The sequence below is a fragment of the Mustelus asterias genome, chromosome 9 (genome assembly GCF_964213995.1).
Source record: "Mustelus asterias chromosome 9, sMusAst1.hap1.1, whole genome shotgun sequence".
In the NCBI taxonomy this organism is placed as follows: Eukaryota; Metazoa; Chordata; class Chondrichthyes; order Carcharhiniformes; family Triakidae; genus Mustelus; species Mustelus asterias.
In genome coordinates, this window is record NC_135809.1 from 85,714,958 (window position 1) to 85,859,136 (window position 144,179).

Sequence of the window (144,179 nt, forward strand, 5' to 3'; positions counted from 1 at the left end):
GGAAACCGGAGCATCTGGAGGAAACCCACGCAGACACGGGGAGAACATGCAAACTCCACACAGACAATGACCTGAGGCTGGAACCGAACCTGGGTCCCCGGCGCAGTGAGGCAGCAATGCTAACCACTTTGCCACCGTGCCGTCTGTGTTATTACTTTCCATAACTTTTTTTGTTCCTGCACCATTTATGGCACCATTATAATTTTTTGCACTCTGACCTTTGTTCTGATCTTATCTTTCGGATAGCATTGTTCCACCAGCCACCCACTCCCTACACTTTACTGGTTGAAGGTCCTTTCGCTAGCACTACTAGTTCTTCCCACTTGGAACTTCAGATCCCAGCTATACAGTTCCTTCCTGTGTCACTTGTACCTCCTTGGACTTCTTTCTTCAAGTTGCCTTGTTTAGTTTTCTGACCATTATTCCTGCAGCCTTACGAGATTGAAAACATAATTAAAAGTAGTCAGTGCACATTTCAAAAGGCTAAGTCATGCTTAGCAAACAATTCTTTGAAGAGGTAATGGGAAGACTAGGCTGTGGTAATGTAGTAGCTGCCATATACTTTCAAAAGATTTTCAAAAGACCTTCAATAACACAATAGACTTATGACACAGATGTGGAGCATGTCGAATCAGGGCTAATATATGGTAAATTAGCTAAAAAATAGAAAACAGAGTCTGGATAAAAGGTAGTTGCTTAAAGTTGGAGGCAAGTAAAGAGTGGTGTTCCACAAGCATCATTGTCTGGACTGCTGTTATTCAAAATTTACATTAATGCTTTGGATTTAGAAACAAGTAACTTGATTTCAAAGTTTGCAGATGATACCAAACTGCTGGTGAGGATAATATAATACAATAAGACATTGAGAAAACTTGCATCTGGGAAGTCAAATGAGAAATGAACTATTTTTAGAATCAGAGAGAAAGAGGCCCTTCAGCCCATCATGTCCAAGCTGGTCATCAAGTACCTTTCCTAAACCCATTTTCCAGCAGTTGATCCGTAGCCTTAAATGTTGTGAGGGTTCCTGCCTCTACCACCCTTTCAGGCAGTGCATTCCAAATTCCCAACACCTTCTGGGTGAAAAGCTTTTCCTTGAATCCCCTCTAAATCTCCTTCCCCTTACATTAAATCTATTCCCCCGGTCATGAATCACTCTACTAAGGGGAAATGTTTCTTTCTATCTACCCTATCTATGTCCCTCAAAATTTTGCACACTTCATTCAGCAAAAGACCCAGTACCAATCCCTGCAGTACATCACAGGACACAGACTTCCAATCACAAAAACAATCTTCAACTATCACCCTGTGCCTCCAGCCAATAAGCCAATTTTGGAACCAATTTGCCAAAATGCCCTGGATCTCATGGACTCCTACCTTCTTAATCACTCTCCCTTGTCAAAAACCTTACTGAAATCCATGTATGCGACATCAACTGCATGGCTCTCATCTACACACCTAGTCACCTCCTCGAAAAATCCCATCAAATTTGTTAGACAGGATCTCCCCCTGAAAAAGCCATGCTGAAATATCCTTGATTAATCCTTATCTCTCAAGGTGGAAATGATATCTTTCCTCAGAATTTTTTCCAATCATTTTTCAACACTGATGTTATACTCACTGGCCTGTTATTACCTGCTTTTTACTCCTATTTCCCTTCTTAAATAATGGTACAGTGGAACCCCGATTTAACGCGCCCCGATTTAGCGCGAATTTGGATATAACACGATGGTGTCATTGGACCCTTTTTTTTCCACTAATAATTGGCAAATTTAGCGCGACCTCGATTTAGCGCGACCCCGCTTTTATGGACCCCAACCATCGCGTTATAATGGGGCCGCACTGTACCACATTAGCTGTCCCCCAGTCCACTGGCACCGTTCCTGTGGCCAGAGAAGATTTGAAAATTAGCATCAGGGTCCCTTCAGTCTCCTCCCTTGCCTCATACAGCAGCCTAAGATACATCTAATCTGGGCCTGGGAATTTATCCACTTTTAAGACCACTAAAATCATTAACACCTACTCCCTCCGAATGCTAATCTGTTCAATTATCTCAGTCCTTGTCCCTGTTTTCTATCCCTACATCGTCCTTCTCCTAAGTGAACACAGATGCAAAATACTCACTTAATACCTCGCCTACATCTTTGGACTCCATACACAGATTTTAGGTGATAAACTTTGATAGGAATTATAGAGACATCACCTGCACCCTCGGTGGGGTGGAAGAGCAAATGGATCTAAGTACACAAGCAAAAACAATTCATTAAAAGTCCCTATGTCACCTATCTGTCTCCGTGTTCTTAAGGATGAGTCCAGCCACGTTGCCATGAAATGCTTAAGCTAGTTGGGCTGTGCCATACCACCTGACCATCATGGAGAAGTTTATGCAGAAAGACACCTTTGACCATGAGTCTATCAGGTAGTGGTCCGCCTGTAACTTCCTGGAGGACTTGTGAGATAAGGAGATGGTGGATCCTGTTGTTTAGTTCCCTGAGCAGACTATCAAAGTCATTTGATAGAGTGCTTCATCACCAGAATTTTCAAACAAATTTTTTAAAATACTTTTCCAATTCAATCAAATCAAGTCCAACTCAGAGTCTCAACAAGTTGAGACATTTCCGATCCAGGCTGACAAGACAGGCGAGCGACCAAACCACCCTGTCCTGGGCCTGATCTACATGAGCCAAGCTGATTAGAGAAGGGGGAGGTTCCTCCTCCAAGACTTGAGCTCATTTGCATCTTAGCCAAAAGGCCGAGATGCCGCTTTTAAAAATTGCTTCATATGAAACATATGAAGCTTCAGTGTAACCTAATGACCTCAACCAAGTGCAGCATCCTCTCCATACTACACTTGATCTTAGCCAAAAGGCCGAGAAACGATTTAACTTGGCGGGTGGTGAGAAGTGCCTTCCTGTCAAATCCGTCCAGTGTGCCTGCTGTCCAACTCCCTCCGCACATTTCCCTCAAGGTGGCTGTGGTGGGGAAGAAACTGACAGAAAAAACTAATGGAACAATAGGTGATTTTTCACTTTCATGCTCGAGTGCAGGCTAGGAGCATTCCAGTAAGGACAAAAAGTAAGGATGCCAAAAACAGGGTTCCTGAGAGAGATGGAGGTTATGATAAAACATCAAAAGGATGTATGACGCATTTCAGGCAAATCCATAAGTGGGAACCAGGTCCTATATCACAGTTTGAGAGGGGAGGTGATGAGTAAAGTAAGTCTGACAAACAGAGTATGAGAATAAATTGGTAGTCAGCAGAAAAATGGAAGCCCAAAATCTTCTAGCATGTAAATAGAGAGTTCTATGAGGTGCAGCGGGTCCAGGTGGTGACAAAGTATATATATACCTAAAGCTGCACGACAAGCCTAGAATACAAAATGAGTTCTTTGTATTGGGTTTATTAAGGATGGGGTCTCTGACTAAATATCAGTCAATGCAGAGATAGTGGAGGCAATGGATAGTGTGAAAATTGTCAGGGAGGAGTTACTGGAAATGTTGGCTATGCTTTGGGCGGGTAAATCGGCCATTCTGGATGGTTTGCAAAACAGGTTGCTAAAGGGAGTGGGGATGGAGATAGCAGAAGTGCGTGCCTTTCTTTCAATCTTCCCTGGAAAGGGTGTAAGAACAGTCCCTGCAACGAAAGGCCAGTTAGTTTAACATCAATGGGTAAGATTTTGGAATCTATGATAGGGAGGAAAAATCAACAGACAAGTTTTGAGTGAATTAGGGAGAGCCAGCACAGATTTGTAAAAGGCAGATTGTGCTTGACTAACTGGGAAGGTTGATAATGAGAATGGGGTGGATGTTTTTAATATGGATTTTAAGAAAGCATTCGACAAGGTACCACATAAAAGAGAATAGAGCCAATGTTTGATGAAGAGTCATTTAAAGTCAAAATCTTTTGGCTCTATTCCCTTCACAGATGCTGTCAGACCTGCTCAGATTTTCCAGAATTTTGTGTTTTTGTTTCAGATTCCAGCATCTGCGATACTTTGCCTTTACTGCATAATAGGCTGGTTAACAAAGTCTAAGCTCATGGCTGTAAATTGGGAGAGGGGAGTGTGCAGCAGGACCTGGATGTCCTTGTGCACCAGTCACTGAAGGTAAGCATGCAGGTGGTAAAGAAGGCAAATGGCATGTTGGCCTTCATTGAGAGAGGTTTCGAGTACAGGAGCAGGGATGTGTTGTTGCAACTATACAGGGCCTTGGTGAGGCCACACTTAGAATATTTTATGCATTTTTGGGTCTCTTTTTCTGAGGAAGGATGTTCTTGCTCTCGAGGGAGTGCAGCGAAGGATTACCAGGCTGATTCCGGGGGTGGCGGGACTGATGTATGACGAGAGATTGACTAGGTTAGGATTGTTTTCACTGGAGTTCAGACAAATGAGACTTATAAAATTCTAACAGTTCCAGACAGGATAGATGCAGGGAGGATGTTCCCGATGGTGGAGGAGTCCAGAACCAGGGGTCACAGTCTGAGGATTCAGGGTAGACCATTTAGGATGGAGATGAGGAGACATTTCTTAACCCAAAGAGCGATGAGCCTGTGGAATTCATTATCACAGGAAGTAGTTGATGCCAAAACATTGAATGCATTCAAGAGGCGGCTGGATATAGCACTTGGGCAAATGGGATCAAAGGTTGTGGGGAAAAAGCAGGATTAGGTCATTGAGTTGGATGATCAGCCATGATCTTAATGAATGGTGGAGCAGACTCGAAGGGCCAAATTGCCTCCTCCTGCACCTATCTTCTATGAATAGGAGGGCCAGTGTCCAATTGGATAAAATTGGGTTAACCACAGAAAGCAGTGAGTCATGGTCAATTATTGTATTTTGGACTAGAGGAAGGTGAAGTGGTTTATTATTCACATGTGAACTTATTCACCGTGTCTCTCCACACAGTTTTGGTTCAAATGTGTTGCAGTCACCTTTACTGGGTCTGTTATTAGTGTAAAACAGTAACTTTGCGGGCATCAGAAAACAATGTTACAAACTACTTGAGAGGGCTTTCGAGTCACATTGCCTGTTTGCCTTCTTTTAACATTTTGTCCCAGTAATAGTGATTCACATTTAATGTGATTTCTGACATATTTGCAATTGATTTGCCAAACTAGTACTTCCCCCCCAAATAAGCAGTAGATCAACTGGTGTGGTGGGAAGCTAATCTCCTGCTCAGATGTTGCAATGAACAGCAGGAGTGAATCATTCCCAGCGTTTATCTGAAACCTGCACTGCTGTTGGATGATTAACAGAACCTTTTGTTTTTGGTGATGGGAAACACAAAACTTAAAGGATTTGCCACTGAATGTATGTTCTCTTTCTTTTTTATGCAAGGGGTGTTTAAGATGGGGCATTGAGTAAATTCATTGCAATGTAAAACATTTACATTATCGTATTAAACTTCCATACACGTTCCTGAAGATAAAGGTTTAAAAATTACATATCAGTCTGACCAATACAAATTTGTACTTGCCAGACCAATTATTATTTCCCTACCCCACCCCCACTTAAAATGCACGACAGGACAGTGGGGGAGAGACTTTATTTTTTCAAAAATATACTTTATTCATAAAAATTTGCAGAAGTACCTTACAAAACATTTCAACCTACATTTCAACTTGAAAATGACAAAGTGCCACAAAAATTTGACTTGTCCACTCCTCTGTGCCAGTGTAATTCTTTTGATATTTACAACATACATTCCAATGTCAGGCATGCAGCCTGGAGAGAGGGGGAGGAGGGATAAACATTTCCAATTGAAAATTACAGAGTGCAATAGAACGTAAGTTATTTTAAGGTGATATAAAGTGCCTCAGCACAATTTCAATATGGTATTCATGTTCATTGTAGGGGGAGGGGATGTGGTCCACAGTGTTGAGGGAGGCAGCACATAGATACAGTAAGGGGGGGCACGGTAGCACAGTGGTTAGCACTTCTGCCTCACAGCGCCAGGGACCCAGATTTGATTCCTGGCTTGGGTCACTGTCTGTGTGGAGTCTGTACGTTCTCCCCTCTGGGTGCTCTGGTTTCCTCCCACAGCCCCGAAAGACATGCTGGTTAGGTGCATTGGCCATGATAAATTCTCCCTCAGTGTACCCGAACAGGCGCCGGAGTGTGGCGACTAGGGGATTTTTCACAGTAAGTTCATTGCAGTGTTAATGTAAGCCTATACGTGACACTGACAAATAGACGAAACTAAAATGTAACAATTGGGAGGACACAGTAAGAAGGTTTGCCTGCTGTAACAGCAGTACAGAGCATTGCTGTTTGGAAGACTGTGGCTGGAAGCTTCAATATATATATATACACACACACAGGCTGACTGTCCAATGGTGCGCTGGCGGCCTGACCCTGCAGCTCGCGCAGTCTCGCGCTACTTTCCTGCAGAGCCAACCGGCCGGACTGGGAGGCGCGCGCCCCTCTGGCTTGGGCGCGTGCACTCATACACACACGCGCGCGGGGAGCGGGCGCTCGCTCCCCTCTGGCTTGCGCGCGCGCACTCACATTTACACACACACACGCGCGTGGGGGGGCGGGCGCGCGCTGCCAGCCTGGGTGTGTGGACGTCGGGAGCAGCCATAGCAAATCCTGTGTCTAGATGCTATATGTTTTGCAGAGGGAGTGAGAGAGGGAGCAGGCAGGCTGGCTGAGGTAAGAAACGCCTGGGCGAAATGCAATGGTTAATACGAGCAGAACAATGCAATAAGGGGAGGAAGGCGGAGCTCATTTATAAATATAAATATATATAGAGTGTATATGGCTTGTTGTTTAGGTTGCCTCTTGCTTGTGCGCTCACCTAGCGGTTTTATGAATCAAGTCGCAATTTGCTTGCAACACTGTTACACACACACAATCCCGAGTGAGGGATTGATACATCAGCAGGCTCACACATATTGAAGTAACCCAGTCCACCTTGTGGGAACCGATGTCTGTATATGTTTTGTAAATGCACTGGTTTGTTCTCCCCCATCGCTATTTTTTTTTCTATTCCCTGTTAACATTTAATGTAACGGCAGCCCAGCAATCCTGAGGCGATTAAAGGTGGATTTTTTTTATTACGGGACAGTGGAAAGCTGCAGTGAGAGAGAGAGACACACAGACTGACTGGTGGAAGCAACCACAAATCTTCCTCATTTTATCCAATAGCAGACGTGTCAGCCTGTTTACTTCACCTTTTATTTATTTTTTTTCTCCACTGTGGTTTCACAGTGCTTCAAGTAATCTCTTGCTAACCGAGTTGGCAATGAATGAGTGAGGACAGTAACAATGGCTGCTGAGGGGAGACAAGACTGAGAAATACTCCTGGTTATGTCCACAGATTGCACCGTACTATGTGAAGGAAAAAGGGTGTCCTGCATTTAGACTTTGATTCCAGTCATTTTGTGAGACAGTATTTGTCTCTTCACCCCCCTCCCCCAAAAAATTAAATCTGATGGGTCAGTTTATTTTTTTATTAAACTGCCTTGTTGACATAGGGTTGGCTGGAGGGGGCAGTGTGAAATCTCGAGAACTCCGGGAATTAGGCTTTGCATTTGGGCATAGTTTGGAATTTCACTCTAAGTCAACAAACGTTTTCCTACCTTCACACTAGCAATAGCCTTCCAAGGATGATGAAATAAAACGGAATGATAAGCATGCAGTTTTTTTTAACTCTTGCGACCCATTAAACTTTGCTCACCTCACTGAACCGTGCAACATAGGTCAATAGTGATAATCTGATGGAGGCTGATAAGTTAGCTTTTATTACATCTTGTGTAATATTTCTCAGCTTTCTATAGTGGAACTTTCACTTTGCGATACTTAAAGGCAAACTGATTTTGTTCACTGGTCCCATTACGAGTGTTTCGGATTTAGTGAAATTTTGAAGGGAACATTGTAAGAAAGGTTTATATCTACGAACCTTGCTCAGGTATGTTCGAATTATTGAAATTTCTGTGCTAATATTTCATACGTTATTTACAGATGGCTTACTCACATGTCGTGGTGTTTGTAGCCACCATATTCTGTGGTGTTTTTTTTAAAGAGCAAAGTAATGATCCAACATCATTTTGGAGTGGTTGATTTGTGTTTTTCTTACTGAGATTGCTTCTTGAGGGACCATGAGTGTGGGACTTCACTCACACGAGTGAGAGGAGTGGTTAGGTGATGTCAACCTTGTGCTTTAATTGTCTGCAGTCTGTCGGAGAAGGAGGAAACCGAGGAATGCAAGGAGAATAGTTTTGAGATCGTGGAGAAAGGTAAATCAGGGTATGGTGGCATTGGCCTGGTCTTGACCATGGATGCTGTTTCTCACAGCCAAAGATGTTAGATTCTGCTTTCAGTACAGTGTTTATGTAACCTGTTTTAGAATTGGATTCTGTGACTTGGGTTATCCTTGTGAAAACATGAAAATCAATTGCCTTGGTTCTGAACTTGTTGAGAATGTAGGCAAAAAAAGGGCAAATCTAGTGCTTGAAACACAGAAAGAAACAAGAGAAAAGTTCACAAGAATGCTGATCATATTTTAGTAAAAGCAAAAGTGATTGTGATAGAGCTTGGGAGGGAAGAGCCAAAATATTTGAGATTTGTCTATTAGTAAATAGATCTTCCTTTTGTATTTTCTGTTATAGGTGAGCTTTTTGAACACCTCTATGTAAAGCCCCACCATACTAAATATATCTTGCATCCCTTTAACTGACGAACTGGAAGGATGTGATAGTAACAATTCTGCAGTTAAATGGTCGCAGTGTGCATAATTTTAAACAAACATCATCTTTCATCCAACTAATTGGAGATATGGGTTGGCAACAGCAGATATCAGGAATCTTTCCTCGGGATGTACTTGGTTGTCTCTTTTTTTTGAGCTGCTTAAGATTTTAAAAATTCTTTCCTGGGATGTGTGCGTTGTTGGCAAGGCAGTGTTTTCTTGCCCAATCATAATTGTCCTTGAGAAAGTGGTGGTGAGCTGCTTTCTTAAACTGCTGCAGTTCATCTGTTCCAGGTACACCCTTTATTTCTAACAGAACTGAGTTCCAGGATTTTGACTCGGCGACAATGAAGGAATGTTGTGAAGATAAACTTTCAAATCAGATGGTAGAGGTCAAGGGCAGTCATTCTCGCCTCACTTCTGGAGCTCGGCTCTTTTGTCCATGTTTGAACCAAGGCTGAAATGAGGTCAGGAGTTGTGTGGCCCTGGTGGATCCCAAACTGAGTGTCAGTGAGCAGGTTATTGTTAAGCAGATGCCACTTGATCGTGCTGTTGATAACATCTTCCAGCATTTACTGATAACCAAGAGTAGACTGATGTGGCAATAGTAATTGACCACGTTTGATCTGTCCTGCTTTTTATGTACAGGACATACATGGGCAATTTTCTACATTGTCGGGTAGATTCCAGTATTGTAATTTGGCTAGGGGGTGGCAAGTTCTGGAAGTCTTCAGTCTGTCAAGGCCCATAGCCTTTGCAATATCCAGTGCCGTCAGCTATTTCTTGTTATCATGTGGAGTGAATCAAATTGGTTGAAGACTGAGATCTATGATGCTGGGTACGTCTGGAGAAGGCCAAGATAGATCATCCTCTTGGAACTTCTAGCTGAAGATTGTTATGAATGCTTCAGCCTCGTCTTCTGATGTGTGGGGCACCCCATCATTGTGGATGGGGATATTTGTGGAGCCTCTTTCTCCAGCGAGTTATTTAATCCACCACCACCATTCATAGCTAGATGCGGCAGGACTGCAGAATTTAGATCTAATCTGTTGGTTGTGGGCTTGCTTAGCTCTGTCTTATCACTTGCTGCTTATGCTGTTTGGCATGCAAGTAGTCCTGTGTTGCAACTTTGCCAAGTTGACACAGCATTTTCGGTATACCTAGTCCCACTCTTGGCATGCCCTCCTGCACTGAAGGGCTGTAATCTTACTCTGGTTCAAAATCCAGTTTAAAACATCAGGGTAAAGCTCACTCAGTTTATAACAGTCATTGAGTATAGATTGGATTAACCGCAACGTTGTATTTATGGTAGTTACCGTTTATCATTTTACCTCCAGCCTTCCTCTCGCCTACCACTGCGCCTTCAACAAAATGCCACCCGGTTCCTGAAATCACTGTTGCTGTGGTGATGTTCAACATATGCTACATGCCTTCCAGTGCTCCATCTCATCCAAGAGATTAATTTTGATGTATGACCATATGGTATTATTGGTTGACTATGTTATCCTAGAGGCCTACATAGGCAGTCTGGATTTGTACCCACTGCTCTGCACTCTGCATACCCACCCCAGAGTTTACTGCATAGTGATCAGGAACTAATTTAGCTCAGGCTGATTGAGATGCCTCAGGTGCTGCTTTGTCTGACATTGACATAAAGCAAGAATCAAACTAGGTTTCGTCATCAACAGGCAATAGACTATACAGGCTTATTATTTCTCCAATAATAGTGTATACTATTAAAATGCTTGCATAATTATATTTCATTGTGTGTGCCTTTTAGATTTCAGCAGATTCCATGGCAACTGTCAATGTCTACTGCTCGCTGTTATTGATGTGCAATGACCTCCATTTTGACAAGATTAGCAAATGTGACAATCAGTGCAAACTTATCACTTGATAGATTACTGGGAAGTAATGCCTTTAGCACACATCATTTTGAATAAGAATGCAGGGAGATGAAGTCTGAAAAACACAGGTTAAACTGCATTATTAACCATGCAAGTGTGTTGCTGTCACCCCATTATAATCGAATTTACATCTTGATTTAGGCAGAATCTTCATATTGCAGGGCAAATTGATTTATCACAGCATTGTTGACATTTGTAAAATTTCCTGCTATAAAAATGTAACTCCTCAGATCTGATGCAGCAAACATTACAGAAAATTGTCAAGTTGCTGCTGTGTACCACAAGTTCGATTCTGTATCCATGCCCTGAGTGGGTGCCGTGAAAGCTGGCATATGGGAGTGACAGCAGTTTGTTCACACTCTTCAGGACAGAATGTGAGGGGGAGGTCAAATTAGATCTCACTCCACAATGCAACTCCCAAGTGTCAAGATCAGAGATACAAAGTTTAGTTCTGTTTCACAGGTTCAAGGTGCTAGTATAGAGAAACTTTCTCAAGTGCCATGTCAATGAGATTTCTTCAATGCACAGTGGAAGAATTTATATACCTCAGGATGTCCCATAGCACCTCACAATCAATGAAGTACAACAAAGGATTGAAACAATTTCACTGGTCATTAGAGACCCTTCATTCCTCCAGCTCCTACCCATTTTAAAGCACTTTGGTAAAGAGAGATGAGAGGATATAAAGACCAGCCAATTGTGATGGTCATAAGGAACTGATCTGAATAAACATTTGCATTGTTCTTGTTAGCAATTTAATATTTTTAGTTCAATTTAACATGTACTCTTAACTGTACAACAGTTACAGTTTGTATGCTACGCCTTCCTGCAGAACAGTGAGGGTCTCTGATGGTGAAAGAGATCATTTATCCTTGATGGCCAGTTTGATAATTTCTTACCCCTTTGTTGCTATTTTTGACAGTCTTAGATTTATTCTCTGTTGAAAGTAAACAGCCATCTTAACTGAACCTGTAAGGTTATTTCTTGAATATTTGAGGAGTTTGCAAGAGATGCTACCTTCCCTTTAGAAACTGCAGCAAGTGGCTGCCTAAAACACGCTTTAAGATTCTAGAATGCAAATGAAGTGTCCAATGCCTGTTTAGGTTCCCTTGTTGGAATTAGTTGGCGATGTGCGGAGTAGGACCTGCTCTGCTAGAGATTTTTCTGAGAGCCTTACCACTTCAGAAATTGTGTAGACATAGGACGAACAGAAGTACTCCTAGAACTTCAGAACAGTTGCAATAAACTCACTAGTTTCTGGCGTCACTCCACCCTTGGCTCCCCAGGACTTGCCTTTGGGCTGCTACAGCTGAGACAAGTGGCCTGACATTTTACAAAAAGAGGCAAGCTACCTGCAGAAATGTGACAGGCACCAGCCCTGGAGCTCACATGCAGTGTAGCTGATTGCGGAGCTAAGCTCTCTGTATCCAGCAATGTCACTTAACTCCAACCTCAGAAGGGAACGGCGATTCCAGTGGTGATGCAACGCAAGCTGCATGGGGTGAAATGAATCGTCCCACCGGTGTTCACTCGTTCAGCTTTCTTTTAGTCCATTGCATATACAGTACTAAGGTATCGAGGTATTGGTCTGGATTCAAATTCAGCAGGTTAGATGGTTATATTTATGTATATAATGTGTAGATGTGCATGCATATATTTATAATGAAATTGATCATGTGTTGAATTGTCCTTTTAACTAGTTGTGAGAACAAAATAAATTAAATATATTTTATCACTGGGGTTGGGGGCGAAAGTAACAATTTTAATCCTCAGTGACTTTATGCTGTTTTGCTGGTTGATGTGGTTTGTTAGGAGTGCGAGGTATGCGTGATTGTGATAGGGTGTTATACATTTATGCAATGAGAATGAAATAAATCTTGAGGGCTGGGGATGAGTGGAATAAAGGTTGACAGCATCCAGTAGGGAGCTGAGAGTGCAGCAGAGAATTCATTAAGGGAAGATTGCTGACCATCGTACGAGAAAGGATTCAGGGTAAGAATGGCTGCGCAGGGGCTAGTGTGGATGACAGGTGAAGATTCTGCTATTCTTGGCTTTTGAGGAGAAGAAATGTTAACAATGCTTGAAAATGCCATTGACTGGGTGGCAGGGAGGTAGCTGGTTTTGTTGTTTGTGTAATGTGATATTGTATACACTGAATCATATATTAATTAGTTAACGGTAGTCCAACCTGATTAACTGACCTTTTGATTGGGACAGTCACACTGCATTAACTAGATTCAGTTGTATTTAAGATGAAAATGACAGTGCTCCTTTTTGAGTTGAAAAATGGTGGGATTGTGATTCACTGAAATTCTACTTGTTTAATTATGTACAAAAGCTGTCTTTATCTATTACAAGTCATCTGGAAAACAATCCTCCCAAACACGACTAGAAAAAAAGCCCAAATCAAATTGGGAAAAGAAAATAACACAATTGGGGCAGTGTTCGGTTTGTGATATGATGTGGTTTCAGTGAGATTCTACATAGAATAGCAACTTGCTGTTTATTCAATCTGGAGCTGGCTTTCCTTTTCATTGTGCAAAAAGTCATTTTTTAAAAAGAGATCTTAATTTAGAATGACTATCCAAGCACATATCCAGATCACTGCTTCGTAAAGCAATTCCTTTTCTTAAAATAACTGGAATTCATCAGCGTGCTCATTTCCAAAGCTGCAGAACTTTCAATACGTGGAGATTTATAATTTTCAGATGGAACATTTGTCGCACTTGAAACTAAAACCAAGACTATCACTGAGGCAGTGTTCATCCAATGTACCTTCCATTATTCTCTGTTTCTTGAAGGTATAACTTTCTGCTGGACTGTGCTTCCACAGGGCTTTGTAGATTCCAAATACCCTCACTCAGACTTGTCCATATGTGGCGGTGAGTAGTGGAATTGTGATCTACTACAATGGTGGTTGTGGGGACAGATTAAACATTGGCCTGAATGTGTTGATTTTCTTGTACTTTGTTTTTTAACTCAATTTTAGAAATTCTTTTAAGATGACTTGCGCTAAATAAAAACATCATTCGTGTGTGTGTGTATATATATAAAAATATAAATAAATTAATCATTATCCTAGTGAATCACAATCCCATTACTGATCTTCCAAAAAGAATGAAGGAAAGAACAGCACAGGAATAGGCCCTTCGGCCCTTCAAGCCTGTGCTGATCATGCTGCCCTAACTAAACTTAAAAAGAAACCTTCTGGAAGCCAGGTAAATAAGAAACGTTGAAGGAATAAATAAGAAACATTGTCATTTTCATTTTAAATTAGATGCAGTGCTAAAATCACTGAAACGAGCGTAACTGTTCCAATTGAAGGTTCATTTAATTAGGTATTTAATGGCCTAAATGTTAAGCTTGGGTCATATGGTGTTGCCGAGCATCATTGCTGTTTCTGCTCCTCCTCAACTAATCTTGTGCTTATCTGAGACCTTGGCATGCATATTTGTCCAGCAAGAGTCATCGATATCAATCTTTATCGATTAATTTACGGGATGTGGGTATTGCTGGCTAGGCCAGCATTCATTGCCCATCCCTAGTTGCCCTTCAGAAGGTGGTGGTGATAACTCCTGGCCTCAACACCTGCTATTCCGCCTGTTTAGGACTTTGACGTTTACAGTGGCACCACTAACTTCCTCCAAAGCTAAAATGTGCTGACTTGCATAGACAGGGAAGTGGAGGCTAAACCTTCCTGGCGTGGGCTAGGTACAAAAAGGCAATGAAATGATGATGGGAACTTAAGCTTACAGAGTTGTAAAAGCAGTGAGTCCATTCTTACAGAAATTTGTTCCATAAATATTTATGCACCTCGACAATCATGTTTCTCCATTTTATAGTTGCACGCCACAAAAACAATAATGAAGAACGATTACTGAATTAATTTCAGTGCTCGGGTATTCTCCCATTCCCATTACAGCATTAACAAGCTTCATATTTCACTGAACTCAACATGCTTTGTGTTGCTTAAAAATTGTAGAGCATCACGTAATTCACATTAATCTTTGAACAGCCTGTATTGCTGAATCATCAATTTTGGTGCAGAACTGTTTCTGCAGTCCTTGGAGGGATACGGATTTAGGTCTGTACTGCCTACTTACATTCTCACAGTTGAAAGTTCACCTCCCTACTCAAGTCTAGCCCACATATAATATACATAACAAATATTATCATGCTAAGTTGCTTATTTTAAGTATAAGAAATGAAGTGACTTACTTTCAGTGGGATTTTCACCATTATTGCTGGCATGAGCTGACAAGTGAGTCATGTTTTTGGAAACAATTCACAAGATGAGTTATTTCCCTTTTAAGAGATCTCCGATGCCCTGACATACAGACATGAAGGGTCTCCAATGTGACCTGATCTCTTACTCTATATAAGCCTTGGAGTATTTGATTAATTTTTTTTCAGATGAGGGAAAGAGACGATGAGACAGTGTTTGGAAGTGGGGCGGAGTCGGTGTCTTCATCAAGTATACCTTCAGCCTGGAGCTGTGACAGGAGGGGGCAGGGAAAGTTGGGAAATCACCGTGCTCTTTTATTGTATGTTACTGTGACCCCCCTCTCACAAAGTGGGCTGACCCTGAATGCAGAATGAAGGAATGTTTTCTCAAAAGGAAGTTTTGCTCTTGCCTCCTGTGATGGAGAAAGCCAGGAGGTGAGGATTTTTTTGAGCTCTTCCTTACTTGACTACTGACTGATCATTCAACATCAAGAGAAAGAATTAAAGGTTGGCATTCTTTTGGGAACTTTGGCTATAACTGTAATGGGCGCTGGAACAGGATACTTGAGTGACCTGTCAAGCGCCGAGGGCACTGATTATTGCATAAGGCTTTCACCAGCAGAAGATCTTTTGGAGCACATCTATGATATTCTTGGGATGAATCTGCAGAAAGATTGTGACATGACACTTCCAAAATGTAGACCTCTCAAAATAAATCTACATCTGTCCAGTGCGGAATGATAACCCCACCACCCCCAGGAACAGAATTTCACAGACTGATGATCTTCTGAGAGTGATTTCTCCTCATCAGGCTGAATGGCCTCCTTCTGTGCACTGTAGGAATTCTATGATTTTATCTCTGTCTTAAAAGAGAGATCTCTTATTTTTCAACTGTGTCCCCTAGTTCTAATCTTCCCCACAATAGTAAACATCTTCCAGGGTATCCTCCCTATCAAGTTCCTTCAGGATCTTGTATGTTTCAATAAGATTACCTCTCATTCTTCTAAACTCTGTTCCCCACAGCCCTTTTCCTGTTTGGAGCCTGTTTCTCCACTCTCTTTTCTCAACTTAACTGGGACCTGTTTCTGTCTCCTGTCTCTGTCCACTACCTGGGACTTCCTTTGGGACCTCTCCTTGTCGTCCTCCCCTTTTTGGGACCTCTCCCTGACCCCTCTCCTTGTCCCTTGACTAGAACACTAGTCTTTCATGGTTCTCTGATCCAGCTTTTTGCACTTTTTTTTCTCTTTCTTCCTGTGCAGGCACCATGGGCCTGTCCTGGGCCTGAAGAAATCAAAGATGCAGTTCTGGTGAATTGTGCATGTACAGCCTGCCCCCAGACTGCATTGCGGGAAGTCAGGGGTTAGTTGATACTTTGAGTTCCTGAACTCCATGCTCATCATTGAGGTCAGTTTAGGTTTCATAATGCCTCGCAGTGATTGGTAGCAGTCTCTCTGACTCTGGAAGATGTGATGTGGAGATGCCGGCGTTGGACTGGGGTAAACACAGTAAGAGTTTTAACAACACCAGGTTAAAGTCCAACAGTTTTATTTGGCAGCAAATGCCATTAGCTTTCAGAGCGCTGCTCCTTCATCAGATGGACTCCATCTGACGAAGGAGCAGCGCTCTGGAAGATGTCACAGGTGAACCTGATCCTGCCCCCACTTGGACTTGAGCAGAACCCCTGTGTAGTGAATAACAGCTGGAACTCTGGCTGCTTTATCCTGCACAAACTGGGTGGCCAACTATCGTGTCCTAGCTAAGGTCAGATAATGTGGTAAGCCTGCTGTTGGTTAAATGGGACATTGTTGCAATGGTCACAAATTTTATGACTTCAACACCTCTGTGTTTATGTCTGTATAATATATTTGTTTAGATGGATGAGGTCCCATTTTAAAACATGAAATTGAAGGATACAAACCTATAACCTGGCTTTCTTCAAAAGCACTACAACTATAAAGTGCTGATGTTCTGTCACATGCCTTTATTTCTAAAAGTTTGAGAATCAAATGTTAGTTCCATGATCACAGTTTAACATGGAATTTAATACAATAGGCTGTGGATTAAGGGAATACTTTTACGGTTTTTTAATCTACAATAATCAGGTATTATTGTACCTACATAGGCATCCCATTAGTACTGTAAATGAGTTGATGCTAGTACTTTTGGAGGTCTCTAAGGAAAAGATTTCAGGAGATGTGCTTCTTAAGAAGCCTCCTGAGACAAAAGGCGAACATAAACGGTGGCTTATTATAGCAATGGGTGCTGACACTTCTGATTTTCACATTGCAGGTCTATGTAGAACCTCTCCCCGCCAACAACAGAGAACTTAATGGCCAGAAACTTAAAAGTTGATAGTGGAACCTTTCCATGGTCATGTGCATTGTATTTGTTTCCAGTATTACGTTGTGGGGTGCCAGCTAACTGATACCAGTCATAAACAGGGTATAATTTATCCCACTAGCTACTTCGTCACTTTGCAGAATGTTTTAGTTGATAGTTTGTAATGCAAGTATGACAGAAGGTGCTTCCTTTTCTCTTCTACCTGTTTGGTTTAACACAGTTTTACTACATTTTTGTAAAGTGACTCTGAAGGACAAAAGATTTATATTCAGAAAATACCATAATTATACAACCTGAATGTCAGTCCCCTGTGTCTCATTGTCTTTGCTTCAAATATAGGAATTTAGTTGCCATCCAAAAGAGTAATGTATTACTCTTATGAGTTAGGATCATCACCACAAATCCAGTATTTGGATGGCAGAGTGTAGAGTTTTGTCTGACTGGGGAATGATGCAGACCTATATAAAGACACATTTGCTGAATCTGTACCACTTTTAGCAGGTATTGTTCTCAAACTCAAGGCAGCAGTATAAACTATATTATCACTTTGCAGTTTGTTTCTGGTATACGTTCATAGTGCAAGTACTTACTTGTTGAAAAGCTGCTTGTTCAATAAAAGTATAATCTGTAAGGCTGATTTTACAACAATATTTAAAATGATTGCAAGAAGACTTTGGCTGTGTGCAAGCTCCAAATACTGTTATGACCCGACCCTGTGGCCCTCAGATACTTTCGTTGTAACTTGTTGTTTCCAATGGACTGGTATTTGGAAAGAAAGCTGTGCCATAGGATATCTTTTTTTTAGGATATAATTGACTCTTTAAATCCTTAACAGGCAATCATACCAATATAGTTTTGTTAGATTGCAGTTGGAACACGACAGATTGTGTTCTGGAACCTTATTTTTTCCACAATTATAATTTCCAACCCATTATCTTTCAGCTAAAGTATCAGTGTGTGTCTTTTGATTATATGCTTGAGTGAACACAATGGAAACTGGTACAGCGTAGCCCTTCAGAATGTGATCTCGTTTCGGAACAGCCGTTTCCAATATTAGCAACAGACTGCTCATTAATTAGCAAAATACAAGGCTGACCAAATGTAGAGAGCAATAGGTTCAATTACAGTTTAATGATTTCAAGCTATGATGCTCACTAACATTTGATGAGCATCATGACACAAACCAGTGTCTTGCTCAAGGGCTGTTTTCAGGCATGCTACAACATGTTGTACTGTACCTCAGTGTGATGGAACATGGGTTGCACCTGCTATTCCCTGTACAGTCAACTTCTTCACTTTTCTTGTTTGGCAGGTGAAGGATGGGCACTTTCCTACAGCAGTGACTCCTCAAATACTGAAGCAGCCCATGTCCAAATGTAGCAAGATCTGAACAAAATCCAGCCTTGGGCTGACAAGTGGCAAGTAACATTCATGCCACGCAAGTGCCAGACAATGGCCACCTCCAACTAGGAAGAATCTAATCTTCACCCCTTGACATTCAATGGCATTACTATTATCAATCCCCCACTATCAACATCGCAGGAGGTTACCATTGACTAGAAACTGAATTGGACAAGCCGTATAAATACTGTGCCTACAAGAGCAGGTCAGAGGTTAGGGATCCTGCAGTGAATAACATACATCTTAACTTTCGTAAGCCTGTCCACTACCTATAAGGCTCAAGTCAGGAGTGTGATGGAATGTGCTCCATTTGCCTGGATGAGTGCAGCTCCCACAACACTCAAGAAAAAGCAGCCCACTTGATTGGCACCCCTTCCAGAAACACTCACTCTGTCTACCACCAACAAATGTGGCAGCAGTGTGTATCATCTACAAGATGCACTCAGGAACCCACCAACACCCCTTAGGCAGCACCTTCCAAACCCACAACCACTAATATTTAGAAGGACAAGAGCAGCTGGCACATGGGAACACCACCAACTGAAAGTTCCCCGCCAAAGCACAAATCATCTTGACTTGGAACTTTCTTACTGTTCCTTCAGTTCGCTGGGTCAAAATCCCAGAAATGCCTCTCGAACAGCACTGTGGGCTCAAGTGGCTCAAGAAGACCTCAGCATCACCTTAACGGCAATTAGGGATGGGCAGTAAATGTTGGCCTAGCCAGTGATGTCCATTTCCTATAAATGAATTTATGTAAACAACATTGGACAAGTGAATATTCAGTTAAATACATTCCTACTTTTGACTACCTTATAGTCACTGAATTACAAACTGACTTAGTTATTCTAATCGGGCCATTTCATTTGTGATAAGGAGCCCCTGGTCACACTGCTTCCTAATAGCTTTGGCACTTCTTACTGGAGAGCAAGGATAAGAAGCGGCACAATGGCATAGTGGTTCGCACTGCTGCCTCACAACGCCAGGGACCCAAGTTCAATTCCGGCCTTGGGTCACTGTCTGTGGAGTTTGCACATTCTCCCCATGTCTGTGTGGTTTCCTCCGGGTGCTCCGGTTCCCTCCCACAGTCCAAGGATGTGCAGATTAGATTGATTTGCCATGCTAAATTGACCCTGGTGTCAGGGGGATTAGCAGGGTAAGTATGTGGGGTAACGGGAATAGGGCCTGGGTGGGATTGTGGTTGGTGCAAACTCGATGGGCTGATCGAGGGATTCTATGAGAGGTAACAACACTGAAGTCACACTTGGTCAACTTCGCTCAACTGCGAAGCTTGTGATTGGTTTCTTATATTATGGATTATTGCTGGAAAAAATGCATTTTGTCAAAGCTTTTCAGCAATACTGAATTTTTGTACCACCAAATGTCTATACAATGGAGTAGTGATTCTGGGAGGGCAAATTGTTCCCAGACTGAACTATGAGTGAAAGTAATTAATTGTATGGAGCAAATCCAAGACCCCAATGCAAAGAAGTTACTGAATTATTTGTGTCTTCAGATTCCATAGTTTACAAAATAATTCTGATTGGGAGACTGACTCCTGAACAGGAGGAAACCCTTTACACAATCAGGGTTTGTGAGACCTATTATCCACAATTTAAGATCAGCACCACAAATGTAATACAACTGCAATCAAACAGAACAAGCTTTTTATACTTCAATTTTTCATTTTTAATGTTGGGAAAGAGCAGGCTCTTCCTCGATTCCTCACCAATGTTAACATTAAATCCAGGTTTTGATGACAGAGTGAAGTTTGCCTCATGTTGCAGACCCCAACTGTGAAACTCACAGCTGCTGTCTCTGCACCATCTTTAGCAGGTACTCTTCTCAAACCTAAAACTGCAGTATAACCATGCCATGTGTTGCATTTACCTTTGGTTCTAGGTAACCTGGATCTGCTAATTAATCTCTTTGCTTAGGGAGACCTTCCTGCATTCAATGGCTTCAGTTGCACCCAAAAATGGCCTGTGAGTCTTACATTTATGCGCAGTTGTCTCAAACCCTACTTTGTCTCTTCATATAGTACTGGGACCTTGGGATTTAATCAGATATTTGTCTTTCATGGGTGCTTTTCTTTTAGCCTGAAATGTTAACTCTGTCTCTTTTTCCCTCCATAGATGCTGCCTAACCTGCTGAGTATTTCCAGCATTTTCTGTGTTGATTTCAGATTTTCAGCATCTGCAATGTTTTGCTTTTAAGTTAACCCAAGGTGTGGTGAAGTTTAGCGTGAAAGCACTGAGTATTCCTCCTGGTATAAGGAGCAACTGGAGCAGTGGTTATGAGAGTCATGCGATTGAGGAATCCTGAACAAGCCACACACTTCCCTTTCATTCAATTGTCGTGTTTGACTTAACTCCTCTGCATTTCGTTCTGCACTCTCCCTCTGCAGATTCCTATCTTTTCTTAAGCCTGCAGCATTTTACTGGCTTCCTCCCATTTCATTTCTAATCCAGGTTTAAAACTTCTGTTTCTGTGACACAAACCCTTTTCCCCCTCCCATTCACCTCGTAGAATGACAGGTTCAATGCAGTGGTGAAAGGCAATTTTCTGATTACCCAGATACACTATTGAACCGCTAATTGTTTCACCACTGAGGAAAACAACTTCATATTGCCCACCTTTTGTCTGATTGGCACTGCACTGAGAAACTGACCTATTTTCAAAATGAGCTTTAGCTTAGCTGCATTTTACAATTACTCCAATCGAAATCCTCTGAAAAATTCTTGGACAGAATATCAGGGAGTCTAAAATGTGGCCCTCGAGGATTTCTTTAAATACTTAAGAGTGAACATTTCCTTTGAAATAAGTTTCAAAGTACTTACACAGTTGCATCCAAATGTGAAAAGACTCTAGAAGGTTCATTGCTCTCTTTGCTGAATAAAGTCTGATTTTCATTAGAAATGGGCACAACCTCAAAATTATCAACTATTCTATTTACTCTTTGGTGAAGAGATTAGGTCATATTTTTCTCCGTAAACAAATGCATCTATATATCCAAGTTCAATGCTTTACTCACACTCTCGGCCTGCTTATTTAAAAGAGAAAAATTGAACTAGAAATTGTGTTGAAGAGCTTTGTCACAACTGCAGTCATTCTGATGATGTATAAGTTTGTTGTTGGAGTTATGTTCTGACTGCCCAACTGTAGCAGTTGCCAGATCACCATCTGGGGGGAAAAAAAGTACCTTTTAGACCAACTTTACATTTGTGGTTGCAATCAATTATTCTTGTGATACCTCTTTCCTCAGCATGTCTTTCCCCTTTCTGTTTGTTTCAGATTATTTCTCTTTTTCTCTCTGTGCTAAAGATATTCTGAATTAGTGACGGACAAATTACTAGTTCTTTCCTGCTAACATTAAATATTGAATACCTTGGCTGCAAGGTCTACCCTGGCCTCTCCATGGTATATCTGCTTCTCATGTACTGTAGTTTGGTCTAATTAGTATTCTGTTTTTAAAAAACATCCCACAATCTGGGAGGTGAGTCACATAAACAATTTTGTAAGCTTTTAAAACTTAGGAATGTGCAATATCTCAACTGAATACTTCGTGGAGTGGTGGGGTTGGGAATTTGCCACAAGTGTTTCTCATCTTGCTGCCTTCACCTCAGTTGGTTGGCAGTCGGCATTGCAGAATTATATCCCGCTGGGTCTGAGACAAAAGTACATTTTGGATCTGCAATCTGGTGCATTTTTCAATGTCACTTTTGTGTTTAATTACACTCCCCCCCCCCCCCCCCCCCCCCCCACCCACCCACAATTTTGTGCCTCCCTTTCTCCCCCCCTCCCCCACACAATTTTGTGCCTCTCTTTCTCCCCTCTCACCACCACCACTGCCTGAGAAAGGTGACTCTTGTTGGATAAGGTGCCAGAGACATTGACAGTCCAAATGGTCACCTTACATCAGTGGTTCCCAAAGGGTGTGCGGCGAGAGAGGATGGCAAGTGTGGCGGGAAGATTCAAGGACAATCAAAGAAACATTTAAACATGGTTTAAACAAGCATTGTTTTATACTTTCTGGATGTCCCATGATCATATTATAAAGTAGTAGCGTTCTATGTTATGAATCAAGCACTGCTAGGAGTTGTTTTTTTTTGTATTTCTTAATTTCTTATCAATAAAAAATTCGGTGTGGCGTGAGCAAATTTTTATTCCGAAAGTGTGGCCCAGTGAGAAAAGTTTGGGAACCACTGCCTTACATGTACAAGTTTGCCAATTTTCATTTACAAATTCCTCTGTGGACTTGCTACATGTACTTCTGCAATCTCTTCCAAGCTTGTAACCTGTCCTCTTGACTGTGATCTGTTGCATATGGCACTCCTCCCCTCCCCACACTCCACCTCCTTCATTCCTGTATTGTTGATGAAATATTCATTCACCATACTCTTGTACTTTTGGATGTCTTTCTACACCCTTCAAGTTCATGCAACCTGTCCTCATAATTTAAGCTTTCAATTTCCAGTATAATTCTGGTGATTCTGCACTGCACCCCTTTCAAAGTCAGTAAATCTTTCCTAAGGTTCAATACTCAAAACTATAGTAACTTTAGATGGGATATGACCTAGGCTTCATACAGCTGAAGCAACACTTTCTTCCCTTTTTAGTCCAGTCCCCTTATGATGAAGGATAATAGTCCAAGAACTATTTTTGATTACATATTGTACCTGTGATTATTTTACATGGACATTGAAATCTCTTTGCTTCACAGTCCCTGATCTATTACCACTTAAGTTTTTGTAATTCTTATATCCATGATGGATGATTTCATGCTTCCTCACATTGACCCTTATTTGTCTATGTCCCTTTGCACTTTCCTGCTCTTACCTACACAACTTTCGATGTGTTCTAACTTGTTGTCAACTACAAACTTAGATATTGTTACGGACAGGAAGGGGGTTAATTTAATCATCGAATCCCTTTCGTGCAGGAGGAAGCCATTTGGCACATCAAGCCTGCACATACAGCAATCCCTCTCAGGCCGTGTCCCCGTAACCCCATTTATTTACCCTGCCAAACCCCTGACACTAAAGGGAAATTTAGCATGGCCAATCAACCTAACCCGCACATCTTTGCACTGTGGGAGGAAACCGGAGCACCTAGAGGAAACCCACGGAGACCCAGGGAGAATGTGCAAATCCACACACACAGTCACCTGAGGCTGGACTTGAGCCCAGGTCCCTGGTGCTGTGAAGCAATAGTGCTAACCGTTGTGCCACTGTATTGCAGCATTAAACAGCATATATTCCTCTTCTCACCATCTGACTGTAAACATTAATTTATTTCCCTGCTTATAAGCGGTAGCATATTGTCCAACCCTTAGGTTTTGGTGTGATCCAATTTTCTATTAATAACCCCACAGCAAACTCGAGACAGGGTGATCTCAAAGAGTTAGTTTATTTTCACGCATTCAAAATGTGAAAGGAGTGTTGCAATGTCACCTCCACACTTAGACAGTAAAGAGAAGGATAGAGAAAAGAAAGATTTACAGTACAGAGACCACAGAAAATAAATTTTCGTTTATATGAGTTTCAGAGTCCTGAATCCAAATCCAATGAGGTATTCCTTCAGGGAGTCGCCAGGCTGAAAGCCAATATTGTAGAATTCACTTTTCCAGTGACGTTGATTTCACATGATGAGATGGGTACACAGAGCTGAATCGATCTTGTATGCAATGGTTCAGAATTTCCAGCAGAAGCAGTTTGGATTGGGCCAGGCGTTCAATCTGGCAGAGCTCCTTTTCTGTGAGGCTGCACGTCAGATGGAAAGTGACAGAGTTTTTCAGTTCAGTAAGGCAATATTACTTGTTCTGCAAGTCAGAGGACAATGTCACATGACTACCACCTCTCCATCTCTTGATCAATTGGGCCAGTGGTCTGACGAATGGCAGATGGAGTTTAATTTAGACAAATGCGAGGTGATGTAGATTGAACCAGGGCAGGACTTACTCAGTTAATGGTAGGGCACTGGGGAGAGTTACAGAACAAAGAGATCTCGGAGTACATGTTCATAGCTCCTTGAAAGTGGAATCACAGGTGGACAGATTGATGAAGAAGGCATTTGGCATGCTTGGTTTCATTGGTCAGAACATTGAATACAGGAGTTGGGACGTCTTGTTGAAGTTGTACAAGACATTGGTAAGGCCACACTTGGAATACTGTGTGCAGTTCTGGTCACCCTTTTATAGAAAGGATATTATTAAACTAGAAAGAGTGCAGAAAAGACTTACTAGGATGCTACCGGGACTTGATGGTTTGAGTTGTAAGGAGAGGCTGGATAGACTGGGACTTTTTTCTCTGGAGCGTAGGAGGCTGAGAAGTGATCTTATCGAGGTCTATAAAATAATGAGGGGTACAGACCAGCTAGATAGTCAATATCTTTTTGCAAAGGTAGGGGAATCTAAAGTTAGAGGGCATAGGTTTAAGGTGAGAGGGGAGAGATACAAAAGTGTCCAGAGGGGCAATTATTTCACACCAGAGGGTGGTGAGTATCTGGAACAAGCTGCCAGAGGTAGTAGTAGAGGTGGGTACAATTTTGGCTTTTAAAAAGCATTTAGTAATTACATGGATAAAATGGGTATAGAGGGATATGGGCCAAATGCGGGCAATTAGGATTAACTTAGGGGTTTAAAAAAAAAGGGTGGCATGGACAGGTTGGGTCGAAGGGCCTGTTTCCATGCTGTAAACCCCTGTGACTCTATGACCACTTTTGACAAAGGTGAGTATTCTTCTTCGAGATTCCAATGAGATCTAGCCATTAAGAGGGAGGCCAGGACTAGGGAGAGAGAGAAGCCGAGGAGAGAAGGGCTGGTGGAGAGACCGGGACTGCGGAGGGGTGGAGAGGCCTGGCTTGGACACCATTGCTGCCACCTCTCCTCCCCTTAATCTCCATACCCCCTAGCATTTAGCTCTGTTTCAGATTTGAAGAGAGGCTGGTCAGTTGGTGTTATTTTCCTTGGAGCAGAATAGGCTGAGGGGAGAACTGATTGATATGTACAAAATTATGAGGGACATGGATAGGGTAGATAGGAAGAAACTTTTCCCCTTAGTAGAAGGGTCAGTAACCAGATTTGTATATTTAAGGTACGGGGCGGGAGATTTAGAGGGTATTTGAGGAAAAACATTTTCACCCAGATGGAATTTGGAACTCTCAACATTTGGAAAGCATTTAGATGAGCACATGAAATGCCATAACATACAAGGCTATGGACCAAATGCTGGAAAATTGGACTAGAATGGAAAGGTGCTTGATGACCAGCACTGATATGATGGGCCACAGGGTCTCTTTCTGCACTCTGATTCTAAGAATTGAAAGGAAGATTGCGAGGTCTTTGTCTTGGCAGGCGATCCATCTCTATCTGGCCAGCCTGGGTTATTAAATGCAGATGGCCTTTGTATAGCTCTCTTTGAAGTTGGGCTGTACAGTTCAGAGGGGGTTGTTAGTGGCTCCTCGAGAGATAATGAATTGTGGGTTTTCCTAAAACTATGAAGTAGCTTCTTTTGTTCCTGGGTCACAGACAGACACAATTTTAACCATTTTGTGCAGTCTTAAAAATTTTAGAAATGGCTATGAACAGATCTATGTATACTTCAGAAAAATCTAGAGTGAGGTCTTGGTCCCTTACAATATACAATTCTTGGTAGCTTTATATCATCATTATTAATGACTTGGATGAAGCAGAGGCCTAAATGATGTTCCTTATTGCCAAAGTGCATTCCTTTTATTGCTACTATCTCTATCCTACCTTCCAACGCATTATCAACCTGCGTCATGAGGTACCTTCCAATTGTGTATGTTTTTTTTTAAACGTAGGATATACAGCACTGACACAAGCTATTTGGTCCAACTAGTCTGTTCTGGTGTTCATATTACACAAAAATCTTTTATTCTATCTACCTTATCTCAGCCTTTCAGCATATCTTGCCATTCCCTTTCTTCTCCTATGTTCCCATTCCAATGGTATTTTGTTCTCTTTCTTACTGTAACAAAGTTGTTCATTTCACAAGTCTTCCATTTCTTGTCTGAGCTGCATCTGTCCTTAATGATTTCACATTCCCACTTACCACTCTCAATATACCTATAAGAAACATTTTCTGGTAGGTTTGATATTCCTTTGAAGTTTTTTTAAATATTCCCTTTTGCACCTCTTATCACATACTTTGTACCTCTGCCTTATATAACTTCTGATCTGCTGCAATTTAGCTTTTCCTTGTATTGTGGTTGCAAACTGCATAAGTGAAGTTTTTGCCTTTTTGGGGAATAAACTGGCTTTGCATTGCATTAAAAACTTATTTGAATCTTCTGATTGTGTGCAGTTAATATTCTAGTTTACAATGGTGGATGTGTTTATCATCCCTTGGAAGATGCGTTACTTTGGTTTGTGACTTTTGTTTCTGCCTCTCAAACTTAGTATCAAATCCAGTCACGTTATGATTGCTATTTGCAAGATGGTCCTTTCCTGTTGGATTATTAATTCATTCTGGTTTGTTGCTGAGCACTAAAGCCAGATTACCTTATCCTTTGGTTCTTAAACCATTAAGGATACACCTTAGAAATTAAAGTGCCTTTACTATTTGAACTGTTCTACTTTGCACAGTTGTGAGAAATGCTTTCAGTTATAATCACTGTTTGTTTCTGCTGCATGCTTCTCTGATGCCCATATTTGTACAATGCCTGCTGCCCACTCCCCCTCCCCCATCCACTAAATCACTGCAATCGGATCTGTAGAGAATTCCCACTGGAGTATTACATCCTTGCCTGCTCCTTAGTTGCACATGTAGTGTTTTCTCTGATTTAATCACTTACCAAAATCTGTAAGTTTAGTGCTGTAATATATCTGCTATTAAAATTTCTTCTCAACTTCTCTGTGCATTCTGAAGGTCCTGTAGCATGGAATATTTGGCTCCCAGTTATACCCAGCTGATAGCTAGATTTCTATAAAATGACAATGCATCATGGTAATTTGGGGAACAAATTAATGGGGTTGCATGTTTGGACTGGTCCTCCCTTTTTTGTGCCCATGTCACTGGAAACTGCTGGCATCTTGTTTTCCATCTGAAGGACTATCACCTGTGTTACAATTCCTTTGGTGTTGTTCTCTCTTCAGTAGCTAATTTAATAAATCTATCAGTTTTTAGGTAGAAGGTTAGTAATCTACTTGACTTGAAGAGATAGCTGATTGCAGCCAAACCTGATCATGTCTTCACTTCTTACTCAAATGCATGTGCTTTAGTAACAGGAATAGACCATTCAACCCTTTGAGACAACTATTAAATGAGATCATGCTGATCTGTACCTCACATCAACTTGCCTGATTTTTCTTCTTCTGTTCTCATACCTTGTGCTACCTGATCAAGTCTTCGCTTGTTATCCACATGTGCTTTAGGAACAGGAACGGACCATTCAACCCCTTGAGATCAATGAGATCATGCTGATCTGTACCTCAAATTGACCTGTCTGAACTTTCTTAATATGGTCTCATACCCTGTGCTAATGACAACCTATTGGTTTTAGTGTTGAAAATTTCAATTAACTCAGTCATTTAAATGACATCTCTGACTGCAGTTGATTATTGGAACCACATTATGTGCAGTTTGTGCTTTGGGTCAGTGTACCTTTAAATAATCTGAACAAAACTTCTTTGCAAACGCCAAAAATTAGGAATTTAAATCCCTCATGTTGGGCTGAAATGGACCTAAATTCTCGAGATAAGATGAGCTTTCTAATTGATGTGTACCCACCTTGTGCCCTCCAAGCCCTGACATTCCAGCTCTCGAAGCCAAGTCAACTGTATCTAATTTATGGTATATTTCTTAGTTGCTGGTTTGCATTCTTGGAGATTTCGAAAGGGTTGTTTTTAATCCTGACCTGAACACTTGAGATTTGTTAATCGACACAGTGTAGGACACTTAACAGTGTAGCCACTGATGGAGCTGCATCTCCTGATTTTAATGTTTTTTTAAATGCTTTAGTTGCAAATGTGTGTAAATGAAAAACATGAACAATTTTCAATTTGTGAGTAATCCCATAGAAAATAGTGTAAAATGTGGAATGTTTCATTTGATCAATTTATCTTAAATTGACTTTACAGTCACCAGCAAGAAATAACAGGACATGAATGGAGGATGCCAAACACTTTCTAGTGTTCCACTGCCTGATGATTTAACGCAGGCGGCTATCTCAATTAGTAAGGGGTAATGCTTTTGCAAAAATGATGGACAGACAGAAATATCAACACACACACAAGACGCTAATTGTCACTCGTTGGCTCATTACCCGTTCAAATCACAACATACAGTTCATAGAAGAAATCATAAAAGCCCTACAGTACAGAAAGAGGCCATTCGGCCCATTGAGTCTGTACCGACCACAATTCCACCCAGGCCCTACCCCCATATCCCTACATATTTTACCCACTAATCCCTCTAACCTACGCATCTCAGGACACTAAGGGGCAATTTTAGCATGGCCAGTCAGCCTAACACGCACATCTTTGGACTGTGGGAGGAAACCGGAGCACCCGGAGGAAACCCACACAGACACGAGGAGAATGTGCAAACTCCACATAGACAGTGACCTAAGCCGGGAATCGAACCCAGGTCCCTGGAGCTGTGAAGCAACAGTGCTAACCACTGTGCTACCGTGCCGCCCTTATCAGTTCTTATCAGATTTGAAGTCCATCAAAAGATAACTTGTAAATATTAACAATCTCATTTCTATTTTCAGTGTTTAATTTTGTTATTTAATGTTCTGTACAGCTCAAGAAAAGATCAGAAATGTTGAGTGTACTATGCTGATAACATTAGCAAAACTAGCTTTGTGAAAGGGCAGTGTGAGGAAGCAGGCTGAAGTGTCTCAGGTCGTCTTTTTACCTGACTGATGTGACTGCACCATATTATCCTTAATAACTTCAGACTAGCTTCACCTGGTAATATCAGCATTTAACTGAAATTATATTGCTGCAATCCATCTGCAGCTTTCTTTAAAAAAGGTGGCGATTGTCATCATTTTTAAATGGCTCCCTCTATTCATTATTGCATTTGTGTGCATTACATGCTCATTTTAAACAGGAACTGTGAAAGGTCAGTTCACAGGAAGCAAATGCGTCTTGGAATTTGTCTTCCTAAAACCAATTGGAATTATTCTTCCTGCTACCAACATGGAACAGGAGCAGGCCATTCAGCCCCTCAAGCTGCTCCACCATTCAATAAGATCATGGCTGATCTTATGTAACCTTAAATCTGCATCCCGCCTATTCCAATAACCTATCACCCCCTTGCTTACCAAGAATCTATCTGCCTCTGCCTTAAAAGTATTCAACAATTCTGCTTCCATCACCTTTTCAGGAAAAGAGTCCCAAAGACTCTTAACCTTCTGAGAGAAGGAAAATAGCCTCTTCGCTGAAAATAGACAACCCCTTATTTCTAAAGTGACCCTGAATTCTAGATTCTCCCACAGGAGGAAACACCCCCTCCATCTTAACCCTGTCAAAACTCTTCGAGATCTTTTATGCTTCGTTCAACTCGCCTCTTACACTTCTAACCTCCAGTGGATATGAACCTAGTCTACCTAACCTTTTCTCTGAAAACACCTGCCTATTCCAAGTAATAGCCTGGCAAATCTTCACTGAACTGCTTTCAATGTAATTATTACTCTTGCTATTGTCCTTTACAACCTTCAGAAGCAAACCCACCCCCCCAAAATCATCTGGTCAACAATGCCTTCATTCTTCTTCCCTCCCCATATTGCTTCATAAGTATGACTAGTTAATCATGTCAGTGGAATCCTAATATCCAGATTCTACACTCGGTGTGGAGCCACAAAATCACTGTTGGTTGATGCTGTAAGTTATATACATCTATATATTTTTATGCTTTGCATAAATCCATCCTTGGCTGTTGGTCTTTTTATTTGGACCCCTCCCTGACAGAAATGGCTCCTGCTGTCTGCTCAGGACTGCAGCTTGATGATGGCTTGTTCCACATTGTCATGTCTCACCATCCCGCTGCTTCATTTTTAATTATGATTTCAGGGATTTAAAAAAAAAGTGAAGTCCCCTCTGATCAAAAAACTCATAGCCAACAAGACTTCAAGATTAAGAAATGACATCTGTTGTACACAGAGCTCAAAATATAAATACATCATCAGCATTTATATTGCTGGTGAGAAGTTGTGAAGAGTTCCGGTACCTCTCCATACTTCCCTAGGCCTGTCTGTACAACGCTAGAAAGAGCTTTAGCAGTGGAAACTGACTGATATTGGCAATATATGATGTTGGACAGACTCAACCTGATTCTGATTGTTGTGAAAACTGTCCAACTCAGAGTACAATTGAAGGTCCGACTCCAGAGAAACTGCAAGATTAGCTGAAAGTGAAAATGTTATGCTGGCACAGTTAATCAAACCTTTTCTGAAGTTTGGACTGAAAGTACCTTGTTAGGGAAGAGCAGAGGAAGATGCTCTTTGATGTGGCTGAGCTGGGAATTCTGCATTGACTCTGAGAGCTCGATTGTTAACTCTCCTGCAGGAATATGACCAGGCCATTAACTTTGGGTATCAGGAAAACACCACCTGATCCCAACTCCAGAAAGGGAATCCTATGAGAGAAGGGGTGAGGAAGGCCAAGGGGGTCCATGAGAGCACTCTTGCTGCTCTTGGCTAAGAGACAACGGTGCTTTTGGCTGCTGTTCCTGACAGCATTTGCCTAGCTGGAGGCCTTCAAGCTATCTGCACTTGGGCCTAAGATTAAAATGGCAGATTAAGCTTTGCTGATGTTATCTACATATTTAAAGAGGAGCCCTCTGGCTTGGAACAGTTGTCCATGCCTCTTAATTTAAAGATTATTATTGTCACAAGTAGGCTTATATTAACACTGCAATGAAGTTACTGTGAAAATCCCCTAGTCGCCACACTCCAACGCCTGTCGGTTAACTAAGGGAGAATTTAGCATGGCCAATGCACCTAACCAGCACGTCGTTTGGACTTCCGGAGCACCCGGAGGAAACGCACGCAGACATGGGGAGAACGTGTAGACTCTGCATAGGCAGTGACCCAAGCTGGGAGTCAAACCTCCCTGGTGCTGTGAGGCAGCTGTGCTAACCACTGTGCCGCTGTGCTGCCCACTGTGCCAGCCCTAAGTTGTGGTTAGTCTAGTTGGTGTGAGAAAGGAATGAATAAGCCTTCTCCTTTGTTCCAATTGCCTCTATGTCTGGACAAACCAGCTACGGAAAGTTAAAATCAAACCCTAAATAAATTTAACAGTAATGTTTTGTGCCGTTTTATTTCTTAGAGCTCTCTTGGTTCTTCTTACATCCTTCTAACCATTTTAGAGTACAGAGAGCTCTTAAGTGTACGTGCCTGGAAACACATCTAACGGGTAATATTCTGTAATGCAGAGATGTGTTCTGTCTCTTCCCCACCCCCACCTATCCTTTTAATTGCTAATCCATTAACTTTGTGTTTACTGTTAGTGTAACTAGTTTGCATTATGTCTTCAAGGAACCACTAGCTCTCTTATAATAAAAAGTCGTTGTGTCCTCATGTAAAATCTGCAAGTGGGCAGTTTGCCTTTAATAATGAAAAGCTAAAGTTGAGTATGTTAGTGCTAAATGTTGTGGTTTTCTTTGATTGCACAATAAAAGATATAGTTCAAATAAGGAGCAGCAGGGAAAATATTTGGGTGTGTAAGATGAACAAATATTGAAAGTGTTACATCTCAAGGTAATAATTGCAAAGGCAAATATTACAGTGTAGTTTGTGGAACTGAAACCATGTGAGAAGGCATTGATTGTTTGGATATCCTACCTATAAAAGAAAGAAGCACCAGAAAGGAGGAACAAGAAATCGTCCTTGGTGATGACAGGTCTTAAACCAAAGAGACAGAAGAAGGTAAATCTAAGCTCCTTCAAAGAGTCTCAATAAATCAATACTATGTGTGATCTAGTACTGAGCCCCAACTCAGTACTAGGCCGGTGAGCTTGACGTCCGTGGTAGGGAAGTTGTTGGAGAGGATTCTTAGAGACAGGATGTATGTGCATTTAGAACGAAACAATCTCGTTAGTGACAGACAGCATGGTTTTGTAAGAGGGAGGTCGTGCCTTACAAATTTGGTGGAGTTTTTTGAGGAAGTGACAAAAACGGTTGATGAAGGAAGGGCCGTGGATGTCGTCTATATGGATTTCAGTAAGGCATTTGACAAAGTCCTACATGGCAGGTTGGTTAAGAAGGTTAAGGCTCATGGGATACAAGGAGAAGTGGCTAGATGGGTGGAGAACTGGCTTGGCCATAGGAGACAGAGGGTAGTGGTCGAAGGGTCTTTTTCCGGCTGGAGGTCTGTGAACAGTGGTGTTCCGCAGGGCTCTGTACTGGGACCTCTGCTATTTGTGATATATATAAATGATTTGGAAGAAGGTGTAACTGGTGTAATCAGCAAGTTTGCGGATGACACGAAGATGGCTGGAATTGCGGATAGCGAAGAGCATTGTCGGGCAATACAGCAGGATATAGATAGGCTGGAAAATTGGGCGGAGAGGTGGCAGATGGAGTTTAATCCGGATAAATGCGAAGTGATGCATTTTGGAAGAAATAATGTAGGGAGGAGTTATACAATAAATGGCAGAGTCATCAGGAGTATAGAAACACAGAGGGACCGAGGTGTGCAAGTCCACAAATCCTTGAAGGTGGCAACACAGGTGGAGAAGGTGGTGAAGAAGGCATATGGTATGCTTGCCTTTATAGGACGGGGTATAGAGTATAAAAGCAGGAGTCTGATGATGCAGCTGTATAGAACGCTGGTTAGGCCACATTTGGAGTACTGCGTCCAGTTCTGGTCGCCGCACTACCAGAAGGACGTGGAGGCATTGGAGAGAGTGCAGAGAAGGTTTACCAGGATGTTGCCTGGTATGGAGGGTCTTAGCTATGAGGAGAGATTGGGTAGACTGGGGTTGTTCTCCTTGGAAAGACGGAGAATGAGGGAAGATCTAATAGAGGTATACAAGATTATGAAGGGTATAGATAGGGTGAACAGTGGGAAGCTTTTTCCCAGGTCGGAGGTGACGATCACGAGGGGTCACGGGCTCAAGCTGAGAGGGGCGAAGTATAACTCAGACATCAGAGGGACGTTTTTTACACAGAGGGTGGTGGGGGCCTGGAATGCGCTGCCAAGTAGGGTGGTGGAGTTAGGCACGCTGACATCATTTAAGATTTACCTGGATAGTCACATGAGCAGTCTGGGAATGGAGGGATACAAACGATTGGTCTAGTTGGACCAAGGAGCGGCACAGGCTTGGAGGGCCGAAGGGCCTGTTTCCTGTGCTGTACTGTTCTTTGTTCTTTGTTCTTTGGTTTCAGCTTTGTGCTCGAGTTAGTTGAATTGAGCTGAAACTGAGGTGCTTCAGTTAATCTGGGCATGTCTGCCACTTCTGATCCTAAATCTGTCATTCCCCATGGCAGATAGCCTGCAGACAGTTACAGCGTCACCCACCTGCATGAAACGCTGTAGGATAGAGTATACAGGAAGAAATAAATGGGGTGTCTAAGAAAGGTACTGCAATAATCAGGGTGGCTTTAATCTACATGTAGATTGGGCGAATCAGATTGGCAAAGGTAGCCTGGAAAAATTTCTTAGTGTGGAGACGCCAGCGTTGGACTGGGGTAAACACAGTAAGAAGTCTAACAACACCAGGTTAAAGTCCAACAGGTTTATTTGTTAGCAAAAGCCACTAGCTTTCGGAACAGGCTGTTCGTTCGGCAGGTGGGTGGGAGTTCTGATTACAAACAGGGCACAAAGACACAAACTCCATTTACATGAATAATGATTGGAATGCGAGTCTTTACAGCTAATCAAGTCTTAAAGGTACAGACAATGTGAGTGGAGGGAGCATTAAGCACAGGTTAAAGAGATGTGTATTGTCTCCAGACAGGACAGCTAGTGAGATTTTGCACATCCAGGCAAGTTGTGGGGGTTACAGATAGTGTGACATGAACCCAATATCCCGGGTGAGGCCGTCCTCATGTGTGTGGAACTTGGCTATCAGTCTCTGCTCAGCGACTCTGCGCTGTCGTGTGTCGTGAAGGCTGCCTTGGAGAACGCTGACCCGGAGATCAGAGGCTGAATGCCCGTGACCGCTGAAGTGCTCCCCAACAGGAAGAGAACAGTCTTGCCTGGTGATTGTCGAGCGGTGTTCATTCATCCGTTGTCGTAGCAACAGGACATCCTTTCCTGCAGCGTAACACGTCTACCTGTTACGCTGCAGGAAAGGATGTCCCGAGGCATGGTACATTGGGGAAACCATGCAGACGCTACGACAATGGATGAATGAACACCACTCGACAATCACCAGGCAAGACTGTTCTCTTCCTGTTGGGGAGCACTTCAGCGGTCATGGGCATTCAGCCTCTGATCTCCGGGTAAGCGTTCTCCAAGGCGGCCTTCACGACACATGACAGCGCAGAGTCACTGAGCAGAGACTGATAGCCAGGTTCCGCACACATGAGGACGACCTCACCCGGGATATTGGGTTCATGTCACACTATCTGTAACCCCCACAACTTGCCTGGATGTGCAAAATCTCACTAGCTGTCCTGTCTGGAGACAATACACATCTCTTTAACCTGTGCTTAATGCTCCCTCCACTCACATTGTCTGTACCTTTAGGACTTGATTAGCTGTAAAGACTCACATTCCAATCATTATTCATGTAAATGGAGTTTGTGTCTTTGTGCCCTGTTTGTGATCAGAACTCCCACCCACCTGACGAAGGAACAGCCTGTTCCGAAAGCTAGTGGCTTTTGCTACCAAATATACCTGTTGGACTTTAACCTGGTGTTGTGAGACTTCTTACAAAGTTTCTTAGAACAGTGCATTCTAGCACCAGCCTGGTACTGTGCAATAATGCTACATGCACACCAACAGGAAACTTGAGAAACTCGGCACACTAACTGTCCTGGAGACAATACACATCTCTTTAACCCATGCTTAACACTCTCTCCACTCACATTGTCTGTACCTTTGAGACTTGATTACCTGTAAAGACTCGCCTTCCAACCATAATTTTGTAAATTGAGTTTGTGTCTTTATATGCCCTGTTTGTGAACAGAACTCCCACTCATCTGACGAAGGAGCAGCGCTCCGAAAGCTAGTGGCTTTTGCTACCAAATAAACCTGTTGGACTTTAACTTGGTGTTGTGAGACTTCTTACTGTGTTTACCCCAGTCCAACGCTGGCATCTCCACATCACTGTGCAATAAGACAGGATTAATAAATAATCTCATGTTAACGGAGCCTCGAGGCAACAGCGATCATAGCATGATGAAATTTCACATTCAGTTTAAAGGTGAGAAGCATTGGTCTAAGGCAATTGTTTTAAATATAAATCAAGATTATTATAAGGTATGAAGGGAGAGTTGGCCAAAGTGAACTGGGAAACTAGCTTAACAGGTGAAATGCAGTAACAGACATTTAAGAAGATATTTAATAACTCAAAGCAAAGATTTATCCCAGTGACAAAGAAAGACATTTTGAGATGGGTGCATCATCCTTGACTAAATAAGGAAGATGTAGATAGTATCAAATTGAAAGAAACGCTGTACAATTTTGAGGTTTAATAGCAGGTCAGAAGGTTGGACAGATTTTAAGAACTATCAAATAATGGCTTAAAAAGTAATAAAGAGGGAGAAATTGGCATCTGAGAGAAAGCTAGCTAGAAAGATAAGAACAGATAATTTCTAGAAGTATTTCAAAAGGAAATAAGTAACTAAAAACGAATGTTAATCCTGGAGAGAGAGAGAGAGTCTGGGGAATTAATAATGGAAACCTTCGCTTGGCAGTTGGAGTTGGGGATAACTTGCTTCCACACTAAAAATGAGTTTTCAACAAATTGAGGCTCCAATGTGTGACCTACAGTCTCTGTCCTAGGTGGAGCAGACAGTGGTTGGAGGAGCAGGCGAATGGGGTGCCTGGGTTGGCATGTGCTTCTTTTGCCATCATTGCTTGGCTTTAGCTTGCTCCCAGCGGTGTGTTCAGCTCCTTCTCGGATGCTTTTCCTCCACTTCGGGCAATCTTGGCCCAAGGATTCCCAGGGGATGCTGCACCTTTTCAAAGAGGCTTTAAAGTGACCTTGAAGACTTTCCTTTGCCCTCCTGGGCTCACTTGCTGTGTTGAAGTTACAAGTAGAGCACTTGTTTGGAAGTCTTGTGTCAAGCATGTGGACGATGTGGCCTGCCCAGCAGAGCTGATTGAGTGTTGGTTTGAGCAAGAACACTGACATTGGTGCACCAGTCCTGCCAATGGATTTGTAGGATCTTGTGAAGGCAGTGCTGGTGGTCCTTCTCCAGAGTTTGAGGTGCCTGCTGTATACAGTCCACATCTCTGAACCATAAAGGAAGGCAGGTATTGCTACTGCTCTGTAGACCATGAACTTGGTGTTGGGTCCGGGTCTTCAAACACTCCTCAGGTGACTGAAGGCTGTGCTGGCACACTGAAGGAGGTGTTGAACCCCATTGTAGGTGTCTGCCCCTATTGATATTAGGCTCAAGGGATGGAAATGGGCCCACATTGTCCGAGGTCTCGTTGTGGATTTTGACAACTGGGGGACAGTACTTTGTGGTGGGAGCAGGTTGGTAGAAGACTTGTGTCTTAGGGATAATTAGTGTAAGACCTATGCTCTTGTACCCCTCGGTGGAGGTGCTGGTGATGGCTCAGAGTTTGGCCTCAGTGTACGTAGGTTCAAGCATCGTCTGCATATTGTAGTTTACTGACAGCGGTGGGATGACCTTGGATCTGGCCTGCAGGTGGTGGAGGCCGAACAGATCCTGTTGGTTTTGTAGTTTAGTTCAACTTCAGGGGGCTTTCAGAGAGTGAAATGCTCCACGTTGCGGTACTTTGGAGAACAAGGAAATGGTGGAAGTTTTAAACGGGTATTTAGTGTCTGTCTTCACTGGAGAATACTTAGAAAACTTCCAGTAGATACTTGAAAATCAAGAGGTGAAAGGGAGGGAAGTATTTAAAACAATTACCATCACCAGGGAAAAGGTACAGTACTGGGAAAACTATAAGATCTAAAGACTGACAAATCCCCAGGATCTGATGTGTAGAGTGCGTTAGTTATAAACTTCCAAAATTCCTTCGATACAGTATGTGTCCCGAAGGATTTCAAAATAGCAAATATAACATCTTTATTCATGAAGGGAGGGAGACTGAAAACAGGAAACTGTAGGCCATTTAACCTAACATCAGTCAAAGGGAATTTGTGAGAATCCATTGCTAAGGATGTCACAACAGGATACTTAGGAAATGATAATGGGATTAGGCATTTCTTTCGACACCAATCAAGTAAACGAACTCAAATTAACTTAGGGACAAAGTAAAAGGGGCAGCTCCCCAAAAGAAAAGGGGGGTGATTAGGCAGAGTCAACATAATTTTGTGAAAGGGAAATCATGTTCAAATCTTTTAGTAGAGTTTTTTGCGGAAGTAACAAGCAAGGTGGATAAAGGGGAACCTGCAGATGTAGTGTACGCAAATTTCCAAATGATGTTTGATCATGTGCCGCAACAAAGGTGAAAATGAGAGCTCACATTGGAGGGGTAAAATATTAACATAGATAATGGAGTGGTTAGTTTATAGAAAGCAGAGTAGGGATACATGGGTCTTTTTCAGATTGGCAAACTGTAATCAGTGCAATGCTTTGCAGATCGATGCTGGAGCCTCAACTATTTGCAATATATATCAGTGACTAGAAATAGGTGAGGGAGGCGCAGTTTAAAAATAGGAGGTCTCCCTTTTAAGGTGGTGATAAGGAGAAATGTCTTCTGAGGGTTGTTCTTCTGTGGTATTCTCTTCCCCAGAAAAAAATGGAAGCTGAGTCTTTGAATTTAATCAAGACTGAATCAGATAGACACATGTGACTTGTTGGAAGGAAATTGGGAACACCTGCATCCTGGTGCTGCCTGATTGCAGCTGAAGAGCTGGAGCTGTGTGTTGCACTTTCCAAGGCTGTTCTGCTGCTGTTTTCCTAATTCTACTGCTGGAACTACAGGGGGACTGAGCAGGGGGAGAGGGGTCTGGAAATCAGAGGCCTAGGGCCAGGAGGCTCAAAACTATCTGCAGGAGGGAGGAAAGAACGGATCTGAGTCGGGTAGATTTGTGGTAGACAGCAGGATCTAGAGTTATGGGTGAACAGACAATAGTGAAGTTGAGATCACAATTAGATCTGCTTCACCGTATTGAATTGCAGAGCAGGCTCAAAGGGCTAAATGGCCTACTTCTCAGTCCAGTGTTCATAAAAAGGCAAACTTTAAAAAGACTAAGTGTAAGGGGAGACTTTCTCATGTGACATATTGAAAATATGCTGTGAAAAAAGAATCACCCTGGGATTCAATCTTGGCATTCAACTGTTGGCAGCTATGATTTCACTGATCAGTTGTTGCCATAGAGACCATGATGCCCACTGTTCTTTCTAGTTCTCTATACTAATCATGAGGGGAGATTGACTTCCAAGTTCAGTAGTGGTTGACACAGCTCTGTATATTGTTCCTGCTTAGTTACTGGTTTAGGAAATCCAGAGCTTATGGCAGTTGAATTTGAGAAGCAAAATGGCAGCAGTCGTGGAGGATGTTTGGTGTGTCTTGTACTGAGCTTGACTGCAAGGCAGGGAAGGTGGAAAATGGCCAGTGCAAGTCTCCCAACAAGGGGGAAAGAAACTGTGCATGAATAGCACCTTTCATGGCCTCAGGATGTCCCAAGGTGCTTTACAACTAATTGAGTAATTAAAGGTGTTGTAATAAAAGAAATGCAGCAGCCAGTTAGTGCATAGCTGTGTGATAATGATAATACTGAGGTGTTACTATTACACTAAGAAGACTAAGGGCAGAATTTTACGAGAAAAATTCTATTGTCCAGCTAGCGTGAAAATGGGAGAGTTGCAGATCTGTTTTTTGGGTGAGTTTTTACTTCCAATCTTATGCACATGAAAAAATGAGCTAGACTGTTTCTTGCTACTCGAGGCAGCGGGTGGGGCTAAACTCACCAGTCAGCTTTTTCAAGCAGCAGAGGGAGTTATTGCACAGGTGCAGACCTCTGGCTGCACCTATGCAATTGCAGCAGCAGAGGCTTAACAGAGAGAGAGTGAGATCTGTCAGCCCTCTGCTGCTGCAGCCAGTTTCCACTCTGCTACCCACTCATGGCTGAGCACCACACCACTCGGAAAGAGCCCCCCCTGCTGCCCCCTCCACCGCCCAGACTGTTTTCCTTATGACTGCTTTGTTTGCAAATTAAAGTATCTGCCTGTGTGTAGTTTTGATGCACAAATATTTAATATTCAATGCCTTGTGAGCCCTTTTTCTTTTCCTTTCTCAGTGGCTAGGATTTAATGATGAAATACAAAAGCAGGCTCCTTAACAACCATCTACCGATTAGGCTGCTGTTTGTCATAATGTGGTCACGATTTCCATCAGTGAAAGGTGTTTTCATGTCCTTCCTGGTGTTTCTCTTTGGTATCTATGCAGTCATATGAATTGTCAGGTAAATTATAGCAAAAGGGAAGTTTTTTTCTATCATGTTTTCATGTTGAAGGTGCTTTTAATTTCTCAATTTGAGCAGCATTCTCAGTCAACAATTTCTATTCTGTTACTCTGAGGAAAAATTGAAATGGTTGAAATGGCACGGTGGCACAGTGGTTGGTACTGCTGCCTCACAGCGCCAGGGACCTGGGTTCAATTCCAGCCCTGGATCACTGTCTGTGTGGAGGTTGCACATTCTTCCTGTGTCTGCATGGGTTTCCTCTGGGTGTTCTAGTTTCCTCCCACACTCCAAAGATGTGCAGCTTAGAATGATTGGCCATGCTAAATTGTCCCTTAGTTGTCAGCGGACCTCCATGGTTAAAAAAAAGTGGGTTACGGGGATAGGGCCTGGGGTGGGATTGTGGTCGGTGCAGACTCGATTGGTCGAATGGCCTCCTTCTGCATTGTAGGGATTCATGCTGAACACTCTGCAATGGTTGACTTGAAAACATTATTGTTGATCAATTATTCACTCTTTCATTGTGCACTGCAGATTCTTAGAAAAGGCAAACAAGCTTATGCCAGTTGTACTTGCTTTATTACAGTATATCATAGAAATCATAGAAACCCTACAGTGCAGAAAGAGGCCATTCGGCCCATCGAGTCTGCACTGACCACAATCCCACCCAGGCCCTACCCCCACATATCTGGTGCATTTACACCTAGTTACCATCACCAGGATGGAATGATAGCTAACTCACTTCGGTATTATATGCCTTTGTGCCTCCATTTCTGAAAATGCAGAGTGCATCACTCCAGTTGTTGAAGTAATGAATGGATTTTCAGAGAACGATCTCAGAGTATAGAACAGATGGTTTCAATTGGGGGGTGGGGTAGCGACCCGCAAGTGGGTCACGGGATGTTGAACTTGGGTCGCCGAGTAAATTCTCGCTGCCCTATAAAGTGATCCTGTCAAAAAAAACACAGGATCTTCTCTTTATACCGTACGTTTTGTAGAAGCCGGAATGACAATAAGGACCTCTCAGATGATGACATAGCCAGAGGACTTTTGATGTGAAGGAAAAGTTTAGTATTACTTGATACAGTTCAAGTTATGTACACTTCATGAAAGGAAAAAGTAAGAATTAGGAAATCCCATTTCGATAACGACTGTAGCCTCACTACTGTAGCTTGCTTGGTCACTGGGCTCTGCCTGAGTCTCAAGCTATAGCTTCAGAGTTTGACAAGTATTACATGATCCAAATCATTAATTTTTCCCATGTGCATGAAAATATTTTGCTGTTGAATCAATTTCAAAATGCGATGACATCTGAAAAACAGGCAACTATTGAGACACTTTTAAAAAAATTATGGCTTTATGCGAGAACAGATAATTGATGCATTAACCGCAGACTTCAATAGATGCAGCAAAATGTAGTTCTTGATGTGACATATCCCACCTACCAGGGAGGTTTATTGATGGAAATGGTAACGGATAGAGATAATTGGTGATTGCCCTATTAAGTTTCCACTTAAAAGCAGCACATTGATCTGGTGAGCTCTGCATTCCAAAGGTGCATCTAAAATGAGAGATCTGTCACAAATAAATGGCAGTCAATTTTCTGTGGATGGCTGACACACTAAGTGAGTCTACTGTCGATTTCAGACATTTATTTTGAATGTATATGTTGATGAGAGAAGTTTGCAAAGTACTGACACCAATACCCTTTGTGCCGGAATATGGCCCGAATAAATTGAAGAATTGATCTGAAGCTGACCCCCTGATGTTTAATATACTGTATGATAGTATAAAGTGGAAAGATTGTATTTCATTACACATTCCATGTGACGTGGGTCACGAGGGGTGGCCATTTGGTATAAGTGGTCACTGGAAAAAAAAGTTTGAAAAACACATTCAGAATATTCAGAATTGCTTAATATTAGTGAGGAAATAGCTCCTGTGGACTGAATGTTGCACTATTACATATTTTACTGTGAGTAGGATAGCTTGCTGAAAGAATAACAACTACCTACAGCCCCTGAAATAAAAACAAAATATTGTGGGTGCTGGAAATCTGAAATAAAAAAAGGAAGTGCTGGAAAAATGCAGCAGGTCTGGGCTCTGAAGAAGAGTTATATTGGACTCAATATTAACGCTTTAGCTCTCTTCAGATGCTGCCAGATTTGTTGGGTTTTTTTCTCCAGCACTTTGTTTATTATCCCTGGCCGCCTTATCTCAGAAATCTCCTCCACGCCTACAACCCTCCGAGATATCTGGATTCCTGCAATTCTGGCTTCTTGAAGATCCTTGGTTTAAATCGGTGGCCGTTCAACTACTAAGACACTATGCTCTGAAGTTCCTTCCTTAAATTTCACCGCCCCTTCCCCCCCACTTTTCTTTCCTCATTTAAGTCCCTCTCTAAAACCTACTTCATTGTCTTCATATTTCCTTGTGTTATTCAGTGTCAAATATAAGTTGTTTGGACTGGAGATTCTGTGGAATGTCAAAACATTATATTGCATTTTGCAAAACAGTCAATCCCAACCAACTAGTGGATCAAGCTAAACTAATTTTCTCCAGAAATATGATAATTACATAAGAATCAGAGAGAAATCAGCACAAGAAGTAAAATGACAAAGATGGTTTTGTATGGGTTTATTTTTTACAATTCAGTTGCTCGAAAGATCTATTTGCTGAAACAACCTCTGCAGATTTCTCAATACAACTTTGGAATTGATTAATATGATTTCAAACACATTTATAATTGTTATGCCAATTTGCAAACTTTAACTTGTGAATCCAACTGAGTAAGAGTTGATCGGTTTCTGCGCTGTTTGACTTCCTCCAATCAAGTTTCTGCATTTCTCCTAATTCAGAAATGTTCTCTGTGACTGGTGGAGCATTACACATCTTCCCCTCACTACAGTTGTTGATTTAGTTCACCAGAACACCCTCCCCTGCAAAGTCTATTCGGGACTATTTCACGCTTACAATTCCAGTCAAAGTTGAAGGCTTCTCTTCCTTTGCACTGATATCGTCAGGAACTATCCCTGGACCCCTCTTCTTCCTCATTGATGCTTTTCCCTTTGGCAACTTCATCTGCAGATACAGCATCAAATTCTACATTTTCATCACATCTCAATCCCCTTGCTGTCTCTGCTGTCACACTGTTTGGCTGACATTCAGTCTCGGATGAACTGCATTTCCTCCACCATTTGAAAAACTGAAGCTCGTGATTTCAGAAATAGAAACAGAAAATGTTGGAAAATCTCAGCAGGTTATGCAGCATCTGTGGAGGGGGAAACAGAGTTATCGTTTCAAGTCTGTACCGACTCTTAAGAGCTAAAGAGAGGGAGAAATGTGATGGATTGTGTATACTGTTTAAGAGGGGTGGAGCAAAGTAGAAGGTCAGGGATAGGCAGGAGCTGGGAGAGATTGGACTTGAATGTTTTGGGCACAAAACAAAGGAAATGTTAGTGTTAAGTACTGAAGAAAGTGCTCATAGTGGCATTAAGGTAAGATGGAACAAAGGTTAGCACTTAGTGAAAGCAAAGAATAAGTGACAGATGGCAAGAGGGGGTGGATGCGTTGGCACAAAAAAAAGTCTCACGATGAAGGAGCGATTTCACAGTCTGAAATTGTTGAACTCATTGTTGAGTCCAGAAGGCAGTGAAGTGCCTAATCGGAAGATGAGGTGCTGTTACTCCAGTTTGCATTGTGCTTCACTGGAACGTTCCAACTGGCCAAGGATGGATATGTGAGCATGAGAACAAGTTGGTGAGTTGAAATGGCAAGCGACAGGAAGGTCAGGGTCATGCTTGAGGACTGAGCAAAGGTGTTTCATAAAACGGTCACCTAGTCTGTGTTTAGTCTCCCCAGTGTAGAGAAGACTGCACTGGGAGCAGTGATTACAGTCGACCAAATTGACGGAGTTGCAAGTATTTTCAGTCCTCTCTACATACCTATCCCTTCAGCATTGATTGCAATCCTCTTTGAGGCCACACTCTTAGGTTGAATCTGGGAGTAAGCAATTTTGCTTCTCTATTCAGCTCCAAACAATATGGCCCCAAATCTCTGCATCACAAAGGCAGTCAACTTCCACCCTCTGCCAATATCTCAGCACATCTTTCACTGAAATCCTCGTCAGTGAAATTGTTATCGATTTGACTATTCAGCTATGTACCTAGTCTTCTTGCCATTCTAGAAATTTAATTTCTCTTTCTCACTGTACTCTTCTCCAGCACCACCGAAACCCTCCCCAAAAACTCTGGTTTTCTAACTCTGGTCTCTAATGCATCTCCCTTTGTCAGCTACTGTGTACACAAAATTTCATCCCTAAATTTCTTCAGCTCTGCCTCCATTCCTTCAAGAATCTCCTGAAAATTCACTTCTTTGATTAAACATTTCATTCTTTCTCCCAATACCTTCCCTTTTAACGCGGCATTTAAAAATAAGTCTCCTTGAAGAGTATTGAGATACTTTGAGAGAGTCATGAAGAGAAAACTACTTGGTGCTGTTCTCTAACAGAACAGCATGACTCAAAGTGCAACAACTGAAAGAGGAAAAATGGATTGTTGAGGCAGGATCCCTCAGAATGAAGAGTTCTGCAACTCTAATCCCTCTTTTTGATCCAGATGCAGATTGACTTTGTGTGCTATCAATATTTTTATTTTAGAGTTCCATTTTGTTTTTCCTTTTTAGTACATACAACATAGAACATAGAACAGTACAGCACAGAACAGGCCCTTCGGCCCACAATGTTGTGCCAAACTTTATCTGAAACCAAGATCAAGCTATCCCACTCCCTATCATCCTGGTGTGCTCCATGTGCCTATCCAATAACCGCTTAAATATTCCTAAAGTGTCTGACTCCACTATCACTGCAGGCAGTCCATTCCACACCCCAACCACTCTGCGTAAAGAACCTACCTCTGATATCCTTCCTATATCTCCCACCACGAACCCTATAGTTATGCCCCCTTGTAATAGCTCCATCCACCCGAGGAAATAGTCTTTGAACGTTCACTCTATCTATCCCCTTCATCATTTTATAAACCTCTATTAAGTCTCCCCTCAGCCTCCTCCGCTCCAGAGAGAACAGCCCTAGCTCCCTCAACCTTTCCTCATAAGACCTACCCTCCAAACCAGGCAGCATCCTGGTAAATCTCCTCTGCACTCTTTCCAGCGCTTCCACATCCTTCTTATAGTGAGGTGACCAGAACTGCACACAATATTCCAAATGTGGTCTCACCAAGGTCCTGTACAGTTGCAGCATAACCCCACGGCTCTTAAACTCCAACCCCCGGTTAATAAAAGCTAACACACTATAGGCCTTCTTCACAGCTCTATCCACTTGAGTGGCAACCTTTAGAGATCTGTGGATATAGACCTCTTCCTTTAATGTTCTTTTCATGAGAATGATGGCAGCTGAGCTAAACTAGTTGCTCGTCATGCTTTGGCCATTGAATTGAGAGCCAGTTTTTAACAATGTGAAGCAATCAATGTCATCAAGGTTTACAGCAGGGGAAAAAGTCCCAGTCTATTCAGCATCTCCTTATGACTGAACCATCAAGTCGGTAGCATCCTAGTAAATCATTTCTGCACTCTCTAGTTTAATAATATCCTTTTTATAATAGGGTGACCAGAATTGTACACAGTGTTCCAAGTGTGGCCTTACCAATGTCCTGTGCAACTTCAACAAGACATCCCAACTCCTGGATTCAGTGTTCTGAACAATGAAACCAAGCATGCCGAATGCCTCCTTCACCACCCTGTCCACCTGTGATTCCACTTTCAAGGAACTATGGACCTGTATTCATAGATCTCTTTGTTCTCTAACTCTCCCCAACACCCTCCCATTAACTGAGTAGGTTCTGCCCCGATTCAATCTACCAAAATGCAACACCTCAAATTTTCTAAGTTAAACTCCATCTGCCCTTCACCGGCCCACTGCCCCAATTGACCAAGATCCCATTGCCACTATGCCACCAATCTTGGTGACATCTGCAAACTTACTAACCATACCTCCTAAATTCTCATCCAAATCATTAATATAAATAACAGTGGACCCAGCACCGATCCCTGAAGCACACCGCCGGTCACAGGCCTCCAGTTTGAAAAACAACCCTCTTCAATCACCCTCTGTCTTCTGTCGCCAAGCCAATTTTGTATCCAATTAGCTACCTCACCCTGGATCAGGTGAGATTTAACTTTATGCAACAACCTACCATGCGGTACCTTGTCAGAGGCTTTGCTAAAGTCCATGTAGATAACGTTGACTGCCGTACCCTCATCTACCTTCTTGGTTGCCCCTTCAAAAAACTTAATCAAATTTGTGAGACATGATTTTCCACTCCAAAGCCATTCTGACTGTCCCTAATCAGTCTTTGTCTCTCTAAATGCCTGTGGAATGTCTTGAAACAATAACCTGCATTTACACAGAGGCAATAGTTAAAGATGGTTCGGATGAGCATTATAAAAATGCATTTAAATCTGAGCCATATAAAGTGAAGTTAAGACAGGTAATCAACAGATTTGTTAAATAGGAAGGTTTTAAGAAATATATTAAAGGAGAAAATTGGTACAGACATTTAGGAAGGTGTCATTAAGAAAAAGGCTGCTTAGAATTGTTCAGAAGTTGTGACAATTGTTTACAACTAGAATTTATTTTATAGTGTAATATCATTTATTAATCTAAAGATGCATAATTGTATGAGTATAATATTTGCATGAAAAAAAGGCCGATCCCATGGTGAATTTTCAGATAGCACTGGAGGATTACTGTATGAAATAGGAGGAAGCAATGATTGATCTCTGTTTACTATGTTGCTTGCTAGGGTGAATCTATTTTTGAAGTGTTGTCTCTGTTCCTACATTACAACAGTAAATGCACTTCAAAAGTACCTCGTTGGCTGTAAAGCGCTTTGAGATGTCTGGTGGTCCTGAAAGACATTGTATAAATGCAAATCTCCTTTTTAGTTGGAAAGCGGATTTGTTTTAGGCCCCTAAGGAGTTCCTAATCTCGGATGTCAGATGGGGGAGGTGAGTATACTGAATGGAAAACGCACTTATTCAAGGCAAGCTGTTCGCGTCCAGAAAAAGCAATCTGAATGCAGTCCACCTTGGGGGACATTCACATCTGTGAGCAGATGGTTGCACAGCAGAATTGGCAAAGACCTGGTTGTGCGTCACCATGACCCGCACAATGGGTGTGTGATGCAGCAAGCTTAAAAATAACATTTTTCCCACAAAGTGCCCAGTGTGAGATGGTTCTTCACTGTAAAATCATATGTTGAGTCTGTCTTGTCCGTGATAGATTTGACTGCGTGTGTCCAAGATAACAGGGCTCTGTTAATGAAAGTCAGATTCTGGTGTGCATTGCAAGCTATTCAGTTCCTCGCTGCCCTAACTAAATTCTTCATTTTCTCTCCTCACCCAGAATTATAACTACCTCATCATTATAAAGACAACCAACCTATCAGGAAAAAAGCCACTTTCTAAGCCACAATTCAGATTTTTAAACATAAATCTTCAAGTTTCTGTGTTGTTGGCTCTGGCTCACTCCCAATCAATCTTTAGAGATGTCCGTAGATCAACTACAGTAACCTAAACCTGGAGCAGTTCTGTCACATCTTTGGGCTGCTTTCAAAATAGAAACTTCATGATCATTTTTAGAAACTCTTTAAAAACTTCTCCAAATCCAAACTGAAATAAATAACCAAATGTTTATGAACATTGTTCACAAATTCAATAGTAAATGATGTGTAATTTAAAGTGAACGTTTATGCATGTTCAGCCTGCCTTGCATGCCACGTTAATTGAAGATGCATGAGTCATTTAGCTATGGCTGTGCATTATAAATCACAGTCCACCAAGATGTACAATCCTGAAGCACTGTCTAGTTTTATTCTCAGGCAGTTCATCGATCACAAATGAGTGCTGGCCCGTTCTAGCAAAACTTTTATGATGATATATAACTGTAACATGTAATTATTTAATGCTTAAAATGCATAGAATTGAAGACATAAGCTGTTCTGAATCAAAATTCACCTCGTCCTTTATTTGTAATCTCCTTCGGCCCCACACCCCTCTGTAATATCTGTAGTCCTCTAACTCTGGCCCCTTGTGCATCCCTCGATTTCCGTTGCTCCACCATTGGCGATAGTGCCTTCAGCTGTCATGGCTATAAGCTCTGGAATTCCCTTGATAAACCTCTCTACCCCTTGTTCCTCTCTTTCCTCCTCTAACCCTATCACACTTTGACCAAGTATTTAGGCATCTGTCCTAACATCTTATTACATGACTTGTGTCAAATTTTGTTTGATAGCGCTCCTTAGGACATTTTGTGATGTTAAAGGTGCTACATTAATGTAATTTTCCCCCCCAGGGTCCTCTAGCACCTCAGTCAGTGACTATCATTCATGTGTAAGCCTTAATTTGAGTGTTAGCAGCAAATCCCCCGCCCCCTCCAAAACAAGGGCACTGAAACTATGGTGTCTTTCTACCTCTATCCAAACAAAGATCACACCAACTAGATACCTATTCTGGACCCTCCTGTGACAGAAGTACTCACCAGATAAACTCTGAGTCATTGAGGAATGATATTTTTAATATTTCAATCCAACTTTAATTCTGCAATTCGCAGAGGGTTACTTTCCAACAGTTAATAGGTTTGTGTAAATTTATTCATGCAGCCATTAACCCTGTTCAATTGCAAATGTCAAAATATTGTGCAATAGAATTTCACATGAACAGGTCATGGTACTCGAGTATCCTGATGGAGGTGCAGTATGCTGACCCACATCCAACAAAAGACGCAGTGATCCATTTCATTTGGTTATTGTTTCATCAGACGCTTTTTTTTTTGGTTTTGCACTAAACAGAATTCCACTTGTAGTGTAACCGTGGGTCATTCTGGCCATTTGCCAACTGTTAGAAAATCACGCTGAAGTGAATAGCTTGGCTCACACTAGTTATTGCAAACCTAATTAATGGAGATAGCTCGCTTTGCTTAAGTTAGGGTTGTGTATAGACCATCGCATCATGTGCTTAAATGAAATGACTGCTAATCAAACAAACATCCATAGGAAAAAATGGAGATTCTTGCTTTTAAAAATAATCTTCATGGTGAAACCAAATTTGCAACTGGAAGATTGAGTGAAATGGAGTCTATAAAATTACATTTTTGAGCGTTTTCTAAAGGGAGAAACTTTGTGTTCTGAGCAGGCATAATTCATTTTCGTTACCCAATACCAAACCAACTCCAGGTCAGGTGGTCACCAAGAATTTGATACAAATTAAAACTCACTGCACTGTATCCCACCAAAGCTGCCTTAATCTCACCCCGAGAAAAGTACCACCTCCTGCACCAGTATGACTTTTTATTCTCTGCACTAGCCATCTGTATTGCATCTCTGAGTCAGATAACTACAAAAGTGCTGTGTTAGGTTAATTTTCTGGGTCTTTTCACATTAGTCTTTGATTAAAACTACCCCAATTTGAGTCTCATTGGACACTTCACAGTCAGAGAAAAGGATTTTATCACAAAGATGGACACCAGCTTCACCAACTATCTATGAGGGTATTGAACATTTTAAGGAAGATCTGTATTTTTTTAAAGAAATACAAGTAAAGACACTGATCAAAAGAATACCATAAAGTGATCATTTTCTCTAGAAAATTCCAATGTAAAATATATAGATAGACCAGTCCTGAGAACATGGAATGCTGCACCCGAAGAAGTGTCGAGGTCCATTTCAAACCTAAAAGGAAAGTATGGAAAATGCCGAAGGTTGGACTTTATCCTCCTGTGTTTGTGGAGGCTTTCATACATTTAATCAGAAGATCCAAAACTCCTGTTGATTGATATCTCAATGTGTAAAAGTGTTCTGACTTGAAAGCGAAATGGACTGTGGATGCAAGGCAGACCAATTTCACTCTCCCAGCAATACACACAGAAAATGGGTGAAGACCAGCTAGAGCAAAAGAACAAAAGCATGAAGGACCCCTCCCTTTCTATCGTTCTGGAAGCAATTGTGTTTTAGCAGAGACAGGCAAGAGACAAGATAACCTCTTCAGTTAACCTTACAGAGACAACCAGGTCATCCCACCCTCTGGGGCAAGCCAACAGGTATCTCCAAAAACTGCAGAACCAATAAAAGACAGCTCCATGAAAGAATCATTTAACCTAACGGCCTCAATGTACCACCATCTACACCTTACAGACAAGCCAAGGACTAATTTGTATGTTCTTTTAAATTTGATTTGGACTCTTTTTCATTTCTGACCTTTGTGTATGTGTGCATGTGGCGCCTTTATTTTCCTCTGGTTTTAGCAACCAATGATCTTGCTCTTTCTTTGACTCAGGAAAGCTTGTTTAAATTGGCTCCTTATCAAAAGTAAATACATTTGGATTGAGAAAGATATCCAATGAGAATTTTAAACAAAGCTTTGTTGGCGACCAGCCGAGCGAGTTGAATAAAGAGATCCAGCTCATTTCTCCTCACCCAGTCGTAACAATATTTTGTTGGTTTCTCGGATTGGATTCAAACCTAGAGATGAAAGAACCAGTGTATCACGCAGCCCTCAAAACAGGCAGCTGTCTACAGAAACCAAGGCAGCAGAACCTTCTACAGCTTGTCGCGTGATGAGGTTGGATTAACTGTAAAGATAAAAGGACAATGTTGAAATATCAATTTAGAATCATATTGGCAGCCAGCCAGCACCAAGTAGTAGAGCTGCAAAAGCACTGTGTGGCAGAGCACTGGGAACTGGGCTCACACAACCAACCAGAGTTGATCTCCTGAACTGCTGTGCTGCCCCTCGAGAGGGAGAAAGGAAAAAAATTGCACGTGATTTTTGCCAAGCCACTCGTGCTCTTTCCAGAATCTGTGTGATGAAGCACAGACCAGGAGATGCCACTTGTTTGGAGGCTTTATTCCCTCGAGCTGATTTGTTCCCAGACTGCTGATTGTATCATCTGTAACCTGATGATGGGTGCATTAAAAGTCACAGGGATTGATTCTCCAACACTTGCTTTTCTCTCCCTCCTCTGCGGGGCAAGACCTTGAATTCTGCTTGCAGCTTCTATTTTATTCATTCTTGGAATGTGGGCTTCGCTGACTAGGCGAGCATTTATTGCCCATTGCTGAAGGGTGTGTCTACTTGAACTCCTACTTTTGTGTGTGTGGCCAGAATGCTCCCACAGTACTGTTGAGTAGTGTGTTCCAGGATTTTGTAGCAGTTTAAAACAACTCAGTGGCTCATTAGGCCACTTCAGAGGGCACTTAAGAATCGATCACTTCAATATGGCACTGGAGTCACATATATGCCAGATTGAGAGAGCGCAGTAGAACGTTGATTCTCAATTTTTTTGGCTGAAGGATCCTTTTCAGATGGAATAGTAACCATGGCCCTTATCCAACTAATGCTTTATAATGTACAATATGAAAGTGCTCCATGAAAGAATATCAAATAATGCCTCCAAGAAATCAGGTATTTATTTTCATTTCACTTGGTGCTGATCCATGCATGCTCCCCTCCTGTGTAAGACAGTTCCAAGCCTCTCAGCACTGCACATGTGGTGCTGCAGTCTGCCCTATGTACCGCAGAGGTCAGCCGACCCCAGTTTGAGAATCATTGCTCTAAAGGACATTTGTGAACTTTTTTAATGACAAGCTGGCAGATTCATGGCTATATTTAACTCCCAATTTTTTTTGTTTGGAAACCTAATTGGAATTCGGCATTGATCATTTGAGCCCTCATTCTTTGGACTATTAGTTCCAGCTGTGGCAACTAAGCTTGATAAAATGACCACTATCTGGCAAGTTAATCAGTTCATATCCAAATAAATCCAGGTGCAGTTCATTTGCATGGCATATATGTATTTTAAAGCCTACCGTACTAAACCAATTGACATTACCAACAGTGAATAAGGAATTTTATAACAACCCTACTGATGTGCCACCTAGGGAACAGTGCTGATTCATGGTGACTGAATCAATCCATTTCCATTACTGTTATATGTGCGTTTGACAATCTTACTGGTAGTTCTGGAATTTGTCCAATATTCTGTGAAAATTGAATGACTGTTTGCTCATATATACCCTTAGTGAATATTTTGGTGTTTTATTTTTGGTTACCATTTAAAAAAAGAGGAGGATGTACAAGTTATACCAAATTGAAAGTAGATATCTGACATTTCAGCTGCATGGGAAAAGGGATTGCCATATTTACCAGCGCTAGGATGCCTCAGGCACTGAAGTGATAGTCCTGGAGTTTGACATAATTGAAGTGGGGATCCTGCATTGGTATTGAGTACTCTGAATTAGTAAAATTCTTAGATAGAATCCATACAGTACAGAAAGAGGCCATTCGGCCCATCGAGTCTGCACCGACCACAATCCCACCCAGGCCCTACCCCCATATCCCTACATATTTTACCCACTAATCCCTCTAACCTACGCATCTCGGGTAGAGGTTAGGATTTGGCTCACTGGTCAGGGGAGTGCAAAGATCCACCAGCATTTATATACAGAGCATGTCAAATATTTTAAGAAATAGAACAGATTACAACGGACCCGGGTAAGAATGACAGATTTCCTTCCCTATTGACATTAGGGAACCAGATGGGTTTTTACGGCAATTGACAAATGTTTCGTGGTCATCATTAGACTTTTAATTCCAGAATTTTTTTTTATCGGATTCAAACTTCACCATCTGCCATGGTGGGATTTGAACCCAAGTCCTCGGAGCGTTACCCTGGATTTATGGATTACTAGTCTAGTGACAATGCCACTATACCACCGTCTCCTTACAGAAATAACACCGTGAAAGATTGTTTGTGTATATGTGAGAGGAGATATCAGCATTTTATCTATTTAATGTTTAGTAAATATTTAGACTTCCTTATTGCTTTAGTTTATGGATGGTGAGGTTTCTAATTTGGTTCCATTCTATTTACAGGTGACCGAGTTAACTAAATAGCCTGTCTCCACCTGGCTGCACAAATCTCTGAGGTTATATTGTGGATTTAACATCGAACTGAGGAATCTTTTCTTTCCGTAGAAGACTTGTGTTTTGAATTAAATGGCTGATAAACAAATCAGGTAATTGCACTGATATTATTTTCACCATTGAAAGAAATTTTCTCAAATTATTGTCGTGTGTGTAAAATAAATTCTATCTGAAATCCAGAATTAAATAACTTATCTCTCCATCTGTAAGCACTATAGCATGAATGATTGGAAGTTTAAATCCTGCCTGACGAATCTGTTTTAACTCCAGGTAGCACTCCTTTCTTTTCATCTTTCCACTTATCTCTCCTCATCACAGGGGTACACCAGGGTACGGTTTCAGTGACATTGGTTAACCATGCCTATTCCTCTGTGGAGGTCATCACATTTATGTTTTCCTTTCCTCCCTACATCTACATCTTTAACCCAAGAATAATGAACTAGCTGTGGCACCTTGGATTATCTACAGTTTGCTGACATTAATTCAAAATCATTTGATTTGAATTTCTGCTAATTTATCTTAAAGTTATGCAGGAAATAAGCCTGGTCCACTAATAAAATTAATTTATATCACTTCCTTTTTAAGGAAGAAAGGTGACTTCAAAGTAACAGTTGTCTATTATAACTCGGCATGGGTTAAGAAACTAAATCTCAAATGTACCTGATCAACATGACATGCTCATTTCCTTAAAAAATATTGTGAGAGCAGATGTTCAAGCGTTAATTGTTTTACTTGCAAGTGACTTTGATAGGTAGACTCTAATTTACTAGCTTTCTGATACAACTCAGCACTGCATCAAAAGAAAAATGTTACACTGATAATTTTATCTCCAGCAAGATTCACCTGACTACTTTCTGGAGAGGATTTTGCAACGCTTTTTTTATCTACAAAATGTTGTTTGTAGGTTGGAAAAAATACCTATGGTTTCTCTTAACTTTTTCTCCTGCATTGAATTTTTGTATTCTGTATGTCCGTGCTGAGAAATGGAATATTTCACATTTAAAATGACTCTTTTATCAGCAAGACTTATTTCTGGTCACGATTGGACACAGATTTGAGCTCCATCTGGTCTCTTCTCTCCTCCCCTTCAACCCTTACTGGACTTGTGTGACATTACCCTTTCCAGCATAATGATAGGGATATGATGTTGTGGTGATATCAGAAACCCAGCTCAAAAAAGGGCAGGATTGGGTACTAAAATATTCCCGGATATAAGATATTCGTGAAAGATAGAGGAGAAAAAGCAGGGGTGGTGGCTTTAATGATTAAGAAGAATAGTACCAGAATGAGAGAGAACATCTTGGAGGACTCGAGGAAAAAATCTACTTGGTTAGAATTAAACAGCAGAGTGACATTACACTACTAGGTATATTCCATAGGTCACCAATTAGTGGGAAAGATGGAGGAGTAACTTGGCAGGGATATTACAGAGAGGTGCGAAAACTCTGGAGTTGTGACAATGGGGGACTTTAAGTATCCAACTATTAATTGGGATAGGGATAAGCCGTAGGGTAAAGGGCATAGAGAGGGAAAAAATTTAAGTGTGTTTAGGAAAATTATCTTGATCAGTATCTTTCCAGCCCAATGAGGAAAGGGGCATTGTTGATCTGGTTTTGGGAAATGAGGTGGATCAAGTATCAGTAGAGGAATATCAAGGAGCAGTGATCATAGCGTTGCAAAGTTACCTAAAAGGATTCAACTGCATCTTTCAAAAGGGAATTGGGTAAGTACCTGAAGAGAAAATTTGCAGGGATATAGGCAAAGTGTGGAGGAGTGGGAATAACTGCTCTTGCAGCGGGCAGGCATGGACCAAATGGCCTCCTCCTTTGCTTTAACCATTCTATGGCTCTATAAACTGTTATATGCAAACCCAGTTCCCAGAACTCAGAGACTAGTGTTTAACCCCCAGAGCTCCGCTTTGTCCAGTTTCCATTGTGTAACCATCTGCAAAAATATGCTTTTGATAAATTACTCTTCCCACTTTGCTGACAATGAGGTGACCTTTGTGAAAGCATAGCATTAAATCCAGTCTGGTGCTAAATTCAGATACTGGGCTTTGTAGCTGGTTTGGATCAGCTTTGAATTTGTTTCAAATGCGTGATTGCTGAAAGCAAATGGGATTGTGAAACAGAACTCTTCACAAATTCAATGTTAAAGGGCTGAACATCATGATATCTGATTTTTAGTAGACCATGACGTCAGCTAGAATGTACTTTTCTTTGTTGCAAAACCCAGGTGAAAGGTCAAGGCCTGCAGTGCAGGACACTACCAGGGCTGATAAGTTAGATAGAAGATCTCAGTGGGCACGTGGCCAATCTGTGGAGCAGACTCCCTATGGAGACGATGGAAGCGGTTAGTATTGATTAATTCAAATGCGAATTAGATAGATTTCTTTCAGAACATATTATTTTAGGATACAGTGTATGAGTATTTTGAGATGTGATGTGGGTGGGATAAGGTGGCATTTTTCAAAGGAAAATGGTGACTTTGGATCATCTCCACCACTGGAGATTGTCCTTCTCTAACTCCATTATCATGGTATTATTACAAAGTATGTTGATTGTACCATGTTGGTATTATACTCTTTATGAACCTCCTCCTGCACCTCTTCATCTGTGTTAACATATCCTAATGTTTGCCTTGAATGCATCTATGCTGTTTGCCTGAACAACTCTGTTGTAGTGTGTTATACGTTCTAAACTTTCTTGAGGAAAATAAGTTTCTCTTAAATTCCATTTTAGATTTGTCAGTGACTATATCTTATCTATATGGACCCCTTGTTCTGGTCTTGCTCACAAATGGAAAGGACGTCTCTACAATGTGATTACTAGGATAGTAGAAGAAACTAGATGGAGCGAAGTTCCTATATTCTTATGGGGTAAATCAAGAAACAATGAGTAAAGTGGAAAGAATTAGAGTGATGCAGCTTTGAGGTCATGGGAAAGAATAGGTCAGAGTAGGGACAATAGTGATGTTAATTTGGTATCACTACTTAATATAAAGACAAATCCATATGCTTTGGAGCAAATCAGCAGCGATTTGAATCGTGCTTATCTGCTCCTGTTGTAAATTGTGGGTCAAATCAAAAGAAGCCACACAAATGCACCATTAGTCTGTCACTCAATATACCTCACCAAACCAGTTCCTTTAATCTTTATTTTCCCACACACACACACTTTTCTCTAACATGAACTGTTATTCATACTAACTCTTCTTTGAGTTTCAGGTTTTCAGTGAGTTCTGAACTCATTTGGCAACACCACAGTTTGCATCTGTTCTCGCTGTGTGGCCGGATCACTGAGGAGAATAGTAATGAGAGATAATTAAGGCTCTTGGCAGCATGACCATTTTCCTCACTTCACCATTAATCCTGTGCCTGTCCAAACGAGTGTTTCGAATCAGTTGGTCTGCAGCCCAAAAGTGGCCTTGCAGGTCTTCTTGCTCCTCTGGCACTCTCTCTTCCTTTGGGCATCTCATCTTGTTCCACCCCACTCATCTGTCATTTAAAATCCTGTAAAATACTGTCCACCCAAGTATCATAAAAATTAAGTGATTTCAACTTCCACCTCAATTCACCCTGTTCTTTAAATTACAAGGAGAGATTAATTTTGTCCTAAGTTAGTGCTTCTAGTTAATGCACCTTTACATCCATTTTTAACAAGTATGTAACATTTACGATTCACCAGATCTCTGGGACCAGCCCTCTGAGTCTGAGGAAGATTGAAAAACAATAGCTAGTGTCTCTGCAATTTCCATTCTCTCACTTCCCTTTGTATCTTCCCTCCTGCACAAGTAGGATTGTATTCTCTGGAATTTAGACAGTTAAGAGGTGATTTGATTGAAGTTTTCCAGATATTAAGGCGAACAGTTTAAGATAGATGGAGAGAAGCTATTTCTGCTTGTTGGGAAATCTAGGGTTGGGGAGCATAGTTTAAAAATTAGAACCAGACCTTTCAGGAATGAAATTACACAGGAAGGGTGATGGAAGTTTTCAATCTCTTATGCAAATGTCAATTGGTAGCGAGTCAATTGATAAACTTAAATTTGAGATTGATAAATCTTTTTTTAGCTAAAAATATTGAGGCATATGGGATGAAGGTAGGTACATGCTGTTCAGTCGCAAATTAGCCAGAAATGGAACAGGCTGAAGGGGTTAAATGGCCTATTTGAGTTCCTGTGTTCTGTCTCCTCTCAAGATCATTAAGCTTCTATACTCACTTAATCCCTTTCTCTATAACTCCCCAACCCACATTCACAGCTGTGTCTGGAGTGATCTGTTTCAGTGATCTCCCTCTTTTCTAGTTATCGTACCCACTTGTGCAGTAATTATAGGTCATTGTTGGGAGGCACAGCTTTGTTATTGGTTTGTAAAAGCACATAAAAACCTTCCAATATTTGTTGTGCTGTGGGTCTATGCTGAGCTTCCCTTACTAATGTGAAAAACCTTGAAGCTTCACATTGAGACTTTAATGGGAGCGAGCAAGTTCTTTATTCCTTGGCAGAGAAACGTCAATTCTGACCCAGTTGCCTCAAGTCTGCATCCTCTGCAAAGAAATGAAAATGAGTTGATTTTTCCCAATTAATTTATCTGCTTACTGCTATAACCAGTTTCAATCAATCCAGTATAGCCTGAGTTGATAGGACAAGACAGGAGGGATTAGCTAGGGATAATGTCCTATTCAGTTAGTATACAGATTGTCATTTCCCACTTTTATCTTGCTCCATTCTTACTGTTGTATAATTTCCTGAGTTAGATTTGGAGGAATTAAATAAAAGCTCAGCAGTCGCAACATTTGCATCTGTTATGGAGGAAGAGGATTCCATGGTAAAAGACGAGGTAATTCAGACACTTGATGGATTTAAAATTGAAAAGGTAGTGGGATTGGATAGGTTGTCTGTACTTGGAATTGACAAGGCACCAGGATTCGATGAGATGCATCAAAGGATACAGAGGGAAGTGAGAGTGAAAATTGCGGAGCCACTGTCCATAATTTTTCAGTCTTCCTTGGACACAATTGGAAAAATGTGGGTTAATTAAGTAAAGCACACATAGATTCCTTAAGGAAAAAACATGTTTAGCTAACTTGCTGGAGCTTTTTGAAGAGTTAACAGAGCGGGTTGCTGAGGTTCATGTTCTGGTGTATATGGATTTCCAAAAGATGTTTGTTACAGTGCCACATAGTGGACTCGAGGAAAGTTTTAGCTCATGGAATATAAAGGACAGTGACAACATGGATATGGAATTTCCCGAGTGATACGAAACAGGGAGTAGTGCTTAATGGTTGTTTTTCAGTCTGGGGGAAGGTTTGGGGGGCTCCCCAGGGGTCAGTGTCCCTTGCTTTTCACTGCCCGGGCTTTGGGTCTTCTTCAGACCCCAATTGGCATGGTTATACTCTAGAAACTTCAGGCTGGTGGAGCACCCCTTGTAGGACTGTAGATCAGAATGGCTCAAGAAAAGGAGGCCTTGACCGGCTGCTCATATCACAATCCAGGAGGGACCAATTCCTGAAAAAGATAGGGAACACACTGGTTTTTAGAGATTCCTCCAAAGTACAGCCTGTAGGCCAGACGCGGCCTGCAAACCCCTCAATTTGGCCCCCAGCGCAAGTGTTCAAAATCTCAGTCAAAGCGATGAATTTTAAAGGAAGATTATTCTTTGGAGCTGCTGCTCCAATCATGGGCCATTTCCCTCCCACTTTTGTTTCTGATAAGTGAACTACGGACCCTATCAGCAGCAAGTGAGGGAGTGAAAAATGGAGGCCAAGGTCGAGTCGGGGCCCGGCCATGGTCAATGTTTGGGTGTGGGTGGGTGTGAGTGGGGGAGGGGAGGGGGTAAGGGTGACAGTGAGGATGAAGAGGGGGGTGAGTGTGAGCGACGCAATGGGTTGGTGGGCATGAGTGTGAGTCTGTGTTAGCACAGTCTCAGTTTTCTCATTCACTCTCACTACCATACACCAACATACACGCACACCTATTCATACTCACCCACCCACTCACACAACACTGACCCCCTCACGCGCTTCTTATTTTTGTTTCTTGCTCTTTTGTAATGTAATTTATTGCACAGACTTCGCTGTACTTTTGTTCAGCAAATTTTTTCTTTCCTTAAAACCTCAACTTTTTTTGGAAATTCAGTTTATCTTTGTGCCAAACTTTGCTGAAATTTGCTCATCATCCCTTCGAGTGGCAAAATGTGGCCTCCTGAGCGAACAGGTTGGACGAGCTTGTTTTAACATTTCTTTGCTGCAACTGGACCTGTGTATCTGGTTGACTGCCTTGACCCCACCCTCTCCTGCTCTCAGTCTCTCTTTGTAGCATTGGAGTCAGATCTCGAGACTATCAGCTGTTCTCGCCTGATTGGCCATTTGTGAGGCTGCAATAGGTAATATTTGTTCATGGGGGAACATCACCACCAGCATGATCCTGTCCTCATTCAGATTTCACCTCCTTATTCCCAATCACTTGCTCATACAATCACTCACTGACTTAAGCACACATTCACTCACACACATGTACTTAATCATTCACTCTCACTCATTAACTCATGCACGCAATCTCGCTCATTCACTTAAACATATATGTAATTGCTCAGCCATTCAGCCCAGCAAACGTATTGCTGGTGTTTATCTTCCACACAAGCCACCTCTGACATTATTTTATCCAACCCTAATAGCATATCCTTCGGTTCCTTTCTCCTTCTGGAATTATGATCATCATTTGGAATATATTTCCTGAAAGAATCTGCAATTGTAACCTTTGAACGGGAACTAGATAAATACTTGAAGGCAAAAACAAATGGCAGGGATATGAGGCCAGAGCAGGGAAAGCTCTATCAAAGATCTAGCACAGACACCATGGGCAGAATGGCCTCTATCAGTGTTGTAACATTTTACTTTGGTGGAATAGCTGATCCTTCTTTAGCATAATATTTAGCTTATCAATCGGATTTTTAATATTAGTATTAATGTTAATAGTATGAGTCAGTTGGAAGCAGTTCAGAGAAGGTTTGCCAGACTAATACCTGGAATGGATGGGTTGTCTTCTGAGGAAAGGTTAGACAGGCTAGGCTTGTATTCTTTGGAGTATAGAAGAGTAAGAGTTGACTTGATTGAAACATACAAGATCCTGAGGGGTCTTGACAGGATTAATGTGGTGATAATGTTTCCTCCTGTGGGAGACTCTAGATCTAAGGGGCACTGTTTAAAATAAAGGATCACCATATAAAATGGAGATAAGGCAAAATCTTTCTCTGGTTCGGTCTTTGGAACTCTTTCGGATAAGGTAATGGAAGCAGAGTCTTTGAATACTTTGAAGGCAGAGTTGGACAGATTCTTGACAAACAAAGGGGTGGGAGGTATTGGGAGTAGCGGGGTGGATGGTATTGGGAGTAGCGGGATGCACATTTGAAGTTACTATCAGATCAGCCGTGGTCTTATTTAAATGGTGGACCAGGCTTGAGGGGCTGAATGGCCTACTTCTCCTTGCTCTTATGTTCGTAAGTGTTTTGTAAAGTATTTTCAGATACAGTAATATTTTTGTTAAAATTAAATAAATAGAAATGAGGTTTATAAACTAAATATTAATCTGCATTGGTTTATGTTTGGGGGGAAAAAAGGATGGTTTTAATACAAATCTGTTGGCTTTTGTCTATTGATTTATGAATCGGGGCGTTGGCCTGCCTCTTATGGGCTCAAAATTCTTCCCTGTAACCTGTGTGTAAAAGTCTTGAATAACTAGCTGCAGTGAGTCACTCCTTTTAGCAGCAGGGTCTGGCTTCCTTTGGTTAGCTATGATCAGTACCACTATTCCCCCGTGGCCATGATTACTTGAATTATCATTACATTGTAAGAAAGACTATTTTTTTAAACTTTCCTCCCAAAGCTTATAAAACTGGCTTTTCAGCTTTTGTACGAGGATTTAACCACATGCTCACTTCCCTCACAACAACAACAACCACCCCTCCTCCCCCTCCAACCACTGCCACCACCTTCATAGATAAATGGGGTGAATAGTCACCTGACAATTTGCACAGACTCTGTCTGGTTCCCACTGTCTTTTGGATTTGACTGTAATTTGAAGCTTTTCTCCCTTTTCCCCTCCTCCACTCCCCATCCCCACCAAGTTTCTGTCCTGTTGGTTGGAAGAAGTTGACTTGCCTTCCATTACAACACTGACTTCATTTCATAAGTACTTAATTGACTGTGGGAGTCCTGGGGCCATGAAAGACATTAGAGAAACGCAACATTTTTTTCTTTTCTCTGGAATGTGCTGGTGTTTGGTCTTTAACCAAGTGGGTTCTTGTGTGATGATTGACATTAAGTGGAGACGGGCAATTTTTACTGTGGGGTAGCGGACCGAAGAGGGCATGAACGCAAAGCTAAAAACTCTCTCCACGCGATGTTCACACAGTTTCAGATGTAGTTTCTGGTTAAGTAACAAGACTGTCATTAAAAATAGGAGTTGGCCATTTCATCACTTGAGCCTTTCATTGAGATTATGGTTAATCTGCGACCTAACTGGGATTATCATATCAGATCAGTTATGATCTCATTGAATGCCAGAGCAGACTTGGTGGGCCTAATGGTCTGCTTCCGATTCTGCCTCTTATGGTCTTACTCAGTAAACCCACTTTTGCCCCATTTCTCTTAACTTGATTTTGAACACCTCTATTAAATCTGAGGGGGCTGGACAGAGTAGATAGGGTGAAACTGTTCCCACTTGTAAAATGGCCTTGATGCTGGTGCTCTTGGTTCCAGGAAAGGAGAATGCCGTTGGAGTTGCAGTTCCCAACTCCTCCTTCCTTTCCAATGGTTCCTTTCCAACGCTGGTGTTGAAATCTCCAAGGAGGATGACCTTATCTTTCTAGGAATGTTGGTGAGTATGGTGTTTAAGGTGGTGTAGAAGTCGCCTTTGGACTCATTGTTGGCATCAAGGTTTGGGCCGTAGGCACTCACAACCGTTGCCTGCTGGTTCTTGGCAAGTTGTAGATGGAGAATCATGAGGTGCTTGTTGATGCCGACAGGGAGCTCAGAGTTGGTTGACAAGTTTGTTCTTGATCGCAAATCCAATTTCATTCATCCTGGGCTGATCTTCAGGTTTTCCTCTCCAGAAAAAGGTGTAACTACCGCCATCTTCCCTCAGCTGCCCTTTGCTTGCTCTTTGGGCCTCTTACAGGACAGCAACGTCAATGTTTAAGTGCTTGAGTTCACAGGCAACAAGGGCAGTTCCCCATTTCAGTTGATCGTCACGTTATCCATGAGGGTTTGTACATTCCAAGTTCTGAGATTGAGTTTAACTTGGATTTTCTGACTGCAGGTAGGTGAGGCCACTGGATGCAAACTTGCAGCCAGGTTGGAGATGGAACAGACTATTTTTGGGACACCTTTTCTAACTCCCTTTCCCATGCAGGGTGAGCAGAATATATCCTGAAGAGGGCGACTCAGTTATGAAGAAAGCTGCCGAAAATGCTCTCCTGTTCCTATTCCAGAGCGAAACAGCTGAATCAAACTCCACCGCCTACTTCTAGATCTCATGGTCCTGGTCCCGTCGCTGTCACCTCCTACCAATTGCTGTAGGGCTTCATATCATAGAATCATATCTTAGAATCCCTACAGGACAGAAAGAGGCCATTCAGCCCATCGAGTCTGTACCGACCACAATCCCACCCAGGCCCTATTCCCATAGCCCTCATTTACCCTGCTAATGCCCCTGACACTAAGGGGCAATTTAGCATGGCCAATCCACCTAACCTGCACATCTTTGGACTGTGCGAGGAAACCAGAGCACTTGGAGGAAACCCGTACAGACACAAGGAGAATGTGCAAACTCCTCATAGACAGCGACCCGAGGCTGGAATCGAGCCCAGGCCCTGGCGCTGTGAGGCAGCGGTGCCAACCACTGGAAATCTGCGTGGTCTGGCCTACATGTGACTCCAAATTACCCCCCCCCAACAAACACACGCACACACAGAGCAATGTGGTCTGTTCGTGTGGGGGGGCATGTTGGTTTCCTCTAGGTAGACTCCTTGTGCTGGACTTCTTTTAATGTGGGAATGGCATCAGCAGATGCATGGCCCTTGATAGAATGGATGTCCAGTTCCAGTAGCAAGGGAACCTTGACCAATGGGGAACTTGCTCCAGCTGCACCTTCATCCGCCATCGCAGCCCTTGATCTCACACGGGTACCTCCTGTCTGATCTGCCGTTGAAGACTTGTTTTGGATTGCATTTTGAGTGGTCCCTCCCCTCTGACCGTACCATCATGGGTGACCTTGCCAGGAGTTAAGACTCCTCACAGCGTTGCTCTCGAAATCAACGGGAGGCTCTAGCCTCTCCACCATGGCAAGGCAGCAATCCGCGGAAAAGGCTGAGAGAGTACTGCGCTGTCATGGATGCTTTGGAATGAGATGTTAAACAAGGCCCTGGCTGCTGTCTCAGGTGAATATAAAAAAAATCCATGGCACAATTTCAAAGAAGAGCATGGAAACTCTCTCCTGGAAAACATTTATCCCTCAACTAACATTATTGAAACAAGTTATCTGGTCATTATCTCATTGTCTTTCATGGTGGTTTGCTCCACCTAAGTTGTCTGCTGCCTTTCCTACGTTACAGTAGTGACTATGTGCCAAAAGCACTTTATTTGTTCTGAAAGGTGCTGTGTAAATGCAAGTTTGTATTTGCTATGAACAGTAGTCTTTTTTCACTGCTCCTTAGCCAGGAGGTATTGGAGCCAAATTTAGCATCCCTCTAGCTATCTCGGTTGAGACTAGCTGAGTCAGCACAGATCAGGCATGTAAGGCTCACAAGTGCTTTTCTTGCCGACTAAACCTTTAGAAACGAATGTAATTATGAGTTACTGGCTCATTGCCAGATGAAGAAGAAATTCATCTTCTAAGTTGCTCTCTTAAACTGAGGATGGAAGTTAGGGTACACCACTGAGACTATGTTGAGGAGATTTGCTTTGCACCGTAGCATGTCATAACCCAGTGCTTACTGTGCTGCAAGTTGAAATATTTCCTTCTCTTTTTTATTCCTTCCTGCCACCCCCAGCACCTGGTGTCCTTTCACCGAAGGGCACAAAAATAATCAGCAAATTAAATTTGGTTTTAATAACTTGGAAATTGTGAATCATTGACCCATACAACTCTTTTTATATTAAATTCATTTTTTTGTATTGCCTTCTATCGCTGCAAAATGTCTTCTTTCCCCTGAAACATTAGTATCTTCCAAAAGATGGAATTCAACCAAACAGCTGCTGCAAGTACAAGCTAAGACTTTTAGGACACCAGGTGGGCAAGGCATGCATTTCCCACCTCCTCGTGAATGCTCCTGCCCTATAAAGCATACTTAACCCAGTTGTCTTGATTATCCTGTAACCGGGATTGGTTATAGCCACCGTACTGCTTTAAGGCAGCTATGGTAACAGACTGATGGAGGCTGGCTGTGGCTACTGAAGACATGTTAAAAAAAATTTTTAAAGCTTTGTACTTGAGCATGTAAAAATCGACATCCTCCCTATGAGATCGTCCCTGTTACGGTCAGAATGTGACCACAAACTTCACAAAGTGGGTTGGTTGAGAGGGATTCAACACTTACAGATCTTCACTGTAGAGGCCAGATCCTTGAAGACTCCATCCAGCTTTATACGAGCGATTATCGTGAAAATATTCCACTCCTATCCAAATAGTACATTGTCTGCAGTGTATCTACAACCTGGACCCAACCCCCAATAATTCTGATGAAAATCAAGCAAACCACTGCGCTAATTTCACCAAGATACAGCGTGTTCTCCTTTTCTTTGGGAAATGATAAAGAAATTGGAAATATTTCAGGGACAGGAAATATTCTGAATGAAACGTTTTTTTAAAGAAGCAGATTCCTTTGTAAAGAATTTTTTTTCTGAATATTCATAGAATCCTACAGTGCAGAAGGAGGCCATTTGGCCCAACGAGTCTGCACCGACCACAATACCACTCAGGCCCTATCTCCATAACCCCAGTTATTTACCCTCCTAACCCCTTGCCATTAAGGGGCAATTTAACATGGCCAATCAACCTAATCTGTACACCTAGGTATGTGGGAGGAAACCGGAGCACCTGGAGGAAACCTACACAGATACGGGAAGAACGTGCAAACTCCACACACACACACAGTGACCCAAGGCCAGAATTGAACCTGGGTCCCTGGCGCTGTGAGGCAGCAATGCTAGCCACCGTGCCACTGAGCCGGTGGCGCTTTTTCTCTTGCCCTCGGCTGAATTTTTTTTTTTATCACTTATGTTTCATAGTTATTCTTGTGTGAAATGTCAAAGGCTGGGATTTTCCAGTGTCACCGAAAGTCAGTGGAATTTTGGCCGGCTCTTCAAATTTGCGGAAAATCCCAGCCAACGATACAAATTTTCAGACACTGCATTAGGTACTTTTTTTATCCATGAAGATCCAGATGTGAAAGATTATTTATTCTGCAGAAGTGACTATCTGATTACTGGGATAAGGGTTGACTGTTCAACCCCTTGAGCCAGCTTTGTAACTCAGTTAGATTACAGTTGACCTGTACCTTAACTCCATTTACTCACTGTAGGTCCACAGTAATAATTTTGGTATTTTACATGAGAGTATGTAAGTTTAATGTTTGTGCATGATCTTGCACACTCTAAATCACAACAGTAGAAGAGCAAAGGAACTAGCGTGCAGGTCTCTTGGGTTTATGGAAATTGCGTTGTGTTTGAACCCGTGCGTGACTTTCTGGTTTCCTTAGCACCTATTAAATGACTGAAGCAGAAGTTTAACCCCCTGAGTGAATGGTATGAAGCATGTTGTTTTGCTGGAGGCATGATTGATTGATTTGCGTCACTGCATATAGTTCATTCATGTTGTTGTATTCTGCATGCTCCTGCAATTAAGGAAAATTAAGTAACCCTGAAACGGCAGTGAAATGCCAAGCCACAGTTTACACAACGTCACGGAAATTACTTCCAGGTGGAAAACAAGTTGCTGTTGTTTCCTGATCGAAGACCATGTGCAGTGTGTAAAACCAAAGGGAGAAAGCATCTCAATGTTTGAATATAAATGAACCTCACCTGGCTACTGCAGTGCCTAGTGAGTGAATTTGAGGCTGGAATAGATTGATTTTTGACCTCCCAGAATGAAGGGATATGGGAGTGGACGGGAAAGTTGAGTTGAAGCCAAAGGTCAGTCATGTTCATATTAATGACAGAGCTGGTTCAGTGGGCCGTTTTGATTACTCCTGCTCCTTTTATATTCTGATGAATTAAAAGTTCCGCTTTTCTCTCTTGCAGTTTACCTGCCAAGCTGATCAACGGAGGCATTGCAGGCTTAATTGGCGTTACCTGTGTGTTCCCAATAGACTTGGCCAAAACGCGGCTTCAAAACCAGCAAAATGGCCAGCGGATGTACTCCAGCATGTGAGTATAACACAAACATTACCCGCAAACACACCAACTCAGTATGATCTTGGCAGTAAAAATGAGGGTCATATGTGCTTGATGCCCATCTCTACTTCATGCCCATATCATGCACTTGACTTGAAAGAAAATAAACTATTAAATTGTCCGAGTTCGCAATCATTAGTGATCACTGTTCTTTAATGATGAGTTCCTCTGAGTTCCTACTCTTTAGAAATACATTGCTACTTTGTTACCGCCATCACCATTGGGGTCACCATTGACCAGAAAATGAACTGGATTAGCCAAATTAATACTGGTTACAAGAACAGGTCAAAGCCTAGAAGAGCAGACAACAGTTCACCTCCTGACTTCCCAAAGCCTATCCATCATCTACAAGGCACAAATCAGGACTGCAGTGGAATATTCCACTTGCCTGAATGAGTGCAGCTCCAACAACACTGGAGGAGCTCGACACTATCCAGGACAAAGCGGCTTACTTGATTGGCACCACGTCCACAAACATTCACTCCCCCCACCATCGATGCACAACGGCAGCAGTGTGTACCATCTACAAGATGCACTGCAGGAACTCACCAAAGCTTCCTCGACAGAACCTTTCAAACGCATGACCATTACACTCTAGGAGGACAAGGGCTGTGGGAACACTACCATCACCTCTACTTTCCCTTCCAAGTTATTCACCACGTCAATTTAGAAATATGTTGCCATTAGTTCACTATCGCTGGGTCAAAATCCTAGAACTACCCCCCTAACAGTACTGGGGTATACCTACACCACGTGGACTGCGGTAGTACAAGAAGGCAGCTCACCACCACCTTCTCTAGGGCAATTTGGGATAGGCAATAAATGCTGGTCTAGCCAGCAACACCCAAATCACATGAATGAATGAAATAAAACATAACCGGGCGAGAGCCATCCATTCAGTTCTTGCATGTAATAGATTCTACCCAATGTGGTGGAAGCAGGCACATTAACCACATTTAATAGGCATCTGGATGGATACATGAATAGGGAGGGAAATAGAGGGATACAGACAGAGTAAGGGCCAAAGGTTTTTTTTTTAGTGTAGTTAGGGCATCATGATCGACACAGGCTTGTAGGGCCAAAGAGCCTGTTCCTGTGCTGTACTGTTCTTTGTTACTTGTTTTTTTGAGAATAAATGGTAGAATTTAATTTGCAGTTGCCTCCAAGCAGTCATCTGTCCTTATTCGGTAATAATTAAGTTTGCTACCTCTTATGTTGCAGAGGTGGGTGAATTTTATGAAGTTCTTATAATACCTTTTAACACTAGTAGAGATAAGTACCATGTGTTGCATATTGCTTGACCAATCTAATGTCTGGGAGAGCTTTACAATTGGTTATCGACTTGACATTGCAAATTTTGTAGTGCCATCCAAAATTAAAATATCTCCAAAATGTTTGTAGTAACCATTATTAACCTGTCTAGATCACTGTGTTATGATAGCTATAATTAGCCACATCTTGTGTGGATCTAATTTTCCTTGTGTGGCGTTCCTTGTTTCGTCAACAGAATATGAATGTTAGCTCAACCTAACAACTCTACACTTGGAGTGAGTCAAATTTAGGCTAACAGGCCAATTATATCACAAATAGACATTAAAAAAATTATATAGACTTTCTTATTGAGCTTGAGCATTGAGCATTACAGTGTGTAAGAAAATGCAAGTAAGGATGTTGTGATGTTAGCCTTGTGGAATATTGTTTGTTATTCAGGCTGCAAACTTGTTATACCACAGTGAAAGTGCCATTAATCATGATGTTGGTGAATCTTTGTCCTCCAATTGTAGCTGCCCTTTGAATATAAAAGGGCAAGTGGCCCCCACCCTTGGTAATACTGATTAAATCCACTGTTGACTGAAGCTGGATTGAACTTACAGTATCCACTGTTCTTACTTAGCCTACATTCTGAGTGGAAAGATTAAGAAAATGTCCTTTGTTATTTCCCTGCTGTGAAAGGACTGGTGACTGACGCCTTCCTTCACTCCAAGGCGTCAGTCTTCAGGATTACAATCCTGTGTAGGAGCTTTGTTGCAAAGATTGGAACATGAGGAGCAAATAATATTACATTGCTTCTATTTATTTTACCTCCCAAAGATTTTGGGATATCGAGCTTCTGCAGGAATGCAGTTGGAATATCTGTGTATATACTTCATTGGCATTGATAGTACTCGTGATCTAGCACACTGGGTAGCGTCCCTGCCTCTAAGCCGGAAGCTCTGGGTTCAAGTCCCAGTCCAGGAGTTGATGGTCCAGGGAAGTGCGTTCATAATGTGGCCAAACAGGTTGAGTCTCAGCTTGTAAATCTTAATGGCAGATGGTAAGAGTGGGAGAGATTCCTGGTCAGCCATGTGATGGAAAGCAATTGGAGCCTCTACTGTCATTATCCATTGCTACATCATGCATGTAAAAATGCAAGTTGCCATAACAACACACACCTCTTGGGTTTGAGATGTGTTGCCAAGAAAGTCTTGGCAAGTTGCTGCAATTAATTTTGTAGATCGCACACTCTGGCAGCAGGATGTACTATTAGTGGAGGGAGAATGTTTGTGATGATTGATGGGGCACCAATCAGGCAGACTGCTTTGTCTTGAATGGTGTTGAGCTTCTGGAGTGTTCTCCAGGCAAGTGGTGAGTATTGCATCACCGTGCTTACTTGTGTCTTGTAGATGTAGCGGACATGCCTTGGGGAGTTAGGAGAATCATCTACAGCAGATTTCCCAGCCTCTGATCTGCTTTTTTAAACACAGTATTTACATGACTTGTCCAGTTCAATTTCTGGTCAGTGGTGACCCCAGAATACTGACTATTGTGGATTTGACAATGGTAATGTCAAGGGTAGGCGAGGCTATTAGATACTCTCTTGTTGAAGATGGTCATTATCTGGTATTTATGTGGCATGAATGTTACTTACTAATTATTAGCCAAACATGAATACTTGCAGTCCTTTCTGTACAGCTTCATTATTTGAGGAACTATGGATAGAATTGAATGCTGTAAAATCATCAGTAGATGTACTAGCTCCTCACTGATGGTTGGAATGCTCTTGCTGAAGCAGCAAGTGGTTGGGCTGAGGACATTACCCCGAAGAACTTTTGGTGCAGTGCCTGGAGCTGAGATGATTGGTCTCCAACTCCGCTCCCTTGCCAGTCTTTTCTCCTAATTCAGATCCCTGAAATCAGGCTGAATTTTATAGTTCTCAGCAACATCTACAACTGCTAATCACACATATGGTGTTGTCTGACCAAAACGCAGTACAGTTTGTCACAGCTTTCTCAGATTTGTATGCTATTGTTTTGGCATGGCCTTGCTGGTTTGCACTGGTTGGGCATGTTGATCACTCATCCTATTCAGACCCCCATGTGTCTCAATCCCACCGTAGCTATTTAAATGCCATTCACAGAGTCAATCGCTTGCCCATTTCCTCTTCCATTGTTTGACCCGTCACATTTTTGTTCAATCTGGAATTTCTGACTGGCTTCTTTCAATCAACTGCCCTTTGGAGTTTGGTATCATCTGCCAATTTGACCAATTAGTATTGAATTTCAAACTAAGTTATTAATATAAGTTTTATAGACTATAGACAGCAGTTGCCTCAATATTGGAACACCCTATTTCATACTGCCCCTAATTTCAGCCCCCTCAACCCTGGCATTACCCCTCATTACATGTTCTTACCTATGCTTTGCATCCAATTTATTTTCCAAACCCAAGTTTTGCCAGAATCTAAATGCGTATATGTTATGTGGAACTTTTATCAACTGCCTTTTGGTACTTTGATTGCATAATATCTATTTGAGGATTTATCGATCAACTTGGAATGTCACTTCCTTGAAATTCAGGGAGGTTGGTCAAGAATGATCTTTCCGATCATGTTGTCTAGATATTCTTCAATGCTTCAATTAGCTTCAATTCCAGTGGTGAAATTACCCCAATCATTGGATGGCAAATAAAAGGATGAGCAATTTTACCTCAAATTATTTTCCTTGCTATCAAATGCAAACAATTTGATTTCTGTTTATTGTCATTTCCATTGAAACAAAGATTGGGCAGGTTCTACAACTGGCGGACAATTTACCTCACTAGTTTACAACCCAGCAGCAAAGGTGCAAATTGCCACCAATGTTTCCTTTTTAAAAGAAAGGCGGAGATTTTTGTACTCAAGCCCTTCACATCTCTCGCACCACCCTCAACCACCATGTTCCTTCTTTTTCAACTCTGCTTAAAAAAAATCCTTGCAAATTTAGCTGCCGTGGTCAACATTCTTTTTTAAATCATGATGCTCTAATGAGGTAAAACATTATACAGGAGCAGTTAATTACTTGTTCTGTAATCTGCGAATAATTTCCTTCCACGTAGCCTGTGTGTAGATTCTGACAAATAGAATATGAAGGGGAAAAGATTAAATTTGTTTTGTGGCCTGGTTGGGGATTATCTTAATGCCGCTCAAGGCATACTGTCCAAGAATTACCATCTGTCTGGCCTTTAGTTATCTGGAAGTTTCTGTCATGTAAACTAGAAACCAAAAGTCTTGTGTGTTATAAATTGAGGTTTTTTTTAACACATTTTTCTTGGATTTTAATCATCATCAAAGAAAGCGTTAGAATGCGAGCCATAATCCTTTGTCCAATCTGCTCTAATCCTATCCTGGAGCCAGAGTTAGAATCTAAATAGTTGACATTAAATTCTGTGTCAGTTACCTTGATTTAAATTGAATTGAACCCATGTTAAATTTGGTTTGTGGCTCTCCTCCTGCACTTTATCCAGTTGTTGTGATAACTGTTTGCATGTTCCTGGATTTGGAAATGAACCAATGACTAGACAGGAGCAAAAAGATCTGAAGTGCAGGTACACAAATTATTAAAAGTAAATTTGCAAGCTAACAAGGCCATAAAAACAAAACAAAATGCTCAAGCTTATTTCCAGAAGGACTAGTCTCCAGGTTTTTTGAAAAGATTCAGTTACGGACCAATAACATTTTGAGATTCAGATCTTGCACAAACAGAAATAAATTTTACTATACAAGGTCAGAAAGATGAAACAATTTACAATATTTATATACTATCATGCCTGGCTGATATATGTTAATCAACAAGTAAGTTCTGCTCGAACACACCACTCAATCCCATAAATGACAGATACCACCAAGACAGAGTCCAAAGATTACTCAACAACACACCCAGACGACAGTAAACACTGAGAGTCAACCAATCTCACAAAAATTCTTCGCTTTCTCATCAAGATTTTCAGTCATCACTTTTGAAGATTTAATCTGGAAATTCTCTACAAAAATCACTCCTAACTTGATGCCGTCAAGTTAGGAGTGATAACCCTCCTCACAGGTCTTGTCTCTCGAGATTCCGTTCCCTTGGATTTCCAAGTATGCACTCGATCACCAACTCATAAGCACAAGTTTAGCTCTTCACCGACACCAAACAGAACATTATTACTCCAAAAGGGGTACCTTTACCCTGCAACATGGAATCACCAACCTTCTACTGCCTTCTTGGATCTCTTACCAGGGCTTCTCCTGAGCCCTGTGCACTTACTCTGTTACCTGCAGACCTTTTCTTTTTTGGTGATTCTTTCTCTGCCCCTCTCTTTTTAACTGAACTGGGACCGTTTCTGTCCCTGTCCCCTGTCTGGGTGTCTACTTTTAGGAACTCTTCTTGTCCCCTGCTTGTGACGCTTGCTGGCAATGGTGCTCTTCTCCCAGTCACGTGATTCAGATTTTTGTGCTGCTTTCCATTTCTGCGCCAGTGTGTTGGGCCTCTTTTGCCCAAAGAACATGAACTACCTAACTGTGCATGTGCAGCCTGCTTCTGATTTGTGAATGTGCGGAAAGTCTGAGGTTTGCCTGAAGTTGAACTTCTCAACCTCTGCTCTCAGCATTGAGGTAAATGTGACTTTTGTTACAAACCGTATTAAAATGCTGTGAAGTTATGTTGCATTTATATGCAACCTCAGTTAGACCATGAGTAGTAATGTGCACAGTTTTGGTCTTCATAGTATATGAAGAATAGGAGAGGGTGTGATAAAATTTCACAAGGATGATACCAGACCTGTGAAGATATACATTACAGCAGTGACTGCATTTAGGAAAAATTTTATTGGCTGTAAAAGCGCTTTGGGAGGTCCTGAGGTTGTGAAATGTGCTTTAAAAGTGCAAGTTTTTTTTACAGGAAAGCCTAATCAAGCTGCAACTCGTTTCTATTGAAAAGAGAGGGCTGAGTGGTTACCAGATTGAAATCTTGAGGTTTGATAGGATAAATTTGGAGAAGATATTTCTTCTTGTGGTGGGGATTCAAACTAGGGAATAAAAAAAAAATCCACAATAAATCCAGTGGAGAATTTGGGGGAAAAAACATTTACCCAAAGAATAATAGTGATGTGAAACCAGTTGCCACAATGTATAGTTGAGGCAAACAGAATAGCTGCAGTAAAGGGGAAACATCATAAGGCAGAAAGCGAGAAAACACCAAGACACAGACACTGATGGTTCTCTTCAGCAAGAGCAGGTGTCGTTTTTTCAGTACTTAACCTATGAAACTTTTCCAAGTTGTAAGCTACCAGGTTATTGCTGGCAGTAACTGTGTCAGTCACATTGATTCTGCTTGACGTAGATAAATATTGCATTCGGTTCCTGAACTTTGAGAGAGTGGAAACATGTGCAAGTTCCAAAGGTTTTGTTCCTCAATTTAAAGTTAAAGGATCTTTTCAATATGGATGTTATTTGTGACATACTGTGATAAGGAGAAACAGGAGATGGTTGCTGAACTCGTATTGGCACTAGATCCAACACTGATGTTTGAGTTGCATTATCTGCTTTGCCTGCATTTATATTAATTTTCTTTTCTAGTAGATGTTTAGTTTCAAATTTGCATTCTCTTTTATCCCAGTTTTTGATCTCCCCATCGTTCTGTATTGTTCCTCTGTGTAGGTAGCCAGCTCCAAGATCCAAGCCTGTACACCTGCTGCAAGATCTAAGTCAGTACAGTTGTGCTGTGCAGATACAATGATGACTGCATTACATGCACAATTAGTGTTTTAGAGCCAATGTCCACCTGTGCAGTTACTAATAAAAGTCTGTACGTTGAAAGCTTTCTGCGTTTCATTGAGGTGACCCCATGTGATCAATTTTATCAACTCTGCTATCAGCTACACAGCTCCGGCCTCCTCCTACCTTGTGCTTGTGCTGCTTGGCCCATGGATCAAACTATGCATGTTCCCCTGAAGGAAAGGTTAATGATGACAGGAAGAGATGCTGAATGAAAACCATTGACTGATTGGTAATAAACATTGTCAGTTGATCACAAATTGTGAACTGGAGAAATCTTGATCTCATAAGTTGGGAATTGCCTGCCTCAGTATGCACATGGGTTTGATCTTTGAGAGAAGCAGCAACAGATACGTTGTGGGAAGGACACTGAGGAATAAGTTGGGGTATAAGTGTGCTGGGGTGAATGGTAGGGAGAAACAAGGATGCGCCACCTTGAAGAACAGCAGCAGAGATTGGAGAAGGGATTAGGAACACCAGCATAAACTGGGAGAAAGGAAAGGAAAAGAGTCAAGGAGACCCTTCACACTATGTACCTGTAACACAATCCTAAATGGCAAATGAACTGAGTAAAGATCATCCAAGTAGAAAGAAGCCTCACTGTTTGAGCCCCTGAGAGAGGAAATGTTAATTGGCTTTACTAGCGCTTGATTGCTAGCTGTAGTACCAAAATATTATAGAAAATATATAATCCCAATAGGAAGCTGTTCAACTTGCCAGCAGTCACCAACAGTGAACAGGACCGAGCTGCAGTGTTTTAAAAAAACACACAAGTCCTGGCTGACCTGAAAATAATGGTGCCATAGAATGGTAGGCTATGAGTTTATAATTTTGGCTGTGCATGTGCAGCAGAGTTGTCTATCCCAAATTTGAAAATTGTTCCTGAGAAGCTGAAGTAAATCAGAAGAAACACTACCCAGCATTTTTTTAATTGGAAAAGCTGAAGACGAGATAGGTCAATAGGCCGTCCCAGAAAATGACTTGTTGGTGAACTGAGGGGATACATCCTGGCGGGGTTCAGGGGAAGGGAAATAGAGCAATTCCTATGGTCACAAAGAAAAAGATTGATTGCAGTCAATCAGCCACAGTGTGTGTGACAAATAAGGGAAAATAACTTAAAAATAATTGGAAGATGTGGAAGTCATAATGACCTATTGACTACTTAACCAGTCTTGGTATTTGAAGTAAATCACATACTTCGAGCTCTCCTTGTCCAATTATTTAAATTTATTGGCAATTAAGCTTTGCATTGTAACTAGCTTTTATCTGTGCATGACCTGTTGTGAAATTGTTAATGTGAGAATGAAGAACATGTTTTCAATTTCATCACAAAATAACAATTTGAGGAAATCTTCCCATGTCTATCTTTTCCTGTTGTTGATTATGTGAGTAACTGTAGAAGGTGCTGTAGATATTGCTTAAAATGTGTTTTTTTTTATTTTCCCAAATCGAAACTTGCTGAAGAGAGAGTTGTAATTCTCTTTTTAATTTCAGGTCTGACTGCCTTATTAAGACAATCCGATCAGATGGCTATTTTGGGATGTATCGAGGTAGGTGTTTTAAATTTCATGTTGTTCCGTTATTAGTTTGCAGTGCAATTCATATCTAGTGAAACATTTTAACTCCCTATCCCTCAGTGTTTAGCCAAATTAGTAAGGGATTACGTTGTACTTTGAGGTCATACGCTATGGCATTGTGGTTGCTTAGAAAATCCTACAGCCTCACTCAAGCTGTCGATGGGGAATGGAGCAAAATTTGACTCCTGATCAGCTCCTATGCCACAAGTGCCTAGGCACCTTTTTGGTGCTTCATCTGTGTCCGTTATTCATGCACGATCCTTGACACTGAACATTGGCAAGCTGCACAATTCTCCAGGAATCACATGCAACTTCCCTGGTATCTTGAAACCAACTTATTTTAATATAGTATCTCTAAAGTAATAAAATGCCCGAATGTGCTTCACAGGAGTGTTATCCAATGTAATTTCCCAAGTACTGACAGAAGGTCATCAAGCTGAAACATTGGCTCAGATTTTCCTCTCTGGCTCAGGAAACGTGAGTCAAGCCCTTTTTGCAGCTTTTGGAAGGCACACCCAACTCGTGACTGATTTTGTCCAAGATTTTTGTTTTCCCAAGCAAAAGGTGGCATCCAGATATAGTTCCTGAGCCGCAGTGCTCACAGGAGGAGTGTGGATGTGGAAGTGGGTTGGTTAGAGGGCCTACCTCAGTTCCTGAGGGGGGAGCAGCCCAGCTCCTAAAAGTGTTCATGTGTCCCCTAAGCATCATCCCTCACTTGCCCATGCCCCCTCATACTCCTCATGCCCCCGCTATGTATGCTCCATAGCCACTCTTAACAGTATCCACTATGAACAGTCCTCAAGAGCCATGTAAAAGCCATGGGTGCAGACAAAATTAAACTTCTAACAATCTAAGGAGGTGGATGTGGTGCCAATCAAGTGGATTGATTCAACCTGGATTCGGTCAAGGTTTTTGTGTTGTTGGAGCTGTATTCATCCAGGAATATACTCCACGTGTATTCCATCACACTCCTCACTTGTACCTTGCAGAGGTGTACAGGCTTTATGGGGTCAGGGAGTGAGCTATTCTCCACAGAATTCCCAGCCTCTGACCTCTTGTTGTTAAATCCCAAGCTGGGTTTCTGATCCCACAATCTTGAACTCAAATAATGCTTGCTTTCAACTCTGTTACATCACCTTTCGCCGTTCCTACCTCAGTCCATTTACTGCTGAAATGCTCACTCATTGTGAAGGGTGCTGCTGTTGCTAACCTCCCTGACTTCTACCCTCCATAAATTTCAACTCCACAACTCTGCTGCCCATATCCTACTTTGCATCAAGTTCGACTCTCTCATCACCCCTTTCCTTACCAACCTGGATGACCTGCTAATCCCCCTAGTGCCACAAATTAAAAGGTTTAATTCCTGTGCCTAAAACATTTCATGACCTTGTCTGTCTTCTCTGTAGTCTCCTTCAAGCATTACATTCCAGACTTTTGAATGTTTATCAATGGATAAAAAACAGATGCACAAATAGTAATTGAAACTGTTGCTGCATTCATTCTTTTAAGAATTCAAAGAAGAATCTATGTTGAAGTACTTCAAACACACCCTAGTTTCTACAATAGGTGCTTGTATATCATGACATGTATGCTTGAAATTTGCATTATCTAAAGCGACTACCCTGCTAACACAGCAACATGGAGCATAACACAAACTGAACTGATTTATATTGGAAGAATCCCTTGTAATTTCAAGTTCTCAATCCTTGGGAGGACCATGCTGCATAGTGAAAATGTGAAATGGTGACGTTGGAAGTCTCGCATCAATTTCGGGCTAGTGTTTATGATGCCTTCTTTATTCACTCGCTCACTGTGCATACAAGTAAAAAGACATCAAGCATATTGTCACATGATGACTACATTCATGGGTTGCTTGTAATATATATTCTGTTATTGCTTTTGTGGACCTGGTGAACAGCCTGCTATTGGTCCCAGTAGTCAGGAACAAACCACTGCATTATGTTCCAAGTACCAGCCCAACTAGTGAACATATAAGGTGGTAGCAGAGGAGGAGCAGGAGATTGCTAGATGTAACTGCAGCTCAATTCCTTCCACTAATGCACATTTTGGGGGTGTGGGCCCCTCAAGGACTACTTACGAAAGGTTGGGTACTCTTTGAATAAGATTGTCCACAAAACTCAATTGTCGATCTGTAAAATACCCTGCAAGGTATGTCTAGAAGTGGGCAGTACTGCGAGAGGAAGGCTTTACTGGAATGATCTGAACCAACTCTATTGGAATTTGCTAGTGAAATGCTGGCAAGCACAATGGGAGGGTTTCTTTTGAATGTCCACACTGCTGCCTGGTTTCAGTTTTTGTTGTGACTTCCCTGTTCTGGAAGATCAGACCACTGGCACACCGTTCGTGGATCCCTGCCTCAAAGCGCCTCTCTGCTTCCTCTCGTGTCACGAACATGCCGAGTTGTGAACATGCTTAGCATCAGATATATGGCTGAAGTAGGCATAGCTGAGGCTGCAGTCCTTCAAGACCGTACCATACCTGTTCCCCTGTGCCAGGAATAGTATTTGTGCCTCACAGAAAATTCTAAAAAGTAACGCATTTGATATTTATGTCAGCATGCTGAGATGGACTGAATTGTGATTGTATGTTTAGAAACCGAGGTCTGTCTAAAGGGCAGAGGAACATGGTGAGTGAAGATTTGTGGGTTTTAGTGTTCAACATGTTTTCGTAAATGACCTGGAAAGGGAATGTTGGTAGCTTCGTTGCCTATTTTGGTACCATCCATAAGATCTAGGTGTTTAATCCAGTGGAGGATGGAGACTTGGAGTGTCTGGGGGGATGATAGTGTAGTGGTAATGTCACTGGACTAGTAATCCTGAGGTCCAGGCTAATTCTCTAAGGAGGTTCAAATCCTATCACAGCAGCTGGGGGAATTTAAATTACTAAATTAATAACAGTTAATAAAAACCCGGTATTGAATGCTAGTTTCAGTATGATAACCATGAAACTATTATCAATTATGTAAAAACCCATCTGTTTCACTAATGCCCTTTTAGAGAAGAAAATCTTCCAACTTTGCCTGGGCTGGCCTACTTGTACAAGAGAGAATCCCTACAGTCTAGAAGGAGGCCATTCAGCCCATCGGGTCTGCAACGACTCTCCAAAGTACATCTTACCAGGCCCACCCCCCACCCTTTCCCTGTAAACTCGTGCATTTACCACAGCTAATCTACCTAACCTGCGCATCTTGGGACACCAAGGGGCAATTAAACATGACCAATCCACCTAAACGAATCACTTTTGGACTATGGGAGGAAACTGGAGCACCAGGAAAAAAACCCATGGTGACAGGGGGAGTATGTGCAAACTCCACACAGTCACCTGAGGTAGAATCGAACCAGGTCCCTGGTGCTGTGAGGCAGCAGTGTTAACCACTGTGCTTTCCTCCATGTGACCCCAGATCCAGAATAATGTTGTTGACTCTGAACTGTCCTCTGAAATGGGTTAGCAAGCCAAGATGGGGAACAAATGCTGGTGTTGCCAGTGAGGCCCATTTCCCACAAAATAATTTTTTAAAAGTCAGGTGCAGTTGAATGGAGAAAAATCTAAAACCATGCATTTGGAGATGCAGAGAATAAACAAAGGAATACTGACCAGGTGAATCTGAGAATCATTAAGACACCTAAAAACATCAACACAATATCTAGCTTTATTGGGCAAACCTATCATGTTGCCCACAAAGAAAAATGGAGTGTAGATCAGGAAGTTACCACTGAGCATTAATCAGGTCTCACTTAATGTATTTTGTGCAGTCTTGGGAATCAATCATAGAAAGGATGTAGCTGGGCTTCAGTAGGTACAAAGAAAGCTTGCTAAGATGGTGGGAGAATTGGGTAGTAGGAAACTGAAGAATGAAACATGGGTGTATTACCAAAGAACTGTGACTCTTTTCAAGGAGGAGGTGACCAAAGCGATATGGATGAAATAGATGGCTCAGATTCACATCTACCGTCCTGCTGAACCAAAACCTGTGGAGGCAGTTATCCTCCACCGTTGATATCTAGTTCTCTGAGGGCCTTTTGAAAAGATTAGTAGCAAAATAACTTGTGATCAGTAATATTTGTGCCATCTGATATCTTTAGTCTTCACATTTGTTGCTCTTGTTACTTGGAAATCCTGTAAAAATGAAGCACTGAAAGCAATCCTCAAAGCTTGCAGTGGATTTTGGAGCAAACAGAATAGTGCAACTTTAAAGCATCACATCTCAATAAGTGAGAACATTGCAGAACTGGACAAGAACACATTTCAACACATTTACAATTAACAACTCATTTGTATTAAATTTCCTTGGAAAATGAAGCTCTCAAACATTCTGAAAAACAGCTGGCCACTGCACGGCAATATTGTATAGTTTGTAGATTGTATGGAAATGTTTTTGTTCCAACTCAGCAGCCCCAGCTGTTAGTCTGGATGGAATTCACTACCTATTTAAAATGGTGAACATTAAGCTAATTTTGTATTGGAGAGGCCTTGTTCACCTTCGTTTGTTTATCTGATGTCTGTTCACGTAGCTACATCTAATGTTGAACCCAATGACTTTTTTTGTTTGTTGGTTTGCTCTGTGGAAGAATACAACGTATAATCATAGAATCCCTACAATGCAGAAGAAAGCCATTTGGCCCATTGAGCCTGCACCAACAACCCAGCCCTATCCACATAACCTGACATATTTACCTTGTTAATCCTCCTGACACTAAGTGGCAATTTATCAGGGCCAATCAACCTAACTTGTACATCTTTGGACTGTCGGAGGAAACTGGAGCATCCAGAGGAAACCCACACAGACACGATGAGAACATGCAAACTCCACACGGTCACCTGAGGCCGGAATTGAATCCAGCCCTGGTGCTTTGAGGCTTGTCACTGTGCTGCCCTGAAAGTGCCTAGACAGAAGAGACAACTATGTTAATGTCGGATTAGCAGGTTCCTACCCCTGGAAGACAACAGTGAAGCAGTTGGGTTTTATATTTTACCACAATCACACCATCATATTGCATTCATTTTGCAGTTCTCACCTGCAAATTAAGAGATTGATTAAATTCAAATTCACAGCTTGCAGTGTTAAAGTTTGAACTCTCAGCCTCTGCTGGTTGTTATCATTACCACTACAATTCCATATCAGTGATTGTCACAACAATACAACAAGCACATTGTGAAAAGGATTGTATAGGAACAGGCCCAAATGGAAATAAAAGGTGAAGTTGTGTGATGTTCGGCTTGGATTTTGATAGCCTGGTGCATTTGGAGCATGGAAGGAAGTGGATAGAAAGTTCAGTGAAGTACTGACCACCACAATTGTAGGGTGAGTTTAAAGCAAGAAAGGCTGCAGCAATGAGAGAGGTCAGAAGTTAAAGGGTTTGTCTATCAAATGATATGCTTTTGCCTCCATATCAAGGAAAATAAAAGAGAAAATCAAGGTTCTTGGAGGCAGCTTTTTAAAGTTTTTTAAAAGTTTATTTATTAGAGTAACAAGTAGGCTTACATTAAAGTCGCAATGAATTTACTGTGAAAATTCCTTAGTCGCCACACTCTGGTGCCTGTTCGGGTACACTGAGGGAGAATTTAGCATGGCCAATGCACCTAACCAGTTCGTCTTTCAGACTTTACTGTGATATGATTTAATGCAATATAATATAAATATGTGGGCCTTTATGTACACAAATGTACTTGTACTCTCTCCAAAAGGCATTGACTCAGTTACAAGAAATCAGTGCACCTTTTATCACCTAATGTAAGATTCCTAGTCCATACATTTGACTGTGGGGGCATGGAACACTTCATACATCAGCCCATTCCTATCTTTGCCTACTGAATGTATACTTGTTTCTATTAGGAGTCACACCAGCATCTGCTTCCTCCTCCCCACTTGCCTCTAGTCTAGACAGTGACATTGATTGTAGTATTCCCTCTGTTATTCCCCTTGACCTCAGCTGAGTTCAGCTAATTCGGCACAGACCAGCCAGAGCCTTCTCTGTTTGCACAATTCAGTATTACATTGAGTGGTGTCCTTATGCGTATTGCATGTAGACAGAACTTCTATGTCAGTTTGAAATCATTTTTGCAGCTCGTCATTGCTTGAAATTTTTTTGGTTAAAATTTGTTTTATTTTTGTAGTTGAGCTATTTGAAGGTCCTTGTGAGATTTTTATATGAATATGCGAGTGGGACATGTATACAGAGCTGTTATAAAGGAAGTCGTAAAATGTAGATGTGAAAATACCTTATTTGTTTTCTTTCAGAGGACGAGAAAATATGGGCACTCAAAAGACCAGTGCCACTTTTAATGGTATGGCAAATGCATAAAATGAAAGAACTTGTTGCAATGTCCTTTTTTGGGGGAAGAATGGGGATGTTGAATAAAATGCTTTTTGTACGGAGTGGTGAAGGGACAATTTTGGAGAAGGGTGCATTTTCGTACTAACTGGTGTTATGCATGGAACTCACTCACATTTTTCCAAGTTGATGGTCTTAAATGTTTTCAGCCTATACACAAAATTAATTTGTTTTCTTTTTAAAAAGACGTTCATCATTGTGGACCATTACATTGACTTGGTTATTTTAATACTTTGTTTAAAAAAAAAATCATTCTTCGAATGTGGGCCTCAATGGTAAGGTTGCATTTATTGCACGCTGCGAGTTGTCTTGCTCAGGTGGTGGGCCGCCTTCTTGTTGATCCGCTTCAAAACGTCCTTGTGGTGAGCTTGCCCTGGTTTTGGGTAGGGAGAGCATGATATTGACCCAGTAATGTTGAAGGGCCAGTGATGTATGTCTATGTCAGGATGGCACATGACTTGAAAATGACAGTGCTTCAAGTTCCTATCTCAAGTCACATGTCATTCATTAGTTCACTGACTAACATCCCTGTGTTGTTGAAGTGCAGGCAAACATTTTTCTTATACGAGCCATTATCCAGAAGCTGGGCAATTAGTTTCCTAATGGTCACATGATATGATTCAGCCTTTTGGAAGAGCATTAGTTTTGATTCTGGCCTAATTACATTGCAAATTTATTTTCCGCAGTCCAAAAAGATTATGGCTAAAGGTCGAAACATCAGAATGTCATGAAGAAAGCCAGATGGTTTAACATTTAACAGAGATCAGATGTAATATATTGGAGCTGATCATCTGACATTGCATGATGATTCATGTAATGTGATGCACACACTTTTTAATCACTTTCTCCCCAGTCTTGTCATGTGGCCAGTCTGAAAATTAGCTTTCAGGCCTTCCCGGTGCTGCTTTGTTGCACTTGTTGCTAAGAGACCTCCAGCAATGCATCAAAAACCTTTCAATTTTTATGCCCGCTACAGGAAAGCAAACAGCCTTTTGCTGGATTGCAGCTGCGTTCATGAATTTGGTAACATGTGAAATTGAACTTGGGTCCTATCTTTCCACATCAATGAAGCGCCCGTTTTTATTTGTCCCATTGCATAATTCTGATTTAGTTGGCCAGTTTTTCAGCTGTAAACTGAACAAAGAAAACATGAGCAGTTTGGTAATCCATCTGTTGGGAGTCATCGTTTATGATCGGAAGATATCTTCATATCACTTTTTGGTTGTTAATGAAATGAGCTACTGCTAAAAGTATTGAAGTTGCCACCAATCACCTGGAGGCTGTTGGAAAAAAAAACAGCATTGTGCCAGCAAATCACTTGACTTCAGCCATCATTTGCTTGATTTGGTTACTTTATTCCACTAATGACCAACTGACTAATGATGAGAGTAGTCTTTTCCTCTCCCTAGATTCCATTCTACCTGATTGCTCCTTAGCCCATGTATGTCTGCAATCAGGAGAACAGGAGGGAGATGTTCACGTCAGCTTTTCCTATTGTCTCCGAGGCATATGGAGATGACTATCTTTTATTTTCCTTTTTGCATCCACTAATCTGTGAGACCAAGAACTCCGTAACCCAGGAGATTTACCATAACATTTTCTGCCTTTTGTGACCAGGGGGAGTCCCCCATCCAATTCCAACATCTACATTTTGAGTTAAGAACATTGCTACTTGCACAAGTATAACTGAAGTAGAGCAGGAGCTGCTTAGAGTTTCCCAGTTTGAAATCTGATTAAGAAAGATGAATTGAACTGTGAAATATTTCACCCTCTTTACACCAGAATGCATCCCTGTCTAAGAGGGTGCAGGAGAGATTGAGTATCGATGTCTTTACCATGTTTCTCCCATGTCCAGCTATCAGCATGTGTTTGCATGTGACTATCCCTCCAAGTACACCTCCTTCACTGTAAATAATTTTCAGGCTCCTAACCTATGACTCTCGTAGCAAAAGGAAGTTAACTATTTTTTTCACTAAATTGTGACTGATTTTGTTTCCCATTTGTTCAGGTTTTTCTATCTTTACAATATGCTCAGAGATTCCCTCCAAGCAGTAGGCTGCCAACTTCACAAATTTTATAGCTACTGGATAGTACCTGGAAGTAATTTAAGGATACATGGAGGGTGTAGTATTGCCACTTGTCTCTTTATCTGGGCCTGTATATATTTTTTAAAGAAACCATCTGCCTTTAGCATCTTGAAATTGCAATATTCAGATGTGAGTTTACTTCTCCACACAGTTGCTGGGGCTGTTCAGCCATGTAGGATATTGTAAATAATACAAGCAAGCGGCAAATATTCAATTTTATTTTGCACCAGCTTTATTGAAAGGTTTTCATAAATATAGAATTGTTACTGCATTGAAGGAGGCCATTCAGCCCATCGTGCCCATTCTCTCTGCAAGAGCAAATTAGATTGCACTGTTTCTCTGCCCTTTCCCTCGAGCTATGCAATTCTTTTTATCTTCAGATAATTTAACCAATTCACTTTTAGAAAGCCATGGTTGAACCTGACTCCATCTCAGTCTCTGGCAGAGCATTTCCAGATCCTAACCACTCATTGTGCAAAAAGAATTTCCTCATGATGCTACTGTTTCTTTTGCCAGTCGTCGTATATCAATGTCCTCTGGTTCTCTGGTTCTTGTGTGGCTTTTGCTACCAAATAAACCTGTTGGACTTTAACCTGGTGTTGTTAAACTTCTTACTGTGTTTACCCCAGTCGAACGCCGGCATCTCCACATCATCTCAGCTCTTCTGCCAGTGGGACCAGTTTTTTTTCCACCTACTCTGTCCAGACCCCTCATGACCTCTATTAAATCTCCTCCCAACTTTCTTTTTTCCTAAAGAGAACAGCCCCAGCTTGTTCCATCTGTCTGTGTACCTGGTAATGTTGAGTTTGTCATCAAATAATGGGACCAGCCCTGTTCAAATTGTTCCTTGACTACAAAGCTATCGGAACCTCGTAATGAAGTTCAGCAGCACCAACAAAAAGAGCGGCAACCAAATTCAGAAATTAAGCGTTGTACCTAGTTTTACTTGGGTCAAGCACAAACCTGAAAAATATATTAAATATTGAGACCATTCAATAGTTCAAATAATTTGCCCCGTACATGTAAGCAACCCCTACAGCTGTTCCTTGTGTTCGCTTTTGGACTTCGCAGAATTCGGTAACCCAGGAAGGGTGGGAAATCAAAGAACAATATTGTTTTCCCTTCCTCTATCATTTCTGTTTCCATGTCTGTGTCTAGCGAAGAGTTGACAATGAGACATGCATGCAGAGTTTAAATGGTGGCAGCCCTGGCTCTCAAATGCTGTGTCTGGCCTGGAGCTGAGCTATCGTTTCTCCTTCATCGTATATTTTTTTGCATCTAGAAAACACCTAAAACTATTAACAATTATAGGTACATATTTTTTACTTGATTCTAAAACTGCTCTAATAATGTGTTCATATAGCAGTGAAATCCCATCAGATTGGGTGCTCCTGCGTATATGTTTGCTGGCTAATGTCGTGCAATCTGTCTTTGAAAAGAAGGAAGCTGAAAGTGCGCACTGTCATGTAAAAGTAATAAGTCATAGTGCATAGTTGGCTGCATGTCCCTCCATGAAATATTTTAACACTAAACTCCTCACTTAAGAATTGCAGCCTCTTTCAGAGCTTTCCCTTACTAACTGTACATTATCCTTGTGCTATTTCTATCCTCTGCAGTCTGCTACCTTCAATTAGTGCTTTCATGCAACATTTGAAAGCTGTGACTGTGTAGTCACCTAAGTGTAAATAACTGTGTTAGTTTGCAATTTTGCTTTATATTGGCTTACATGTTGCTGTTGTTTTTGCCTTGTAGGTTTGAACTATTGTAAGTTGAAGTTTTGGAGAGAAAAAAAATACTTTTCATCACTGGAAATGCTTCTTTGTTCTTTTCTCTCCTGTCTACATCACTGTAGGAGCTGCTGTCAACCTTACCCTAGTTACGCCTGAAAAGGCCATCAAACTTGCTGCAAATGATTTCTTCCGCCAAATGCTCTCCAAAGATGGGTGAGTGGAAATTTATTTGAACAAATAAAGACAGAAGGGAATGTACTGGGGAGAAAATGAGATTTCTCACCTGAAATATAGTTAAACCCTGCCAAAATCTGATGCTTCTGACTGACTGCTTCAGAAATTATACTTTAACTTCGTCACTAAATGCAATCCCAAGTCTGCCACTAAAAATATTGGAGATTATAGAGTTATCTCAAGCTAGCTCAGACTGCACCTAAATGCTCCACGTTATGAAATTGCACCTGGAAGCTGTGTCCAAAGTATCTGGGCCACGTGTTTATTTGTGCTGCAGCACTAGAGGGGGAACACTTCTGCACATGCTCAGTGTCAGAGTCCGTGACTGTTCAAAGTGGAAGATGCTTTTAAGGGCAGTTTTGTTTTCGGTCGCTGAATTATGCATTTTATAAAGCAAGTTTGTGACCTGTAAGTGTTTCCTTTTACCACAAAATCAGTTAATGGGAAAGAAATTGCAGCCACCCTGAGAGCAACCATTTTAACAGCCAGGTTCTTGAAATGGCAAAAACAATGAATGTAAATGTTTTCAATAATTTGTTTCACCTCAAAATTTGTCATCATTAGATTTTAGACAGTTCCAAGTTCCCTTGCCGAGCCAAAATTGAGGAAATCTATCCAGTGAATTGCTAGAAATCGGAACTTTGGTGCAAGAACTTTGAATGTTGTTTCTTTAATAACTGCGCATTCTATTAATATGGCCGTGATTGTCCCAAATGGAATCTAAGTACTGCTGCCAGTGGGAAAATCGGTGTGTTTCCTGTTGGCAATGGCAGCGCTACTAGGGTGGGATTCAGTGAGTTTAAAACTGAATGAAATGCCCTTGCGGGAATCACGCCGGGTCAAACGTGCCAGATGTGTGAGGCTCCCGAATCGGGGATTAGCTGCTCAGCTAGCACACAAGAACACATCCTGCTTTTCCTTCTTTGAAGAGTAACCCAGTCTCGCATTAATGCCGGAAACATTTCATCTTGTATCTTTTGAGACCAATCTTTTTGAGTTATAACTGTAGATTTACCTCTGACAGTCCCTACGGCAACAAGAACCCAGAAAAAAAATCATTTAAATAACTGAACTGCTCCCCAAAAATTTAGTACATCACAAGACTAATTAGATGTTCCATGCAATGTTCGTGAAAAATTTGCTACCAAATATTCACCATATTAAAGAAGCTTTTTTTCCAATTTACAGCAATTAACTTGGCAACTCAAAAAATGCACATGATGTTCAGCCACCATGTTCGGCAGCATTTCAGTTAAAATGAGTTTTTAAAGCAGTCATTTAAAAACAAAGTCCCATCAAGATGTGCTATAATTGATTCAAACCTGTAGTTTTTCCCATGACAACTGCATCTCAATCTCAATCTTTCACACATACGTATGATAATATGATGAGGTGTTATTCTGAAATTGTACCGAGTACAGGAACATCAGGGTGGCGCAGTGCACTAGGGTTTTGAGCTTGAATACAATAAAGCAGAGATATAGATTAGCGCATATAAAACCTCACGCGTTTCCAATTTCACCTAATCATTGGAAGGCAAACACTCCCCACACAGAGAGGAAGGATTACCTCAATAACAGCCTTTGCATACCTCCTCGTGACCAGCTGTCCACCATCTTTCTTGTAGATGCTGAAAATGATGAGAAAATCATCGTAAAAAGACTTGCATTCTTGCACAGCACCATATCATATCTCAGAGTGCTAATGAGTTACAGTGAAATATTATGAACAGTTACGAATAGTAAGTAGCTGAACACCGATGAGGAGAAAGCAAAATCGTGTAGGAAGAGTTTGATGCTTTAGTTAGCAGTTTACACGTGTAGGATCTGGCATGTTTGTTAAGTGTGGTACTGCCATAACTCTAAGGTCAATTTCAAATCCAAGGTAGCCACAACAAAAGTCAGACTTGCGAAACTTCTAAGAACCAATGTTCAAATAATCACAATTCTGCATCCTCATCTCGTATGTCAATGGCAGAATTATTTGAATGTCTTATTTAATAATTATGAATAGTCCATCTGATGGTCACACTGGATGAAGTGAGGAGATTGATTATAGATTTATAGAAAAAAATTGGAGAGAGGTGGCAATTCAGCCCATCAGATGTTGCTGACTGAGATTCATTTTTCAGCCCTTGGCGGTAGCTTAGTAAATTATGGTACTTTTAATGGATAACCGTACGCTGCATTTTTAGAAGCTTTCTGCTTCTAACCCCACTCTCTGGTTAAAATAATTTTCTCTCAATTCCCCTTTAATCTTTCAGCCTATCACTTTTAATCTATGCTGTCTGGTGATTCCTCTGCTTTTAGAAATAGGTCCTTCCATTTCCACTCTGCCAAGACCCCGTCAATATTTTATGTGCTTCAATTAAATCTTCCCTCAGCTGCCTCCAATCTCAAAGATACAAACTCCAGCCTATCTCATCGTGAAGTTTGGATGAGTTTTAAAAAAAGAAACAGCAAGAGAAAAAAGTGGTAATATGAAGTTCATGGGTTCAGTGAGAAGTTTTGCAAAGGGAAAAAAAGCCAATGGTGAAAAAAACAGTATTAGAATGCATATCTGCTTTTTCGGAAGGGAAAGCAATGCTGTTTCTCAAGTCGTGAGTAGAAGATGCCTGCAACTAATTAGTTTGGGTGAGAGACAGTCTTGCAAACCAAACCTATATTCTTGTAACTGCAGAGTTTCATCATTAGTAAAAATCAATATAAATGTATTTTGAATGAAATGTTTGAGACAAAATAATCACCCAATATAGGGCTCAAAACCATGGCCCTGGGATTAAGCGTCCCATTGTCCACCAACCAAACTAGCTGACTGTGTATGAATTCCTTGCATAAGGCCTTTTCAACTTGTTCCTATAAATCAATGGGGAAGAGTCATTTAGTGGTTTAAGGTGCAATGTTAAACTGGCCTTTCTGTAGTGTTAAATTAGCCTGGGAACAAAATGCATGCACCCACCATCTTATTGTAAAATTTGTACTTGTGCCAATGAGCGCAGTGTGGATTGTGTGTGGATGTGCAACTGTTCCTGAAACCTTACCGGTTGACAGCAGGAGTGAGAGTGCCAAATTAATTTCCCAGCATGCAGAGGCCTTGGATGAGATTTTCCAGCCATTCGTGCTAGCGGGATCATCTGGTCTCCCTCTCCTGGCGAGTTCCTGCCACAGATGCCCTGTTGATAGCAGTGGGACCAAAGATCCCACTGCTGGACAATGGTGGGCTGCCTCCCCCGCTGCAAAACACGTTGTGGGGGGAGCAGAAAATCCCACTCCTTGTGTGCCTTTATGTATTTTCATCAACTTAACCTGCTCTACTTTTCCATGAGGACCTCAATGAGTGGATGCCAGCTGCAGCCTGGGTGCAGTTTTCTAGTACTGGGCTTCAAAGAGTCGAAGGATTGTTCTGTCTTAAATGCTAGCAAAGTTGCAATTCATATGGCATAAAAGACATGGCCAAACAGCTACTGAATTTCTGGACATGCAACAGAAGGATTAACACCTGTCCATGTGCTAGATTCACATAAGCCGGCATTGAGGTAGATTCCTGTCATGAAGGTGAAATAAGTGCAATACGGGAGTTGTGCTGAATTGCCACTCAGCACCCTAGAAGCATCAGCTTTTGGGTTGAGAATCAAATAGCTGCTGGTAGAGTCACCATACATTGAAGTATAGGACATGTCCATGCTTGAAACCAGGATGATCATGGTGATGCACTCGTGCATTTTAATGGTGAGCTGTGCAAGTCACTACAGAACTTGATACCTGGTACCTGTCGCCGACTTCACAAGGACTCAAAACCTCCACTTGTTAGTGGCCGAGTAACCAGCTTATGACTGTCTGCCTTGAAGCTGGAGGTTAATGAGTTTTCTTTAGCATCGAAAGCAGCTTCAAGGATAGGGACCTAGTCAAATCTCTATGGTAGACTCAGTAATCTAGTACTGGAGCTATGCTGTCCTACACCATCCCAAGGCACTGTTGATGATCAGTGAGCCACACTGCTGGAAAGATGAACCTGTCTCTGGAGGGTGGGATCCTTTCCATTCACTTTAAGTTGACCTTGCAGGCCTAAGCCTGAATCAGATAGTCTTAGCTAAAGAAATGTTAGGAAACCTACAAATGACAATACTAAGTTTAAGCTTATTTATTTATTAGTGTCACGAGTAGGCTTGTATTAACACTGCAATTAAGTTACTTTGAAAATCCCCTAGTCGCCACACTCCGGCACCTGTTCGGGGTATACTGAGGGAGAATTTAGCACAGCCAATGCACCTAACTGGCATGTCTCCTGGACTATGGGAGGAAACCAGAGCACCCGGAGGAAACCCACGCAGACATAGGGAAAATGTCCAGACTCCGCTCAAGCAGTGCCCCAAGCCGCGAATTGAACCCACACCCCCTGGTGTCATGAGGCAGCAGTGCTAACCACTGTGCCACCATTACTCACAGGTAATAGTTAGTTAGATTGCAGCAGTACACTTGGGGAAAAGCTGAAGACCTGGGCTGTGCTAGTTTACACTCTCTCCCTAACCTTAAGTAATTGGAAAGTGTCATATGAGGGAAAGATTATGCACTCAATTTTGAGCCTGACAATGGGTGTAGATTTCTACGTCGTTCATTTTGGAGACTTTTTAATATATCAAGAGATGTGACTTCTCTGAGTGACCCCACATGATTATAACTCAGTTTACAAATTTTAATTTCTAGTGATGGCATCTCTTGGTTCAGGTAAAATGGCATTTAAGCCCATTGCAGCAATGTTAAAATAAGGCGTAGAGGATACTGTCTTTCCCAAATTCTTAAAAACCTTGATGTGGTCTGTTGTTATGGACTACACAATTTTACTGATCCAGATAACGTGGGCAGTATTTGAAGGATCATGAAAAGCTGAATTATTTTAGCTTTGATTTTTTTTTTAAAAATCCCAATTCTTTTTCTGGATCTAGCTTTGTTTGGTATTAACTTGTTTTAACCTTGCAGACGATCAAAGTTATTTGCAACTCTGGCTGACTCAGATCCCTATGGAGAAGCTAGCAGATGCTCTTGCGCGTAATCACATTGTATGGATGATGGTTGTTTCTGATATATGAGAAGCTGGTGACTGGGGGATGGGAGATGCAGAATAACACAAAGAAGCAGTCTCCCTCTCTCTCTCTCTCTCTCTCAAATCTAACACTTAAAAATAAATCCTGTTGGTTAAGCTTCCAATGTGACTTGCTGGAATGGCCTGTGGTTTACCTGTGTTATTTGCTTATTGTTAACCTTCAGTACTAGATTGTTATTGCATAACTGGAAAAAAATCTGAATGTCATCTTATCCTTTCCATTCCAGTTGCAGCCATGGAGTGTTGTACAGAAAACAAATCTGAATTAATTAATTTTCTGAAGATGAATTTTTGAGCAAAGCCTTTGAACAAAATTCTCAGGAAATGTGCCCAATACTTAACAGAAGGGAAATGGGTCCTCCTTTACATATATTGATCATTTCTGTTTGTTAGTTTTCATATATTAATTTTAGAAAATATAACCTTGGGAGCACAGCCCTGGTGCTGTCCATTTATTGTGGCTAAAGTCACGCTGGCTTTCAGGATTAAAGTGCAATGAAAAGGTCCCAGAGGACATTGTTTGACATCACAAATTTAACGCATTGCAAGAAAGAGTCACATTTGCCCTTCCGCATGACTGATCCAAACTTGAGTAATGACTTTACCAAACATGACATGACCAGATTAAATAGTGACAGCAAGGACTTGCTCAGATTTTATTTTGAAATTACTTAAATAATTTGTTTTAGGCACAAATCCGGGCTTGTTTACATGGTAAACCTCATATTTCCCTGAACCTGCTTTCCCCAATAAATGGAACTGTTTGAAAGAGAGAGGAAATGCTGGATGGGCCCTTTCGACCTCTTAATTAGAGCTTGCCAGTCGATCATAATATCCATTTATGTATAAAACACTAAGGATTTCATGAATATTATGCATACATCAATGTACAGTTATTACAATGCCTCAAAATAACGAAACTTCATCCAAGTGAATTAAGTATAAATTAATATTTATGGGCCATGGCCTCAAGGCCAAGGTTTTTTTCCCACTGCGTTTTCTGTTCATTTACAGATCTGGGGATAATTTTGATTAAATATGTATATTTTGATTGACTTTATTGAGAATTATTGCAAGCAGTTCCTCTGATTCCTCCCCACCAAATAGTTGCTATTAGGTATCAAATACCAATATATTTACTTTTCTCCATTTGTATGGGATCTGTTACATTGCCTGTGGTATAAACTAAGGATTTAAAAGTGAGGTTGAGGTCACTTACACAGCCGACTACTCCAAAATTGGTTTTCTCACTTTAATAATGAGTTTTTCACCCTTACTGCTCTGTAGGCACTGACACTTGGGTACAGGTTGTATGCAAAATGTCATCAAAATTGCAAATGGAAGTTTGGCCTTTTTCATGGGAGCTGTAATGTAAAGGAGAGGAAGTGATGCTTCAGTTGGTCAGATCCTATCTTGAATACCATGTTCAGTTTTGGGCAACACATTTCAGCAAAGTTATATTGCCTTTGGAGGGAATGTAGAATAGATGAGACAGGTTAAATCATTTTAGCTTGAGTTTAGCTGGTTGAGAGATGCTCTACCCAAGGTATTTAAAATGATGAAAGGATGTAATAGGATAGATGCAAAGGAATTATTTCCTCTTGTGGAGGGAATCAGGAATAAAGGGGTACAATCTTTATGTTAGACCCCTGCAATTAAGTGAATCAGAAAGTGCCATTTCACACACAGCTGGTGAAGATCTGAAACTTTATTTTCCAGCTCCCCCCCTCCCCACTCTTTCCCCCCCAAAATGTGTTGAAGTTTTCAGAACTGAGATTGAATTGTTGTTGTTCATGGATATGGATCAGAGACGGGAAAATGGAGCTGTTAAAATCAGCCATGATTTAACTGAATAATGAAGTAGATGCAAAGAGATGAATGACCTATTCTCCTACACCTCACCAGTGACTAGTCTTAATATTTTGGTAAGCTATCTAGCTTTAGCGTGCAACGCAGCCAACTCCAATTTCCTTTGCGCAAGTTCCAGTGGGAAATCACTGAATGATGAATAGGAGTTGATATTCACACCAGCCCTGCACCCTCCAATCAGTAACTCAGGCAGATGTCAGATTCCACCTGTGATTTAAACCCAAACTGGAGTAATGCCATCACCCAAAATATTATTGCCAATGTTTTAATAGTGTTGTTGTCAGGTGCATTCAGCCATGGGGGATTCTGGACCTTTATGATTCTAAATACAAATCTTCAGAGTCTGCAAAGTCAATCTGAGTTAAAAATAGATTGCTACTGTAACTTGACAATGTAAAGCATTGAATAATTTGATCTTAAGCAAATTATAGAACATAGAACGTTACAGCGCAGTACAGGCCCTTCGACCCTCGATGTTGCGCCGACCAGTGAAACCAATCTAAAGCCCATCTAACCTACACTATTCCAATATCATCCATATGTTTATCCAATGACCATTTAAATGTCCTTAATGTTGGCTGTGTAACTATTAAGTCTGAATATGTGCATGTTGGCGAAAGGTGCGAAAATGCTAGCATTTATTGAGAAAAACGTAGTTAATACAAGCAATTGATAGAAGAAGGACTATGGGGTTTGAGATTGGCTGAAATACAATCAGGAAAGAAATAAAACGTGCTGCCAAATCACCGTCCGTTTTCCATTGTCATATAGTCAAGATTCACTCTCTTTTTGTAATGATAGAATTCCATAAAATAACAATCTTGTAATAATCCTTACAAATAGAGAAATATGGTTCATCATATTATCGACAAGCAAAGGGACACAGGCTATCTGCATGTTTTCTTTTAAATACATGACTAGTGTAGCAAGTCACTAGATTGCAAAATCATAACTGTGAGGATTAGCTGGCTTATTTTGGCTGGCTTTAGTGTTGAAAGCCCCAGAGATGAGTTGAACCAATCTATTTCAGTAGGTTGGCGAGACAAAGGAATGTGTGATGAGTTTGCTAATCTCGGTCTGACCAGCAGTACGGGCGTTAAAATTGGCATCAGCCAGGGTCCTTCGCTGGCATCTTGATTATTAGCCAGTAACCCATGCTAAAGTGGAAAATACACCTGTAAAATCAAAGAGGATGTTCATTGCCTTAAGGGATTTCTTTGATGCTATAGCCATGTGATTCCAGGCTGCGGTAGCGAACAAGGTGAGTATTAATTAACCATGACTGGATGACCTCCTGCTCATTATTGATGCATACACTTGAGCTTCTCACTTAATGCTGCAGCACTATAAATTTGTTCTGCAGTTATATCAAAGTTAGTATGTCGAGGAAAACCTGAAGTAGCATCTTATTGCCTATGTGTTTTAGATTATCTGGATATTAGTGACTAATAAAAATATTATCAGGCCTATGGGGTTTGTAAAAAAATTCTAATTGAAAATGCAATGAGCAGTGTTCAACAAAATCTGCCCGAGGAGCACAAAGGATGTAATCCTTCTACATAGATGCATATAATTCTCAGTTTAGGTTATAGATATAAAAAAGCAATGTCTGTCTTAGAAGAAAACTTTAAGGTTTCTTACCCATTCCCAATACATTCAAGATCTGTATTGTCATTACCCAAAAGTGTTCTATATTATGCTACAGTTTTGTTTTTTGTTATTTATCTTGGACCACTAGAAAGCCTATCAAGTTGGTTTAAACTGAAAGACTTGCCTTTATACAGTGGCTTTCAAACTTCAGGTGTCCCAAAGCATTTAAAACACTCTTTGAAGTGTGTTCACTCTTGTTTTGGGGGTGATATGTTAGCATGGATACAGGATTGGTATGTGAACAGGAAATAAAGAGTCCGGATGAATGGATCATTTTCAGGTTGGCAACCCATAACTAGTGGAGTGCTGTGGGGATCATTGCGGGAGCTGCAACTATTTACAGTCCATATTAATGACTCAGACACTGACAGTCCATAGATTGGGAAGGCAATACAAAGATTCTGCAAAGGCATATAGAGAGGTTAAGTGAGTGGAGGAAAATGTGACAGATGGAGTATAATGTAAGCTTGCCCACTTTGGCAAAAAGGATAGAAAAGCAGAATGCTGCAAAGCAGAGGGATCTAGGTGCCCTGGTGCATGAATGACAAAAAGTTGGTATGTGGGTATAGCAAGTAATTAGGAAGGCAAATAGCAGATGGCCTTTACCTGAAAGAGATGTGGAGAATAAAAATAGGGAAGTCTTGCAACAATTGCACAGGACATTATTGTGACCACATCTAGAGTATTGAGGGATACGTTTTGTAGTGAAAGCTGCTCAGGGTAGATTCACTCAGCTGATTCCTGGGATGAAGGAAAGGTGGAACAGGTTGACCCACATCGGAATTTAGAAGAATGAGAAGTGATCTTAGTGAAACATACAAGATCCTGCAGGTTTTTCCACCGGATGAATGCTGAGAGAATGTTTTACTTCTTGGTGAATCTAGAACTAGGGGACACAGTTTAAAAATAAGTTGTCTCCCATTAAAGATTGAGGTGAGGGGAACTTGTTTTCTGAGGGTCGTTAAGTCTTTGGAATTCTTTTCCTCGTGGAAGCGGGGTCATTGAATATAGTTAAGGTTGAATTGAAATTTTGATTTGCAGTGAAGTCGAGAGTTTAAGGTTGGGGGGCGGTGGGGGGAAGGGAGCGGGGCGGGGGGAGGCAGGAAGGAAAGTGGAGTTAAGGCCACAATCAGATCAGCCATAATCTTAGTGAAAGGTGGAACAGGCACAGGGGGCAAATGTCATATTCCTGCTCCTATTTCTTATTATCCTAAGTAATGGAGGAAAAATGACAATTTGCAGGTAGGTTCCACAAATAGCAAGTACTGACATGTCAGCTTAGATTATGTGCTCAAGTACCTGGAGTGGAACTTAAAAGACAACAGCCAGGATTCTCCCACAAAAATTCCAAGTGTCAAATTCATGTAAAGATTTGCTGTTTTTTTTCAGTGGGATTTTCCAAATTAATCTCCCACACTCTGTGCATCACAGAGATTCACTTTGAAAATCAGGGGACGGGGGCCTGTTCCCGCTGGAGAGGCCGGCAGCATAGCGCTGAGCAGACCACTGCACATGCGCTGATCTGTCAGATGGAGATCAGCGCATGCGCAGTAGCCCCGTACTGCCCGCCTCCTGATCACTGGCCAGATCAATCGCTAGCCAGCACAGCAACCTCGCATCGCTGGCCGTGCAACTCCACCACACACCCCCTGCCACCCCCCCTTCCCCGCTCCGAGCACTGATGCTCAGTGGGCAGTGCCAAGGTGCCCCATTGGTATTGCCAGTTTGCCCCTTGGGCTAGGGGGCCGAGCTGGCAGTGCCTGGAGTCACCCCCCTACCCCTTGCCCCTGACTTCCTAGGGTGGGGGTGGCCTCCCTTCAATCCAGTGGGGTCAGGCTGCCAGCTCCCTGTTGGTGGGGAGCTGTTGTAAATGGCGCTGGAATGAAACACTCCTGGTGAGTGGGGAGAGGCTGTCTCTGGGCCCGCTAATAGACAAATGGTGATTGAAATATTTTAATCAGACAAGCATAGTACCAACTGAGCCAAGACTGACATCTTATTGTTGGGTTATGTTTTTTTTTAAGCTTTTCTCTCGCACCCAATTGCAATGCAATTTGCAAAATCGTCTGTCATGACAAATTTCAGATGCCTCCAAGGAATTTACTATGTCTAATTAATCTGTAAAGATGATTTGTGGTCCATCCAGTTGAATTGTTGGAAGCTTCAAATGCATGACCCAAGCTGTTGAAAAAAATGCAATTCCTATTTAATGTTTTTGTGCTCATCATGCTGAGAGATGTCAGTGCTAGGGAATGGAGCAATTTGGGGCATTTGTTGTCAGCATCATACAGTCCCAAAGCAAGTATGTAATTTGACTTGGTTAAGAGTACCAGGCTATCTGCTTTACCCTGACAGGTGGGGTGAAAGTGGAAAAAGGCAGAACATAGGTGGATTTAAATTTTCTGTGCATTATATGATACACTTGATATTCAGTGTTATCTAAATCAGTGAAATTGAATATCAGCCAGGGTGTAGAACAGGTGACTGATATCCAGCTGTTTTGCCTACCCATCCATTTGTCTTCAATGTATTTTATCCTTTGACTTGGAAGAACATCTCCATTTACACCAGCGCATATTACCACTTCCAAACTTTGAGTAAGAGTGAATATGGATGCCTGGGCTTTGTGATGACTGTTACTCACTTTGGGATTGGATTCAATAAGAGCCTTCCAGTTAGTGAAGAAAGGACCTTGTTACGCTACTAATCAGAATGGAATCAGACCCAGCTATTGGAATTGAAAGAGAAACTTGCTAAACCATTGAACTGCTCAGCCCTCTCGGAGAAACATGACTTCTGAGGAATGGGAATACTCCTAAATCGAATCCAAGGCCTGAAATTGAACCATTATAATCGGGGACCTTTGAAATGACCAAACTTTTCGTCACCTGGCTTAATGTCTCCTTTGGCTGTCTGATTGTTATGCCCAATTCCACTCGAGTATGTTGTGCTCCATCAAAGACACTATATAAATTAAAGTTGTGTTTCCTTTATTCTTTCTTGGGATGTGGGTGCTGCTGGCTGTTGTTGTATTTATGCCTTCATTGTCTTGAGGATGGTTCATGGTGATTTCAAATGCATCTTGCTCTCTGTTTCCAAGACTTGCCTCAAGGTAATGTTATTGTACCACTGTCAATATTCTTGACTCAAACGGGGTAGCAGTGTAGTATCTAAATGGGATTCTCAAGTTGGAAACAAATGGGTCATGACCATTCTTAGTTCTGTCTCAGTGCTAGCTCAAGACTTTAGGGTGGGCCCTACATTCAATTCTCATTCTCATAAGTACATTACTAATATTTATCTTTTGGGTAAATGGTCTTTCCCACTCTTCTGTGTTCAGATGAATGAAGCTGTTCAGACCCAAGTGGCCACATTTACCTCAACAAGCCGATTGAGTTATTTATGTAGGAGCAACCACCAAATCCCTCTTCCGAATGTAAGCTGCATTTCTGTACCTCGGTCATTCACTGATCCCACCACTTCCCATTGAGTAGTAGTTAATAAAGGTGAAGATCTTCATGTTTGGCTATCCAAAACCTATGAATTGGATGCAACCCAATAACCAAAACTTTCAACTCAAAATGCGTATGTGATGAATTCAGCATCTAGTCTGAAATTAATACAAAGCTAGAAGGTCCTGTCTTCAAATCTCAGTCTTGTTGAGTTATTTGATCGCCAATGGAGTGCTAGAATTTGCCTCTGTATGCCTGGGTTAGGAATGGGGATATAAGCCAACATCCCTGCCTCTGATCGCTATCCAGTGGTACGGTGGCACAGTAGTTGGCACTTCTGCCTCACAGCGCCAAAGACCCAGGTTTGATTCCTGGCTCCCGGTCACTGTCTGTGCGGAATCTGCATGTTCTCCCTGTGTCTGCGTGGGTTTCCTCTGACTGCTCCAGTTTCCTCCCACAGTCCAAAAGATATGCTGGTTAGATGGATTGGCCATGCTAAATTTCCCCTCGGTGTACCCGAACAGGCCACAGAGTATGGCGACAAGGGATTTTCACAGAAATTTCATTGCAGTGTTAATGTAAGCCTACTTGTGACACTGATAAATGAACTTTAAAAACTTTGGAAATTGTATATGCCTGAGTAATAGTGAAGGTAGGTTCAGGTTTGAGTGTTATAATCTTCCATTGTCAAATAGGCTGAGGACTATTAAACTCCTACCAGAAGCATTATGTTGGTGCCAGTCAAACTGTACTTCAACAAGGGTCAGAACCGTTAGCACACGAGAACAGAGGAAGAAGATTGCAAACAAAGCAATGCAGACCATAGAACAAAGTTCTGCATGAGTATTAGATGGTCAGATGGGAGGGGAATAAATTGTTAACTTATAAAGGAATTTATACTGTCAACCCAGAATCTGAGGATCGTTGAACTCTGTATTAGATATCGGTGATGAGGGAATGCTGTGGATCAACTTGTTGGGGAGCTTTATATTGATTATATAGAGCTCCTTTAACACATCAGTCCAATTGTGACCCATCATCTGCTATAAATGATCTCACAGGACATGACAAAAGGGGTGGGGGATTTTCTGGCCTGCCCGCAGCATTGTTTCCAGCAGTGGGAGGTGGCGTACCATTGGCCGGCAGTGGAATCTTTTGGTCCTGCCGCTGTTGATGGGATTTCCCATTGACTCCATCCCATGCCGCTGGGAAACCCGCAGTGGGGGTGTGTGTCGGCAGAAACACAAGATCTCACTGGCGTGAACAGCCAGAAAATTCCAGTGAAGATTTTACATTTCTGAAGTAAAGGGAACAGTACCAGAAGAGCAGTAGCACTCTGTGTGAGATTGGTCTCAATCCTTCACATTGGTTTAGATAAACATTCCTTCCTCTAGTGTGCCTTTTACCTTTTTAATTTTATCCACATCCAGCATAGGTCTGGATTACCGACTTTAGATTGAAGAACAACACTTGAAGGAAATCACAGAAAATCTCCTCCGACCTCTGTGAATTTGGCCCTTGTAAAAAAAAAAGACACTGGGCTATTCCATAATAGACATGGAATTGTTTTTGCCTTTTCTGTGGATTGTTTGAATATTTTTGCTGTATTTTTGAGTGACCTTGGGTTTATATGTCCCAATAGATGTAAATACTTTAACCAATCTAAAGTCACTTCTTATAGTTAAGTGTTTGATGTTGCTGTGATAGGATGTTTTTTTTATTTATGTACACAAAGCAGTGTTTCACAACTGTCAAAGGAGATACTTTCGTGTCTGAGATGCTGTACTTTTGTTTTGAAAACTTCTGAGAAGTTGCATGGCTGGTTGAAGGGATTGAGACACTGTCCAGCCAGATCTGAAACCTAGCACACATTCGAACTTTGACTGATGGATTGTGAGGTGACCATTTTTAACAGCACCAAACATCATAAGGCATGTAGCTACTGTGCAAAATGAAGCACTTGTTGATAGTGAATTAAAAGTTCTGGAGGAGATGGTACAGGAAAGCTTTACACTCAATATTTTAACCCTTGTTGCTGTACCTGTGCTAGGTAGGCAAAGTGGAATCTGATATCTGTGCCCTTGAGTACAAAAATAGAAATGCGTAAGCGATCTGCTTCCCCCTCTCAAAAATACTTTTAGCAGAGCACAAATAGAGCTAGATTTTTACTGCACCTTTTAAGCTATTGATGTGGCATGAGAGGCTCAATTTTCGGTGCTTAATGCGAGATTCACTGTTACTTTTTTTTGCTTCCTTTCATAGGAAGAAGCTGACCTTGCTCAAGGAGATGCTGGCAGGTTGTGGTGCTGGGACCTGTCAAGTTGTTGTAACCACCCCTATGGAGATGCTGAAGATCCAGTTGCAGGATGCAGGACGTCTTGGTATGTAGCAGTAAAACAGTAGCCTGTTATAGTACTATGGGGAGGCAGTAGCCTAGTGGTATTATCGCTGGACTATTAATCCAGGAACTCAGCTCATGTTCTAGGGACCAGGGTTAGAAACCCGCCACAGCAGGTGGTGGAATTTGAATTCAATAAAAAATATCTGTAATTAAGAAATGAAACCATTGTCGGAAAAACCCATCTAGTTCGTTAATGCCCTTTAGGGAAGGAAATCTGCCATGCTTACCTGGTCTGGCCTACATGTGACTCCAGAGCCACAGCAATGTCATTGACTCTGAACTGCCCTCTGAAATGGCCTAGCCAAGGACAACAAGGGATGGTCAATAAATGCTGGCCAGCTGGCTCCAAGTGGAGAGGATCTCCAAGAAGATCGCGCATATCGACACATGGCTACCAGCCAGTGATGCCCATGTCCCACAAATGAATTTTTAAAAAAAACTAGGTCCCAATGTTGTCCTAGAGTCTCTTGAAATTAAAGATTAGTCTCTTGGATATTGCTGTAATCAACTGGGGATAAAAATTATAATGGGTATGAAAGTGTTTTTTGTTTTTCTTTAAACACTTCTGTTTGTTGGCAATAAAAATATTGGAGATGGAAAGCGGCTGTTTGGCCAAGTGGGACAGTTAAGGTAAGAGGTCAAGTGAAGAAACCTTTTGGAATAATTCTGACCAGAGTTAGTTGTTTAATAGCAACACACTGATGTCGATCGCTGAAAGATGTTTCAAAGCCATTTTTTGCTAGGCCTATTTTGTAACCAAACTAGCAGTTAACTCGCTGTCTTCTCATGTTGTCTGCTGAAGCCACTGACTTTCACTTGGTTCCAAGGATGGGATAAGCAGCACCACCCTCTACTATCTTACCCAAATGACCATTCTTCATGCGTGAATTTAGCCACTGAGTATTAGGCTATTCAACTGCAAAGGGCACCTTTGCCAATCTCAATCTTGCCCCAACCTGATGCCTAGTCATGCGCATTCCCAACAAGGTTTACTGTTTCAGAAGTGATCCTTTGGTTTGGGATGGGGTTAGCTAACCATAGCTCTTCCCCTAACTGCCACCATTGCCCTGACTGAGATAATAAACTCATGACTGACTGGCCATGAAAGCTGAGATCTTTGCAGTCTATGTCACCAGGGGTGCTGAGGTGGGGGGCTGCTTTCTAGTTTTTATTGTGGATGGTCAAAGAGTGAATGAATAAAGTATTTTATAATGGCAGACTGCCAAGATCATCGCAACTGTAACTAACTCTTTGAGCCCTGCACTTCCCCAGTAACTTCCCTGCTGTGCATCTAATTACTGCTGAGCAAAACTGGGACTATAACTTTCAAAACATAGAGCATTGCATACAAATATCAAATGTGCAGAATTAGCTCAATTCTTTTTTACATTGCCAAAATGAAATCTACCAAAATGAATAACAAGTATTGGGACTTTAATATTTAAAGTTACTCCATAGGGTAGTTGTTTCTCAGATATCTTAATGTTACCCCTTCTGGAATATAATTAATCACTAGAAATCTTTTACACTTTGAACACTCCAGATCTGCGAGGTGTGACCCCTCCGGTCTTAGATAAGAGCAGTCTCAACATTACCTGTTAAGGAAGAAACTTCTGAACATCCTATTAATATTGCAGGCCACTTAAACTGGTATTTGGGATTTGAGAGTCGGGCGGGGGGGGTGGGGGAAGCAAAAAGAAATTTGGAGGATTAAATAATGGGGCCTGTTTCATTGACACTGAAGTATTCTACTGTGCTGCATGATATGACTTGTTTAATCTGCTTGCTGTAACTGACCTACTTTCTCTATCTGATTACATGCAGCAGCCCAACAGAAGCTGATGGCAGCCGAGGCAGTGTCGAGTTCCCCCGTGGGGAGCCCCGTCTCCAGCACAAGTCACACTACCTCTACCAACAAATCCCAACAGACTGCTACACAGATCACCAAAGAGCTGCTGAGGAGCAAAGGAATTGCCGGCCTTTACAAAGGCTTAGGTGCAACATTGTTAAGGTAGCAGCAACATGTGACATTTTATGTACATAGTGCATACTAATCGCTGCAACATGCAATAAATTGACATCCAATATCACTGCAGTTCAAAGCCTGTGACACTTTTACACTGCAAGATTTTAGCTCAACCAATCATTGAGTTAACAAAAGCAACTGGGTTAGTCCTGATTCATTCAACGATGCATTTCACAGAAGAATCATAGAATCCCTACAGTGCAGAAGGAGGCCATTCAGCCCATCGAGCCTGCACCGACAACAATCCTACCCATGCCCTATCCCCATAACCCTATGCCAATCCCCCTGACGCTAAGGGGCAATTTAGCATGGCCAATTAACTTAACCTACACATCTTTGGAGCGTGGGAGGAACCCAGAGGAAACCCAAGCAGACACGGGGAGAATGCAAACTCCATGCAGACAGTCACTCAAGGCCAGAATTGAACCCGGGTCTCTGGTGCTGTGAGGCAGCAGTGCTAACCACTGTGCCACCGTGCCGACATTTATATCGTTCCTTTAACATAGAAAAGGGCTGCAAGACAGACATGGAGGTGTAATCAAAGAAGCATAGGCTGAATGGAACGAAGAACTGTCGGCAGGGGGACCCAAAGTATAGTCATAGAAGTGGGCTTTAAAACTAGGAGAGAAGGTGGAGAGATTGAAGGAGGAAATTCTAGAGCCTGCAGCTTAAGTGGGGCGAAGGGAGTCTAGGTCAGAGTCCAAGGAAGGTGGGGGAAAGGGGATTATAAGACTGGAGGAAGTTACAGAAACAGTGAAGGGGTTTAAACACAAGGATAAAATGTTAAATTTGAGATGACAGTGTAGGTCAGTAAGTCAACTGGCAATAATTTCAAAAGCCTGGCTGTGCCAATGAAAACCTGGCAGCTATAGCCAGTAAGCAGTACACCAAATGGCTGCTGTTCAAAGACTGTCATCGAAATACTTCACTGAGTGATTCATAAAATGCAGTCACGCTGAAGATCAACTGACAGTTCTGTTTTTCAGCCATTGGATACCAGTGCCATGAGTAAACTCTTTCAATAAAGAGTTGATGAAAAGGCTGAGTTGTACACACCAGCATTTAGATTTCATCAGCATTGAAACCTAAACACGTGAAATGAATACAGTGCATTAGAAATATCTTTCAACAAACTTTCAATACCGGGATGGTGAGAGGAGAATGAATTCACATGAGTAGAGATGTAGCTGTTAACTCCACTTTTCAAATATGAGACACCCTTACATTGCACTTCATAATAAAAATAAGCTTCCCAAGACAATCCCTCGTCATCCAGCAATGTTAATCAATGCCCGCTGTTTAAATCAAAAATATTCTTCAAATATTGGCAGAAATAGAAGTAAAGTTTATTTATTAGTGTCACCAGTAGGCATATATTAACACTACAATGAAGTTACTGTGAAAATCCCCTAGTCACCACACTCCGGTGCCTGTTCGGGTACACTGAGGGAGAATTTAGCATAGCCAATGCACCTAACCAGCACGTCTTTCAGACTGTTGGAGGGAACCGGAGCACATGGAGGAAGCCCACGCAGACATGGGGAGAACGTGCAAACTCCAGACAGACAGTGATCTAAGCCAGGAATTGAACCCAGGTCCCTGGCGCTGTGAGGCAGCAGTGCTAACTACTGTGCCACCGTGCTGCCCTGAGTTTGAAGTTAATTCATTTTCAAAATGGCAAGTGACTGTGGAGATTTGTCTTTTTCTTTTAATTCTCCCCTATTTTCTCCTTGATTTTCCCAGCAGCACTGATTCCTTGTTGGAACTGTTCCCATGGATACTAACTTCTCTTATTCAAACGATCATTTTTGATAAATGAGCCCTGACAGGTATTTGGCTATTTGACTGTCTGAAACATCACAGCGGATCCTGACCATTTTTCTTATTTCCTTAGAGAGTTGTGTGAAATAGTGGAAGAATTTTCAGACTGATTAGCATGAGTGCTCTTTATAGCAGCCAATAAGGTGGTTAGTCTTATAGAGCGGGAAGGTTTTGTGGCATCCTGCAGCCTGTATGATGAGGAGATGGGCAACCCACAGTGTTTGGACCTTGCACCTTCTGACTGAAAGGTGGGAATGCCAGAGAAGTGCTCTTTTAGACTCAGCGTCTTCAGGAGTAGGAACTCTTGCCAGTTTTTCCATTGCTTCGACCACGGGTTCTGAACGTCCCTGGCTGCACACAAATTTAACACAGACTGGTAATCAAACCAGATCTTTCCAATGTATGTGGCTTTTGGTATTTTCCCACAAGGCAGACTGGGAACTGGGTTTTTTCTTTAAGTGCTGAACTGTTTGTAATAAATCGTTGAAGATTGTAGTAAATTGTTGAAGAACTCCTTATACACCTATGACTGTGTGGCCAAATTCCCCTCCAATTCGATTTTCAAGTTTGCTGACAACACCACCATTGTGGGTTGGATCTCAAACAATGATGAGACAGTGCAGGAATGAGATAAAGGAACTGGTGCGGCAACAATAGTCTCTCCCTCGATGTCAACAAAACGAAGGAGATTGTCATCGACTTCAGGAAGAGTAAAGGAGAACATGCTCCTGTCTACATTAATGGGGATGAAGTAGAAAAGGTCGAGAGCTTCAAGTTTTCAGGTGTCCAGATTACCAACAACCTGTCCTGGTCCCTCCATGCTGACACCATAGTTAAGAAAGCCCACCAACGCCTCTACTTTCTCAGAAGACTAAGGAAATTTGACATGTCAGCTACGACTCTCTCCAACTTTTACAGATGCACCATAGAAAGCATTCTTTCTGGTTGTATCGCAGCTTGGTATGGCTCCTGCTCTGCCCAAGACCGCAAAGAACTACAAAAGGTCGTGAATGTAGCCCAATCCATCACGCAAACCAGCCTCCCATCCATTGACTCTGTCTACACTTGCTGCTGCCTCGGCAAAGCAGCCAGCATAATTAAGGACCCCATGCACCCCGGACATTCGCTCTTCCACCTTCTTCCTTCGGGAAAAAGATACAAAAGTCTGAGGTCACGTACCAACCGACTCGAGAACAGCTTCTTCCCTGCTGCTCAGACTTTTGAATGGACTTACCTTGCATTAAGTTGATCTTTCTCTATACCTTAGCTATGACTGTAACACTACATTCTGCACTTTCTCGTTTCCTTCTCTATGAACAGTATGTTTTGCCTGTATAGCGCGCAAGAAACAATACTTTTCACAATGTTAATACATGCGACAATAATTATTCATTTGGGTCCACCATGTCTGGTTTAACAAATTGAATTGTTGCCTGTATGTAATTTTGCTGGTGCAGTGTAGCTTAAGTGTTGTTTCCTGCTGTAGTAATTATCATGCGCATGCTTCAGTGAAGTGTTACTTTGAGGCAACAGGGTTATTTTTTGAAATAGCCGACACAACAAGCACAGAGGAAATCTATTCAGACCTCATCCATTGCCATCCATTAAAAATACTTAGGGTGGGTCAGTTAGTCTCAAACAGCGCCTTCTCTCAGCCAGCTGGTTGAGGATGTACTGAGTGGAAACTAAGGTGTTTTTTCTGAGAGGGGCTTAGAGGTATTTTTCCTAGGATGGGCGTAGTATCTGGACAAATGCTGCCAAACTACTCTTGTTGCCTGTCTGCAGAATGATGTTTGATAAGGTCTGGGAGCAAGCTCTTGGTCAAGAGGGTAGTGAAATAAAATATCTTTAATACAGTATGTTGACCAAGAGCGCTGTTTCCTTATAATTCAGTGATTAAAGAGCTTCTTAGTTACTGGTCAATTCACCTGTGGGAAAGGAGGGCATTCGGCCTCTGATATTCGGGTAAGCGTTCTCCAAGGCGGCCTTCGCGACACACGACAGCGCAGAGTCGCTGAGCAGAAACTGATAGCCAAGTTCCGCACACACGCGGACGGCCTCAACCGGGATATTGGGTTCATGTCACACTATTTGTAACGCCCACAGTTGCGTGGACCTGCAGAGTTTCACTGGCTGTCTTGTCTGGAGACAATACACATCTTTTTAGCCTGTCTTGATGCTCTCTCCACTCCCATTGTTTTGTTTCTTAAAGACTTGATTAGTTGTAAGTATTCGCATTCCAACCATTATTCATGTAAATTGAGTCTGTGTCTTTATAAACTCTGTTTGTGAACAGAATTCCCACTCACCTGAAGAAGGGGCTTAGAGCTCCGAAAGCTTGTGTGGCTTTTGCTACCAAATAAACCTGTTGGACTTTAACCTGGTGTTGTTAAACTTCTTACTGTGGAAAGGAGTCCGTCAGTTATATATTTAGGCATCATGTGAATGAGTTCAATGGTTGAGCTACTTGATGTAGGGGTGAGTAAGGAGGAGGAATGATTACATCCCCCCCCCCGCCCCATCCAACTGTAGAAAGATATCTGTGCCAAATTGTGGAGTCATCCATGACACTCCATGACAGCTTGCTGCCTTTCATGTCAGTGGAAAGCATGTCTGAAGAGAGATTTAGGGTGGTAAAAATGCATTGAGCAATTTGACTCATGTAAATGCCATTGGAACCGTTCCTTGACACGGTTTCATCTTTGATGCCCTTAGGCAGGATTTTACGGCCTCGCTCAGGCAAGATCGTAAAATCCCACCCGAGGCCAATGGAGATTTCCCTTCTGAGAACCTCGCTCGCCCCGATTCTGGGGAAGGCCGAGGTGGTAGTGTTTCAGCCCTTGTTTCTAATAAAGCAATTACTCTGTCCTACCCTGGTATAGCCCTCATTCTCACTCTAAGCCCAAGGTACACAGTCATGAATGGAAATGGTAGGCAGCTAGTTTAGTCATTCACCTGGCTGGACTACATAAAGTGTCGGGTCCTACTGATCTGCTAAAGCTGCTCATCTTATTCCAGGATCAACCTGTAATGCAAAAATAATGCCTGGCTTCTTTTCTCTACTGCGAACCCCTTTCCACTGTCTACTTCAGTTTGGCTCCAACAACACGTGAGGAGCTCATGGACTTTTTATCACTAAGATTGAGACATTCCGATCTGCCACTTCCCTTCCACTAGCCAAACTTCCTCTAAATGTTCATCCTGTGGGGACCAAAACTGTGCACAGGTGAGGCCTCACCAACACCCTGCACAATTGTAACAAAACCTCCCTATTTTTAATGTCCAATCCCTTCGCAATATCGGCTAAAATGCCTTTTGCCTTCTTAACTACTTGTTGGACCTGCCTGCTAGCTTTTTGTGATTCATGCACTAGAACACCTGGATCCCTTTGTACTTCACTCACCTGCAGTCTCTCTCCATTTAGATAATAATCTGCCTTTTGATTCCTCCTATAAAGTGCATTATCTCACACTTCCCCACATTAAACTCCATTTGCTAGGTTTTTACCTATTCACCCAATCTATCTATAACGCATTGCAGAATCTCAATATCCTCATCACAACATGCCCTTCCACCTATCTTCGTATCATCAGCCAATTTGGAAACCTTACATTCTGCTCCTTCCTCCAGGTCATTAATGTAAATAGTGAACAATTGCGGGCCAAGAACTGATTCCTCTGGTACCCCACTGGTTACAAGTTTCCACTCTGTAAAAGGACCTATTTATTCCTCTGTTTTCTATCTGACAGCCAGTTTTCAAACCGTGCTATCAAACTTCCTCCAACTCTGTGAGCTTTTACTTTATGTACCAGCCTCTTGTGTGGTACCTTGTCAAATGCCTTTTGGAAATCAAAATACACTACATCCACAGGTTCCCCTCTATCTACTCTCCCTGTTACATTCTCAAACAATTCGAGCAAATTTTTCAAACCTGATTTACCTTTCATAAAACCATGTTGACAGCCAAAAGTGCACTATTAGTATCCACATGGATGCGGATGGCATCCAGCCCCAAATCGCCACCATCTTTCTCAGCTCCTGCAAGGTTGCTAAATTATCAGACTGCTTATCCAGGATTCAAGAAATGAATGAGCAGAAATTTCCTCTACTATAAAAACTGAAGCCATTGGGGGTGACCTTACTGTTGCGCCCCACCGGCTGTTGGGCGAGATGAGCCGGTAAGATTGCGCAAGAGCTGAGAAATTAGGTTCGTGTCTGATTTCTCGCTTCTCGTGATCTTACCGGAACGGGATATCTGGCGAAGTCAGCCTTACACCCATTTCCGGCGTGAGGCTGAATAAATTACTTAGATATATTTAAATCTACTTTTGCATGTAATTGAAGAGCCCGGGACCTGGGGGGGTGGGAGGGCGCGAAGGACAATTTTTCCGGGTGGGGTGGGGCTTGTGATCGGCCATTGGCCCCCACGATCACGATGGTGGGAGGGCAGGGTTGAGGCCAGCTGTAGAAGCAGAGGCCTGACAGGTCTCTCTCTCAGACCTGTCAGGTCTCTGCTGGTTGCCATTGTGCATGTGGAGCCACAGAGGTCTGCACATGCACAATGGCACCTTCTCCTGCTACAGCAGGCTTGCTGGCGAGTTAAGCCCCGTCCCCTTCTCTTACAGATGAGGAATGCTTTAGCCCACTTTTTCCTGCACTGAGTGGACAAGATACTGGACTTGAACTCGCCCAAAAAACGGGTGAGAAATTCTCCCGTTTTCCCACCCACCTTGGACATAGAATTTCTTTGGTAAGATTTCCTCCCCATTGTCTTTGGTGTCCACTCCAAACTCCTTCCCTTGGTTACCAATTCTGTCCTGCTCCCTGGCAACCATCTGGGGCTAAACCAGACTGTTTGTCACCGTGTGTCTATATTTAACCCCGAGATGAATTTCTGACTACATATCCCTGCCATCACTAAGATCACCTATTTGTATCTCCTTGCATCAGCCAACTTCTCCCCTGCCTCAGCCCATCTGCTAATGAAACCCTCATCGTGCATTTTCTACTCTTGACTTGACACGCTGATCATTCCCTACGTCTCTCCGGCTTTCTATCTTATTTTCCTCCTTTAAGACACTCCTTAAAACATGCCTCGTTGTCCAAGCCTTTGGTCATCTACCCTAATATCTCATTGTGGCTTGATGTCAAGAGTGGATTCTCCAGCCGGGCTCACCTCAAAACCGGAGAATCCTGCCTGAGGTCAGTGGACCTTTGCATGGTCCGTTCCCCTGCCGCTACAATTCCTGTAGTGGGCGGGACAGGAAACCTCCTCTGCCCCCCCACCACCACCACTGCCATCATATCTTTGAGCTTTCATGTTTCTGTGAAGTGCTTTGGGATGTTTTATTACATTAAAAGTGCCCTATAAATACAAGTCATTGTTATTATCGGTGGCTTTTTATGTTGATTTTGATTTACTACTGTAGATATTGGAGGTTATTTATAGCTCTCAGCCATCATGATTGAATAGTAGCTTTATCCTGCCAGATCTTTTAAATGTTAACTATGCTGATATGTCCTCTATCGTCACAACTGAGTTGCTTGTTTTATGAGCAAAATTTTAAATTGGGTTCAAAATACTTCCATGAACTTTCCAGTTTTCAGTTTTAATTAGATTAGGTGCTTGGCTCTTTCTAAATTACTTAAATAAGCCGTAAACTGAAGTATACATTAAAATGAAAAGTGGGAGTGCTGTTGTGTATAATACACTCTGTTTAATGTTGTTCTGTTTATTTAAAGGGATGTTCCTTTCTCCATCGTCTATTTCCCATTGTTTGCTAACCTTAACAAGCTGGGGCAGAAGAGTTCGGGTGAGAAAGCTCCATTTTATGTATCCTTCGCCAGTGGCTGTATTGCAGGCAGCACAGCTGCTATAGTAGTGAATCCTTGTGATGGTAAGGTGCTATTTTCATCTTTCTCATGAAATGTTGCAGGAAAACTTACCTACCTTTTCATGTCTAACTGCCTCGTCACTCTCCATGGGTCTAACCATCTGCCTTTGTCCATTAATCCCTCTTTCCATCTCTCTAAAATATAGGATTTGGAGTAGACTATTCAGCCCCTCCAGCTTATTCTGCTATTCAGTTAGGTAGATCATGGTTGATCTGCACCTTAATTCCATTTACCCAATTTTGTACCATCTCCTTTGATACTCTTACCAACAAGTCTAGCGATCAGCTTTGAAAGCTCAAATTTATCTGTGGATGTATATCTGTTTGATTGTCCCAATATCCACCCCACTTTCCTTCCATGCCTACCCTATGAAATGATACCTATGGACTTGTGTTGACTAGTGTGCCCATATTTTCACTCAGCATTAAGAACGTTTTGAAACTACTTAAAGAATAATTATTCTTGTCTTGTTGATCTGGACTACATTGAACCTGTGTTCAAGAGATGCAGAACAGTGTGCTAACCCACTATAATGTCCTAACTCCTGCCTAATTGCCTATACCCAACAAAAGCTCTGGTCTTTCAGCATGCGTTACACAGTTTGACTTGGATGTTAAAAGTTCTTGGGACTGTGTCTGGTCTGTCAGGGAGTGCTGCTTCTGAGGATCAAGAGTCACTTGTCCCATTGTCACAATTGTCATTCTTTCCTTGAGGGCAGAATTCCTGGAAATTCTACATATTTCAGTACGTTTTTAAAAACCTCATGACATTAAAAGCTGCTGTTCTGCTTTTAAACATAATTGCTGCATGGATAGAATTTATCATATGTAATGAAGTTGTAAACTACCATGTTAAATTTTGTTCTACTATGAGAGAGTGTATACTGGTATTTAAGTTTTCAGCTTTTAATCAAACTTTGAGGTTTTTGAAGATGCTCATTAGCTCTTCCCTCCCTCATTGGAGTCATCACTCATTTTCCAAGTAAATGGTCTCTTTTCTCTTCTGGACATTTTCCTCACCGAAACCTAATTTGAAGAGCGAGAAGTTTACTTCATTCAGTAACTTGGGATGGCAAAGGAAGCGTCAGAGTTGAAGCCAACACCCTGCCTCCATTCTGAGCGCAATGGGTTTGGGATATGGGAAAAGCTTAAAGCACTGCTCCATTAGATTATCTTGCTTGATGACCAGAGAAAATACGGCTTGATGTATTGTATGTCCCTCGAGAATAAGGATGCTGCAGTGAGCCCTGAGCGCAGAGTGGGTTCAAGCTTTTGATAGGTAATGCTAAGAGGTTTAGAATGCTGTGGACGGTGTGAACACTAGCCATTGTAAATTGTAAATAGTGTCTCAACACCAGATTAAAGTCCAACAGAACTCACCTGATGAAGGGACAACGCTCCGAAAGCTCATGCTACCAAATAAACCTGTTGGGACTTTAACCTGGTGTTGTGAGACTACTTACTGTGCCTACTCCAGTCCAGCACCGGCAACTCCACATCATTGTAAATTGTGGTTTATATTCAAGCTAGCATCCCCTGTTTCCTTGGACTAATGGGAGTTTTCCTTTCAGACGTAGCCCTTGACCAGAATATGAAAATGTTACAAATGCGATGCTATAAAAAACAACAGATTGAGGGAGCAAGAGCAAAAACACATGTAAAGGAGAGAATGAGTTGCACAGAGGTTATTAAAGTAGATGTTTAACTTGCAGACATGATGGTGTAAGACAAAAGGGGGCATGATAAAAGAAAATACAGAAATAAAAAATGTTTATGAGACCCAGAGAATGTATGAATCATTCAGTCAATGAAGGTGGGTGGGCATAAAACCTGGCAAAGCAGAGTGGGCGGGAAAGGCCCAAGATTTTGATTGATGAAGAGCAGGCCAACATGGGTGCAGACCAGCCCACCGGCAGCATACTGATAGAAGAGGGATTCCAAACGCAATTACCAACCATTCCTTCCATCGTGCCCTGAAACAATGACAATGATGTGGCCATCCTATTATATCCTATCTGAGAGAGAGAAAATGCCTACTATTGATAAAGTCTGACATTGTTGAATTCAGCATTAAGGCCATATGGTGACAAACTGCCCAGTAGAAATTGGTGAGCTTGCAGTGCTTTGATTCATGAAGTGCACACCAGTGAACTGATCCCAACACAGTGCCGCAGTAGAGAAATTACAGTTGGGGTTGTGTGGGGGGGGGATGATTAGCATAGACATGGTAGGCCGAAGTGCCTGTTTCAATGCTGCAGCGGCACAGTGGTTAACACTGCTGCCTCACAGCGCCAAGGACTTGGGCTCAATTGCCAGCTTGGGTCACATGTCTGTGCGTTCTCCCCATATCTCTGTAGATTTCCTCCGGGTGCTCCTGTTTCCTCCCACAGTCCAAAGACCTGCGGGTTAGGTGCATTGGCCACGCTAAAGTCTCTCTGTGTACCCAAACAGGCGTCAGAGTGTGGTGACTAGGGCATTTTCACAGTAACTTCATTGCAGTGTTAGTGTAAGCCTATTCGTGACGGTAATAAATAAACTTTAAAACTGTAAACGCTATGATCACTACTTTGTGTTTGCACTTATGGGAGTGCATGTCAAATTTGAATGAGGACATGATGAGACTCTGATAATCCACATTCCACCATTCAGTGTCAGGATTCACACATCAAGGGTGGCCACTTGGATGAGATGTTGTTTATGGGTTGTCTGGATTTCAATGTGAGAGTCAGGGCTGAAACTAATTTGGCACAAGAAGTTCTTTCTTTTCCTGCGTACAATAAAAGACATCCTCTTTTCTTCCTCACCAGTAATAAAGACAAGACTTCAATCTCTTCAAAGAGGAATTCACGAAGACTCGTACTCAGGAATAGTAGACTGCACCAGGTAATATTAAAGTTGTGTATTTTCCTAATCACAACATTTTGCATTTCTATCATATGTTTAACATAGAATAAGGCCCATAGCACAACGCAAGGATGTGAGGAAGAAACCGATGCCAGAGCAAAGGAGAAATCAGGATGGATGACAAAAAGCTTGCTCAATGGTGGACATTATGGAGGATCTTAAAGGAGAAGAGGGAATTTAGACTGCAATCTATATTGTTGAAGGCAGAGGTGTCAAAGGCTTAAGATGTCAGAATTATAAAAATTGGAAATGGAGGTTGGGTGAGAGTTTTTAGGGTTATAGCAAGTAAGAAATGAGGAGGGATTGGGACCGAGGAATGATTTAAAAAGAATTTCAAATTTAAAGTATTGTGGGACCGAGATGTAGGTCACTGACAAGAGAGATGGTGAATGAATCAAACACGGTATGCTGCAGAGATTGGATGAACTGAAGTTTATGGAATTTGGAGGCCAGCAAGGAGACTATTGGCATATTCCGGTCTGAAGGTTTCAAATTCTCAGCTGAATAAAGTAGGTATTGGCCGAGCCAGCGACGTACACATCCCGTGAAAAAATATATTTTAAAAATTGCTTTTCAATATATTTCTCACTACCTGGTGGCCTGCAGAATACCCCCAGTAGTTCAATGGCACTTCTATTGCTTCTCTGCTCTAACCAAATAGATTCTGGCCTTGATTTCTCTGGAATAACCTCTCTTTTCAGCAATGTAATGTTCTCCTTAATACTGTTATCCCTGCTCCTTTCTTATCTTTCCTGAATATCTTGTGGGCAGAAACATTTCGTGCCAGTCTGCCCCTTTTTGAGCCAGGCCTCCAGTATTGTCACAACAACATATTTCCGTGTGGTTGTCTGTCCTACCATTCACCAATCTTATTTACCACACTTTGTGCATTCACATACGTACACAGTAAACTTGATTTAGACCTAATTGCATTTCCTTTTACTCTGATCCCATCTTATTCCTGACTTTAGTGCTATTTGTCTCTCCCACTTCTTTGTGCATTTTGTTTAATCTAATTTTACCACTGGTTCCCCACTCCCTTAAACCATCACTGTCCATGTGCAGCTCGTTATGTTTCATTGTCCCCAGAATTGGTTGCAATGTCCCGGGAATCTAAAACTCTCCCTCCTCCACCATCTCTCCTGCCACATGTTCATCTGCTTTATCCTCTAATTTCTGTATTTACCAGCAAGTGCACCAGGAGCAACCCTTTGAAGTTCTGCTTGCTAGTCTCTTTCCTCACTCCTTAAAATCAGCCTGCAGGACTCCCAGTCTCTTGACCCTAGTACCAAGAAGGTAGGACACTATACTGTATTCATATCTGTGGCCACAAAAATGCTATAGAATCCCTATCACTATTGCTTTCCCAATTTTCATCCGGCTCCCCGCTCTCCCCCTGTACAGCTGAGCCAGACATGATACTGTGGACTTGGCTATGGCTATACTTGCCATCACTCAGCAGTATTCAGAACTGAATGCGAATAATGGAGTGAGATGCACTCAGGAGACTGCTCTCTACCTGCCTTGTCCGCCTTAACTGTCTGGCGGTCACTCAATAACTATCAGCATACGCTTAAGATGTGAGATGACCACATCCAGAAACATGTTACCCACTAAACTCTCAGCTTCATGGATGACCTGCATTGATGCCAGCTGCTGGCCAAGCTTTAAACCTTGGATCTTGAATGTGAAACAGGATGCAATTCACGGGACTGGGACATCCTACCAAGCTTCTATTTATTAGATGATTAACTAACCTAACAGGAATATACATAGGTTTTAAATAAGTAAACGCTCGCCAGCTATACACAAATGCCTTATGCTGATGTCACTTCATTTTACAGGCAGTCACCTTAAGTGTTGTAGCTAATGTTTGTTACCCATATTCCTGGGTTGTTAAGTTATTGAAAAAAATCAGAACCCTTTAATATTCCTGTCCTTTACTATTTAATTTTAACTTAATTCCCTAAACCTGATGAACTAATTGTTTGTAATTATATGATATATTATCAAATATTATCCACAGATCTCTAAAGGTTGCCACTCAAGTGGATAGAACTGTGAAGAAGGCCTATAGTGTGTTAGCTTTTATTAACAGGGGGTTGGAGATTAAGAGCTGTGGGGTTATGCTGCAACTGTACAGGACCTTGGTGAGACCACATTTGGAATATTGTGTGCAGTTCTGGTCACCTCACTATATAAGAAGGATGTGGAAGTGCTGGAAAGAGTGCAGAGGAGATTTACCAGGATGCTGCCTGGTTTGGAGGGTAGGTCTTATGAGGAAAGGTTGAGGGAGCTAGGGCTGTTCTCTCTGGAGCGGAGGAGGCTGAGGGGAGACTTAATAGAGGTTTATAAAATGATGAAGGGGATAGATAGAGTGAACGTTCAAAGACTATTTCCTCGGGTGGATGGAGCTATTACAAGGGGGCATAACTATAAGGTTCATGGTGGGAGATATAGGAAGGATGTCCGAGTTAGGTTCTTTACGCAGAGAGTGTTTGGGGTTTGGAATGGACTGCCTGCAGTGATAGTGGAGTCAGACACTTTAGGAACATTTAAGCGGTTATTGGGTAGGCACATGGAGCACACCGGGATGATAGGGAGTGGGATAGCTTGATCTTGGTTTCAGATAAAGCTCGGCACAACATTGTGGGCCGAAGGGCCTGTTCTGTGCTGTACTGTTCTATGTTCTATGTTCAATGTTCAAATTGGCTTTATTTTTTATACAAATCAACTTATTTAATCTTGCCATATAATTAATTAAATCAAGTTAAAATTTAAAGTTTACCCATGTATTTACCGCACGTGACTCCTTGCCCTTTGATGTCACTTTGTGACATTTTTTATTCCTCCCATTTGGTTCAGGCTTACAACCCAATCACAGCTCCACTCCGATGCATGGGTGGCTACTTTTGTGCCACTGTTTTGTAGCTTTTTTACATGGGATGTGGGAATTGCTAGCAAGTTAATCATATATCTCCCATCCCTAATTGCTCTTGGAATGGTGGTGATGAACCACTGCTTTGAAGTGCTGCAGTTCACATGGTGTAGGTATACCCACAGTGCTGTTTGAGAGTTCACACCCAATCTTATGTACTTAGTCATTGAAAAAGTGGTGTAGACTGTTTCTAGCTGTAGCAGGCAGTGGGCTGGGCTTAATTCACCAGCCAGCTTGTAGAGGGAGCTACTGCGCATGTGCAGACCTCTGAAGTTGCACATGTGCAATTTCAGCAGCAGGGGTCTGACAGACAGCTGTCAGGCCCCTGCTGCTGGAGCCAGCCTGAACCACCACCCCCCCCCCCCTCCCCCTTTGCAATCGTGGGGGCCTGAAGCTGAAAGTGAGCCCCACAACATGCAGGCATCTAGCCCCCATCCCGCTGCCCAGACTGATCACGTCCTCCTCTCCAAGGTGCCAGGCTGGCACTGCCCAAGGGGCGTGCCTACCTTCCCTTCGGCCTCCCTGGCTCCCAGTTCCATTGGCAAGGCCAACAGTACTGTTCCCCGTTCATGGGGAGCAGGTGTTTTCCTCTCCCGGCGAGGCCATAAAAACAAGTGAGCCTGAACGATTGAGCGTCAGACTCACTGAACACGTGTAAATTAACATTACAAGATGTTTAAATAAATTATTCAGCCTCTCGCCCATTTCCGACGAGAGGCTGACCTCGCTGGAAATCTGGCTTTCATAAGATCGCGAGAGTTGAGAAATCGGGCGTGATCCCGACTTCTCAGCCCTCGTGCGATTTTAGGGGCTTGCTCCACCCATTGATGTGCGGGGCGAGCCGATAAAATTCCTCCCGAGGGGGTTTACCGCAATGTGGTGGCTAATGCTGATCACTTTTTATTCCAGATGTGTTTAATTGTCTGGTTTTAAATTCCCCAGTTGCCATTGTAGGATTTGAACTCCTCTCTCCAGTTTACTAATTTAGGCCTCTGCATTACCAGTCCAGTAATATTACCACTGTATTACTGTACTCTATACAATAGCTTCTGATATATAGATAAAAAGAGAGTTTAATAAAAATGTTTGTTTTGATTTAGAGTCCATCTTGGTAAACAGTTTGATGAGAGAAGTATATTAAATATCATTTGTTTGTGTTTTTTTAAAGTAACTAGCTTCAGCATTTTGAGTTGGGCAAAGGAAATAGTTGCAAGGATTTTGCCTTCTGATTGTTATCCAACAGCTGGTCCTGGAAAATACTTCTGCGGAGGCGAGGACTTGTTCTGGCTTTGCTCTGATGCCTCCATTGCTGAATAGTTTACAGACGAAGTGTAATCTTAAATGTGAAGAATGGGTCTTTGGGTGAAATACTGGGAAGTATTCAGTGCATGAGTTGTGTTGCATGTGACTCTCTCCTTCCAATATTATTCCCAATCTTTGTAGGGAAGTACCAGGCCTCAGGTTAGTCATTCAGAGACCTGTCTGAGATTAGAAACTCGGAATGCGCTATAACTCCCTCGTTTAGCCAATGTGCTAATTTTGCGTAATAGCTGCCTTGGCCCCCAAGGAGCAGTGCTTTTCAACAATCATATTGGTGTTTGAAATCTTGAGACACTTCTGATTTCCTGTTGTCTTTGCTCATATAGGAAAATCTGGAGGAACGAAGGAGCAAAAGCTTTCCTGAAGGGAGCATACTGCAGAGCCCTGGTTATCGCCCCTCTCTTTGGCATTGCACAAGTCGTTTACTTCCTGGGAATAGCAGAGACCATGTTTGAGATGCTTCAGAGCAGACGATATTAGTCCATGGAGTCCCTTTGCAAGACATCCGGCCTGGTTTCACAGGATTAAGTATGTCATTTGAAGAGCACAGTTTTTGGAGACTAAAATTCAAATCACCGTCCTCCTGTTTCTTGCCCCTACCCCCACCTTCATCACCGAAACAGAACTTTATTCTGCTTCTCCCAATCATTCCTAAAGACCATCAGTATTTTTTTTGTTGTTTTTATTTAATTTGTTAACACTAGGATGAAAATGTGTCTGGGGTCAGTCAACCAGCACCAGATGATATAAGAATTATTGTAATTATGTAACCCTTGCGTTGATCAGTACAACAGAAATGCTTCAAAGAGATCATCTCTGCAGAAAGCGGAAGACCCCTTCATCTAGATGTTCCTGTGTAGGATGTAGAAGGAACAATGCAGGTGCCTGGGTGGAGTTCCAATGGGAGAAGAATGGTTAACTGGCTTGTTAATAGTAGGTTTTCTTTTGGAATTCTGTGTCCAGGTGCTGGGTGACTTTGTTTTTTCAAAAAAAAATGCTATATGGAGTCTGTCCTTTATGGTGCTGCCTTGAACATAGTATTGTTGGGATAACAGTTAACTTGATCTTCTTCCATCTCGGGGACGAAATTTAATTTTGGCGGGGGGGGGGGGGGGGGGGGGGCACACAGATGGGCAGTGACATCCTGTTAGATGATTTGTCTCCTGTTCTGTTTTCTTGCTGTCAATAGAATTGAACAGCTAGCTGATGATGATACTACCTGCTTTGAGTTCCTTACCCAAGGCAAGTTTCAAGCCCTCCCCCGCCAAGAGTCTGGGTATCTGCATTATAGCTCTGAAAATGTAACTTCAAACAAAGTACATTTGAAGTGAAATTGGCATTGCGAAATTTGCATCTGTACAAAACAGTGTGGAGAGCTGAGTCAGTAGCTGGTGGCTAGGGACTGGCATTTGTTTGTATGTGTTTTTTGGCCAACAAAGCTGGAACAGAAGATTGAGACACCCAAGATGGTGCAGAAAGGCCAAGCAATGAATAATTTGAAATTATCTTGATTGCTTTTGAGCTTAAATTAACCATTGGAAGCACACCATTTTACTTCTAAATGGCTCCAGAGTTGTGTTGACTGCAAACGTGTGCTACCTGTGCTGAAGCTGCATAGGGAGTTGATGAGGCTTCCTGCTAGACTGCACTGACACACTTCGAGCTAATGTCGTCTTATCGCTGGCTCCCAAAGGCCATCTTCGGTGCCCTTGTGCTCCTGTTTTGACAACCGATCATTCCCCTTGTGTTCCAATCTCAAAAATAATCCAATATTATAGGGTCTGCTGTTGCATGGCTTGAGAGGACCTGTCTCATTTGGTTACTTTAACTTGCTTGTGATATAAGAACAAGCAGCCTCCGTCAATTCAATACTAACAGAATCTATATGCGAAACACAGGATATCTGCCTCGGGATTATAGGCAGCTGTATTGCCATTAGAATTAATTAGCATATGCTAACAAAATATTTTTAAAATTCCACAGAAACCAATATACTTTTAAACTTCATTAAGACACTTAATTCATGTAATCAAATTGCTCCCAATACCTACAGTGTCTGACTAGCAGTCACCAGTAGACCATCCATGTGTGATATTGTTCAAAATACTTTTTCCAGTGCAACCTTTATTTGCACAGTTCAAGTGGACACAGTGTAAGAATTTTAAGATGTCCACCATTTTATTTTAAAATCCTGGCACCAGTGAGGCAGTGATTCCAGGTGTTTAGCAGCTGGCAAGTGACTGAAACTTTGTTCCAAAGGTTTTTGACAATACCTGAAATCTATGATTGATTTTACTCCTGGTAATCCACTGTCCCAATATCTGATCTTCTGTCTGCCAAGTCTTCTGTGCATTTATTTAAATGTCTGGGGGCTGATGTGTTTAAAAAGATGCTGCTGTAGACTGGAACTAGAGAGGGGGCTTTTGGATATACATGTTGTCATACATGCTGCTCGTATCCAATGGAAAGAAAAAAAACACGGGTACAAAACGTATAGGTTTAGCTTGGGAGTGTTTTGTTTTTCTTAAAAGAACAGAGTAATATTTTTGTAAAGAAAACGATTTCTTCAAACCCCTAATCACCAATTCCTTTCACAACCACGGTTTAAAAATTCCTGATGCAATCCTTTGGGGATGCTGCAATGTAAAGTTTGCTTTTTTAAAGTACAGTACTACTTATACCTAGATTGTCAGTATTACTTGACCTCTGATTCACTTGGCTCAAGCAGATCATAGTCCCCATTCTTTTGGAGGTGCTGTGCAGTTGTGTTTTAATTATCAATTAAATTGTATGCTTATAGGCTGAACAGGGATTTGAAGTCAGTGTTGATTGTCTGGAAGTATTGAGCACAGTTATTAAGGACCATCCGTTAAAGGACTCCTTTCTGGCAAAAATTGCATTTTGTACTTGAGATCTCAAAAGGTTTTCCCGATGAACGTGCTATTCGAATAAAATGAAAACCTGTGGGAGGACTGGGCGATGCAGTGCGTAACCTCGAGGACACACGTTCAAATTTGGTTTATACAGCTCTGGTTTTACGGACCCAATGTGAAATGAGTTTAGGCAGTCTCTCAAAACTGCTGGTAAATTGCCAATCTCGTCAAAATACACTACAGGCTGACTGCTGTGGCAAGTGTGGCAATCTTACGATGGTACAGTAGAGAGTCCTTTTCAAGTGCTGTTACAGCAAAGTACTGAGTGGACTGAATGCTAGTACTTCATGTCCTGCCAACGTCATTTACCTTAAAAAGCACAAGAAAACCTGAATGCTTAACATTTGAATTAAAAATAGATAGTGGAAGGAGGTAATTTAACTACATCAGATGCTGATTAACTGTTAACATTCTCAGCATTTGCTGTTTTTGTACACTACAGTGAAGCTCCGTTATAATTAAATACTTCAATAGGCCGTGTACGGTTACAAGACTAAGACTTGACTATGCATAAAGGATTGTTGGACAAATTTCACCTAGTGCAGTATGCTAGATTATACTTAATCCTGTAGTTACTCCCTGGGCCAGTCACCAGATTAAATCCCTGAATTTTTTTCTTTGCCTTAATTCCTGTTCTGGAGCACTGAGATAGTTGGATAGCTTGTATTGGTGGAAGCCTAAGTGTTCTTCAGGATTTGTAGTTTGCACTTACGAGGAACTAATGGAGTTAAAAGGTGGTTGGTAATACAATGGAATATATATATATATAAAGTTGATTCATGTACCAATAACCCTGTTTTATGGAATTGCTATCCCAGGTCTAGAATTTTTAGACACCTGAGATGGTGCAGGCAGACTAGGCGATAATTGATTTGAAATTATCTTGATTGCTTTTGGGTTTGAATTAACTATGTGCTATCCTGAATTCTATCTCTTTCTTAATTTCCTTTTGTTTGGAAGGCAGATAAGTAAACTATGCATCACTCGACCTCACTGCAAAGAAGCTTCAGACAACCAGCAGTAAGATTGAATCAACAATGCATGTATAAAACCTTGCAGTCTTTCTCTCACCCCCAACCTCGACCTATATTGCTTAGATCTCATGTATCATTACTCTCCCTGGGGACTATGCTAATTTCTGAGTGCTACAGGGTTAATTTCTGGCCCTTGTATCAAACAGGAGAGTTATATAATAGTGTTACTGCATTTGTGTGATAACTGTGCACGTTTTGTAAAGTAACATCACATGGGAGCAATCCATAGTTCTATTTTCACAATAGAATTTTTGTTTCAGAACAGTTTCTTTTTTAACTACTCGCTATTGCCATTTTAGTTAATCTATTAATAGTGCATATGGGAATATCACAAGTATAAAGTGTTGCTAATTTTATATAATTTTATATCTAATATATTCTATGCTGCTGAATAATTCCACTTTGAATTATTTGGAAAATACAGTATTTCCGTAAAGTGTTATTTTATATAATTCTGTTGGAGTTACGTTGTTTGCTTCTCCCACTTCACTTTTTAAAAGGAAAAGCAATATAGTTGGTGGGAATGAATTCAATGATTGACTGGATTGGTTTTGCATTAAAGACAGTTTGATGTTTTACTGCATTTATTCTCCAATGGTTGTTTTGGGTATAGTGAATCAGGTTAAGTACAGGACCCTTCAGTTCACAAACAGTGGCAACTTTGAGTATCAGTAGCTCCACTATCAGGAACAGTGAAAGGAAAAAACTTGGGGCTTGTGTTACTGAGTAGACCAGGATGATGTTCCTTAGAGTTTAGAAAAATAAGATGTGACCTCATTGAAATACATAGAATTCTTAAGGAACTTGGCAGGATAGATGCTGGAAGGATGTTTTCCCTGGCTGAGGGATCTAGAACTCGGGGTCACAATCTCGCAATAACAGGTTGGCTATTTTACGATCGAGATGGGAAATTTCTTCATTGAAAGAATTGTGACTGTTTGGATACCAAGGGAATCAAGGGATTTGCAGGAAAGTGGGGTTGAGGTAGAAGATTATCCATGATCCTATTGCAAAGTGGGGCAGGTTTGAAAGACTGAGTGGCCTACTGCTGCCCTTACCTCTTACGGAAAATGGATTCTAAATCGGAAATAGGAATTTGTCTGGCATTGTCACAGTGATATGAATAGTGCTCATCCACTTTTCCCTATAATTGGATACAGTATTGAGCAATTCCATATTGTGGGGATGAATGATAATTAGATTAAATACCATAGCAGAAATAAGTCACTTGCCTCAATTGGTCAGTGCTGGGGCATATACACCACCGCAAACCACCTTCCACTGTATTTACCTCTTGGCACCCTGTCCCATATCCTTCAATTCCTTTGATCTCAGGATACAACAAGCCTCCCCTTAAATCTGTTTCAACATTTCATGTAGCAGTTAGTTCCACATTCAACACTCTTGAGTAAACTAATCCCCCTAAATTCTTTATTTGATTTGTTGATAGCTAATTTGTATTTATGGCCCTTTGTTCGAGATTCACCCAAATAATTTTACTTGTGTTATTCACAAAGAAAATACATTTTTTTTCTGAAGAAGAATACTATATTCAGCCCATAAGTTTTTCAGTGTCGTAGTTTATTGAGTGAATCGTCATGTTTAAGATATGTATTTGAGAGCCTCCAAAGTTTGCCCTATCTATCTATGGTAGATAGATCCTTTCACTGTTGTTTGTAGAGTTACCCTGAATTTGCCTACACTACCTCACAGTTTACACAATGAAGATGATTATAACTTCCAGTAGATTACAGGGCAAGTGCAAAACACACTCTCATGCCCAAGTTTGAGGCCGCAGATGGAATAAAATCCCCTCTGTGTGCCATTCTGCTAGATATGTCTTCATCCTGCTATTTTGTGATCCATCATTATTCTATTCTAGCACAAGTGAGCTCCCTTTCACTCTGTTGATCATGATAAATTGCTGCCTCTCTCTTGTCAGACAAACCTGTCATTAAGCAACTCCATGCACTTAATTTAGTTAAAAAAAAAGTAAATTAGTTATATTTTTTCATAAGCCCTAATTTAAGGTGACTTGTGCAATAATACTCCCCCAGTGGCAGTTTTGAACATGCAGTGTACCTCCAAGTTTCAGATTTAAAGCCTGACCCATTGCCAGATGATAGCATGTGCTGCTGAGAAATAAGCCCCAGTCTTCTCATTGACATATTCTGCTTGAGCAAGTTACACAGCAGAAGGAGTAAACTTCTGTTCTGCCTAATTGACAATAAAACTGAAGTGCAGCAATCAAGACCTCAAGAACCTTGAACAAATCACTACATTGGATAGCGATAGGGATTCAGAAACATCCATAATTGAGGGGTCTTATAATGAAACGCTGAGTGGTGCCCCACGCACTTAGCTGACAATAGATTTTGTTTAATGACAGAGAAAGACAGCAAGAATTTGCTTCTGTTACTGAAGGAAATTGGAACAATGATCAAAGCTGCATTCGACTGCGTATGGCATCAAGGAGCCCTAGTAAAATTGTAGTCAATGGGAATAGATTAAAAACTCTCTGCTGGTTGGAGTCATACCTAGCACAAAGGAAGATGATGTGTTTTTTGAAGGTCAATCGTCTCAGCTCCAGGACATCACTGCTGGAGTTCCTCAGGGTAGTGTCTTAGGCCCAACCATCTTCAGCTGCTTCATCAATTAGCTTCCTTCCATCATAAGGTCAGAAGTGGGGATGTTTGCTGTCAGCACCCATTCGTGACTCCCCAGATACTGAAGTAGTCCATGCCTAAATACAACATGACCTGGACAATATCCAGACTTGGGCTGACAAGTGGCATACATCATTACGCTACACAAGTGCCAGGCAATGACCATCTGCAGCAAGAGAGAATCTAACCATCACCCCTTGACATTCGATGGCATTACCATCATTGAATTCCCCACTATCACCATCGACCAGAAACTGAACTGGACTAGCCATATAAATACAGTGGCTACAAGAGCAGGTCAGAAGCTGGGAATCCTGTGGTATATAACTTGCCTCCTGACTCCACAAAGCCTGTCTACGATCTACAAGACATAAGAGAGAGGAGTGATACAAAAGGGTGCAGAGCGGCAATTTTTTCATACACGGGTTGTGTGTGTCTGGAACGAGTTGCCAGAAGTGGCAGTCGAGGCAGGTACAATTTTGTCTTTTTAAAAAGCATTTAAACAGTTACGTGGGTAAGATTGGTATAGAGAGATATGGGCCAAACGTGGGCAATTGGGACTAGCTTAATGGTAAAAACTGGGCGGCATGGACAAGTTGGGCCAAAGGGCCTGTTTCCATGTTGTAAACCTCAATGATTCTATGACTCTATAAGTCAGGAGTGTAATGGAATGCTCTCCATTTTCCTGGATGAGTGCAGTTCCAACATCACTCAAGAAGCTTGACACCATCCAGAACAAAGCAGCCTGCTTGATTCCAAAAGAGAAAATGCTGGAAAATCTCAGCAGGACTGGCAGCATCTGTAAGGAGAGAAAAGAGCTGACGTTTCGAGTCCAGATGACCCTTTCTCTCTTGGTTTCGGATCCCAGCATCCACAGTAATTTGCTTTTATCCAGCCTGCTTGATTGACGTCCCTTCCACAAACATTGAATCTCTCCACTATCAACACATGCATGCAGCAGTTTGTACCACCTATATGATGTACTGCAGGAATTCACCCATTACTACTCCCATCTAGAAGGACAATGGCAACAGATACATGGGAACACCACCACCTTGAAGTTCTCTTCCAAGTCACTCACCATCCTGACTTGGAAATATGTTGCCATTCCTCCACTGTCGCTGGGTCAAGATCCTGGAATTTCTTCTCTGACAGCACTGTGGGTGTACGTAAGAACACAAGAACTAGGAGCAGGAGTAGGCCATCTGGCCCCTCAAGCTTCTCCACCATTCAATAAAATCATGGCTGATCTTTTCGTGGACTCGGCTCCACTTACCCTCTGTCCACCATAACCCTTAATTCTTTTACTGTTCAAAAGTTTATCTATGTTTACCTCAAAAACATTCAATGAGGTAGCCTCAACTGCTTCACTGGGCAAGGAATTCCACAGATTCACAACCCTTTGGGTGAAGAAGTTCCTCCTCAACTCAGTCCTAAATCTGCTCCCCCCTATTTTGAGGCTATGCCCCCTAGTTCTAATTTCATTTGCCAGTGGAAACAACCTCCCTGCTTCTATCTTATCTGTTCCTTTTATAATTTTATGATATTACAAGATCACCTCTCATTCTTCTTAATTCCAATAAGTATAGTCCCAGTCTACTGAGTCTCTCCTCATAAGCCAACCCTCTCAACTCCAGAATCAACCTAGTGAATCATCTCTGTATACTCTCCAGTGTCAATATATCATTTCTCAAGTAAGGAGATCAAAACTGTACACAGTACTCCAGGCCTCACCAGCACCTTATACGGCTGCAACATAATCTTGCTGTTTTTAAACTCCATCCCTCTAGCAATGAAGGACAAAATTCCATTTGCCTTCTTAATTACCTACTGCACCGGCAAACCAACTTTTGTGATTTATGCACAAGGACACCCAGGTCCCTCTGCACAGCAGCATGCTGCAATTGTTTACAATTTAAATAATGCTCCATTTTGCTGTTATTCCTACCAAAATGGATGACCTCACATTTTACCAAGAAGGCAGCTCACCATTACCTTCTTGAGGGCAAGTAAGAATGGACAATGAATGCTGGCCTGGCCAGTGATACCCACATCCCTTGAATATGCAAAAAACTCAATTTCTGATGGGATTTGTCACTTGCATCCACAAGGATTGTATGCAAGTTGCCATGTATGTCTTACTGCCATTGTTCTCTCAATGCTGGCTCCAGCAGCATCAAGTTATTGGACAATGAATTGCCATGTAGAGATGGATGGAGAAACCAGTCCACTGAGAGTTACTGGTGATGGACAGGAGAATCATGAGTGGCCTCTCAACTGTACAATACTCCTACCATCATTTTTTTTCTAATTAATTCACGGAATGTGGACTGGACAGCATTTAGAGCCTGTCCTTCATTTGACCTTGAGAGCTGCCTCCCTAATGGAACAAATAAATGACAGTTAAGAGTGAACCACGTTACCGTAGGTCTGTAATCACATATAGTCCGGACCAGATAAGGACAGCAGATTTACTTCCCTGAAGATGTTAGTGAAACAAATTTGTTTTTACGACAATCCTATAGTTTCACAGTTACCATTGCTGATAGTGGCTTTTTTTTCCAGATCTATTTAATTTTAATTAATGTGTCAAATAGAACTTGGTGCATTTAGCCTTGCAGAATTTACGACCCAAGTTCTGCTGCAGCTTATTGCATCCAGTAAAATGAATGCCCTTTGAATTATATGCAACTTCACAATTGGTTATCCTCTCAGTCAGTCCATTGTGTATTTGTCTCATATATTCTCTGGTCCATGAACAACCAGGCAATTTGTGCATTTGGTCTGGACTCAAAAGTTGTGGTTTTCACTTCTCCTAATTCCAGTTATGGTGGGTTTCACATTGCCTTGTCAGTTACTGTATTTATGTGGAGTAGAAAATTCAGAGCATGATCCAAACTGGCCCAACGTGTAATGGTGCAATTTGACAATGAGAAAAATTGCTGCGTGAATATTTTTGTTGAGCAAAAACCGAAATCAAAGCATTCTGGACAGTAAGTTTTACAAAGAGTTGAACGCGAGTTAGGTGCTGAGCGGATGGAAATATTGATCTCACGGTGCAGAATTTGGTAATCATGAGTCATAGTGCCTGTGTTGTCTCTATTATGTGGAATTTTGAAAGGAATGATGGGAATTGTGATAGGACTATTACCAGGACAACATTGCAAAAATGGTCAGGCAGGGCAAGTCGGGAAAAGGATTAATTTTAGGTGAAAAGGATCAATTTTAGATGTAGTGTTGTCTGGGAAATGAATGTGCTTTGCGAACGTGAAGTTGTTGATTGGTGATGTTTGTAATGTTGGCTTGAATTTTTTTCCATTCGTAATCGTTTAAAAAGAGAGCATGTTATGCTTTTTGCAGTATATCATCATTCAGTTAATTCTCATACAAAATAATCTGCGCTTTCTATGCTAGATCATTTCAATATCATGAAATATTAGTGTTGTAATTCTTCCAGTTTACAGTTTAGAAATCCGTGCAGATTATGTCTCATTGGACAATTCCATTTATTGCAACACTAATTTGTGCAATATCCCTGAACTGAACTAGCAGCAGTTTGAAAAGCGAGTTTAGTGATTTTTATTTTGGCATAGATGTCTTTTGTTGGGGAGGATGGTTTTTGGCAAATACGCTGACCTCACTACCTATATTTACACTTCTGCTTGTTTTACATTAACAAAGAGCCTATTAATGTCCTCCTTGGTAGTCTTTTCAGATGTGCTATTTTTTCATATGATGTTTTGTAGCATGGTGCAAGTGATAGTACTCTCATAGAACCATAGAATCTACTCGCCTACTGGGCGAGAAATTTGTGGGTTTGCATGCACGTAATCTTGGTGACACTCCAGTGCAGTAGAGTGAGAGTGTTACCTGTACCTCGGGTGCAGTATTAAACTGAGGTGTCACCCGCCTGCTCCCCCACTATTTGAAGAAAATAGTGGGCTTACCCTGGTGTTCTGGGCAGCATTCCTCCCTCAACCAATACTACCAAAAGAAACAAGTTAATTGGTTGCTTATGTCATTGTCCATGTGATTTGGCAGGTGAAAAATGGAAGGCTATGTAATGAGATTTTTCTGCAAAAAGTACTAAATTACATGAAGCATTTTGTGATGTTTTAATGATATGCTATGGTGCTATATAAATGCAAGTCTGTCTTCCTCTCATTTTGTAAATTCCCTACTGCATTGTTTGCAAATTGCTGAAAGAAAATACTTGCTGTCAACATTTTTTGTCCTGTACTTATCAGGATAGATGCAAGAATAACAAATTTCCAAATGAGAAGCGATTTGTACTACATGAGGAAAGGTAACTGATCAGTTCGCAAGTGATCTCTGTATGAGCAAGGTGGAGAATGCACCAGGGAGCAGTTATTCCCAGCTCATGTTTAAATTGAAAAAAGGTAGGATGTCTCTGATCAGTTGAGATATTGCTATGCAGAATGGACCAGATCACAGTTGTCTCCCATGCTTTTGTTTAACTTCAATACCTGGACACATTCTTTCTGTTTTCAGAGGACAGGGCCTTGAGTAAGAACATATGTAACTTCTAGCAAGTCTAAGTGAGCCATATTGGAAGCCTAACTGATAATCTTGCGTTGGTAACAGTTGGGTGGGCTTGTTCAGTAAGTGCTGTCCAATTGTGGAATCACATCTAATTGGACACTATGTTCTGAGTTTGGTTAGCACAAACTGGTTGAGTACGGTCAATCTGCCAATCGCAAACAGCTGAAGGGACGTGCTGTTTGATACGGTTTACCAGTTGGGCACTAAGTATCCCCTGGTACACTTTCCGAGGCAACACCTTGATCAACCAGAGTCCATTTGCCAACCAATCAGCGACCCTTTCGTGCAATAGAAATGATTTTTCCCATTAAAATTTGGCATTCTTGTGTCTGCCCTGATGACTGCAGGAGAAAACACTTCGACAGCATGTTTTTTTAAGCCATACTAAAATGCTGTTACTACCAAGCAGCTATTTTGTTTGAATATTATTTCCTGAGAGGAGAACAGTATACCACAAATGCAAAGGGAGGAAAAGAATGTTTGGTTTCTTGTCCTCCAGCATATGGCTGATGGTGGGTAGAAATGACGTGTGTGTTAGTGAACAAAACTATTACATTTGGGGAATGAATAGAACATTTAATCAGAACTTTAAGAAGTGTTGAAATAGGCCTTTTTATTTAAAAAAAATCAAGGAGGTATTTGATTGAATCAAAATTGTCCCATGATTCTGCCGGTGGGATAAACATTTTTAAAAAATGATTCTAATAGTACAGTGCAAAGAACTGGGCAGTTTGGGAGTGACGCAGTCACCCACAAAACAGCCTCTAAGTTTGAAAGCAGACTCGCTGACGGTTAAGTTAACTAATGTGAAATTTCTCCACACTTTGGCATTGATTTTCTGTTTTTAAACTAAAGGGAATAAATGAAAATGCAGATTATTATTGCAGATTGCATCTTAAAAGTGGATTCAGAATTTTAATGTCATATTTTCAATTCATTGCCAAGCAAGGCCCACTGTTTTAATCCAAAATCCTGAACCAACACCTCATTAAAATATGCAGCAAACAGCATGTGCCCAGTTCTGATGGATGATGACACAGATATTGCAAAGAGAAAAAGGGGTAAGCCCACAAATGACATCAGAGGGAACTATCAGGTTGGTTGGGAGAGGAATGCATTTGACAATCTTGGGGGTATAATTCAGGATCTGAATCCTTTGACCATTGTAACTTCAAGTATTAGAATTGAGTTATGAAAAAGGTTGACACTGATGGTTAAGATTGAGAGTTGAATAAACTATAGATAATACTTGAAGAAAAATTGATTGAAGGAACTTAACCCTACATTACTAAACACGAGCTCCTTAATGATAAACAATAGAGTGCAATTTAAAATTGTTTATTTTAAAATTGGTGGAAATATGTGCTGAGCAATTTGCGCAGGGATATGGTTAAAATTATATTTTTGTGTGTTTGTCCACTACTGCAGAATAATGGAGGTAATGATTCATCTGCAAATCATGAATTTGCCATGTTTTATTTCCCACAGTGGTGGGAAGAGCTCCCCTTACATAAATTGATGTTTCAAAAGAATTTGGAGCTGACTTGCTTTGTGCTTATTGCTCTGAGCAATGCGTGCTTCCCCCTTTTTAGGAAAAGTTTTTTTTAAATAAATGGATGCATCAAAAAATTAGTATTTTCTGAAGTCTATGGAAATGTGAAATATTTTCCTCGGCAGTGGGTTGTTTAAATGCAATTTTAATTGAGATCCAAAGTTAACCCGCTGTGATGTGTGTAATATTGTGAATTGCTGTTATTTGAAGTGAAGCCCCTGTACATTGCGTTCAGTAGCTGCTGCATAATGGCGCTGTTTAAATCTGTAAATGATCTGTATTAAAAGAATCATTGAATCGTGTAATTTATGTCATGTGGCAAAATAATAAAGGTTATTGAGACCAAAGCACTCAGTTGAATCATTTATGTCTAATCTGTATTTCCTTTCTTATTCCTCATGGTGGGCAGTATATCAGCCTGGTTCAGACACCCTGGCCTTTTGAGTCAAAAGGTTGAAGGTCCACTCTGTTGTTTACAACAAGTGAAATTCAGCTGATGATTCAGTGCATTTTTTCAGGAAGTTGTACATTTAGATAAACCAAGTCCATTGTCTGCCTGTTATTCTGGTGAGAATGCCAATGATCTGTTGAAACAGATGCCATGCTTCTCATGCAGCATTAAAATGCACCCATCCCATCAACCTACAGTAACAGCAGATGTATTTTGTAAGGCACTGGTAGGAATAGCAGTGAAACTTGGTGAAAGAGCTGTTAGGGATATTAGGGTAACTTGGTAAAAGAGCCAAAGGAGCAGCATGGGATCTTAATAAAAGATGGTTATTTAGCTGGGGACTGGCAGGCACAGCGAGGAATTTAATAAGGGAGTTACAGGGCCAGCTGCAAGTACAGGACTTTGGTGTGAACATATTTGCAACATTGTGTACAGATTTGATCTCCATACCTAAAGATGGACATACTTGCCTCAGAAGTGATACAGCATAAGTTCACTAAATTGATTTCCGGAATGAGAGGGTTGACCTCCGACATCAAATTGAGTACAATAGAAATCATAGAAACCCTACAGTACAGAAAGAGGCCATTCGGCCCATCGAGTCTGCACCGACCACAATCCCACCCAGGCCCTACTCCCATATCCCTACATTTTCTACCTATTAATCCCTCTAACCTATGCATCTCAGGACACTAAGAGGCAATTTTAGCATGGCCAATCAACCTAACCCGCACATCTTTGGACTGTGGGAGGAAACCGGAGCACCCGGAGGAAACCCACGCAGACACGAGGAGAATGTGCAAACTCCACACAGACAGTGACCCAAGCCGGGAATCAAACCCAGGTCCCTGGAGCTGTGAAGCAGCAGTGCTAACCACTGTGCTACCGTGCCGCCCCAGGCTCATATTCTCCAGCATTTAGAAGAATGAGACGCAATCTCAATGAAAAGAAGTTTGACCGGGTTACATATGGAGAGGCTGTTTTCCCTGGCTGAAGAGTCTGTTGGGGGCGGGGGGGGGGGGCATTTTCTCAAGGTAAGGAGTCGGCAATTTAGGACTGAGGATTGTGGATCTTTGGAATTCTTTACCCCAGCATATGTGGATGCTCAGTGATTGAGTATATTCAAGGCCAAACTGATGTACCTTTAGGTACCAAGAGAATCGAGAGATTTGGTATCAGATGAGAATATGGAATTGAGGTCGAAGATTAATCATGATCTTATTGAATTGGTGTAGCAAGCTCAAGAGGTCATATGGCCTACTACTTTTCTTCGCTGGCACAGGTAGATTCATCCATGTTAAAGCTGTGAAAACTTGGTAGCAGTAGCCAATCTCCTGTTTATGCAGTTGAAAAGCATTATCGATATTGCATGTAAATACTGAATCATTGGCAAGTCAAATGTTGCTATGCTGCCATTATGACATTCTCAAAATCTCATCAGTGTCTATTTATAATGCAGATTGGGCCAGTACTACACTGCTGGCTGGGGCTCAGGCTGCTGATCACAGATCGAACAGTTTATTCTTACAATGCCTGTATAGAACCATTATAAAACACAATGATCAAGAAGCTGATTGAGTGAGACAAGTCCCCATGTCTCTTCTGAAACACAGAGTTGAGAGCTGCTTGTTCCCAGTGGAATAATTGGGATATTCAGATGATGTATGGGAGTGTAAAAATTGTTTTAAAATGATAACAATGCCATAAAACCCATCTTTCATTCTGTAGCAGTATCTGCACAATATTTTCATTTTGTAAAACATTTCCACAGCCTATTTCCAAAATAAGGAACAGTGTGGTCACAATGAATCCATGAAAAATAAATGGTGTGGGTAGAGAGTTTTTTTTAACAACGAGCTTCTCCAGATATTGTGTCAAATTGAAGTTTCTCTGTACCCTATAACTGCCAAAGAAATATAGAAACGTAGGAACAGTAGTAGACTCGAACCTGGTAGACTCAGGCCTGGTCCATTCATTTGGATCATGGTTGAGCTGTGTCTCAGTTCTGTTTACCTGCCTTTGTAGGAGGCCTTGTGGTGCAGTAGTAGCGTCCCTACCACTGGACCAGAAGCTCTGGGTTTGAGTCCAACGCCAGGACTTGTTGGCCACAGAAAGAGCGTTCAACAAGCTGATAATCAGCTCGGGAATCCTTCCACCACTTTCCCTGCTATTCGCCAAAAGGTAAAAAACAGTATGGGTGTGAAGATACACTAACAAAAGAACCTGTCTTTGATCCCCCACCTTAACAAAGTTCAATTGATCTCCACCTTGAAAGCTTCATTTGACGTAGTATCTATAGCTTTTTGGAGGCAGAAAACTCAAGATTTCTACTCCTTTGTGTGAAGAAGTGCTTCCTTTATCATTAAACATGGCTGACAATGCCGGAACCTACCAAATCTACTGGAATACAAGACAAACTAATGTAACCTCATTATTGAAATTTTTAAATCCGAGTACCATTCTGGTGAAACTGCATGGCACTCTATCCCAGGTCAATATAATCTTCCTGCGATTAATGCAATACTCTAGATAGGCTTTGACCAAATCTTTGCTTTCCAGCTCGGGTTAGTGTAACCATCCAACATCCCAAACCAACAGAGATGACTGAAATAAAAACAGAAATGCTAGATAAACCCAACAGGTCTGGCAGATGACAGAATTTTGACGGTCACCACCTAGAATAATATAAACAAAATCATTGTGATTTATGAAGAAAATGTGTTCAGAAACCAGCTAATGTTAAATGTGTGGGTGTCCTAATGTTAAATGTGTGGGTGTCCAGAAGGATAACTTGGAACACTGGTTCTTAATGGTGTTTATCTTCAATTTGGGATAATGTGAGAAAAGAGATGCAAACCAGGGAGAAACAATTCAGTCTTGTTATGATCAATTCATAAAGAATACTTTAACTTAAATGAAAACACGCACCAGGAAAGACTATGATACACTACAACAGTACATATAACTACAATAGTGGCTATACACACATCTCATGAAGATGCCCCTTTTTCCTAACTATATTTCCTGAACTCTGAGAAACACCTCTTTTTCCAAACAACATCCAATATATAACTCGAACTATATCTAGCATATTGTTACCACTCCACAGGTTATTTATCAGATTTGGGTAAACCGTCTTCATTTTCAACGTAGAGATTCTTCTCTGTTCAAGTTTTGATTTTTAACAGTAGCCTTGTAACAACAAATTTGTTTTCAGAAGAGCCTGCTTTCTGTAGCTGGGTGTGACTATGATGGTAGCTGTTTCTTTACTGTCTTCTCCAGTTACCTTGCTATGGATATATCATTTTTCCCTCTTACCCTGTGGACCAGACTTTTAGTATGTACGTGCAAATTATTCCCTAATCTCTCCACTTTGAAGTCACCTCTTCTATATACTATTGTTTTCTGCTAGTCACTTAGGTTAACATTTGTTTTCCTACTGCTCCGCTAACTCGCAAGTCACAAACACCACTTCAAACAGCTGAACTTATCAGTTCCTCTTTTATCCCATTTCTTTATTTTATCCCAATTTCATTTTTTAATCTTGATTTTCCTCAATTCTCAACACCTTTTCCCCCTTTTTCAAATGAAACTTCATAATTTGAAAGACAGTTTCATTTCTTGGCTGTTTCTTATCAGTTCTAACTTATCTGACATTACAAAGATTTAAAAGCATGCATTAACATAATCAATTGGACACGAGGCTCAAAGCTTCGGTAAAAGAAGGCTTTTATTAACTAACAATGGAACTATCAGAACTTTAACACACTATCCCAGACTGAAGGGGTCCCGTCCGAGCAGGGGTCTTATACCTCTCCCAAGAGGCGGAGCCCGACTGGGATGTGCCACAACAGTAGCAACCACAGGTGTATCAATCCCACCCTAGCCCAACAACAACATTAGTACAATCCCACAGTAACCTATATACATTCCTATAGTGCTGGCCAGCCCTGGCCCAGTACTATCCAGTGGGAACCAACGATGGTTCACCACAATACCCCAAAGTACGTAATTACAAAGTTCCCATTAGTCTGTTTACACTGCGATAGTGCATCACTCCATCTGAATAACCTGCTGTGTTATCTTTAAATGTTTCAGTGTCACCTCACAAGCCCCATTCAGTCTTTCTCTGAAATTTGATACACAGTCCAAAAGTGTAATCTCTGATTTCTTACATAATAGCTTTTCTTGGATTAGTTTTAGTAGTCCTCTAACTTCATGTCAATAAACCAATTCAAAAGGACTAAATCTTAGAATTATTTAGTGCATCCCTAATGGCAAATAATAATTGAATCCATCTATCCCAGTCCTGAAGGTTGTCTTGACTATAAACTATCATCATTGTTTTTAAAGTTTGATGCCACTTCTATTATTCCCTGTGATTCTGGATATTACGCCAGTGATTTATACTTTTTTATTTCCAGGCTATTCATGACCTCTTTAAATATTCCTGACATAAAATTTGACCCTTGATCCAATTGCATCTCTTTTGGTAAGCCATACCTCATAATTCTACAGCTTTCTTGGCTGTAATGTTTCTCAATGGTATGGCTTAAGGAAATCACGTGGATACATCCATAATAGTTAACAAGTATTGATTTCCACTTCACATTTTCTAAAGTGGTTCATCTACAGTTTGATTTTCTACCGGCTGTTCAACCACAATAGGCATTATTATGTGATCCAGCTATATTATTCCCTAGACTGAATTGAATTCCTGCAACGGGCAGCATGGTGGCACAGTGGTTCGCACTGCTGCCTCACAGCGCCAGGGACCCGGGTTCAATTCTGGTCTCGGGTCACTGTCTGTGTGGAGTTTGCACATTCTCCCTGTGTCTGTGTGGATTTCCTCCGGGTGCTCCGGTTTCCCCTCTCAGTCCAAAGGTGTGCAGGTTAGGTTGATTGGCCATGCTAAATTGCCCCTTATTGTCAGGGGGTTAGCAGGGTAAATAAGTGGGGTTATGGGGATAGGGTGGGATTGTGGTCAATGCAGTCTCGATGGGCCGGATGGTCTCCTGCACTGCAGGGATTCTATGGTTCAATGTTTCTATCTCTCCTGCAACTACTACTCCTGTCTTCAAAATGCTCCTTCAGTTTACTTTCACCAGAGGAGTTTTGTTTACTTCCCTGTGAATACTGCTACCAAAACCTCTTTCTTGAATATCCCTTTGGATCAACAAATATCTTTATCCCACAACATTAGGAATTGACTTGCTGCTGTATCTCTCAAAATGTTAATACCTTTCCCTATTCCACTCTGAAAACATGAAACGACTTTGCTTTCACATACAAAATCCGAAAACACATCAGCCACCTGCTGTTCACTCTAGTTGTCAGGATGTCACAAGTTGTCAGGATGGCTAAATGGTCTGAGGCGTCAGACTTATGCAGTGTGGTTGTTTCCCTTGCGTTGTCCTGATGAGTTCTGGTCCCTTTCTAGGGTCATGGTTCAAATCCCACTCCTGACATTTGGGGTGGCATGGTGGCACAGTGGCTAACACTGCTGCCTCACAGTGTCAGGGACCTGGGTTCGATTCCTGGCTTGGGTGACTGTGTGGAGTTTGCATGTTCTCCCCGTGTCTGCGTGGGTTTCCTCCAGATGCTCCAGTTTCCTCCCACACTCCAAAGACATGCTGGTTAGAGTCATAGAGGCTTACAGCATGGAAACAGGCCCTTCGGCCCAACTTGTCCATGCTGCCCTTTGTTTTTAAACCCCTAAAATAATCCCAATTGCCTGCATTTGGCCCATATCCCTCTATACCCATCTTACCCATTTACCTAACTGTCTAAATGCTTTTTAAAGGACAAAATTGTATCCGCCTCTACTACTACTTGGAACTTGTTCCAGACACTCACCACCCTCTGTGTGAAATAATTGCCCCTCTGGACACTTTTGTATCTCTCCCCTCTCACCTTAAACAAATGTCCTCTCGTTTTAGACTCCCCTACCTTTGGGAAAAGATATTGACTATCTAGCTGATCTATGCCTCTCACTATTTTATAGACCTCTATAAGATCACCTCTCAACCTTTACACTCCGGAGAAAAATGTCCCAGTCTATCCAGCCTCTCCTTATAACTCAAACCATCAAGTCCCGGTCGCATCCTAGTAAATCTTTTCTGCACTCTTTCTAGTTTAATAATATCCTTTCTATAATAGGGTTACCAGAACTGTACACAGTAACGTTAGGTGAATTGGCCATGGTAAATTCTCCCTCAGTGTACCTGAACAGGCGCCAGAGTGTGGCAACTAGGGGATTTTCACAGTAACTTCATTGCAGTGTGAATGTAAGCCTACCTGTGACTAATAAATAAGCTTTACTTTACTTTTACTTTACTCCGTACAGGTTGTGCACCCATTTTCACACCTTCGTTCATTTCTATTTTGTTCTTCTCTGTATACAAACACGACCAGTTTCTCTTGTTCTCCAGTTTCTGATTTAATATTTATTTTCTTGAGATTTATAATTGCAACTGGTTTGCCATTGAAACTCGAGCACAATCATTTTGCATGGTCCATTTATCATCATGAAAGCACCTGACTTTCCTTGTATCCCTTATTCCCTCAGCCTGGTCCTTTTCACTCTAAGGTAAGATCTCCTTGGAATTTTCAACCACTTCCTCTCTCGATTGCCTGTTTTTACTTGTACCTTCCCAGTTTCTAACTTTCTCAGATTTAAAAGTGTGCCGAAAAAAGACTTTGCTCTATGGACCAATTGGTAGTCATCAGCAAGCTCTGCAGTTTGCCTCACAGTTTTAACTCCAGGGGAGGGATTTTACAGCCTCGCTCGAGCGAGATCGGAAATTCCCGCCCGAGGTAAACAGACATTCCCTTGTCCGCCCCTCGTCGCTCCGATTCTGTGGCGGGCAAGGCAGTAGAATTCTGGCGTTTGTTCCAGCACATGAGTTCTTATCACTGCAGGTGAGGAATCTTTAAATTCTTCTAACACAATTACCTCTCTAAATTGCCTCATAGGTTCCTTCTATTTTTAATGCTGTTACCCAGCTTTCAAAATTACTTTGTTTAACCCTTATAAATTCAATTGGAGTCTGACCCGACTGTTTCCTTACAGTTCAATTCTTTGTCTGGAAGCCTCCAATACTAACTCATAAGCACTCAATATAGCTTTGTTCACTGTAACATACTCCCCGACCTTTCCACTGACAAAGATGCATAGACTTCATTAGCCCTATCTATGAGTTTACTCTGTAAGAGCAACATCCAAATATCTTGCGACCATTTCATTTGTCGCACTCTTTTCTCAAATAAGTTTTTTTAAAAATGCTGTCATATCTTTTTTCTTCAAATTATGGAAGTGCCTGTACAAATCTAAACATCTCTCCCATAGGTTCATGTCTAGAACTACTTCTTTCCAACCTGCTGTAATGTCTCTGTTTAATTTCCTACATCTCCTTTTCCCTTTCTGTCATTCTGCCATTTCCAATTGCCTTGAAAAGCTCTCTTTATCCCTTTTTTCCAGCATTTCAAGCTTCTTTGTTTCTATTTCTATCTCCTTTTCCTTTTTATGCATTTCTAATTGTTTCATTTCTAATTGGGTTTTAGCTAATTCAATTGCATCACTTTTTAGAGAACTTGGTCTAGGTGACAACTCTTACACATTTAAATGTTTTGCTATTCTTTCAATTACCTCAGCTTTCTTAGTCCCTACAACTGATTGTATTCGTCAATTCCATCAATTTAGCTTTAGGTACACTTTGCAAACTTTCCAAGTCTACTCCCAAACAAGTCTTGGCCATTGCAAGAGCCTGTTTCAGTCACATTATTTTAAATCATACAACATCTCATTTGGTTCAACACTTTCCTCACTCTCGTACACCAAGGAATTATGTTTTTTGAAATCCCGAATAAGCCCCCCAATTTTATGAAGAACCCTGATGATAAATGTGTGGGATCCCAAAACCTAGAAGGGTAACTTGGAACACGGGTTCTTAATGGTGTTCATTTTCAATTTAGTATAATGTGAGAAAAGATATACAAACCAGGGAGGAACAGTCCAGTCTGCTTGTGATCCATTAATAAAGAATATTAACTTAAAAAGAAAACACAAACAGGAAAGACTATATTCTCCACAATAATATCCCAATTTTTTATTTTATCCCAATTTCATTTCGTAATCTTGCTTTTCCTCAATTCTTATCCAATGTTCTAATAACTTCTAAAAATGTCAGAGGACAGCTGATTGGAAGGAAAGAGAGATGGCTGCTGATACCAAGGGAGGAGGATTGGAGGCCCCTTGGCATTTAGATTGGAGGCCTTGAGGGGTGAGGATTGGAGGCCATGGTAGAAGCCATGTTGACGATGATTGAAGGCCTGGTTGGGGGGTTGTGGGATGCCAGAGAAGGAAGTTTGAGTTCTTGTGGTAGGACCTGAGACTTTGAGACATGATGTGGAGATGCCGGCGTTGGACTGGGGTAAACACAGTAAGAAGTTTAACAACACCAGGTTAAAGTCCAACAGGTTTATTTGGTAGCAAAAGCCACACAAGCTTTCGAGGCTCTGAGCCCCTTCTTCAGGTGAGTGGGAATTCTGTTCACAAACAGAACTTATAAGACACAGACTCAATTTACATGAATAATGGTTGGAATGCGAATACTTACAACTAATCCAGTCTTTAAGAAACAAAACAATGGGAGTGGAGAGAGCATCAAGACAGGCTAAAAAGATGTGTATTGTCTCCAGACAAGACAGCCAGTGAAACTCTGCAGGTCCACGCAACTGTGGGAGTTACAAATAGTGTGACATAAATTCTGATTCTAGGATCGCATGATAAAGACTCAGGAGGAAAAAAGCAGAAATATTTATGTGAAATAGTGTGACATAAACCCAATATCCCGGTTGAGGCCGTCCTTGTGTGTGCGGAACCTGGCTATCAGTTTCTGCTCCGCGACTCTGCGCTGTCGTGTGTCGCGAAGGCCGCCTTGGAGAACGCTTACCCGAATATCAGAGGCCGAATGCCCGTGACCGCTGAAGTGCTCCCCAACAGGAAGAGAACAGTCTTGCCTGGTGATTGTCGAGCGGTGTTCATTCATCCGTTGTCGCAGCGTCTGCATAGTTTCCCCAATGTACCATGCCTCGGGACATCCTTTCTTGCAGCGTATCAGGTAGACAACGTTGGCCGAGTTGCAAGAGTATGTACCGTGTACCTGGTGGATGGTGTTCTCACGTGAGATGATGGCATCTGTGTCGATGATCCGGCACGTCTTGCAGAGGTTGCTGTGGCAGGGTTGTGTGGTGTCTTGGTCACTGTTCTCCTGAAGGCTGGGTAGTTTGCTGCGGACAATGGTCTGTTTGAGGTTGTGCGGTTGTTTGAAGGCAAGAAGTGGGGGTGTGGGGATGGCCTTGGCGAGATGTTCGTCTTCATCAATGACATGTTGAAGGCTCCGGAGGAGATGCCGTAGCTTCTCCGCTCCGGGGAAGTACTGGACAACGAAGGGTACTCTGTCCACTGTGTCCCGTGTTTGTCTTCTGAGGAGGTCGGTGCGGTTTTTCGCTGTGGCGCGTTGGAACTGTTGATCAATGAGTCTAGCGCCATATCCTGTTCTTATGAGGGCATCTTTCAGCGTCTGGAGGTGTCTGTTGCGATCCTCCTCATCCGAGCAGATCCTGTGTATACGGAGGGCTTGTCCGTAGGGGATGGCTTCTTTAACGTGTTTAGGGTGGAAGCTGGAGAAGTGGAGCATCGTGAGGTTATCCGTGGGCTTGCGGTACAGTGAGGTGCTGAGGTGACCGTCCTTAATGGAGATGCGCGTGTCCAAGAATGCAACCGATTCCGGAGAGTAGTCTATGGTGAGCCTGATGGTGGGATGGAACTTGTTGATGTCATCATAGAGTTGTTTCAGTGATTGTTCACCATGAGTCCAAAGGAAGAAAATGTCATCGATGTATCTAGTGTATAGCACCGGTTGAAGGTCCCGTGCGGTGAAGAAGTCTTGTTCGAACCTGTGCATGAAGATGTTGGCATATTGAGGTGCAAATTTGGTCCCCATGGCTGTTCCGTGTGTCTGGATGAAGAACTGGTTGTTGAAGGTGAAGATATTGTGGTCCAGGATGAAGCGGATGAGATGTAAAATTGCATCTGGAAACTGGCAGTTGTTGGCGCTGAGCACTGAGGCCGTTGCAGCAATGCCATCGTCATGGGGGATGCTGGTGTAGAGTGCTGAGACATCCATTGTGACGAGGAGCGCTCCTGGTTCAACTGCTCCATGTGTGCCGAGTTTCTGTAGGAAGTCCGTCGTGTCGCGACAAAAGCTGGGGGTTCTTTGTACAATGGGTTTCAGGATGCCCTCGACATAGCCGGAGAGGTTCTCGCACAGGGTCCCATTGCCCGATACGATGGGACGGCCGGGTGTGTTTGCCTTGTGTATCTTCGGGAGGCAGTAGAGATCTCCAACGCGGGGAGTACGTGGGATGAGAGCACGGAGGGTGTTCTGAAGGTCCGGATCAAAGGTCTTGATCAGAGTGTTGAGTTGACGGGTGTGTTCTTTGGTCGGATCTGCAGGTAACTGTCTGTAGTGTTCCTCGTTGTTGAGTTGTCGGTACACTTCTTTGCAGTAATCCGTTCTGTTCAGTATGACGATGGCCCCTCCTTTGTCTGCTGGTTTGATGACAATGTTGCGGTTGGTCTTGAGAGCGTGGAGGCCAACAACGAACACAATGAGACAGCCAATGAACTGGAACAGCCGACAGAGAGATCCGCAGTGCATCCGAAGAGGAAAGAGTCGAATTGGACTCCTCCGGAAGGCCGCTGCCCTCGACTTGACATGTATGCCCAAGCCGTCAGGAGGTGCGTCAACACCAAATTCATCAGCCGCACTCACAAGACAGCCCCGAACATCACCCAAGCACAACGTAACGCCATCCACGCTCTCAAGACCAACCGCAACATTGTCATCAAACCAGCAGACAAAGGAGGGGCCATCGTCATACTGAACAGAACGGATTACTGCAAAGAAGTGTACCGACAACTCAACAACGAGGAACACTACAGACAGTTACCTGCAGATCCGACCAAAGAACACACCCGTCAACTCAACACTCTGATCAAGACCTTTGATCCGGACCTTCAGAACACCCTCCGTGCTCTCATCCCACGTACTCCCCGCGTTGGAGATCTCTACTGCCTCCCGAAGATACACAAGGCAAACACACCCGGCCGTCCCATCGTATCGGGCAATGGGACCCTGTGCGAGAACCTCTCCGGCTATGTCGAGGGCATCCTGAAACCCATTGTACAAAGAACCCCCAGCTTTTGTCGCGACACGACGGACTTCCTACAGAAACTCGGCACACATGGAGCAGTTGAACCAGGAGCGCTCCTCGTCACAATGGATGTCTCAGCACTCTACACCAGCATCCCCCATGACGATGGCATTGCTGCAACGGCCTCAGTGCTCAGCGCCAACAACTGCCAGTTTCCAGATGCAATTTTACATCTCATCCGCTTCATCCTGGACCACAATATCTTCACCTTCAACAACCAGTTCTTCATCCAGACACACGGAACAGCCATGGGGACCAAATTTGCACCTCAATATGCCAACATCTTCATGCACAGGTTCGAACAAGACTTCTTCACCGCACGGGACCTTCAACCGGTGCTATACACTAGATACATCGATGACATTTTCTTCCTTTGGACTCATGGTGAACAATCACTGAAACAACTCTATGATGACATCAACAAGTTCCATCCCACCATCAGGCTCACCATAGACTACTCTCCGGAATCGGTTGCATTCTTGGACACGCGCATCTCCATTAAGGACGGTCACCTCAGCACCTCACTGTACCGCAAGCCCACGGATAACCTCACGATGCTCCACTTCTCCAGCTTCCACCCTAAACACGTTAAAGAAGCCATCCCCTACGGACAAGCCCTCCGTATACACAGGATCTGCTCGGATGAGGAGGATCGCAACAGACACCTCCAGACGCTGAAAGATGCCCTCATAAGAACAGGATATGGCGCTAGACTCATTGATCAACAGTTCCAACGCGCCACAGCGAAAAACCGCACCGACCTCCTCAGAAGACAAACACGGGACACAGTGGACAGAGTACCCTTCGTTGTCCAGTACTTCCCCGGAGCGGAGAAGCTACGGCATCTCCTCCGGAGCCTTCAACATGTCATTGATGAAGACGAACATCTCGCCAAGGCCATCCCCACACCCCCACTTCTTGCCTTCAAACAACCGCACAACCTCAAACAGACCATTGTCCGCAGCAAACTACCCAGCCTTCAGGAGAACAGTGACCAAGACACCACACAACCCTGCCACAGCAACCTCTGCAAGACGTGCCGGATCATCGACACAGATGCCATCATCTCACGTGAGAACACCATCCACCAGGTACACGGTACATACTCTTGCAACTCGGCCAACGTTGTCTACCTGATACGCTGCAAGAAAGGATGTCCCGAGGCATGGTACATTGGGGAAACTATGCAGACGCTGCGACAACGGATGAATGAACACCGCTCGACAATCACCAGGCAAGACTGTTCTCTTCCTGTTGGGGAGCACTTCAGCGGTCACGGGCATTCGGCCTCTGATATTCGGGTAAGCGTTCTCCAAGGCGGCCTTCGCGACACACGACAGCGCAGAGTCGCGGAGCAGAAACTGATAGCCAGGTTCCGCACACACAAGGACGGCCTCAACCGGGATATTGGGTTTATGTCACACTATTTCACATAAATATTTCTGCTTTTTTCCTCCTGAGTCTTTATCATGCGATCCTAGAATCAGAATTTATGTCACACTATTTGTAACTCCCACAGTTGCGTGGACCTGCAGAGTTTCACTGGCTGTCTTGTCTGGAGACAATACACATCTTTTTAGCCTGTCTTGATGCTCTCTCCACTCCCATTGTTTTGTTTCTTAAAGACTGGATTAGTTGTAAGTATTCGCATTCCAACCATTATTCATGTAAATTGAGTCTGTGTCTTATAAGTTCTGTTTGTGAACAGAATTCCCACTCACCTGAAGAAGGGGCTCAGAGCCTCGAAAGCTTGTGTGGCTTTTGCTACCAAATAAACCTGTTGGACTTTAACCTGGTGTTGTTAAACTTCTTACTTTGAGACATGGCAAGGTGGTTATGTAGAAGGTCAGTGGACTTGATCTGATTGTCGGATCTCCTCAGGCAGGTACCTGTGTCCCTGAATCCACCAAGCCCTCACCTCAACAAAGCTGCTGAGTTTTCTGACGCTCGGGAATCCTGGTTGTAGCAGGTCAAGCCGGAAATCTGAATGGTAGCGAGGCAAGCAGCCTAATTTTTTATATGGTCCAGTGCACCTCCTTTGATCAGGTTGCTCACCCGACCTCAGTTAAAGCTGGAACTGGGCAAATTTGAGTTGGGAGACCGATTCCTCAGACCCCTAAACCTTGATTTGTCCTCACAGATGCTGCCTGACCTGCATAGTATTTCCAGCATTTGCCGTTTTTATTTCAGATTTCCAGCTTCTGCAGTATTTTGATTTGTGGTTTTGTCAAATGGGTGTCCAGCATTGATAGGCAGCAGTATAATATTAAGGTCACTTCAAGATGGGACAAATTCCTCTAAATTTTCTTCACTACGTTTTTATTATAATTCTGTTTTATGTTGGGTGCCATGTCTGATTCAAAACCAGTTTGCAACTGGCCCATGAATTTTACAGAGGAGCAGGAAGTCTGGCTTATTTTCAATTCCTCCTCCCTCCCATTGGTATATTGCTGAGATCAGCTTTGTACAGCTCAGTATTGGGTGGAGTGGGGATACCAGGGAAGGTTCTAATTTGTGTTTAACCAAACCAGCAAAGTGTCACCAGACAGATTTCATTTGAGTTGCTAAACATCGTAACTGAGTAACTTCGTCAGTGAATCCAAAATGTAACACCAGCACAAGTGCCAGAGAGAGCTACAATCTATTTTTAAGTGTACTTCAAGCTCCCTCTACCGAACCGGTCCCAATCTGTTCATATGCAGTAACTTCCGTTCTGCAAATCAAATTCCCCTCAGGAATTCTACAAAAACAGTTACTGGAAATTTCCT

The 144,179-nt window shown here is 41.9% G+C and overlaps 1 protein-coding gene and 1 pseudogene across 4 annotated transcripts; one reads left to right on the forward strand and one right to left on the reverse strand.

Moving 5' to 3' along the window:
* Positions 1 to 2,668: 2,668 nt before the first annotated feature.
* Positions 2,669 to 2,878, reverse strand: LOC144499329 (U2 spliceosomal RNA; annotated as a pseudogene).
* Positions 2,879 to 6,565: 3,687 nt separating this feature from the next.
* On the forward strand, positions 6,566 to 118,007 carry slc25a22a (solute carrier family 25 member 22a). 4 transcript variants are annotated; one of them, XM_078220463.1, is made up of 10 exons: positions 6,566 to 6,650; positions 53,027 to 53,169; positions 66,373 to 66,498; positions 75,071 to 75,126; positions 85,446 to 85,536; positions 99,891 to 100,009; positions 101,854 to 102,040; positions 109,619 to 109,773; positions 112,578 to 112,653; positions 117,259 to 118,007. In XM_078220463.1, exons 2-10 carry the CDS (start codon positions 53,150 to 53,152, stop codon positions 117,410 to 117,412), a joined length of 984 nt encoding a protein of 327 aa, XP_078076589.1. In that variant the 5' UTR covers positions 6,566 to 6,650; positions 53,027 to 53,149; the 3' UTR covers positions 117,413 to 118,007. The 4 variants fall into 4 exon arrangements, with proteins under 4 accessions (XP_078076589.1, XP_078076591.1, XP_078076590.1 ...); XM_078220464.1 differs by lacking the exon at positions 6,566 to 6,650 and adding an exon at positions 32,385 to 32,453; XM_078220465.1 differs by lacking the exons at positions 75,071 to 75,126; positions 85,446 to 85,536.
* Positions 118,008 to 144,179: the final 26,172 nt, after the last annotated feature.

Coding starts and splice junctions, on each gene's coding strand:
- slc25a22a (XM_078220463.1), top strand. CDS start 53,150: ATGGCTGATAAACAAATCAG. Junction 109,774..112,577: donor AGTAGTGAATCCTTGTGATG/GTAAGGTGCTAT, acceptor CTTCCTCACCAG/TAATAAAGACAAGACTTCAA. Junction 112,654..117,258: donor GGAATAGTAGACTGCACCAG/GTAATATTAAAG, acceptor TTGCTCATATAG/GAAAATCTGGAGGAACGAAG.